Source organism: Pseudonaja textilis, chromosome 11 (assembly GCF_049901715.1).
Source record: "Pseudonaja textilis isolate UNSWEBS1 chromosome 11, rPseTex1.2, whole genome shotgun sequence".
Taxonomy (NCBI): Eukaryota; Metazoa; Chordata; class Lepidosauria; order Squamata; family Elapidae; genus Pseudonaja; species Pseudonaja textilis.
This window is the reverse complement of record NC_142000.1, coordinates 11,913,796-12,055,837: the sequence shown is the minus strand read 5'-3', so window position 1 is coordinate 12,055,837 and position 142,042 is coordinate 11,913,796. Positions and strand designations below refer to the sequence as shown.

Genomic DNA, 142,042 nt, shown 5'->3' with positions numbered 1-142,042 from the left:
AGAAGCAATGGGTGGAAACTAATCAAGGAGAGAAGCAACCTAGGACTAAGGAGAAACATCCTGACAGTGAGAATAATTGATCAGTGGAACAACTTGGCTCCAGAAGTTGTGAATGCTTCAACACTGGAAGTTTTTAAGAAGAGGTTGGATAACCATTTGTCTGAAGTGGTGTAAGGGTTTCGTGCCTAGGCAGGGGTTGGACTAGAAGACCTCCAAGGTCCCTTCCAACTGTTATTCTGTTCTGTTATCCTGTTATTTCTGTATCCAGCCCAAAGAAAGTCCAGACTGGCACAGGATCTCCTGCCATAGGCAGGGGATTAAACTAGAAGACCTACAAGGTCCCTTCCGCCTCTATTATTTTACCCTATGTTCTAAGGCAGGGGTCTTGAAACTTGGCAGCTTTAAGATTTGTGGACTTCAACTCCCAGAATTCCTCCTCCAGTCATGTTAGCTCAGGAATAATTCTGGGAGTTGCAGTCCACAAGTCTTAAACTTGCCAAGTTTGAAAGACCCTCGATCTAATGTGTTAGTAGTCAGTTTCGGGCACCCTCCATCCTCAAAGAGCCCCTGCTAATTTCACAGTTGAGGTCACCTGGTCATGATGAGAGAAACCATGGTACATTGTTAGGAAAACAGGAAGATTTGACCAGGCTAGGGAAAGTAAATAAGATAAGAACACCCGTCCAATGTAAAGCTTGGCAGCCCAGCAATAAATATAAGATAAAACACTGAGGCACAAGAAACAATGTCATGCTGACCCCAAGTTGGTAGTTTAGCATATAGAGAAAAAGGGTGGCAAGGGGAGGGCTTTCTAGGTGTGGTGTGTTCGGTGCAGGGGTATAAAATGTATTGTTTAAGTAGTGAAATTTGCTCTCCTTGTACTCAATCCACTTGGGAAGGGTCCTGGAGGCTGCGTTTGAAACTTCTTTCCTTTCCTTCAATAAACCTTTGAAATTTTGCATCAGGGACTTGTCCCCGTGACGTGAGTATTTGCAAATTTATTGGGGGGGGGCTCTTAAATCTCACAATGAGACAATTTCTTCTTGAGATATGTGGAGGAAGAATGGCAGGGAATGAACCCAGATAGCACTCATACGGGAATCCTGGATTGTTTCATCATTTGGCACCACCTGTTTTCGCTCTTTTGCATTATGCATTATGGAGTTACTGTCTCATAGCTGTTTCTGTCAAGCCTCCCAAGCAGACCAGACAGGAAATATGACAAGGTGAGCTAATTCTACTTCATTATAAGGTTGCAATAACAGAACCTTACAAGAGTGAAAGTATAAATCTCCTGCTACCTTTTTTTTTTTTTTTTTGCTGCCGTATAAGCTAGGGTGATTCTTTTCTAAATTTCTTTCTCTTCTCTTGGTTCAGCTGCAGGCTGCCTCCTTATCTGATCATCCTGTAGGCAGCATTGTTTATTCCCTTTCCAAGGTCATTTTCACATACCCTTAAAGTTTTTATTTACCCCAAAACTACAGCTGCATCAACACTGTCTGCTAGTCCATTTTTGTAGAATAAACCACAATTGGCTGTTAAGACTTTATTAAGTCATAAATCACAGTTCACAAGTTAAAGTGGGAGAACCTATTAATTTAAAAGCAAAACTACCACATTATACGGCATCGTGCTCCTGTAAATTTAATCTAGATTTTAGTTAATACTGAGCTGGACACAATTCCTGGTCATAAATAAATACTTGCTATCTGTCCACTATTGTCTCCCCCTTTTGTTATGTGTATAAATCTTGTGATGTATAGATTTTTTTTCTAGTCACCCACTTGCACTCCATGTCCAATGTATGCAGATTTATGTCTGCTAATCAAAAACTCAACTGTTCTGGATGGACTAGTTTGACTTGCAGTCCGTGGTTTTCTTAGTCATTGTACATTTAATCTATACAGTAATCCCCAACTTACAACCATTTAAAGTCACAATAGATCTTATAGTCATAAAATGAAAATTCAGGTAGTTAGTTACTGCCATATATGTACAATGTTTGCTGGGTCCTGTAGTTGTCATTCATACCTTCCTAGTCAACTTCCCACAAGCAAAGATAATAGGGGAAGCAGGATTTGCTTAACCATGTAGTACAGTGATTAAGAATACAGATAATCAGAGTTGGAAGGGACCTTTATAGGTCATCTAGTCCAACCCCCCACCCAAGCAGGAGACCCTACACCATTTCTGACAGATGGGAGTCCAATCTCTTCTTGAAAGTCTCAAGTGATAGCGCTCCCACAACTTCCGGGGGCAAACTGTTCCATTGGTTGATTGTTCTGTCAGAAAGTTTCTCCTTATTTACAGGTTAAATCTCTTCTTGTTCAGATTTGCTTAACAACTGCCTAATTTAGCAGTAGAAAATCTGGTCCCAACTATGTTCATAAATCAAGGACCACCTATATATAATTCCGGTAAGAGCCATTGTCTACTTTCTTATTAAAAACAGAAGTTGTCAAGTTTCCTTTTTAGAAAGACATTGCCACTTTTTCTTCTGTTTGTTTCTAGTGCAAACTAATGGAAGAAAAAGTGGAAATATTGTATTTGTCAAAAGAAAACTTCACAACTTCTGTTTTTAATGAGAAATTAGACAATCGCTCCATTCTAATGGCAGAAAGTGAGGAGGAACCAAAGAGCCTCTTGATGCGGGTGAAGGAGAGTGCAAAAAGTTGGCTTGAAACTCCACATTAAGAAAACTGAGATCATGGCATCAGCCCTCTCAATTCCTGGCAAATAGAAGGGGAAGAAATGGAGGTAGTGACAGATTTTATTTTCCTGGGCTCCAAGATCACAGCAGATGGGGACTGCAGCCAAGAAATTAAAAGAGGCTTGCTCCTGGGGAGGAAAGCTATGGCAAATCTAGACAGCATACTAAAAAGCAGAGACATCCCCCTGCCAACAAAAGTGCATATTGTCATGGCTGTGGAAGGTGGACCATAAGGAAGGCTGAGCACCAAAGAATTGAGGCCTTTGAACTCTGTTGCTGGAGAAGACTCCAGCGAGTCCCTTGGACTGCAAGGCCATCCAACCGGTCAGTCCTAGAGGAGATCAACCCTGACTGCTTTTTAGAAGGCCAGATCCTGAAGATGAAACTCAAATACTTTGGCCACATAATGAGAAGGAAGGACTTCTGGAGAAGAGCCTAAGGCTGGGAATGATCAAGGGCAAAAGAAGGGGACAGCAGAGAATGAGGTGGCTGGCTGGAGTCACTGAAGCAGTAGGTGTGAGCTTAAATGGACTCCAGAAGATGGTAGTGCAGGGGTCACCAATCTTCTGGACCTCAGGGAACCACCAAACTCATAATTTTAGATCCCAGGGACCACTAACCAGTTCTGTGGGCATGGCCTAATTTGTGGGCGTGGCTTGGTGGTCATGTGACTCGCTGGGCATGGCTTGTATGTAAATATTCTAAATATTTATATAAATATTGATTTTTTTATAAAAAAAGAGCAACTTTTACCAAAACCAGGCAAAGCAGGCAGGCAGATTGAGTTGCTCGCAGAATCACAGATTCATTCAGAAATCTATGTATCTGCCATTGGCTAGCTCAGTCTGTCACATAAAATTTACTTGCAAGCAAACTCACAAAATTAACTCACAACACACCATGCATGTAAATATTGAATTTTTTATTTAAAAAAGGAGCAACTTTTACCCAAAATCAGGCAAAGCAGGCAGATTGAGTTGCTCACAGAATCATTAAGTGATCTATCTATCTGCCATCGGCTAGCTCAGTCTCTCAAATTTGCTTGCCGTGAGTCTGCACTGAATTTGCTTGCAAGCAAACCTTCAGTCCTGAGGGAGGTTCGGCTGTGCTGAGCCAAAGATCTAAAGACTAGCTAGAAAGCAAGAAATCCAACCATTTCCTGCTTCCTAGCTAATCTAAATCTCGGAGCACAGCAGAACAGATGATGGTCGGAAAAAGGAAAAATAGCAATTTAGCAGGCAAGTTTGCGGGGTAAAGAGTGAGTGGGCGGGGAGGGTTCCCGCGGGCCATGTGGGGCAGCGCAGCCTTGTGTTTCTGTACAGCCTGGATTAATTGCTTTGCGAGGGTGCTCTGGGGGTGAGATTGCGGCCCACCGAAATTTTCTCACGGGCCACCGGTTGGCGACCGCTGTGGTAGAGGACAGGAAAGCCTGGAGGAACATTTTCCATGGGGTCACGATGGGTGGGACATGACTTCGCAATTAACAGACAATGGCTCTTACCCGAATTATATACAGATAATCCTTGATTTACGAATATAATTGAGATTTTCTACTGCTAAATCAGGCAGTTTTTAACTGAATCACTCAGGTGTTCGTTAAGCAAATTCGGCTTCCCCTATTATTGTTGCCAGTTTTTTTCAAATCACATCTGTTTTTTTATTGCTTTCTTTTTCAGAGTTTCTACTTGCACTCCATTCTCATAAATTATAATCAATACAGCATTTTCTACTTACAGAAACAAAGAAAATATAAAAAAAAAACCCAAGAATTATGAAACATTTCAAAGTTATTTACCTTGTTAATCATTCATGTTTTCACTTTTTCCAAGTATTAAGCAAGGCGGATGGTCCTTCACCAAGACCTGTCGAAAAGTCAATGTGAGATTTTTAAAAAAGTAGACAGAAACATACCAATTGTCAGCGCTTGCAAAACAAAGCCATTATCACTCCTTAACTATACATTTAAATGCATTCACAATATATACCTGCCCATTACATAGTGTTTGTTATAATTTCAATATCTCCAATAACTCAGGGCTGCCACAAAGAAGGAGGAGCGAAGCTATTCTCCAAAGCCCCTGAGGGCAGGACAAGAAGCAATGGGTGGAAACTAATCAAGGAGAGAAGCAACTTAGAACTAAGGAGAAATTTCCTCACAGTGAGAACAATTAATCAGTGGAACGACTTGCCTCCAGAAGTCGTGAGTGCTCCAACCCTGGAAGTTTTTAAGAAGAGGTTGGACAAACATTTGTTTGAAATGATAGAGCTAGTCCATGATAGAGCTGCTTGAACAAGGAGTTGGACTAGAAGACCTCCAAGGTCCCTTCCAAGTTGTTATGCTATTCTTATCTACAGGCAAAGATTTATTTCCCTTGCACAGAAAAAGAATCCCATTTCAATGCATGAATATTCTTTAAGACAGTCCATGCCACACAATAAAAAATTGCTGTGACAAAAGTAAGTAGCATTCTAGGGTTGATTTTCCATATTATGCTAAAGTACATTTCCCTTGATTCAGATCAGCTGCAGAAACAAATACAAACTTGTTTTTAAATCTGAATATTAAAGCCTTCTCTTTCATCATACCACAAATGTTGTTTAAAACAGGAATTTCCCAGTCTATAACTACACCCCAGGTACTCCCCTCCCATAATTGCTTCACAACCTCAGTGAAAAATATAACCTGCAGCTAAACACCTTAGCTGATCAAAACAGACCCAAAATGTACCTAGGTTTTTAATAGTCACATTTTGTTACACATCAAACTAAACTTTAGGCTGTTTAAATAACAGGTCAGCAGGAGGAATATTATTTTAGCTGCTGATATCAGTGTTTGTGGCTGAGGTTTGCAGCTGGTTGACTTTGCTTTTGCGGTGTTGTTAGAAGTGCATGAACCCATGTTTGCATGTCAAAAAGGTCAGCCAGCAAAAACAGAACACCAAGAGAATGCAACACTGATAACATAACAGCGGGTTGATCTTTTCACACAAGCACATATGTACTAGTCATTTCCGGCTCTAGGGGACGGTGCTCACATCCGTTACAAAGCCAAAGAGCCAGCACTGTCTGAAGACATCTCCATGGTCATGTGGCTGGCATGACTAAATGCCAAAGGTGCACGGAACGCTGTTACCTTCCCGCCAAAGAGGTCCCTATTTTTCTACTTGCGTTTTTACATGCTTTTGAACTGCTAGGTTGGCAGAAGCTGGGACAAGTAACAGGAGCTCACTCCACTATGTGGAACTAGGGATTCGAACTGCCGACCTCTCTGATCGACAAACTCAGCGTCTTAGCCACTGAGCCCCCACGTCCCTCTTAAGCTGCCATTAGAATCACATTAAAGATGAGCCTCTGTGGCACAGTGGTTAGAGTGCAGTACTGCAGGCTACTTCTGCTGCCTGCCTGCAATTTGACAATTCAAATCCCGCCAGGCTCAAGGTTAACCCAGCCTTCCATCCTTCCGAAGTGGGTAAAATGAGGATCCAGATTGTTGGTAGCAATAGGCTGACTCTGTAAAACCACTCAGAGGGGGATGTAAAAGCACTGTGAAGCGGTCTAAGTGCTATTGCTACTTCAGTGATCCAGGTTATTAAAGCAGCAGCATCTTATGGAGGCTCCCACACAGATCTTCCTGTTTTAACGAACACAAAGTAACTGCATTCACACAGGTTCCAAAATATTTCAAATCTCATATGATGAATGCACAGCTCTGGAACATGCACTGTTCCTTACATTCTGTGACAAGTTCACCAATTCTTTTTCTTTTCGCTGATGATGTAAAGCTATTCAACACCACCGACAATCCTGCTACCTTTCAAAAAGACCTTGACTATGTGTCAGAATGGTCAAACAAATGGCAACTTCAAATCTCAACAAATAAATGCTCTGTCTTACATATTGGCAAAAAATAAATAAATCAGAAAATAAAATACAAGCTGAATAGTCCAGACCTTGTTGATGATCCAAACTCTGTCAAGGACCTTGGAATACTCATCTCTAATGATCTAAATGCTAGAGCCCACTGTAACTACATAGCCAAAAAGGCATTAAGAGTTGTTAACCTAATCCTACGTAGCTTTTTCTCTGATAATATTACACTACTAACTAGAGCATACAAAACATTTGCTAGACCAATACTCGAATACAGCTCATCAGTCTGGAACCCGCATTACGTATCTGATATTGACACAGTTGAGAAAGTCCAGAAATATTTCACAAGAAGAGTTCTCCACTCCTCTACTAGTTGCGGAATACCTTATGCCACCAGACTTGAAATTTTAGAAAACCTAGAACTATGCCGCCTTCGATCCGATCTAGGTATAGTATATAAAATCATACATTGCAATTTTCTACCTGTCAATGAATACTTCAGTTTCAACCAATACAAGAGCAAACAATAGATACAAACTCAAGGTTAACCGCACGAAACTTGATTAGAGGAAATACGACTTCAGCCACAGAATGGTCAATGTCTGGAATATTCTACCTGACTCTGTGGTTTCCCAAACCCCAAAAACTGTAACCTTAGACTGTCTACTATTGACCTCGCCCCTTTCCTAAAAGGTCTGTAGGGGGCGTGCATAAGCACACCAATGTGCCTACCGTCCCTGTCCTATTGTTTCTTTTTATTTTTCTTATATGTGTCCATTTCATGTAATCATAACTATGTTTATACTTATACCTGTTATCTTATAATCGTTTGACAAAAATAAATAAATAAAATAAATAAGTGAGAAATTCTACTAAACTTGCACCCTATAAATACGATCATTTTGTAAACCCAACGTATGCAATAGAGGGGCGGGGGCGGGACACGACTTCAACAAATGCACCCAACTGCCTTCAAATTTTGCAACTTTGGAAAACGCTGGGATATTCTTTAGAATCCTTTCCCTCTTTTCTACTACTTTATCTACACTTCTTTCCCACTGTATTAAATTTCTTCTTCTTCCTTAACTCCAAATCCGCACCGTTTCAATTCTGCTTTAACACGTCAAATTAAACATGATTTTAAAAAGGGAAACGGAATGCAGAGCCTCCTTTAAAAAAAAAAAATTATCTGCCGCACCCATTTTTTTGTTGGACCTTAAAGAGCAATAAAAAAAAATAACATTAATACAATTTAATAGCAAGCGAATCGACAAGCTGGGAACTATAAAGCGTTCAACTTGAGAGCTTCCAAACTTGGAAAGGGTTCCTTGGCTCCGTTTCTGAACCAAGCGCCGATCCGATCTGCGCCAATTAACGGCAGATCCCGTTTACACGACAAAGGAACCAGAGATAAAGAAGCCACGCTTAAAAGCCCAAAACAAGCCAACCAACCCTGTATTTTTCTCCAGGCGATAAAGACGTTCCCTTGCTGACTTCCTGCACGCTGAAACCTCCTCGAAAAAGAGAAAAAGCTTCTTCTCTTCTCCCCGCAAATTAATCACATTCCGGTTTGGGGCGTTTAAGAAAGAGCAGCGAGCTGGATTTACAAGCATGGCAAGGCAAAGCGAGGCTTCAATAGAAGCTTGACTGCGCCCCTGGAACGCGCAGCCATTGGCTGCCGCGGGAGGCGTGAGAGGGTGATCAGGGAGATGATTGGCGGCCGTGGGGAGCAAAGCCACGCCTCCCCGCACCACAGCTAACTAGCGTGGGGCTTTTCTGACTGGGTTCTGTTGCCCGCCCCTAGCGGCCGTTCGGAGTGTTGCAGCCTCAAACCAGGGACGCGCAGAATTCCGAACGCAACGGAACCCGCCCGGGGGTTCTTCGCACGTGTGAACGGGCACTAGAGAGCGTTTTTGGGCTCTTTTGGATGCGGGCATTTCCAGGAAATAAAATGAACCCGCATGTTTTCATCCCGAAGCCTCCACGCCCGTGCAAACCTTAGGAAGACTAACTGGGGGGAAAAAAAGACGTACCTCGTATCGGGTGAGCCTGCTTGCTAAGCAACCGGAGCCGTGTGAGTTTACTCGGAGGCGAGGCGCTCCTCCCCCACCTCTACGGGAAATGACAGCGAGCCCAACCCCAAACTCCCTTCCTCTCGAATAAGCCCTCCCCGCATCTAGATATTAGCTTAACAGAGTGGGAAGGGACCTTGTAGGTCATCTAGTCCAACCCCCCCCCCCGCGCCGAAGCATGAGACCCTACACCATTTCTGAAAAAAAGCAGTGTGTGTCTGTCAGTCTTTTGCTTTGTGCAGTCTCTCCTCCCTCCCCGGGAGGAAATTACGAATGCGGGTGTGTTTTGTTTGTGTGTGTGCGTATGTCAGTCAGTCACGTTTCTAGTGGGGGATTTGCCCGACCCGGGACCCTTCCAAACCCGGGGGCGGGGGGCATGGGTTTCCCACGCCGGTTTCGCCAGCGTTTCCTCAACAAGCCTGGATGAAGTCGGTTTGCATTCCGGTTTAACCCTAATCCCGTGCCCAGCCATCAGTGCTCCGTGTCCCCAACGCACCCCAGTAATACCCACACCCCCCAGGACCGCAGCGCCTGCAAACACGGGAAGCTCCACGTGCGCGCAAATACCCACGTTCTTCCAAAGCTGCGCGTGTCGACCCCGTTGGCTCTTGCGGCTGGCTGGTCTTTTGGGTTGGGAGAAGGGGAAAAGGCGGCAAGGGGCAGCAGCCCCGCCTGGATACGACCCGCCCTCCTGCCGGCCTCGGATGGCCTCGCGGGCTGCTTGGCTGCGCCACACCCTGCGATCAAAGCCGGACTGCCTCGGCGAAGGCGAGCCCGCGGGGTAGAGAGGCGAGGCTCGGTGCCGGCCGGCCTTCCGCTGGCCTGCAGGTGGATTCCGACGTTGCACGAGACAGGGAGAGAGGAGGAGGAGGAAGAAGAGGGAGGAGGAGAAGAGGAGGAAGAAGAAGAGGAGGAGGAGAAGGAAGAAGAAAGAAGAAGGAAAAAAAGGAAATAAAGAAGAAGAAGAGGAGGAGGAAGAGGAAGAGGGAGGAGGAGAGGAGGAGGAGGAGGAAGAAGAAAGAAGGAAAAGAAGGAAAAGAAGAAGAGGAAGAGGAAGAGAGGAGGAAGAGGGGGGAGGAGAGGAGGAAGAAGAAGAGGAGATGAGGAGGAGAAGGAAGAAGAAAGAAGAAGGAAAAGAAGAAGAAGAGGAGGAGGAGGAGGAGGAGGAGGAAGAGGGAGGAAGAAGAAGAGGAGAAGGAAGAAGAAAGAAGAAGGAAAAGAAGGAAAAAAAGAAGAGGAAGAGGAAGAGGGAGGAGGAGAGGAGGAGGAAGAAGAAGAGGAGAAGGAAGAAGAAAGAAGATGGGAAAGAAGGAAAAAAAGAAGAGGAGGAGGAGGAGGAGGAAGAGAAAGAAAGAAAAAGAAAAAGAAAGAAAACTTACTTTCCGGGTTGCCCAGACGTTTTCAGCACCCTGCACAAGCTGGTTTCTCCAGCTCTGCTCCTTGCGGATTACCTAGGCAAGGCTTCGTCTTTAAAGGGATTTTGGATATGATCTTAAGACTAATCCATGATAATACACTCGCTCGCCTTTAAAGGTCAGGAGAGAGCATTTGGTTAGGTTTTCCCGGAGTCCCTAAAACAAAACAACCCCTTTTTTGCCTTTTTTTTTTTAAAAAAAAAAGTGATCAGAAAGAAGGAGGGTGTTGATGGTGCTGATGGAAAAAAACCCAGGTTGACATTTGGCACGTTTTCTGTTGCAAGCCTTTCCAAAGTGGAGGCTTGGGTTTTTTCCATCATCAGTCAGGTACTTGATCTATTCCTCTGGACTGTTGTAAATGTCAGTGAGTTGATAATTTTTGGCTCTTCTTCTGTGTATTTCCCCATTTATATTTAGGAGAAATGCCAGATGACAAAACGTGTCTTTGAAAGAAAAGAAAAAAAAAACGTGAGCACCAAAGCCCTTTTTAAAAAGGTGTTGAATGGCAACCTGTCGATACCTTTGGTTATAATCAGTTAAAAAGCTGATTGACTATAAACCTCTGGAGAATCATTTTGTCGGTTTAAAAAGCCCTACTTGCTGTTTTAGATAGATAGAATACTTTATTGGCCAAAGGTACATTCGTTAAGAATCAAGAATCATAACGTACAACACTTAATGATAGTCATAGGGTACAATCAACAATCAAATCATACTAGGAAACAGTCAAGTGGGAGGGGATGGGTGATAAGGAGTGGTGAGAAGATTAACAGTAATAGTAGTGTACACTTTGTAAATAGTTGAACAGTTGTAACGTCTGTAGTAAAGAGTGAGTAGGTCTACAGTGGATTTTTACCACACTTGGAAAAGGATCTCCAAGAGGTCAAGACATTTCTGATTTAATCTCAGTCATTACACAGAGTCCAGCTACTAATGTGACTAATAATAAACACAATATACAAAAATCCTCCTCAGCATACCAATATGCTAGGAATCCATTGGCAATATCCATTTTACTCTCCAAATTCATGGACACCTAATCAGGCTCAAAAAACATGCACCTTCCTAACCATACCTATGGGTTCTGAATCCATTGGCGATGTCCATTTTGCTCTTTGAATTCATGGAGACCTAACTCTAAGTGGATTTTACCCCAGTGGGATTTTCCCATGTACTTTGCCAAGAAACCTAGATAAGGCAGGCTTAAAAAGCATGCACCCTCTGTCCTGGTCAGACAGTATATAGTTAATTGGGAATTGGGAGTTGTCTCTTTAAGGGAATGCCTCATGGGAAATGTAGTTCATGTCATGTGGTCACATCTGTAATCCTGATTGGTCACTGAATTGACCTCTAGTTGGGTTGGGGGAAGCCTTTGTTCTTTGCCTTGCCTGGACCCAATAAGGTGCTGGATCATTTGCTGTATCAATATGGGATGAAGATAACCATATTTTCACACTATGAAGACAACTATGCAAAGATTGGACATTAGATGAATCTCAGCGTAACTCTGAGTTATACCTTGAGGATGCCTATTATGATCCAATAAAGAGAATTTTGTATGGAAGCCTTTGTAGAGTTTTAACTGCTTATCTCAAGTATCTGAGAAGATAAATCTTGCTTGGGACAAGACACCCTCCTAACCATACCGATGGGCTCTGAATCCATTGGTGATGTCCATTTTGCTCTCTGAATTCATGGAGACCTAACCCTAAGTGGATTTGTCCACCAATGGGATTTTCCCATGTATTTCACCTGGAAACATAAATAGGGCAGGATCAAAATGTCTGCACTCTCCTAAGCCTACTGATGTGCAAGGAATCCATTGGCGATGTCCATTTTGCTGTCCAAATTCATGGAGACCTTACCCTAAGTGGATTGGCCCCCCCGATGGGATTTTCTTGTGTATTTTACAAGGAAACTGACAATAGAAATACAATGACTACGGCAAAAGAAAGCAAAAATGGTACGAATAGGTGCTGTGCAACCAAAACCATCTGGAGCTGCACTGAATACCATCAGCATTGACACAATCACCATCAGTCAACTGCAAAAGGCCACTTTACTTGGAACAGCTTACATCTCACTATGATACCTGTAATATTAAACAAGAACCTTTATCGCATGTCCTTAAGAAGTACTAGGTAGGTGGACATATGTGGCAATCCTGTGTAAACCTCTGGCTGACTGTATGACGAGTATAATCATTTGAATTTTGCATTGTCAAATGATTTGGGGGAGGGTGACTTTCCAATAAAGGCGAAAATTGGGGGTATTCTCTGTTTTTGTAAAAAAAAAAAAAAGAATAGAGAATACCCCAATACCTGAGCAAATGGGGAACTCGGTATCCTGTATGAGTCGGAACTGCCTCTTGTGGTCTCTAGAAACTCAGCTGTTTAATGATAGATGACATGTACTGTTTGGAAAGGCTTAGATTAAATCAATTGGCATTACATTAAAAAAGTAAAACAGGTTCCTGTGTAAGTCTTGAAGAATCATCATTAGCGGTTCGGTTTGTTTGGTTTTAGGGTTCAGTGCAATGAAGCATTCTGAACAGTGGTGGGATTCAACATTTTTTTTTACTACAGGTTCTGTGGGCGTGGCTTGCTGGGTGTGGCTTGGGCATGGCTGGGGAAGGATACTGTAAAATCCCCATTCCCTCCCCACCCAACTAACCTGCTTTCCAGCTCCGTTCTCCTGTGCAGGGCAACCAAAGAAGACCCAGCCAATCAGCTGGGACTCGGGAGGCGGAGAATAGATGGGGGCGGGGCCAGTCAGAGGTGGTCTTTGCTGGTTCTCCAAATTACTCAAAATTTCCACTACTGGTTCTCCAGAACCAGTCAGAACCTGCTGAATACCACCTCTGATTTTGAAGCTTATTCAAGGAAAGATGGCTGCCACAAGGAAGAGGGGGCCAACTTACTTACCCAAACACCCCTAGGCAGGAAAAGAAACAATGGATGGAGAGAAGCAATCTAGAACTAAGGAGATCATTTCTAATAGCGAGAACAATTAACCAGTAAGAACAAATTGTCTTCGGAAATTATGGATGCCCCAATACTGGAGGCTTTTAAGGACAGAGTTGACAACCACCTATCAGAAATAGTATAGGTCTCCTACGAGAGCAGGGTGTTGGAATAGATGACCTCAATGGTTCCTTCCAACTTTGTTAACTGTTACTATCTAGGTCTGGAATGAATGGATGGGTGGTTTTCAAACTGACATCATCCCTTTCTATTATCCTTGCTGGTTAGGATCAAATTGGAGTTTTAGGTGAGCAGCATTTTTGAAGGACTATGGTTCTGTATCCCTGGCAAACATCTTCAAGAAGGATTGTTTGAAGCATTAAAATATAGCATGAAGGGCAATGCGGTGCAAGCAAAACATTGAAGTATTGACAGCTTTAGTCAAGCACAAATTCCTATGGCTTATTTTAGGCTTTGCAGCTATAAAAGCACATCAGAAGACAGCTAACACTGATGGGTGTGAAAAATACATTGCCCTTTAACACCCATTAATTTTCAGATAGAAATATTGAAGGACTTTTCATTCTGGTTTCCTAAATTATCCCAACTATTTTTTCTACAGTGGGTGACAGGTAATATGAACATAAAATGATTTCAGTTCTCCAAAACGCTGGTCCTTCCATAATCCAAGGAACATCACAGACAAGCTGGGAGGTTTGGAGACCACTTGCAATTTTCAATAGTTCATGGGGGGGTAGAAAGAATTGTGGAAGGAAGGAAGGTTCAAGTTCTTAAAAATCTTTTCTGTGGAGGTCTGGAGTGGTATGGATGCTTTTCAAGATATGTTGAAATAGAATCGTGTCAAACTCAATCGATGTCTTGCGTTTTACAGCCTTGGATGAAAATCAGTCTTAAGTCTGTTGATTTGAGAAACTCTCTTTGCATTCTTCCTTCTCCTTTTCATTCTTTTTATATCTGGAAGGATGCCCGAACGACCCTCCCCTTAAGAGGCTGAGGGGGCCGAAAATTATTCACCATTGGGATTTTTTCATCTTCCTCTGTCGTAAAAAGGAGACTTCTGAATTTCTCCATCTGTAAACACACAAGAGATGGCATTACAGCTAGAAACACAGTCTGTAACAATGCTAACAAGCAAATGATACTAAAGAAAACAGCACTTGCCTCATTTTTTTTATTTCATTCTGTTCATCCAGTCATAACTCATAACTAGGTTATTCATCTACTGTTATTTGGGCTTTTTTTGTTTTGCAACAGATTTGCAAAATTTGATTTAAACAATTAATGCATCCTAACAGCCAAAGAAATACACAAAAAAAGTCTACAATGTACACACAAACCTGAGATATAGCAACACACACAAAAAAGAAATTTATAGAAGGCCTAAGTACTGTAGTTAAAGAGGAAAACAATTTCACTGGAAACTCAACATAACCCAGCTTATGGCAATCAAAACATGCTTAAAAGACATTTTTCCCTCAAAGATTACATTTAGAAATGATGAGAATAATCTAACAGATATACAATCAATTTGAGCTACAGTTAAACAAATGATCTGTGACCAAGGGAAGCCCATGTCGGTTCGGTTCTTTCTACAGATGTTAAATGTAGGTGGGCAACCTTAAGATCCTACTCTCTCTTTTCTTGGTTTTCAGTCTTTATAAAGAATGTTTTAAATATGCAAACCTGGGCAACTCCTTTTCTTAATCTCACAGTGCTCTTTAAGACCACCCTTCTATGATTTGCCAGAAAAATCAAATACAGATAGTCCTCAACTTATAGCAATTCATTTAGTGACCGTTGGAAGTTACAACAGAACTAAAAAAAGTGACTTATCCCTTTGGCCACATGATTGAAATTCAGACAGTTGGCAACTGTCAGAAAATCCTTTATCCACAAACAAATCTTCGGATTGATACCCAAATTGGACATTTTAAGAAGCACACAACCTGTTGGGTAGAATGGTATTAAAAGCAGAACTATAATCCACAAATAACAGCCTTGCCTATGTTCCCTGTGTTCCAAATGATTCAATACAGTATGGACAACAATAGACGTAGCATCATCAGTTGACCTGTTACTCCTATATGCAAATTGGCATGGGTCCAAAGTGGAAGACTAGCCTTAATGTAGTTCAGCACCAGTCTCTCAAAACATTTCATGATAACAGATGTCATACAAAGCTTCTCCTCTGGTAATACTGATTTGCAAACTATGGCATTCAAATCCTTTGCTAGACCAATACTTGAATTCAGTTCTGGTGTCTGGAATCCGCACTGTATATCAGACATAAATACAATTGAGCGATTCCAGAAGAGTACTACATGCCTCTGTTTGCAACAGAATACCCTACACCAGCATACTTGAGATTCTAGGCTTAGACAACCTTGAACTACCCCAGCTAAAATTGGACTTAAGCACAGTACAGAAAATCATGTTTCGGTGTCTTACCAGTTAAAGAATATTTCAGATTTAACTACAACAACACAAGAGCACACAACAGATATAAACTAAATGTAAACCACTCCAAACTCAATTGCAGGAAGTACGATTTCAGCAACAGAATGGTCAATGTCTGGAACTTACTACCTAATTCTGTTGTCACCTACTCAAACCCCCACTCCTTTACCCTCAAACTAACCTCTATTGACCTCACCCCATTCCTAAGAGGTCTGTAAGGGGTGTGCATAAGCGCACAACCATGCCTACCGTCCCTGTCCTATTATCCTCAATTATTAGTTCCTATTTCTTATATTTAAACTTAGGTTTATTCTTATTTCTATTGTATTGTAAGCTTTTGACAAAATAAATAAATAAATGCTACTGGTCTATAATTATTGAGAGATACCACTACTGTCTGCTTAGGGACTGACACTATAAGAAGAAGAAGAAGCGATCACACGACCTCAGGACACTGCAACTATCATAAATATGAGTCAGTTGAATTTGAATTTGACTTAACTGTCCCCCTTACCAACAGAAATGTTAGGTTCAATAGTTGTGATCGTAAGTTGAGGACTATCTCTGTCAACAATGTTCATTCCCTGCGGATTTTCAATGGAACTCGTCTCCCTGCATAAATAAACATACCTCTAAATCCCTCTCTAAAATGATGATAATTTTTTAAAATCGTGGAGAAAAATAAAATCCATTTCTTTGGATAGGATAGCTAAACCTTTTGCAGCTTGGATGCTGAAAGTGCATTTCTAGGAGAATAAATGCTTTTTTAAAAAAATTCAGCGTTTTCTCCTGATAACATTCGGGAAAAATATTTTCCGTAAACATCAGACATCTACATTCTCATCACTCACCCGCAAGATTTACCTGTTTCTCTGATATTTGGATAGCTTCCTTCAGTACTATCCAGGTGACACTCTCGTGGAGAGGTGGCGTGGTCAAAGATCCGGCATAAGTCCAGTACTTTTTGCCAGCGGGAAGCAGAGTGCTTGGGTTGAAAGATCTGAATTCAGCTTTTGTTCCCTAGGAGAAGTTTCAACAAGAAGGAGAACGTGTTATTTGATGTTTGGGGTTTTATTTTTTAAAAATTTAAGAAACAACTTCACTGGAGAAAGTAACTACTATATGTTTGGAAGAGTTAGCGAAAAAAGGAAACCAGGCCGACACATGGCTGGATACCCTCAAAGCTGACACCAGCCAGATCATAAAAAAAAATGCAAAGAAGTAATGCAAGATTGGAAGACATTGGAGAGACCTGGCTCAGAGACTCACCAAGAGTCAGGCATGACTGAATGGATAACATCATCATCAACATCATGACAAGACTAAAGATGCAAACAAAAATGATTTAAAAAAAAAATCTTGGAAACTACAGAAAACAAAAACGAGACAAGCAAAACCCCCAAAGCACTAACAGAACTAAAAAGTTGGGTCCATGCTGAACTGGTGAAGAAAAAGAAAGAGACACAAAATAATTCTGTGATATGGAATGATCTAAGAAAAAAACAAAAACCCAAAACCAGATTCCTTACCAGAAGCCACTGTAATTTTTTTTTGCTCTGAAAGCTTAAAAGAATTTTATAAAAGTTAGAAAACTTGGATGGTTTTTTGCATGAATAATGTAATATCATTCACATCCAGGCTCCAAAATAAAATTTAAAAAACCCAATACCTTAGGTGTCAGTTTTGAATTATGATGATACAGCTAAAAGAATACTTGAAGCAGGTGCAGAAAATCTAAGCATCAAGATAAATATATAGACATGCACATTTCTATAAATATTAGAGCTTGCACAGTTTAATTGGATTTAACTTCCATAATTCACTTAAGCACAATTGATTTCCATAGGTTACTTTCAAGATTCTGGATTCAATCTAAAATGTCCAGCCAGAACCCAAGTATAATATCCCTTCCTCTTGTTATCACAAAACTTAACCTTTCTGGTCTATGCAAGAGATGTGTAGTGTTGGATTTGATTCCATGAACTTGCCTGGAGAAGGCAGGGCCAGAAATGTAGCATCTGTCTGAGCTCCATAAAATAGCTGTGTCTTCATCAGGAAAAGCTGCTGCTGCTTTGAAGAATTCCAGATGGTTGCCATGTCTCAACCTTCATGAGCTCTGAAGCACCTATTCAAGTCTACTTCCTCTTTAAAAGTAGTATTGAGGAAAGACAGTAGAAGGAAAACTCCAATATCTACTGTAGAATTTTATTATACGGTCATGTGATTTGTCTCTCCCTTTCTTCCCTATCATATCTCAGGTTCACTGAAATTCTGTTGTAAAGTTAGATATTAAACTTCTGTCGAGTTTGAATCAGGTCAAAATAGGGTTGATAGTTTGTAGTTCAAAATATAATGGAAACCCATCCACTCAACTCGGCATACTGTTTGAATCAGACCATTACAATAAACCATGATACTTTGTAGAAGACAGTAGACATCCTTCTGAAGAATGTCTTATTCAGCCTAGAAGTTCTCAAGAAGTTCTGATTTGATTCCAAACACTATTGAGAAAGTGGTTGGAGTTTGTCCACAGGGAGCCTTGGAAGAAATAGATTAACTGGATCTCTTCTAGTGATGTTGCAGGTCAAGGCATATCTAACCACTGGCTCAAAATGTCCATAACAGAAGGGTGAGCATAACAGTCAAAAACTTAATAAGAAATAATGTCAACATTCATGTCCATATAATTCAAGAGCAATCTACGTTGAAAACTTACTTTAAATTTGACCATATAGAAGGCGTCAGTCAATCGGTTCATAGAAGTATGTTCTTCTCCAACCTAAATGTTGAAAAGGCCAGAGAAGAGACAATATGAAAGTAGAGGCAATTACAATACAGAGTAAGTAAATGATTTCTTCAGTCTATGACCATGATGGCAAACCTATGGCACGTGTGCCCAAAGTGGCATGTGGAGCCATGTTGCGTGGCGTTGCCCGTTCCTCTTCTGGGTTTCTGGTGCACGTGCATGCAATGATCAGCTGGCCTTCGTGCCTGCAGCCGTGCCGGAAACTGGAAGAGCTGGCCTTCCATTTTCTGGCAGGGGCACGCATGCAGGCTAGCTGATTGTCACGCGTGCATGCGTGCCAGTAACTGGAAGACTAAGTGGTCATTGCGCATGTGCATGCTGGAAACCAGAAGTTGATTTCCTGTCACGCGCATACCCCTGGGCAGTTCCTCTTCTGGGTTGTGGCCCCAATGAGTGAGCGCTTGCATGCTCCCTTTTGGATACTTGTTGCTGAAAAGGTTCACCATGACTTGTAGGCTTCTGCTCTACCCACTACTTTTGAAACGATTCAGCTTTTTAGAAACACTCTGAGGTTACAATAAATGGGAAGGAGAGTCACGATTACACCTTTCTTTTCCCAATGCCTGGAATGACTTTCTGAGGTCAGTGTGCCTAAAATGCCACCAACACACTCACTCATATTCCTCTTGTGCAAAGCCATGCTTTGGGCACTACTCTCTCTTAACCCAGTTCACTTCCCAGTTTTGTTCACTTGGGAAAAATAGGAGGAAAGAGCATTAGGTACCTTGCTTGGAGTTGTACCCTACCGAAAGGTGGAATATCAATCAAAACATATCAATGATTCGATAAAATAAGTACATAAAATATCCTTTCAGACGTGATTGCCTCCTGGTGTACATTTTCAAGATTCAAAGCCTGTTCATGTCTGCAGAGAGAGGAAACTTGTTTTGCATTGCAGACTTTGTAGAAGACTCGTGTTAGCTGAAAGGGCCAAAATTTTCAGCAGGAGCCCTTTCCAACTAACAGATTTTATTAACAGTTACGAGCTGCGCTACACCTTTTAATAAAATTGTTCGTTGGAAATGTGTTACTATCTGGATTCTTCTGGATTTGCGGTTGTTTATCCTTTTACACTGACACTGTTCACCTTTTGTGTTAAGCTATGTACCTCATGAGGGTTTGCTGAAGAGAGCAAACCACTGTTGTTGTTTTTTTACTTAATGCAAGCCATAAGCCAGGATTTTCAGAAGGACTAACTTTACTTAACATATTGGGGGGAAAAAACAATCACATGATGGCAAAGGAAAGGTGTGACCTCAAATGCTATAAACCATGGGGTGTTCAATCTTGGCAACTTTACATTCTGTGGACTTCAATTCCAGAATTCTGGGAGTTGAAGTCCACAAGTTTTAAAGTTGCCAAGGGTTGGACACCCTTGCTGTACATCATGTGCTGATGGGTGATAAGCATATATAACACATACAGGATGCTGAGGCTCTCACCTCTAAGAAAACCCCAATCACGGCAAGGCCATCTGGGGCAGCTACAGCTTCTCCAAATGTTGTGTATTTCTTGGCATTCCAGTGCACTAAGTGGAGCTGGGGAGGAGAATCAGACAACGCCGTTATCCAAAACATAAACATACAAGCTCTTGCTTTTCCTATCCCTGACCACATCAAACAGGTGAACTGAACGTATTGCTTTGTCCCAAAAAGAAAGTTGAATTTTTGGAAGGTCCAGTAACATTGGCAGATAGTTGTATTTTTTACCAGGTAAGTCAGGGGAAAATGAGAAGGAAAGTGTATAGAGTAGCCAACTCCCAATTTCCCAGCCAGCCAATTCTTTAACCATTCTGGTTGGGGAATTCTGGGAGTTGTCCACACTTCTTAAAGTCACCAGAGCTGAGAATTAAAAATATGAGCTTAGATCAGTGACTGCTACTAAATCCAGCCACTGGATTCACATAGAGGAAAAATAAAGGAACAAGATTTGCAGGATAATTAACATCTAATGGAAAAGGAAGTCCTAAAAACAGAAGATCCCAAAAAGATTCAAGAACGGGAGGTCTGACAACATAAATGCAGTTTGCTTACGTGTGGTTTGATATATTAAGTGATCCTACTGTAATTTCCAAACCATAGTTTATGAATAAGCATGTGAACCCAGCCAACGGTCAATAAACCATGGTTAAACGTGTAAAATTTTACTTGTGTGAAATTAACTTTTTTAAATTGGCTACTTGCTGTTTTTCACATTCTTGCTAAATTAAACAATGTATGATAAAGAACAGGCCTAATATATCCATTTTTTACACAGAACTACTAAAATAACTTTATTTTTTAGGTGAGTGTATATCTACACCAGGCACAAAGCTTTGCTTTTAGAAAACTGGAGAAAATTCAGCAATTTTTGGCTAATCTGAACGGTCCACAGATCCTTCCATCTCCTTTATGCTTTTGTATTTTGCACAGCTTTGCTCTTTCAATGTTCATATCAACTCACCTCGCAAGGAAAAGATTTCCCATTAATGGTATGTTCAGATCCAGACTTCTGGCTTGTCCCCCAGTGAAAATGGAATTGTTTCAGCCTATAAGGATTTTCCAAGGGGCCTCCACTGATAGCTGGAACCCAAACAGAAAGCAGAAATAGATAGGTGTTCCTATAGCAATAGCAATAGCAGTAAGACTTATATACTGCTTCATGGTGCTTTACAGCTACTACATTAGAGTAGTAACAATCGTATTCCTTTCTTCCCATCTCCCTTGGCCAAATGCTTGTGACAAAAGGGCAGCTGCTGCAATGGTTAAGGCACCCAGTTAGAAACTGGGAGACCTGAATTCTAGTCCCGTCTTAGGCACCAAATCAGCTGGGTGACCTTAAGCCAGTTCTTCTCATTCGGCTCTATGAAATAGGCAATGGAAACCCACTTCCAAGATCTTGCCAGGAAAATTGTAGGAACTAGCCCAGGCAGTCATCAGGAGTCAAAAATGGACTTGAAAAATCAAAACAGAAGTGAAAAACTAAAGGGATTACAATAAGAGAGTTTCTGTAACGGAAGACCAGAACACTTTCTAGATTTACAGTTTTATTTACAACACACGGCAGTGTACGAGCAGAAACAAAAACGGCCCTTTTTCAAAACGGTAGGTTTTGCCTCCCAAAACCCAGAGAGTTCCATATTGTACCATATTAAGCCAGTTTGCTTAACCAGAGTTTATTGAGTATGTAACCATTGTCTAGTTTCACACCACAGCCACGAACGTTGCAATGCTTTCTTACCTTCTTTGGAAGCGCAAATGCGACAACACTCAGGATCATCCACAGAAGCCCTGACTTCCAGATGCCCAATTCCATAGTCCAAAATTATTTTAATTGCTGGGGCTGAACGCTCTGGCTGAAATCCGTGCGAAGTCATCCATTTTAGTGCCTTCAAGGGCACCAAGTCTTAATGCTGTGCTGAGACCTGCAGTTTTTCCCCTTGCAAAAGAGGCTTTTGATGTATTAGCTCATTCTCAAGATGCCTGAGAAACTTTCCAATGGCTACATCCTGCGTATCAGTTCCACCTGAATAGCCTTAAAGACGGAATACCTTTCTGAATGATCACTGGAATGCCGATTAATCTTGGAGCTATTATCTATTTCTCTTGTTTGTTTTACAAATTGTGGTGGTTGTAGATTAAATTTTGCGTAAAAAGCTGGCGGTGTGTATGTGTTTGTGTGGAGATTTTAAAAATCAATAAATTGCTCACCTGTTTTGTCATCAACATCCTTGAAATCCACCATGACTGAATGCCCGTTGTTGGAGATGCCAAGAGATGAATCCGATCCATAGGAAATACTAAGAGGCTTCAAACTGGGGTCAAAGATAGCTTGCGTGGAGATGATATCAATTGGAGATTGACGGCTGCCTTGGGCAATGGGATAAGACTTATACCATTGAGAAGGTCCTTTGGGGAGGAAGAAAGAACAGTTAAGAATGTAAGCTAGAAGTTTCAAAATCGTGTTCCTCTTCCCCTACAGTTTTGGAGTCCTAGTTGTTTAAAGTTAGTAGAGAACTCTTTTGCTGAGGGGATCCCAATAGCAAAACATTGCAAGTTGAGAAGGAGGATTCTTTGCTTACAAAAGTTACAGCTGCAACTCCTGGCATTTCCTGTGAAAAGATTTGGAATTGGGGCAGGAGATAGGAGAGATTTATGGAGATCAGCCACTGTCAAATGATGATAAACGGGACATACTTTTAAGACACAGACTTCTGCTTGTTCAGAGTGCAAACCATAAAGCTGTTTCCTGATTACATCTCATAAAGTTGATAGTGATATCTTTGGCAGAGACGTAAATCTAACGTGCAATTCATCAAGATAAAATGCTCACTGTTAAAACTACTACTACTATATGTTAACTAGAATCCTTATCTCTTTTTGCCTGGTTTGGGATGAGTTTTAGTACAGATAGTCTTTGACTTACAACAGTTCCTTTAGTGACCATTGGAAGTTTCAACGGCATTGAAAAAAGTGACTTATGACCAGGGGGCGATTCAAAATTTTTAACAACCGGTTCTGTGAGCATGGCTTAGGTGGTGGGCGTGGCTTGGTGGTCATGTGACTGGGTGGACGTGGCTTGGTGGTCATGTTGTTGGCGAGGTGCGGCCAACTCAATATCACATTGAGGCACGCATCTTCTCGCCGGGCCTCTCATGACTGTAGGGATGCTGCAACAGTCATAAGTGTGAAAAATGGTCATAAGTCACTTTTTTCAGTGCCATTGTAACTTTGAATGGTCACTCCACACAAGCAAAGTACCAGCAAAGGAGGGAGAAAAAAAAACTCCATTCCTGAGACAGGAAGTCTAGTCCTGCCAAGAATGTAATAAGGTTAACGGAGAGGCAGTTTCTGTAAGCAACACCAGAATGTTTCCTTCCTGCCTTCCTTACAGGATTAGGCCAGTAATTTCTTCTAACAACTGGTTCTCTGAACTGCTTAGAATGTTAACAACTGGTTCTAGTGAATAGGTGCAAATGGTAGAATCCCACCCCTGCTTATGAACATTTTTCAGACTTACGACCCTTGCAGCATCCCCAAAGTCACGTGATTTACATTCAGATCCTTGAGAAGTGGTTCATATTTATGACGGTTGGAATGTCCCAGGGCTATCTGATAACCTTTTGTGACTTTCTGATAATGGGGAAGCTAGATTCACCCAACAACCATGTTGCCAATTTAACAATTGCAATGATTCACTCAAACGTGGCAAGAAAAGTCATAAAATGGTGGCAAAACTCACCTAACAAATTTCTCACTTAGCAACATAAATTTTTGGCTCAATTGTGGTCATAAGTCAAGGACTACCTGTATCTCTAAATCCACCAGGAGGGATCTGGTCTGCTCTCTTTCCTCTTTCTGGGGTCCAAACGCTTCTGCCCAAGACTTACATCTTGATTAGAGGAAGAAGAGGTCTTAGATGAAAGTCCACCCAGGAAGTGGTACTCAAAGGCTAATTGAGATCTACTGTGAACAAACAAATGCCTGCAGACTCATAACATTTTATAGATAATCTAGGTTTGTGCATGATTATGTGTGGACATGTTATACCTGCCTTGCTCTGCCTACAGGTCAGTTCCAAGATCTCAAGCCAATGGCCTAAGAACTTTGCTTGGTCCTTGGTGCTCTCTGAGCTTGGTTGTTTTCTTGCAGACCTTTCATTACCCAAACTAGGTGACACCATCAGGGCTAGATCTTATCACTCAACTGGTCTGAGATAAGCCACAAAGAACAAGTCCCCTACAGAACTCAATAGTACTGACTGATACCTGCCTTCAACCCTGGATCAGTATCCTCAATTACCCCTGAAAGCATTAGGTATATAGTTACTCCTCCAACATCCTCTTGCCATCTCCTGCCCTGAAATAGTTGCCTTCTTAAGACTAATGGTATGTAGTCGCTCCTAACGTTAAGGTAAGTCACTCTTCTTCTGGGCCAAGTATTTGTTTCCGATGCCTTATTTTTAAAAACGTGACCTATTCCTTAATCAGCATTAGAGCACCCATGTTCTATCGACTTTTTCCCCTGGTTTGATTAGCATACAGAATAATGTTTGGTCAGCATTGCTTGCAAGCATCTTTTTAATGGTTTCTGCATTTGGAAAAGCCGATAGAAAAGGACCCCAGTTCAGCAAAAGTACTGAGTTACTTTTTTCTTCCTAATAAGAGACCTGAACAAAAAGACCCAAACGTCCCCTGATGTTACCAAAAAATTAAAGGTTAACTCTTTCATTCCCTGATGCATATTGCCCGATGGTAGTGGGAATGGGATGTAGGAATAAAGCCAAGCAGTGCAATATAATTATATTGAATGGAAGGAAGAAAAGATGGGATGCAGTAAAGAAGGGAAAAAAAGAGAAGGGGAAGGGTTGTGCAAATCACCTACCATCTTTCTGGCCGTATCCCCAGCAGTTATGGCCTGTCATTATGTGGGTTGCTTTCTTCTGCTTGGCTGCCAGATCATTTAATCCAAGCGCATCAGCTTACCTGCATTTATAATAGCTCACTTGCAGGACAGTGTTCGGCTCTTAAAGAGACAGCAGCAAATACTTCTTGTAGATTTTTACATGCTTTCAAACTGCTAGGTTGACAGAAGCTGGGACACTTTGCACCACTTAGAATTGATGTGCATGTGCGTGCATCGAACTAGGGCATTTTTCCTTCATGTGCAGATTACGGATTGTCATTCTTCAGGTTAAGGAGGCCCATCAACAAGGACAGCATGGCACTTTGGTGTGTGGTTGGGACATTTCTGCTCTGAAGAAGTCTTACGGATGGGTTGATTACCCTAAGGTGATTAATAGTTCTGCTGAATTTAAAGCCAGTTGGGGAGCAGAACCAAGGATGTTTTTTCATTGTTCAAAACACAGTTGGGATTCAAAACACATTGTTCAAAACACACTTGGGGCAGAATGGGGATTTCTGGTTGATATGGAATGAAGGGTTGGTGGACAGTAGTACCTATAAATTAGCACAAGAAACAATGTTTTGCATTTGTTTTAAACCTAAGCCAATATTTTGTACCATTTGAAAATATTTCGTACCATTTTTACATTTATTATAGACTTTATTATAGGACAGACTGCTGTATGGTAAATAAATAACTTTATTATAGACTGAAACTTTTCTGAACCGCAGTCCATTTTATAATTTCACCTGGAATTATGGCGTAATAAAAGCAGCTGCTTTAAGTGTCCAAAGACTTCTGGATAACAGACCAGTATAAATAAACAAAGGGATGGTTTTGGCTTTGCTTTCATGTGTAAGACAGGCATTAATATTAAAGTTTCCCTTGCACAATAAATAGACTTGATGGGTCAGCATTATATGCACATCAAGCCAATTGCATCTTAGTCAAAGTATGGATTAAATGCAAAATGCAAAGGTAAATTATATATTGTTTTTAGGACCTTCTGAATGGATGTTACATCTTGCAGGACATGTATAAACTTTTCTGACAAAGATGCTGGTCAACCTGCAAAGGTTTGTGTGCGTGTGTATGTGTGTGTGTGTGTTGTGTGTATATACACATGCACACATTTTATGAACTAAAGTCTCATCACTACATTAAAGGACAAATTAGCCTCCACAGCACACACCAATACTGTCCTTGAACAAGAGCAATAATGTGAATTTAGTTCCTCCTATGTTATTATCTCTTAGTCAAGAGTAAGGTGTTATAAAACAATTTATCACTGGATTCGTTAATGAGAAACACCATTTCAACAGCCAATTTTGAAGTATATGTGTGGGAACAGTGGTCTGGTTTGTGAAGCAATTTATACATTTTAGTCCAGAGATGCTCAATCTGAGTCTGCTTTGGCATTGCTGCCATTGAGCTATTAATTCAGTTTTTAATGGGATATAATAAAATGAACAAGTACTTGGTCAAGGAGTATCTTATTAACTTTAATATTAATTTTAAAAGGTAAGATTTCCCTCACACATATGTGCCGGTCGTTTCCGGCACTGGGGGGCAGTGCTCATCTCCGTTACAAAGCCGAAGAGCCAGCGCTGTTCGAAGATGTCTCCGTGGTCATGTGGCCGGCATGACTAAACACCAAAGGTGCACAGAATGCTGTTACCTTCCCACCAAAGTGGTCCCTATTTTTCTACTTGCATTTTTACATGCTAGGTTGGCAGAAGCTGGGACAAGTAATGGGAGCTCAGTCTATTACGCAGTGCTTAGGGATTCGAACCGCTGAACTGCTGACCTTTCTGATCGACAAGCAGTGTCATAGCCATTGAGCCACAGCACCCTAATTATTATACTCTCTCTCTCTCTCTCTCTCTCTCTATCTTATATCTCCATTATTAATACGCAGTTACCCTATTTTTCAAGTGCAGGTGATAGGTTTCATTGACCTCCGGTCCATGAAGTTGCCTAATCCCTCCTGCTATGGTTGATTTAATAAACCATGGTTAAACATGGTTTGGTATAACATACAGATTAAGAGTTACACAGGGTCATTGCTTTCAACTGGAGTGCAGTGGAAGAATTTGACTACACCGTGATAAATATGCTCTGCTTGAGAATTTTTTCTATGAGCAATTTTGAAATTGTTTTCTGTCTCTTTCTTTAGGTTACTCTGAAATTCATTTTATTGTCTGAGCTACTATAGGAATATTCATTCATGTTGCTCTAAAGAATGTTGCATGAGCTGCTTCTTTATTATATACCTGTAATTATAGACAAATGTCACCCACCCCAATAAATGTTCTATTTAATTGGTGTTTATACTGCTTTCCCTATCAAGAATGATATTTTGAAGTAGAGAACATAATATTTTAAAATTTATAATTATAAAAATGTGATATAATCCCACAGTAATTGCAAATATAATTATAAACTATAATTGTAATTATAAACAATTTCATTTAATTCCAGGGATTCTGGAATAAATATCTCAAAATAGTATTCATAGCATACACTTAAGGCTGGGTTTGCCAATAAGCCATGGTTTGTTTCAAGCATGATATGGTTTAGTTCATCCAACATACTGATGCCAAAACCAACAAAAATGTACAGTAGGTCTTTGTGTGATGCAGGAACCAGGTCAATTTAACTTTGTTATAACGTTATCTGTATTTTATTAATTTGACTTTTTTTTCCAGATGACATTTTAAGAGTCAAGAGTTTTTGTTTAAACTTTACCATATCCTATACGTGTCTTGATGTCTATTAATTTGCCTGATCAAAAGCCAATTTGGACAGAAAAATTTGGGTTATGACAACATTCACCAAACTGATTTGCTTCGGGCAGCATCAGTCTTTCCCCTTCCTTTTTAAATACATTTGGACCCACCTTTCTTTGTGGTCAACAAAGTTTTGAATTCTGATTCCATCAGGATCCAAGACTTGGACACATATTGTCTCTACCTCTTCCAGAGCAGTTTTGCTTTAACAAAATGGCACCTTGGAAGCACACCTTCTCAGAAACAATCCTAGTCCTTTGGAATCACTTCCCATCTTTTCAGCCTTCTACCGGTAGTAATCATAAAATCATAGAATTTTGGATTTTCCATCAAGCTTTGGGATGGGGATTGAGCAGGGAGGTTGCCTGAAGATCTGGCAAAATCTGGTGGGAAGGGTGGTTTTGATTTTAGTTCTATTTTCATTGGTGGTTATGAGCCTTCTAGGATCCTTATTATGAGATTGGTGGCCATGTTTATTTTGTAAATAAATAAATAAAACAAGAATGGCTAAACACTCAAAGCCACCTCCCCTGACTAGATGTTCTGCAGATGTTTGGACTACCTTCCAGAGCTGGCATCAAATCCAGTTGGAAAGGCAGACTTTAAGAGCACGAATCATAAACTTGTAATCAGATTAATCTGGCCAGGGGAAATTACCATGATATTTTCCCGCAAGAACAGATGATGTTCTTGAGAAGCTAACCCTGCTTTGGACCCGCACAGGGAGGATTCACACATCCACCCACCCGGGCTGAGTTGCAAGCCGACATTCGCACTACGACGCCTTTCCCATAGGGCTGCCTCCAGGGAGGGGAACGGCAGTGATTTCTCCTGCTAGCCAGTTCTGGCCTGACGGACCCATCTGTTGCCATTTCAAAGCGCATCTCTCCGTCTCTCTCGCTCTGCAAAGCGCGCATCCCTTCGCCTTATACACCCAGAAGGAATTCCCGGGCAGCGTGCGGGATTCCGCGCAGGCGCAGGCGCCGCGCTCTCGGTCGCCCTCTACGGCGGCGCGGGGAAGCGCAGGAGGCCCAGCGGCGGCGGCGGCGGCGGCGGAGCGAAGAGTCATGGCGTCCGGGCGAACGGCGGGCCGGCTCAGCCTGAAGGAGCAGCGCTACGACCGGCAGCTCAGGCGAGAAAGAGCCGGAGGGGTCCGGCTGCGAAGCATAGGGGAGGAGGGCTCTCTAAGCCGCGGGTCGGGGCGCTTCGGGCCGGGGGAGGACGGAGGGTCAGCGTGTCCCATTGGGGAGCCCGGGGTTTGTAGCCTCCGCAGTTGCTTTTGGCCCCGCTTCTCTCGTGCAAATAAATCCCTTCTCCTTCTCCTCCTCTTCTTCCTCCGCTCCACCCGGAGCCTCCCAGGCCGCTAGGGCTCGGCTGCGGTTCCTCGGGCTCCCGGTTGCCCGGATCCGTCGGATGGAGGATGGCCATTCATTGTCCTGCCTCTCCTGGTTCCTTATTTCCGGAATCCTTGTTTATTTCTTTGTTTATCCTTCGGTTCCAGAGATAAGAATTAATGTGCATATTTTACGTTTGCATATCTAATTGTATGTGCGTGTTTTCACCATCCACGCACATGCATATGTTACATATGCACAAGTCTTAACATGTCTTCATGCATATGCAGGTCTACAGGTGTCTGTGTGTGGTATAAGAATATTACATATTGTGGGTATATGCAGAGTATTACACACACACACACACGTGTGTATAATAAAGATATTTCCATTTCAAATATATTGTGTTCGTGTCAGGATTCCGGCACTTAGCCCCAATTAAATCATGAGTCTCCAGCCAAACTTCCAAAACTTCAAAAGGATTTATTGGAAGTTAACATGTCCGGCATAATTCATATTGTCCAACGAGACACATCCATTAGACAAGAGTCATCAGTCATGTTCTCCAGTTGGAATTTTGCGTGGCAGAAACTTCAGTCACCTAGTTACTATCTTTGAAAAACTATTTAGGGAATGCACTTTGGATTTCCAAACTGCTGCACTGCTCCCCCTTCCCTTTCTGTTGGCAACTCTAAAAAGACCATAGAAATATTTTATGAGTTGACAGTTCGATTATTTCATTTCATGCACAATCTATGACTGTCTATCTATCCATGCATCCATAAATACAATATGTGAATAATGAGTGAGTATATACACAAACATACAATAAAATGCTCATTTCAGGAAACCTATGAGAGGACAGCAGTAAATATTTTGAGTGACTGATTATGTCTGTTTTGCCTTGGGTTCATTTATTTTATGCTTCTGTTTTACTCTGTACAGACAGTCTCTTAATCCATTTTTTCTGTCTCTGAAATAGTTTAAATTTTAAAGCAACGATTGGTAATGTATCACTTTCCTACAGCTTTCTCTCTAGTTCTTGATCTTGAAAGTCAAATTTCTTGATGTTGCAGGTTATGGGGTGATCATGGACAAGAGGCTTTAGAATCGGCTCACGTTTGTGTGATAACTGCAACAGCCACCGGAACAGAAATCCTCAAAAACCTAGTTTTACCAGGTACAAATGACTTTTAAAAACTGTAATTGTCCCCAGTAAAGTTGTACTTTAATCTGATCGCTGGTTTGATTTGTTCTTTAAGGTATTGGATCTTTTACAATCATAGATGGGAATCCAGTCACTGGAGAAGATGTTGGAAACAGGTAATGCGTTTTCTACAAATATTTGGTAATATTCCGGTGAATATTCCTCCTATGGTATAAACAATGGAATTATATAAAAGCATAATGATTTGTTTTAATAAATAAAATACTTAGGAAATTAAAGCTCCATTTTAACGTATGATTAAAAATCACCAATGATGACTTTTCCCAATTATTTCTCTACATTCCAGTTAATATTTGTGTAAAATCAATGGTGCATTTGTTTTTGTTTTGAGATTAGACAATTGTGCCACAATGTTTATGCTAAGAATTTCATTTATTTTTAATTAAAAAATATAAATATTCAATGGGATTTTTTTTTAGTCCCATTTGCAATGGGAGATGGGAGATTTTTTAAAACTTCTGGTTACTTCATGAACTACAGTTAAATTGAGTGCCATTTTTAATACTTCCATATTGTTTAACTGGAGGGAGCACTGATAGACTCAGAGTTCTCTATGTCTATGTCTGAATGTTCTATGGTTGGTAAAAGCATAATTTCTGGTCAATTTCAAACTTGGTGGGAATATGGAAAAATATGTGAAATTCTTTCTTGCTGCTATAAATATAGTTTACATTGCTATGTAACCTTTGCTGCTTACCAATTTTGATCATTTCATTATACACCAATGTTGAACCTTAGTCAACATTCAAATGCCATTGTTCACCTCATTCCTTGTGACCATTTTTATAGCATGGTTAAGTTGTAAATCTTTAAATAACAGAGATAGACTAACCCTGAAATGTCCTGATTGGAATTGTTGGTTTTATTTATGTGAATCTACAAATTCACATACATTACTCAAATGTATTGATTTCAAGAAAGTCTTTAAAATGTTGCAAGATTTTAGAGAGGAAGAAAGTATTAAAGAGTTTTCTATGGAGGACACTGTTTACATTGCTTTATTTTAGAAATTGTGATTATGATAAAATTCTAAAGGAATATTTTTTTCTTTTTTAGCTTCTTCCTGCAAAGAAGCAATATTGGTCAAGTAAGGAAATACTAAATGTTTTTATTTATGTGAGTGATTATGTAATGCATAGGATCCATGCAATTAAAGGTTTTTTTTTCTTTTCCTTTTCACAATAAACATACACACATGTCTCATGTGATTAACAAGGCAATTGCATACATATCTATAGAGAATTTATTCCTAAATAAATATATGTTGCAGCCTGAATTTATATCCTTGTGTGACCTACTTTTAATACAAATGAGTAGATTTCTTAGATAGAAGCGCATGTAATCCTTTTCAAATGATTAGTTAATTCGCATTGAAGATCTAACCATGGGTGCTTGCAAACTAAGTGTTCTTTTGAACAAAACTTAGAGCAGTTGTTTGTTCCCTGTTGTGTAAGTCTGTATGCCCTTCCATATCCATTGCTGGACATTTTCTGGTACGCCCTAAATCATACACATCTATGTTTTCAGAAGGAATAGTCTCAGGATTTCCCTTAACATTTTCTCATTCATATTTATTAAAGCATCTGTATTCATATCCCCCTTGAACATTGTAATCTGTCTACAATTACATCCTTCCCAAAATCCTTATTTGGGAAATTAGAACATGCAGTACAATTTTGTACCTATTTATTGAAAGTTGGGGGTGGGGTTTTTTGGGGAGATTTATATTCTCACTTTCAGGATAAAAGTTTAAATTTGTTAATGGCAGTCACAGAAATAACTTATTTGCTTATTATTTTTAAACAGAATCGAGCACAATGTGCCACAGAATTGCTGCAAGAGTTGAATAATGATGTCTGTGGAAATTTTGTGGAAGAGGTTTGCATTCAATATTTTTAATTCGGAATCTTTCTATATTTATTGCTTTATGCTGCAATACAAATGGGTGCTTTTTATGTTTTCTCAAGAACCCAGATAAACTTCTAGACAATGATCCTTCTTTTTTCTGTCGGTTTAATGTCGTGATTGCAACTCAACTCCCAGAAAAGTAAGTTGGAACAAAATTTATATTATTGTCTTTATATACATGTGTTTTATTTCATGTTCGTTTTATAAAAATGGAAATCGTATGTTTTTATTTTCAGCATATAATCTCCATAGTTGTTTATTTTTGTTTATTCTTTGCTTGCTACATCTCTGCCTCAATTCAAACATGTTCTATTGATTAAGCCACAGTGTCTTGAGTTCAAATATTACACTAAGTCAACACCAAACAAATAATATTTGATTTAATGTGATGTGTGGTCTCGTTGTCCATCCATCTCTTGTCATTCCCATGTACCATTGGCTTTAAAATTGTGTGAGTGTGGCTCAGACTAGCTTCTTTTTGATCTTCATAATACACAAAGGTCAAAAATCAAAGCTGTTAGATATTCTACCAAAAAAGGCTGAATGGGAATTTTACCCATGTTTGATAGAACACAAGTACAGATATAACATGCCTTTCAAAGAATTGCTATTTTATATGCAATATATGCAATATAAAATTGTAAATCGTTTTAAAAAATACCAGAAAGTTGCAAGCTATCTATAGATGCTCCATATACGGAATAAATATTTGCAGGTAGATTCTAGTGGCTGTGTATTTTCTGCTCCTTGTTCACTGTTCATTTGCCTTATATCTTCTGTTTTTCAGTACGTTGCTCAGACTCGCTGATGTCCTCTGGAATTACAACATCCCTCTATTAGTTTGTAGGACTTATGGATTAATAGGCTATATGAGAATTGTTATTAAAGAACATCCCGGTAAGCTATTTAACGGTTTTTTAAAAATTCCATTGTTAAAGAACATCCAAATAAAATACTTGGTTATTTAAAATTACCCTGATATGTAACCATTTATTAAATATGATAACCAAGTGTCTATGGTTTTTTTTCCTGTATTTTTAATCTCAGGTGGCTCATTTTCAGAAACTAACATCCAAAAACTAACATCTGTATGAAAAGATGCATGCTGAAAGAGATTATTTTGATAAAGAATAGATTAAGTAATTCTTTAAATCATCCTTGTAACTTGTAAGGCAGGAAATATAACCAGTTCCCAATTATAGTTCATCATTTGAAATCTGACTTGAAATACTCCTTAGGATTTTACATTGTTATCACCTCTGGATGCAATGTTAAATAGCCAGGAAAGGTCATTTACGTTTACATCACTTACAAATTTATGCATAATTATTGAATTGTGTTTATTTAAAATATTTTAAGGCCATCTTTTTAAGCACGAGCGCTTCAAGGGCAGCTTACATAGTAACATCTCTTATAATAATGGGAGCAGAATTGTGGGGAATCCACAAGCCTTAGCAATAATGTTACCTTCAGCTATGACTTTAAAACTGAAATGTTGTTTAATTTTTCAATAGTTATAGAATCTCATCCCGATAACGCCTTGGATGATTTGAGACTAGACAATCCATTTCCAGAGCTGAGGGAACACGTTCAGTCTTACGATTTAGAGCACATGGAAAAAAAGGTTGGTACAGACTTGGCCAACTCGTCAGTGTGTGCATACAAGCATTAGAGATGTCTGAAAGGTGCTTTTTCAAGAGGCCACTGGACTATTTGTCTTTGAAGACATTTCGCTTCTCATCCAAAAAACAAAGAAAAGTTTTTCTCTGAAGGCCTTTCACTTCTCATCCAAAAGACTTCTTCAGCTCTGAGAAGAGAGCTGAAGAAGCTTCTTGAATGAGAAGTGAAAGGTCTTCAAAGAAAAACCAAATAGTCCAGTTGCCTCTTGAAAAAGCACCTTTGGGACAACTGTGATTTGGATGACTGAGAATCTCCATAGACAAGCATTGGAGGTGTTTCTTGAATTTATTCTAGAACTGCATTATATGCAATTGAGAGTCTATGGAGAGTCTCAATCATCCAGGTCATGGTTGTCTCAAAGGTGCTTTTTCCCAAAGGCACCTGAATTTCTTATTTTTTCCTTGAAAAACAAGAAAATCCAGTTGCTTATCATCAGAAAAGCATCTTCGGGACATACAAAGGATATTCTTTTCAGAGATGAAAATCGGGCTTGATTTAGATCAGTGGATTCACCTATTATATGTCAAATCTGATTTTGTTATGGTGACTGGCTCACTGAAGTTGCATAGAAATTTGTTCAGTCTGTTCGTTCTAGGAAAAAAACAAAAACAAATCCAAGCATGCTTTTTGAACAAGCTCCATAATTACAGACTTGCCTTCTCCACCTGCTTTCACCACACTCTCAAGGTGTGGCAGCCAGCCAAGAAGCTTATATAATTCAAAGGTATCTAAAATGATTTGAATTTCTTTAAAGTGCCTGGCTCCATTTGGCTTGTTGGGATTTCCAACATAGAATTTGTGAATCTCTGCTTTCAGCTATGGGTTTTCAAAATCAGGGCACCGAGGAATGTTTACATTCTGTTGATCTATCACACAAAGTGAAAGGGATTATTCCACAATGGTTTTGTAGCGACCCTTACGGAAGGCAATTCTGTTGATTTAGCTGTTTTTGTTGCATTATGAATTGAGTTTGTACCAGCAACCTTACTTCCCAACAACCCTGCTTTCCAACATTAGAATTGCATTATTTTTGTTGGTTTCTTTATTGTGCTATACTGGCTTTAATTTTGCATTTGCAGGAACACAGCCACATTCCATGGATTGTGATTGTATCCCAGTATATAGAAAAATGGTGTAATGAGGTATGTAGATACCTTGAAGGTAGTAGTCTAACCTACGCTATTCTTGCTTTTTGCTGCAGATTTGGGGGAATATTGCTGAAGATTTGGGGGAATAATGCCTTCCCTCCAGAAAGGCTTATGTGCTTTTATATGCTGAAGTCTTGATCACGGGCTGCCTGCATGCTGCTGAAGTCACAGGGTTGAATCAGGCAATTATAGCAATAACAGACTTATATACTGCTTCACAGTGCTTTTACAGCCCTGGTTTACAGAGTCAGCCTATTGCCCACAACAATTTGGGTCTTAAATTTTACCCACCTCGGAAGGATGAAGCCTGCTGGGATTTGAACTACCAAATTGCAGGCAGGCAGTAGAAGTAGCCTGCAGTACTGCACTCTGACCACTGCGCCACCATGCAAATGGTAATTTTAAAAAACTGATGTACACTGAGTCATGTTTAGAGTAGAACGGGCCTTAAATCCGTTACAGCTTGTTCCACTGATAGTAGGTATTTACACTGAAATGTATTAAACTTGACTGTAATTCACTGGAGTATCCTGGCTTAAACATATGCACAAATAACATTTTGATGTGCTCCACTTTTTATATTCTTACTTGAACCTGTCTTCCAGCAGGTGCAGCTACCTATGATTTGATTAGCATTATTATATTTACAAGTAGAGTAGAATTTTAAGACTCATTTGTTCTTACAAAAAAATTGTGCCAAATTCTCTTACAGTTCAATGTTGAACTAATTTTTACTTGCCTTAATACATTAGTTTAATAAAATTCAAACCTGTGATATTTCTGTTTAGAATAATGGTCAGATACCTAAGAACTACAAAGAAAAGGAGGCCTTCCGTGAGATGATTAGGCAAGGTGAGAGTTTTTGACAATCTCTGTCTGCCTATTGTAGCCTTATGTTTGAGTGGGCTTTATTTAAAGACACATGTAAATATGTGTCTTAAGTCTACATCAGTGGCATGCAATATGTATCAGAAGCTCATTAACTGATCTAAAAAAAATCCCACATATTAACATGAATTCAAAAGATAAAGGAGGTCTGTTTATCACCTATTTTCTACTTATTCAGTCAGTTCTTCATTTCTTTCTAGGAATTTTAAAGAATGAAAATGGAATCCTGGAAGATGAAGAAAACTTTGAAGAAGCCATTAAAAATGTAAACACCGCTGTAATTGCCACCAAGGTAAAGGAAGGTTGCCAGAACTTTTAATTGCATAATGACTGCATTTCTAATGGGAAAAAAACCCGATGTGGAAATAAATAATTTATTGAATTTGGCTTTTAGGTACCAAGTTGTATTGAAGACATTTTCAGCGATGACCATTGTATCAATCTCTCACAGCAGGTAGTAAATACAAATTGCTTGAATATTCTAGTCCAATATTCTCTGAATAAAAGAACTTGGGTCAATCAATTTTGGTTTTGACTTGTTTGGTTCTTCTTTGTCTTTAGACTCCGTCTTTTTGGATTCTGGCTCGAGCTGTAAAAGAATTTGTGAGCAAAGAAGGTCAAGGAAACTTACCTGTCAGGGGTACAATTCCCGATATGATTGCAGATTCAAGTAAATTTATCAGCTTGCAAAATATGTTAAGTATTTTTCTACAGTTGTATAGTTTCATATTTGTATTGAGTTCCCTTTCAAAACCAATATTTTCTGCAAAGATTTTCATTGCGACTTTATAAGCTCCCTATTTTGGGGTGGCTTTAACTTTGGTATAAAGGTGCTCTCAAACTGATGGCAGAGTTTAGCAACTGCTAGCTCTAAAAATATCAAAGATTACTTTTAATTCATAGTAAAAATAATAAGTCATAATCACAATGGAAAATGCTTTCTATTCCTCTTCCTGTAAATTCAAGACGTGCCTTTAGGCAGAGGCAGTATATAGAAGTGATAATTTGTAGTTGGGTTGGTTCCAGATTTGCATTCAGTAGATGTCAGCAAAGGATCAGGACCATACCATAAGTTGCAGTTCGAAAGATTTATTGGTCAAGCCTACATACGAGAATCCGGTCAACTAAAGTTTAGTACTAAATTGGTGCCAGATAGGAGTAAACATAACTCAAGAGGGATGGGACTCAGTTTGTAGCAACGTAATGACTCTAAGCTGATGACATGCTTAACTCTGCCCCTCAAGCTCTATCTCCTCTTCTCTTACAGTAGCGTTCCACTGCTACTGGAAAAAGAAGTCAGGACTATGGTGTTTTTAATTCCTCTGCATATTGGCCATGACTCTTAGAGATTTGGTAGTCCTTCCAAAACATCAAGGAAAAACATACTACGGATATGATGTGATTAAAAAGAAAATAATTTCCTCAGTTCCTTTTTTGTAATTCGATTTTACTAATTTGGGGAAAGGACAAGACTTATTTCATCCACTTCCAATTTCTTGTTCAAATAATTCATATTCTTGGTCAGAGAATTCCAACTTGAATATAAAATATTGAAAATTCTTACTGCTTTGCACGCTCCATAAAGTGCTTTGCACGCTTACTGCTTTGCATCCTTCATAAAGACAGCACAATTGGCTTTGCGTTCATTTGTTACTACTAAGTAAAGTATGGATATTCTGAAGCCTATTGATTTGGGGGTTAGATTTGCTGAAGTTCATTGTTTAGAACTTTATTTTTTTAAGATACCGTGATAAAGCCAAGAAAGATGCGGAAGCTGTGTCCAGTTATGCTGCAAAGCTGTTGCAGTCAGTTGGCAAAGTGAGTAGTAGAAAATGCACTTTTCATTCTCTTAAAGACAGTAAAGGGGGAAGTAAAATGTATTTATTGATGGGTTTTTTTAATTTAGAAAACTGCCCACCTCACAAAACAAATGAGTGGGGGTTGGGTGAGGCAGCCTGAAATTTTTCTTGTCATAATTGATTCCCAAAACATGGAATTGTAGAAGACAGATAAAGCATTATAATTGTGTATGTACGATTATAGACATAGAGTTATAGAGTTAAATCAAATTCTATTAACAGGAATCTAGAAGACAATGGTTAGGCATTCTAACTTCATTAAACCAAATGTGCATTTTGTTCACAGGCACCAGAATCCATTTCTCAGAAAGAATTAAAATTGCTTTGTAAGTATTTCATTATATTTACATCAAGTTAATAAGGCTAAATTTTAAGGAATACTCTTTAGTTGCTTCCTTTTGACTGTTTCTACTAATGGAATAGGCTAAACAAGGAATCATTCATTGTTTAATAATCTAACCAAATTTCCTAGAATGCTGTTTTCCTAATTAGCCTCAATAGTTCAGGAAGAACACTGAAAAAAGGACTTTGCTACTGTTTAGCTGTATACTGTATAACTATAAGTCATAGTTGAAAACTTCATAGAAAATTTGAAATCTTCAAATTCCATGGCAAATTTTTAAACACTGTTTTGAAAAAAGGACTTTGCAAAACGTCCTAACTATCTCTTGCAGCTTGTAACAATTAAGTCTTTATATGTAAAATACCTCTTCTCTCTTGCTCTCTTCCCATTTTCCCATCCTCCTTGATATTCTGTGTTTAGGCAGTAACTCGGCATTTCTTCGCATAATACGATGTAGATCTCTTTCTGAAGAATATGGACTGAATACGTCAAACAAAGATGAGATCAGTAAGCTTGCTTAATTGTGTCCTTTTTCAGAGTTTTCATGTACAGATAAATCTGTTTGAAACAGAAGAGGCAGGGCCTTTTTTCTGCCGTCTTCATTTTTGCTATAATGTAGAGGCAAGATTTTAGTTGCAAGAAAGATACGAGATTTCAAAAACCTTTTGAACTTGTATATGTTTTGAATACAATGTTGTAGCGATGAATCACATGTGTAGCTTGTTTTTATTGTTTAATAAACACTCTTACTGTACCTGTATAACATTTGAATCTGTCAGTAGGTAGATAAATGAATAGTATTTTATTAACTGAGTTAATAAAAGGTATTGGCATAATTTATAGCTAAACAAGCAAAGAGCATAGAAAAAAATTACGTTGGTGTTTTATTCCCATTAATCCTATCCAACACGGTGAATATCAAAAGATAGTGGCAATGGTGACTCAAATTATCCAGAGTGTTTAAATTGTCTACCGTGTATTACAGGAATGTTGCTTCTTAATGCAGTTAGTTGGAACTGTTTTTGAAGTCACTGTTCATAAGATGACTGATAGTTTCCCCTTACGTTTGGCACAACTGACTAGATCTTTTTATAAAGTTTCTTTGTGACAGACATTTAAACACTATATTAGAATCTAGTTTATTTATTTGCTTCCTCTTCAGCACTTAAAGCACCTCATGCAGCTCTTTAACATATAGTTAAGTCTCCTGTCATGTAGGCTGACTATATGTTCTTACCTATAAATGTGTAAACATGACATAGGGCGGATGCAAAGAATAGAGAGGAAGAGATATAAATACAATATGGAAACATTCTCATAGCAGATGGAATATGCTATGGAAGAAGTTGAGAAATTGGAAACATATTTAATTGTTAATTTCAGGCCTTTAACAATTTTCTCTTGATTGTTTGCAATTTACATGTTGTTTTGTTACTTGAAGCTTCCCATATGGATAATCCAGATAGTGAAATGGTGCTGTACCTAATGTTACGAGCTGTGGACAGATTCTTTAAACACAATGGTAGATACCCTGGTAAGGTTGTTTTCAATATATCATATGCTTTCTGAAATAAAAATGAATACTTTCTGTAATACAGCCTTAATAGCACTCTGTTCAAATGTATAAATGTGTCACAGATTGAAGTTTTAATCTCTTGTAAGTGGGTATATTTGATAAGTCTAATGTACTTTAAAGGCTTAGAGATGCTCTTCTGCTTAGTATATTTTTCTATGAGATAGAGTATTCTCTTCTCTAACAAAAAGTAGAGAAGAGTATTCTCTTCTCTAACAAAATTATGTTTAATTTATTATAGTTCTGTCTATAATAATCATATCTTTTTTTCAGGGGTTTATAACTATCAAGTGGAGGATGACATTGGAAAACTGAAATCTTGCCTTAATAGTTTTCTTCAGGAATATGGATTGCCTGTAGCAGTCAAAGATGATTATGTCCATGAATTGTAAGTGTTAAATTGCAAATATACTTTCCAAGATCTTATTATTATGCATTATAATATGACAACTTTATTTTGTTTTGTAGTTGTCGATATGGAGCTGCTGAGCCACATACCACAGCAGCATTTCTAGGAGGTAAAAAGCTTTTTTTATGTGTCCATGGTGAACCACAAGCCAATTGACATGAAAAAGATTTAGTATGTCTTACATTGATACTACTTTGTATTTGCATGTCCATTGTACTCATAATATCTTTGGGTTAATTAGAGGTAGTAACTATTCATTATACTGATATAATTCCCTTTGCTCTGATAAAAATGTCTCAGATTTAAAATTGTTTCCAAAGTTTATACATGTACAATAATACTAGTTCGTACTCTATAGTTGTTAGTATATTTTGATATATGTTCTGAGATATTAAACAAATGAACTCTAAACTTCAGCCAGTATTCTTTTGCAACAAATCTTAGATGCACGTAAAATTCCCCGGATTAAATTGCCCTATTTGAATTTTAATTGGGAGGATCAACTAAAATGAATTTGGAATCACAAACTGTTAATGAAAATAATGAAGATCCTACCATAATTTCTCAGGGAGCGAAGTTGGTAATTGAATTTTCTTGTGCCTATTACCCAACTTCTCTTGTTGATGATAGGTTATATAAGGGGTCTCAACTGACAAATTCAGATTATCGACAAGCTTCTGCCAGGAAAAACTTGAATCTGCCAGAGATTTAACATGGAAAAAGTGCAATTGGTCATTGAGCTGAGCCAATCACGAGAGTATTCATGCTTTATTTCTTAAAAATAAAGCTTTTTATATCCCATTGATGCAAGGTAGCATCTGATTAAAAAAGTACAGCTAGAAAATATGCATTTGGATTTGACTCAATTGGCTTCTGTTACCTACTATTAATTTATCATTTCTTGGCTGTTTTACAGGAGCTGCTGCTCAGGAAGTTGTGAAAATTGTTACCAGGCAATTTGTAATATTTAATAACACCTACATTTACAATGGGATGTCTCAGACCTCAGCAACATTCAAACTATAAACCAACCCAACTGCATTGTTGGAACCTGTAACTGGTTTTGATTTGCATTCTGTTCTGTTAAAAGTAATGCTTAAAAGATTACTGTTCCTTTCTTTATATTATTTTTGTCTTTCTAAATTCTTTCAAATTGGAATAAAACACAAAAAACATTGGCTGGTTTACAGGACTCAGGAAAGTATTTTTAAACATTTATTTGTGCTAAATAAATAACTGTTTGAAGCAAATGTGCAGTGGTGTTAATGAGTAACATACAGATATACTACATGAAAATACTGGTTCACAAAAGGAATTGGACATTCATTGAAAGCTACCGGCAAAGAAAAAGGCAGCAATTTTAAACTGATTTTTTTCGTTGTTGACACCAATATCTTTTTGACGACGTTTTGGAGGTTTTCACAATGCTTATGGCAGCTTTCGGAGATACGTGGCTGCAGTGGAATGGAGCTGACAAAAATCACTGCTCAGTTTTTCTTCTACGATCAGCTGTGGTCTAAATTCTAGAACCCACTCACTATAATATGCAGCGTTATTCTCAATATTATGAATGTGTCTTTAAACGATTAAGAAAATGTAAAACGTTTTGGAAAATAATTCATGATATTATGATACAGTGTTCTGGTTTACCTACAATAAACGTTTTTAATGGGCTGTGCAAGATTTATTTATATTTTGAGAAAAGCAAACCCTTTAAAAATGGCTGCTCTTGAAACAGAACATTTCAGTGCAAAATCATTGTTGATATCTACTCTAATTCTGTCACTAGAACAGTGTTTTGGCCCAAATGGAAATACTCAATTTGAGACTTGTGTATTTGTCTGAAGTGGTGTAGGGTTTCCTGCCTAGGCAGGGGGTTGGACTAGAAGACCTCCAAGGTCCCTTCCAACTCTGTTATTCTATTCTATTCTATTCTATTCTATTCTATTCCATTCTGCATATGGACTTCACAAGATTTTTTTCATCCAGTTAGTAGCTGCGCACTAAGTTTCAAAATTGGGTAATCTACCTTGGAAAGGATGTTATGGGTCATTGGTAAAACAAAATTCGGTCCCAATTGTGGTCATGAGTTGAGGTTTACCAGTACAGGAGATAAAGTTGCAATGTCACTGCACTTAGATAACACATAATCAGAGTTAGAAGGGACCTTGTAGGTCATCTAGCCCAACCCCCCACCCAAGCGGGAGACCCTACACCATTTCTGACAAATGGCAGTCCAATCTCTTCTTAAAATGTAGTGGGAACATCTCAGGGAGCCTATTTGTGTATGAAAAGGACCTGCTATCATTGCTTTCCCTCCAGGGAAAAAACTGCTGGGACTTGTAGTTCCAATTTACCTGGAGGGCACCTGGTGGGGTGGGCTGCTATTGAATGACATAGGCAGCTTGGTGGGAAACAAGAAAGAGATGAAGTGTTCAGACTTGTAAAGGCCACATCAAGGTGGCTAAATGCTGGAAGGGCAGATTGGTGGCCTGCAGATTTCCATCATCCCAGGCCCTTTCAGCCAAGACCAGAGGCAAATTCAAAAGCTTTATCATTTGCTTCCTGGTTTGACTTCCCTCTGAGTCAGCTGAGCAGTGGGGTGGAGGTGCTGAGCTAAGAATGCTGGGACTTGTAGTTCCAATTTACCTGGTGGGCACCTGGTGAGGTGGGCTGCTATTGAACGACATGAGCAGCTTGGCAGGAGAGGAGTTTTGTCCATGTGAGAGGCAGACACATTTATTTTAAAGAGGTCTACAAAACACCCACTGTATTGAAGACCTGTGTAAAATAAGGCACTCTTAGGAAGAAACAAAATTCTCCTTAGGGGCGTCTTTTTTGTGGGGAGGGCTTGGCTGCATTTATTTGTGATTGTTTCAGAAAAGCGCCCCGTTTTGCACAAGAGAAAGTCAGGCCTTCAATTCTAATTGCAGATGTTCTCTGAATTGATTCAGTCTCATCCTGTTTCAACTGGGTGGCATCGAACGTATCTATTGTCAACAGTGGACAAAGTGTGTGGTTTTGACTTCAAATTTCCATTTTATTCTTCAAGGAAGACGTTTTCTGTTAAAGATGGCTGACAGGCCCCATTTGCTGGATTCGTATATCTCTTGATGTCCTAATATGTCTCCTTTATTGGAACGTAATTTGTTTATAATCCAGCCCAGGGGTGTCTTCAGGGTGTCAGCAAAAAAAGTCAAGATGGCGGCTACAATATTGCCCTCTGAAGTTTCACCTGTTTTTTTATTATTATATATTATTATTATTACTACTATTATTATTATTATTCTGCCATCTTGATTTTGTTGCCTTGAAATTCAAGCACCCTGAATGGCGTGGAGCTGAGGACCCATTCTCTGAATCTGAGAGGCAAAATACTGTTTAATCTTTGCAAGGAGGCTTTTTTGCCTGCCTGAAAATGCAAATCGCCCAGTAAATCAGGCAAAGTAAAAAACATTTATTAAGGAGGAGGGTCAAGTCTTTTTATAGGGTACAGAAACAATTGATACATAGATTTGGTATAGGCGTTACGTTAGAAAGCGAGCGCTCAAAGACATGAATTATATGTGAGAAATGATTAATAGAAAACATTGGTTCTAGGTAATATTCCAGAAGTGGAATATTTATGAATTAAGCTATAAAATAAATTATTCCCTTTTCCATCAACATTTGCATCTTGCAAGTGTATTTCTGTTGTTTAATTGTTGAAAAGGCAAATTCTTGCATACCAAAAGAAATGGTCTTGAATACAAAGGGAAAAATGCTTTTTTAAAATTAGAAGAGGCCTGGACTACCATGTTAAAAATGCTAATATTGCCTTTTTAAAATGCTAATAATGAAGCATAAAATTCCAGGTACAGTACCAGATCCACCTGTTTTTTTATACCTCCATTTCAACATTTTGGACTGCAGATGCCCCAGACCAAGCCTGGGTGTTTTGTAAAGCTACTCTTTACAAAACATAGACAAAGGGAAGTGTTGGATATTTAATTTTGTGTCCTATACTGAGTTGGGATAGAATGGATAAAAAAACTGAATAAATTTTATATACCATTTTTCCTACTTTTTAATTTATAATGAAGAAATCACTTGTGTTTTATTTCTCTTCCACCTTCTTTATTGTAGATAAAAGCTGAGGAAAAAATAGAATCAAAATGGAAAATGGAAAAGATCAGAAAATCAATTGTGGTAAGATTGGCATAGACACAATGTATTAAAGGATGATATTAAATCTGCTCTGTGTATTCACAACTATGGAAATAGTTCTTTTTCTGGTGTTTGTGAATGCTAACGCAAGTTCAAACTTCCACGTATAAAGACATGGATTAACAACCAATTCCCATTTATTAAAAAAAATATTTCTACTTAGTTCACACTAACTAGTAATTGTTTAGAATATTGTTGGCATTCTTAACATTGGTGCAATCAGCTGTTCCAGATGACAAGATTCTGCCATTGACAACTTTAAAAAAAGATTCTAAATATACTGAAATTATTGTTTTATCCTTTCAGATATGAAAACTGATCTAAATTTACTCCTTGAATGTCTTAAGTATCAAATGGACCATCCAGCTTCTCAAAAAGAAGCCTTGGTTACTATTTATTCAGTTTGTCAACAAAACGGTAAGTCATTGAGTTTTACAATTGTAGGTCTATTGTGTTTGTTTTGGCTCTTTGGGATTATTAGTATGGAAATAAATGTTCTTTTAAAACATCATCCATTATTCACTAGATCTGTTTTTGCTACAGGTGCTGCCTGTGAGTATTTTAGAGAAATAGGAGGTCTGATATTTGTATGGAATCTTGCAAAGTCACAAGTGCACAGTTTGGTTCAAGAAGCTGCTTTATTTACAATAGGAGGTTTGGCTGAGAATAATGGTAAGACACAATTTCATTCTCATTTCATTATACCATTCTTTCATGTATTTACAGAATCCTTTGTTTTTATTGATCCATTTTTGAAGATCAGTACATTACATTGTACAATAACATGTGCATTTAAAAATATTTTACTTTTTATCTAAAATCTGATCACCTGAAAAATAATTTTATCAAGGAAATTTCTATGTACCAGTAGCTCAGGTGGAGGGGCAGAAGATGGTGAGCCAGCTGTATTTTAAACATCACCAGATGTTGAAATGTCAGCTTTTCTACAGAAGGAAAATTAAAGAACATAAATATTGAGTCAACGCTATGAAAATACTTCATTATTCTGGTTGATTTTATACGAATGCACCTTTAAACTCATAAGTGATTCTGCAAATATTAATAAAGAGATGCATAAATGAAATAAGTACTTGAAGTCATGGTTGCTATGAAATTATTTCAATTCCCATCAAAATAAGCTCCCTAAATGTCATTGAAACACTCTTAGAATACAATCCTATTCTTATCTATTTAGAACTACTCTCAAGAGAGTGTGTATGTTTCAATCTGGGTATTATTTCTGTACTTGAATAATTTTATGAAATATAAATATTAAATGTTGAAATATTTTATGTTCCCAAAGCTACCATTATAATGTAGTTCTAGCCATATTTCTGAAGTTCCATTAGGTGGGTGAGAACAGTGGCTAGAGTTCCTATATTTGCTCAATTACAGCAATAATACTAGCATTTAGACTTATATACTGTACTTTACAGCACTCTCTAAGGTGGTTTACAATGCCATCATATTTGTCCTCAACAATCTGGGTTATTGGGGGGAATTAGCATAATTATCAGGAAATTCAATTGTATTTATCAATTAATGTGATACAATACTGTGTAGTCTTATTTACATTATATTTATTTTTTTAGTGTTCTGCCAACAGATGTTATGCACAGCTGAATTATTTAAGGATCTTCACACATTTTTAACTAATAAGGATTCAAGTATGAATTTGAAAAGAATGTCTGTATATGTCTTACTGGTGCTGGCTTCAAATAATAGTAAGATTTTTTTCTTCTCCATAATAAAGAAATTACTCAAACACATATATATACAGATAGTCCTTACTTAACAATATGAAGTCTACTAAAATTGGTTCCCATCTAATTGGGATGAATCAGAAATCCTAGTTTGTTTTAGGTAAAATGTTGAAAATTTGTAAACACTCACTAAATTTCATTATTAGTTGCTTAATACTTGTTCTATTTATTTTTTTAAAAAAATGTTATTTAAAAATATAGACAGTGGACAAACACATGTGAGAGAATCTGGATGCCTCGATATTTTGCTACACTTATTCAGGTAAACAACCCTAAAAAAAATCAATTAAAAAGTAATTTTTATAGACCCAAATGACCTTTTTCATTTTATGTCATCTATTTTCTTGAACAGAGTAATTCCTTCAGAATCTCAAATTAACCTTTTCGATGGTAAAATTGATCAGTATCATCTGTGGTCCTCGGTTTGTAGTAATCTTTGTGTATGTGTCAACAATCCTCAGAATGGTAATTAGTTTGTTTATCAAGCTCTTCTTCTTCTTCTCCTCCTCCTCCTCCTTCTCCTTCTTCTTCTGTAAATAGGTGGGAGGGGATGACAAATGGCTGATGTTCAAAGCATATTTTGTTCCCCTCCAGAGGAAAATCAGAAAGCCTGCAGTTTGGTTTTTCCATATGCAAAATATTGGCTGCAAAGTAGTATGAAGGCTGAGATAATTCGCCCAATATGTTCATTCATTGGTCTCACTGTTGCAAATAATTGTAAGTATCTAATAGTACACACTGTATGAAAATGTTTGTGGAATAAAATATCATTCCTAAGTGGAAAGAAAAGAGATAGAGTGTCCTGATGTGCGACAAAAACTCAAATGTGATTTTGACAGGATGAAGTGATGATGTGAAGTAAGGGAGGTTGTGTAGTCTATGTAGCAAGGCTGGCATATATTTTCCTTTCCTTTTTTTGTTTAATTGTATGATTTTTCTTTCTCTTATTAGGTTTGTTTTAAGTTAATGCTACAGTTTCCATTTCCTTTCTAAAAATAATGAAATCCAAAATTTGGCAATGCCATTGAAGGGATTAGGAATAGCAAAAAGGAGATTTAAAGGCTACAAAAGGCATGGTTTGATGCGTTGTGCAAGCCAAACATGAATTATTCAGAAAAAGGTTATTTAGAAATCTAAATTTTTAAGATTTATATGAGAACATTAATATTTCTTTCAGTTTCTTACTGTACTTATTTTATGAATCTTGTGGAATAAACTAGTTTTGTGTATATCAGTTACACATTTTGGGTTTGTTCACCTATCTCAGTTATAAATGCGGTTACAACTGAGTTTGAGATTCCTTTAGAGATTTTTTTATTTTGATTTAGGATTTTGTTTTATTTATCTGCTTTAACATAATTTAAGAGCTAATTAAACATTGCTCCCCTCTCCAAAGCTCTTTAACTTTATAATGTCTTTAACTTTAAAAACCTGTATTGTAAAGCAATCTGGTAATTGTTTATTCTTTGGATTATTTTTTTTCCAAGCAAGAACGCAGAATTTTTTTATTTCTATTGGGGGATTAGCTGTTTTGGACGAGCTTCTTTTCAAACTGATGCACGGTTCATTGGGGAACAACGCAAATATAAAACTTGCTGTAGTGGTGACAAAAACATTGGATGCCTGCATTGCTAATAACCGTAAGTAGTTTCTGTTCGTAAACTTACTGTGTGTTCTGGGTGTGGGTTTATACTCAATTCATTATCTTAATAGTAACAGATGATCTTATCTGTTGATCTTATTGCTAGGATCTGTGTTGCTTTCTGACTCTCTTTGAAACAATTGCAAATGTGGTTGAAATAATTTCAGTTACATTAGGAAAGTTGCCCAGATCTCCTTCAATGTACAGATAATCCTTAGACCATTCAGAGACATTTCACAGTTACAACAGTACTGAAAAAAGTGACAACAGGTCTTCGCACTTACGACCATGGCAGCATCCTCACGGTCACATGATCTAAATTCAGGCACTTGGCAACCAGCATGTATTTTTGACAGTTGCAGCTTCTCAGGGTTATGTGATTGCCATTTATAACCTTCTAGCTGGCTTCTGACAAGCAATGGAAGTTGGGTTTGTTTAATGAACATGCATTCACTGAACAGCCACATTAAGCCATTCGCTTAATGACTATGGCAAAAAAAAAATGTCATAACATCAGGCATAGTTCGCTTATTGATCACCTGACTTCATGATGGAAGGTTTTGGTTTCACTATGTGGTTGTAAGTTGAGGATTACCTGTATTTTCACTTCTTATATGAGCCACGGTGGCACAGCGGTTAGAGTGCAGTACTGCAGGCTCCTTCTGCTGATTACCGGCTGTCTGCACTTTGGCAGTTCGATTCTCACCAGGCTCAAGGTTGACTCAGCCTTCCATCCTTCCAAGGTAGGTAAAATGAGGACCCAGATCGTTGGGGGCAATCGGCTGACTCCGTGAACTGCTTAGAGAGGGCTGTAAGAGCACTGTGAAGCTGTACATAAGTCTAAGTGTTATTGCTATTGCTATATCCTTGTGTTTATCATGGCTACTGTGCACAGATAGTAACATTTGATCTGGAGAGAAAGTTTGGAAAAAACTGGAAACAATGGTACAGAAGGTTCTCCTAAATGTACAATTTCGCATATGGTTTCTTGCATTCTATTGCATATCTAAAGAGGCATTTTTTAAAAAAACTGTTTTGTGTTTACAGCTGCAGTTGGCGTTCATTTACCAAAGTATAACATTGTGCCTAATCTACTGAAACTGCTTTCTTATAACATTTTGGACTCAGGAGAACGATTCAGCATTATACTTACTCTTGGACATTGTACAGAAGTCTGTGGTAAGATTCTTAATGATATTTTGACTTTTTTATTTGAGGGTAGTGAGTGCTGCGTTAAGGTGCAGGCTGCATTCAAATTTCAACTTGTAGTTTATAACAATAAACAAGAATGACCAACCTGATAGTGATAGAATAACTTATGTCTGATTTTTGAAGTTGCATTTAGCTTTCATCTAAATGTAAAAATCAACCAAAATAAAATATTGGAAGTTCCTAGTGATGTGAGTCCAATAAAATACATGTATGAAGTAATTCCAACAATTTAATAGAACTTTGCACCCTAAATGGGGCAATTTGTAATTGTCTCTGCATTTATCTGAGGGAGAAGTTCTGAGCAAATACAAATAGGATTTGACAATATCTAGGAATTGTGGTTTGTTAGCTTGACAAATTGTGGAATTGTGGGAATCATTCTCATGTTTGACCTCTGCCAAAATATTTACTGTATACTTTGAACTACTACTGATTGTGTTTACACATAATAGTATGCTACAGTTAGCTTAAAATGGCTTATTGAATAAACTAAAAATGGCTAATTTGGGCAACTTAAGCCATAAACTGTAATTTACAAACTACAAGTTGGTGATCCATAACACTTTAAATTATGCATTGGTTGATGTGTATCCTCTATAACTATGTTTTAGGATAACTTTTGAATTATTTTTTTGTGGAAAACTATTATAGTTTTAAGCTAATATAAGTTCTTGAGTTTATGATATATCCTAACAATCAACTGCTGATGGTAAGTTGGCCATGATAGCCAGATGTGACTTTAAATTTTAGACCTTTCTGGGAGTTTGAGGTTTGAAGTAAGTGAGGTCACATGTTTCTGATTAAGTAAAGTTGTGGTGAAAAACTCAGAATCAATTGCTTTTTCTTTGAAAGTTGTTTTCAGATAATTTTACAGTTTGAACAAATGTGTTTACTGAGGCTGATTTATTTTAGAGGAAAGTCAATATACTCTGATTAAGAACAATGGTCTTCCACTTATGATTCAAGCATTAACTGAAATGCAGGATGATGAACTAAATAAAGCTGCTACCTTTGTGTTGCAAAACTGCAAACAGATGAGTAAGTTATCATTATTTTGATTTCTGTATTTAAAATCACCTGGACAGGTATCTAAATACCATAGTCATATACCATAATCATGTAACAACTGTATCCAAGTTCTCAGTATTTGAAGCTGTTGCAAAAATCAGTTATTTAGGTTGAAACTAATTGTATTTGTTAGACTATCTTCCAATATATAAATTATAAAATTATTTTATAATAAGTTTAATATTGTGATTGAGAATGTGTTTTTGTGAAGCGATGCTATAAAATTAGCAAATCTTTCTAAAATTTTCCTAGTGGCATCTAATGCTGTGCCCTCAGTTGTTTTATCCTATGCTAAAACTCCATGATTGGAGTGGATGATTTCATCCAGAAATGCTTAGATCAAGAAACTGCTATTAAACAATCCATTTTGGTCATTTGGGTGGTTTCTTGTGTGAATAAAATATTTTATTTGATACAACTCAAACCTTAAATATGTTACACATGAGATGGTGATGGATGTAATTTATTAAGTCATTAACACAAATATACATCTTTATTTCTGTGAAACAATTGTTTCTTTTCTTTTTTCACTAGCTGAAAAATTGTCGGTGAAGATGAATCAGCATTCATTCCAAGAGGATGAAAGAAGAATATTGGAAGTGGATTGGCAGAACAAAGAGAGGATTCTTGAAGATTATTGGAACGAAGCAAAACAAATTTTATACAGAATCAAAGGGCTTGAAAATGAACAAGAGGTTTTTTTTCCTTTCTTTCTTTCTTTCTTAGTAGTTGAGGAAAACTGTCAACATCAGAAAGCCTCTCCAGACATTCTCAGTAGAATCTAATTGTATTGTTTTATTCTAGTCTTTCAATTAATGGAATTAATAACTCAATGAGCTATGCTCATTTGCATTTTAAAAATAAATGGAGTGAAATTCCACTCCCCTGTTAATCAATGCTTATGGCCCCTTCTAGGTATTTTGAGTATTCTTTTGCATATAGGTTTGATTTCTTGAAAGTAATTATTGCTGAAATAAATATTCAATCATGATACTAAATTAATGGATTATAACCACATGATTGAAAGCAATTTTTCACTGGCTTCCTATTGTTTTTATAGTCAAACAGAAGGTATAATGTTTGCTTAGTTCTGTTTAACATCTACAGTCATGTTGGACCTGATCCTATCCTGCAACTTTGTTTTTTGTCTCTGTGCATTTGTTTCATTTCCCTACTGTTTTTAAACATAGGAAAACATCAGAAGAGAAATATTAATTGATGAAGATACCCCTCAAGAAAAGTTTCTGCAGGCTATGACCCAACATCATCAAACAAATTCCAGCAAGCAGCCATCAGATAACGGCAAAATATATTTAGAAATGAAACATCCACTACAAAATACTATTTCTAAAGTGCAGACTACTTCTAAATTTGAAAAGAGTTCTTCCAGTAGAGAACAAGTGAAGTCTGCCTTTTGGAATTCAACTGATGCTTCACTCGCCCCAAACAATCACAATAATCTTTATGCAACTGAAAAAATAACAACACCCAGCATAAATGAAGCTTACACTACAAATAAAAAAAGCTTTTGTGACTTTAAGAAAGGTGATGTTCAAGCAAGGTACTGTACCTAGGATCTTCTGTCTAAAGCTGGCTTGCTAGTTTGATCTTAACAGTAAATCAGATTTTCAGGTAGAAATGTCATTTTGGGTTGCTTCCAGATTTAGTTATGCTTAAGATGGATCCAGTTATTTTAAGTTACAAAAGGCCTCTTATACTATTTAATTCCTTTTTAAGTTTTGTAATGAATTCTGAACAGGCTAGAATTTTATCCTGAATTGTATGGGAAGCTTTGTTATCTAAATGTTTCTCTCAAAGACAGAAATCAACTTGTACCTTTCATAATAATTCATGACTTCTAGATAATGCGATATGCAGGAACAATGTGTGTTATTCTGTGAATTTTTCCTCACATGTCAATAATAATGATAGGATGGGAGAATTTTTCATATTTGAGTTTGAATGTGAAACATCAAATGGATCAGTGTGATAAAGCAATATTGTGCAAGCCCTGCATTGTTACATGCATGTCATAGTATTATATATATGAGCTGAAATAAGATGGAATTTGTGGCACAAAAGTACAACATTGGTTTGATTATTTGACAGATTTGGCTGTGGATACCCATGAATGAACACTGTATGTTCCTCAGTTAGTGGTGCAATATGTAAGATTGAAGTATTTTTGAGGCATTTGTCAAATTTCCAAAGTAAAATTCTCAATAATACTCTCTTAATCTTTTCAGTGAATTCATTTTTAAGAAACCAGATTTTGTAGTAAAAAGCCCAATGCAAAAGATTCAACATTCAGGTAAAATATCTAAATATTTTAATTTCAATTTGATTTTTAGAAATTATATATTTTTTGTATGGATGGCTGAAAGGTACACATCTTCATTCTGTGATGTGCAACTCAAAACAGCTAAGTGCTAGCTAGTATAGAATAGTATTACATCAAAGTAAGTTTGCTTTATGATTCTAATTCTTTTTAACAATCTTTTGAAGGACTTGAATCAATATGTAAAATTAATATCAACAATGTAAGTCCTGTGTTACTGTATTATACAAAGGAAACTAGTATAACAGAGTTAGTGATTAAATTGATAAACCAAAAATTTAAACTGGAAATGTTAGTTGGCAATTAGTTTTTATATATGTTGATGTGTATTACTGCATTTCAGTTTCTTTTAAAATATAGTGGTGATATATAAAAGTAAATACACCCATTGCTTAATGCATTTCACATTGGATATTTTATTTTTCAAAGAGCTACACTATCCAAGGAACCCAAGCAGAGGAGTGGGCCATATTCTGACTGTTCCCCCTAAAATAAGAGAACTCAGATGTTCGGGTAATTAAAAAAAATTAAATATGCTCATAGATTTTTCTGTTCAAAAGAAAGTCTCACTGAATTAAACAGTAGTGACACCCCAAATACGATTTCAGCCAGCCAGCCAGCCTATCCAAAGTAATGAAAATTATTGGGAGGGCTGTGCAACATGCCTAATATTAGCCATATCAATATGGGTATAACAAGATGGCATGGATAAGGAGTAAAATTTTCTGGGACTGCCCTCCCTGTGGCTACATACCAATATTATACTTTCGTTTGCGGGTGGAGGGGGGCTGCTACTATATAACTTGGCTTCTTCCTTGCCTAGCTTGAAAAGTCTTGTTTGGGCTTTTTTATGAGGATATAATTGACCTGTAGGGCAATATTTCTATAGATCTATTGATTTTCTTGATTTAGTGATACATTTATCACAATGTGGTTAAAGCAGAAAATAAATATTAAATAATTTAATGTCTTGCACCTGTAACATTTTATTTATATAATATTACATTCTCAGGTTGTAGAATAGGTAGACTTTCCTTAAACAGCCGGAACTTTAGCAAGACTCTGCAGTCTTGTCAATATCTGTGTGAACAACACAAAATTATTCTAGAATCTGAGACGGAATATAAAAGAAAGTTGAGAAGATCCATAATGGCTAACAAGAATACTTCTGCATATAATAATGGTAATCACAATGAATGGAGATTCAGCTGCAAGGGAAGCTCAACAACTGTGAAAGAGTTAGGTGTGTCAAAGAATCTTTATCCCTGGTAGTAATATCTAGTTTAGCTCAGTTCTATGGTAATTTTCAGAAAGTCTGAATAAGCAAATAATGTTTTGTTTCAAACAGCAAGTTTTCAGAGTGATGCACATTCTAAGAACCAAACAATGAAACAGATTTATAGCCTTCAAGACCAGGATCTGAGTGAAAACCATCCATTTGAAGAGGAGGTATGGACAGCTAAATATCAACATTTTGTACATTAATATCTGGGTATAAATTCTAACACCAGATAAGTGTTCTTTGTTGAAAGGGCTTATTCAAAACTCTTGGTGTGCTGTTTCAATTACTATTGCAGAATGCTGAAACACTATCAAATAGCTCTACAACAACTTTAAAGAAAAGGAGAATCAGGAAAGATTTTACATCAGAAGAAATAAGTTATCTTTTGGAAGGTGTAAGGAAAATGGGGCATCATTGGAATTCAATTTTATGGGCCTACCCATTTCAGAAAGGACGGACAAATGTTGATCTTGCTAAGAAATACTGCAGGTTACAGGTATTTTTGTTTTGTTTTACAGCTGTTTTGTACATGGATTGAGAGTAGCAGAGACCTTAAAAGTTAATAGCTAGTTAGATAAATCAGCTTAGAAAGACTAAGAAATGTGATCTTAGATGGTGATGGAGGAACCAGTAATAAATGCTAGTCATACCCCTTTCCTGATTACTTCAACTCTTCAGCCACATCAGAAGCAATGAGTAATTGATACAATAGGTTTAGCTTTGTGTCGGTTTTTCTCTTTTACAGAAGAATGGAAAGAGCAGAAATACCCAACCTCTGTGAAAATGGCCTGTGACAAAAGCTTGGATGTATGCAGGATACTTGCTTTGTAACTGGAGATTGTACAGTTAGATGCTCTTTCCACCAAGACTTCATTTGGAAGATACGTTATTTGCCCGGTGCAATTATGTTGCCTATATTGCATACATTCAAAAGGATCACGCTGCCTTTTAAGCAAGTGTATAATAACATCTGTAAGAAATAAATTTGAAAAGAATGACTAAGAAGCCCATGAGTCTAACGTTTATTAAATTGAATTATGCCTTCGCGCTCTGCTTTTGCGTTCCTTCTAGCCATTTGAGCTTTTCAAGCTCTCGGCAACGGAATCCGGTCTGGCAACTGATGCTGCTACAAAGCGGCGTGACTCCGTTTTATGCCCTTTGCAAAGCTCCGCATCCTCTTAGTGTAGTAGTAAGTGAGAAAAGGGGGCGGGGCTAAACCGTGCTATTACCGTATTGTGCCTGTGTTGAAACCTTCGGGCGTAACCAAAGAGCCCGCTGTGCTCCTTGCCGCCACTAGGGGTCCCTATTTGGCGCAAACTGGGCGGCGGCCCCGAAAATCTTGAACTCATCGTCCAGCGGGCGGCGGTTGGGGGGGGGCGGAGGGAAATCCGCTGCCGTAGGTGTCCTCGAAACTGCCTGACTGAAATGGATGGCTCAGCCTTCCCTGAGGACCAAAGCTTCTCCCCCTTCAAAACCACGCCTTGTAGAGTGAAAGCCACGGAGGAAGCCCCGAACGCATGTCCGGCGATGGGAAAGGCTTCTAAGAGGGTCCGAAAAAGAAAAAAGAACAGGCACCTGTCGGGGCAGGCGGGGTCCTTAGCCGAGAGTGTGGGAAAGCCGGGGGTCCTGTCGGCGGAGCCTGGGCGGATGAGGTCACTCTTTGTGGCGGCTGCCGTTGGCAAGATGGCGCCGGTGTTGGCTGAGAAGAAGCTGCTGGAGCCGGACGGGCCTTTGGCTGCAGACCTCCCCAGCGAGGAGGAGGAAGGCCAGAGCCTCTGGTGAGAAGCCGGGCCGGGCCTTCAGACGCCGAGGGGGCGGCTTTGGGCGGGGGGAGCGAGGACGGGACGCCGTGGCATCCTTTTCCCCCTTAGCGGGGCGGGGGACTCGGCTTTGCAAGGCCGGCTGCGGGGTGGGGGGGTTGGGGGGCGCCGCCGAGCTGGGCTTCAGCCTAGGGAGCCCCGCGCGGCCTCTTGCCCCCCTCCCCGCAGCCCGTTTTTCCCGGCGAGATGGCTGAGCTCCGCCGCCCTTGGGAGGGGCGCCTCCTGCAGCTTGAGCTGCCCTGCCCGCCCAAGGGTGGAGGGGCTGCTCCCTCCCTGCAACGCCGAAGGTGGGCGGGAGCCTTTCCCCGGCCTGGGGCTGCTGCTGCTGCTAACTAGGGCCTGGGGACGACCACACCCATCTTCCCCTCCCGCCCTGGAGGTTGGGGCAAGTGGATGTCGCCTCGGGGAAGCCTCTGCCCGAAGAGGGGCTCCTGGCGCTGCATCCTCCCTCTCTCCCTTTGGGGGGGGTGCAAAATACTTTTTTTCCCCAGCACCCCAAAGAGTTGCTGGAGGCTTGAAATGCCGTCGCAGCCTCTGTTTCGAGTCTCTTTTAAATAAAATGTCTCTAAAAATCTTATCCTAAACACCCCACAGTTTTTAATCCTATGCAAAGGAAGCCACCGACTCCTCCAGCTTTGACATGGCAGTTTTGCGGCTCACTATTGCTTTCCTTTTTTTTTTATCCCTTTCATTCAACATAAGCTGTGTTTTAGCCTTATAGAGGATGCTTGGTTGGCCTTGCTTTCTATACCGGTTTCAGTAAACCGGTTTATGGCATTTTCTGATTTTATCTGTGGGCTGCTCTTGTTTTTCATTGATGTAATAGGGTTTCCTATTAAAACCCCTTTGTAATAGGGTTTTCTTTGTAACAAATGCATGCTTAACGGTGGCTTAAAGAATGTGGGTGTTCTGAACTCTTTTGAGTTGACATGTATTTTATTTAGAGGGAGCAACCTCTTATCTCTGGCTTGTTTTACTACTACTTATTTTACTACTATAATCTGTTGTGAAAGGATGCTCTAAAATATGCCTGATGGGTGAGAATAAACCCTTTTGGTCTATGTACTAGATTTAGAATATTTCCAAACAGTTAACAAATGTTCAGGAATGTTTTTGTTTATTAGAGTCACAATCATTTCTCTGTAATTGAAACATTGCAGAGTCAAATTCTTTAACAAGAGAACAGGTGATTTTCTACAAAAGGTAGAGTTAGACCTTTGACTCCTGGTACCCAAGTAAGTCTTGTGGGGAGCAACTTTCCATAACATATGCAACACATAACCTTTAGTTCTTTATTTATTAAATCTGTACAGCTGTCCATCTCAGGTTGTGTCATGTTTATAATGGTTGACCTCAGAAAACATAATACTGCACTGTTGGTTCATGCTCAAAATCCTAGTATTAGTTCATCCCTAATTCATAAAAGGTAGGCATTTAAGTATTCTAAAAGGTTTTATGTTTGTATTATAAGGCGTTATTGATATTATAAGGCCTTATTATGTCTGATATTATAAGGCCTAACATGCTGGAATATAAATGTAAAATATAAAAAATTGTTCCTGACCCAAGGGTTTAAATATTTATTTCCTGTATGGAAATGACATTTGGACATATGAAAACCTTAGAAAGTAAAAAAAAAAAAAAGCGCTGATTCATTTTTTAAAGGATGGACCTTTACTTCTGGGGAGGGGGGTTGGTCATTCATCCTGTTCTTTTAATCTGTATTATCTTTCATCCTTGACTAAAAAGAATGTTACTTATGCAGGTTATCAATATTGAGTGAAGTCTCCACCCGCTCCAGGTCTAAATTACCATCAGGCAAAAATATTCTTGTCTTTGGTGAGTATCAGTGAATAGCTATGGGAAGCTATTGGTTCTCCAGAAAGGTTAACTGATGGGGGGGGGAAGCCATTTAATTTGGACGAAAGCCTTTGTTGAGAGGTTGAATATACATATAGCCAGGCTTCACATGGTCTTATGGTCCCACATGGTCCTATAAGGCCTCTAGTGCTTCTTACAGGCTTAATGCCCCCCCCCATTTTTTCTTTTCTAAACATGTTTCCTTTTTGAAGGAGAAAATGAAAGGTAATTGATATTTAACAAGTTAGAAAGCGGAAGAAGCGTGCAGCAGACTGGCACCATAGAGAGGCCTTGCTTTGTTTAGCTGTTCTGTAAAATGAAATGTTTCTTCAGCTGCTGTAAAGGTACGTACAACTTGTCAATTCAAAGGCATGATGTGTTCTTCAATTAAAGATTATCTTCCTGTTTTTTCTCTTCCTTGCAAACATACTGGCAGGTGATGATGGCTCTGGTAAAACAACCCTGTTGACTAAAATCCAAGGAATAGAGCATGGCAAGAAAGGAAGAGGGCTGGAATACCTATATCTAAATGTCCATGATGAAGATAGAGATGGTAAAGTCCTTGTTTTACCTGTCTTTCTTTTGCCTAAAGTTCAAGGCCAGCTTACCTCAAATGTGCTATTGGTCTGTGGAATGTCAGAAGTTTAAGTGTCTTTATTCTTTTCACTTTCTTTATGTCTTGTTTGTTTTCTCTTTCCTTTGATGCCTACATTCAGGCAATTAGCAAGACATGCTATTCTCATCACAAAATATGGCCCTTAATTATTTGTTACCACATTTAGTACATTCTGCCTCATCCTCTCGGTTAGCATTTGTTGTGTGTGGAACGTACGTATCCATTATTCATTTAAGTCTGGTTTCTGTCCATTTCTCCTGAATACATTTTTCAGAATCCTCCACAGCCCTTCCCCTGACCCCCTTGGTGCTCCGTTTGTGCAACCTGAAAGCTTCCTTTTTGACATTCACTCATCCAGCTTCACTGCTTTCAGAATTACTTGATCCTTTTGTCCTTTCTGCCCGGTGCATTTAAAATTTGTTTGTCAAAATGCTTTAGCTGCCCTACTTTTTCTAAGCTTGTTCTCAGAACTCACCTTTGAAAAAAGCTGACTACTGCAGTATTTCCAAATCTGGTACACTCTGGATCATCATCCTTGTCTTTTGTGACCACAGTAAAGACAAGCCGATCTAATTTATTTTCCCAAAATATTAAAGGGTAATTATGGATAAATAGTTCTGGTTTTGTGAATTTTGTGGTGCAGTTCTCTAGTCATACACTATGTAAAAACCTACACGAGGAGATGTCTGCCTCTAAATACAGATGCTATTCAAGTAAACGGCACAACATTAAAGAAACACTTCTTGCAGAAGTCATGAATCAGGAAAAACACAGGCACTGATGAAATGCTGATGGAACTTCTGAACATTAGTGTAGAACTGAGCATGTATAAAAAGTGATGCAAATAGTAGCAATAAACTAAGAAAGATGAAGCAACTGAGACCATCAGATTTATCCATTTATCCAGATTTATCCTTGCCAATTTAGAAAGACCATCCCTAGTATTTTTAGATAAGAATGTCTGAAATTGCTGCACATTCTCATACTTATTTGGCTTCCTCCTTTTTCTCTTCCTCTCTGATGCTGAATTCTTGTTTGTAGTCTCCCTTGCAGCAAAGTTGTGCTATATTTAGTGCTGGCTTTAAACGTTGTCAGTGCCAAGTATGTTAATGGACGTTATATCTTTTCATGTGAGAAGAATTTCCTACTTAAAAGGAATTGTTTCCTTTGCAGATCAGACCCGCTGTAACGTTTGGATTCTCGATGGCGATTTGTATCACAAAGGTCTCTTGAAGTTTGCCGTGACAGCAGAATCGTTGCAGGAGACTCTCGTAATCTTTGTGGCAGATATGTCTAGGCCATGGACTATTCTGGAATCCTTACAAAAATGGGCAAGCGTCTTGCGGGAACATATTGATAAACTGAAAATCCCCCCGGAAGAAATGAGAAACATGGAGCAACAATGTAAGTTACATGAGGCTGACATTTCTTTAATGTCTCTGCTCTTTACTTAGAAGAATGCCCGTAACTATATTGAGTCAGGCCAAAAGTCCATTAACTAAGCACTTTCTACCTTGCTGGTCTGCCTGCAGTTTGTGTTTGGGTCTCTTTGTTTTAAACAGCATTGCTAATTATGTGGATTTTGTAACATAGCATGTAATTTGTATTTGTTCATCTGATGAAGAATTGGTCATCTGGAAAAGTAGGCCTGTAAATAAATAATACTCCTGTTCCTTTTACAATACAAATTAAATGTCAAATAAATGTTGGGCTGATACAGGTAGGGTAGCTTGCATGAGTAACATTGCAGAGCTTTGGATTTGTTCTAAGCAGGATTGTGTCTCAAGAGTTCCATGGTTTGTAAGAAAAAAACAATATATGGATATGGCAATAGCACTTAGACTTATATATCACTTCATAGTGCTTTACTGCTCCTCTCTAAGCAGTTTACAGAGTCAGCATACTGCCCCCAACAATCTTGGCCCTCATTTTACTGACCATGGAAGGCTGCCTCGAGTCAATAAGGATCGAACTCCTAGCAGTCAGCTGAATTAGCCTGCAATACTGCATTTTAACCACCATGCCTCCAAGGCTCTTAAGATCTAAATACCTTAAGCTAGGGCAGGTTTTCACGTTGCTACTTCCCCTTTAAGAAATATTTGAGGGGAAAAAGTTATCATGGAAGCTGCTTCCCAAATCTGCTTTTGTTGAGATTGAAGAGAAATTGTTTTCCCCAGTTGTGACAGAGGGAAGTCATACAAAGCTGATGGCAAAGACTTCATGCATTTACCCTGATTTTCCAGGAAATCATCTTCCGCTATCGATAGTCAAGTGTGATTTGATGTTTGCCTAGTAATAAATTTAGACCTCATTTTCCCTTCCCTGTTTTGCATCGCTGGGCTTCTTGCTTTAATTTGTGCAAAATCTGCTTCTGCAGACATTGATTTGTTCCAGTATGGATTCTTGGCAGCTCTTGTGCAAAGCCCAGTTAAAGTATTTTCAGATTGCTGTGTCGTTGTATAGATAATCCTCAACTTACGGATAACAATTGAGGATCCAAATTTTTGTTGCTAAATGAAACACTTGTTAAGTGAGTTTTGCCTCATTTTACGACTTTTTCTTGCCATAAACGTTAAGTGAACCTTTGCAGTTGTTAAGCTAGTAACATGATTGTTAAATAAACCTGGCTGCCCTATTGTCTTTGCTTGTCAGTCATGGCAATTGAGCTTTTTTTTTTCTTGGATAAGCAACGAAACGTTTCAAAGAAAAGAAAAGCCAAGTTGGCATGACTCAACTTTTCAGACTGTTCTACCTGCATGATTGAGTATCTTCATTGACAAGCAGAGACAATGGAAAAGCTTGTAATATGATTGCAAATCTCGGTCACGTGGTGTCTTGCTCATCAACCATGTCATTTAGTAACAGTAGTGGGTCCCAATTGTGGTCAGTGAAGACTATCCTACAATTCATACAGAATGAATTGATTGTTAAGTGCACTGTAACTGTAAAGTGCACTTGTGTAAGTGTAAATAAACCAATCACTTGATTGGTTTATTTACAGGTGTGTGTTTTAAAAAGATGTTGAATTTTAACACAAGTGTTTAACACTGAGTTTCAATTTACTGATCGATATATCTTCTAAACTGTGTTTCTGAGAATTATTTCAAAAGCATAGATGAAATTTTCAGTCCTCAAAGCTCTCTTCTTACAATGTGCATTGGATGGTGCTTGCACTGAACTTTAGAGGCTGCAGTGGTGAAAATCTGGTGCATGGCATTGACTTGGTAGAAAGCCATTGTCCAGAATCAAATAGCATTTTCAAATAACCAGTTTGTTTCTTCATGACACACATGTATGCAGTGTAGTGATGATCATAATGGTTGATTTATAAAAAAAGCAACTGGGGCTTATGGAATTTGTGGAGGTCCATGGGGGGCGGGGGGGATTCAGTCAAGAGAATCATTTAAAAACATTTTTTTAAAAAAATAACAACTCTTGTTAGAATAACAACGTGAGTGTGTCATCATTTCTATTCCAAACATTTGGGCCCCGTCATCTTTTTCAAGAAGTATATTCTGGCAAGCACCTTCCACTACTTGACACAAACACCTCTGGCCTCAATGTGACACTGAGCTCATATTATGCTGTTGGTGGGGAAAAAAATCCTTAAGGTTTCCGAAGCTGTATCATGTGAGTTCATCAAACCCATAAATAATTTCAAACACAGTAGGTAAAAGAATCCCTTTCTTCTTCCTTGAAGTATGTGCTGTGGATAGATTGTATCATTCCACATTTATACGCAAACCTAAATGAAGACGTCTGTTACAGCAGAAAAAGGCTGCTTTTGGAATTTTTCAAAACACACAAGTCATTTCCGTGTATTCCCTGGATGTAGTAATGATTGTTATGTATCTGTGCCTGAAGTGAAAGTTTCCAAAGCTATTGAAAAAGGCAACAAGATGAACGGTACTGTGCGTTCTTTTCCTCACTAGAAGGCAGGAGTTGTTATCTTAGTTAAGGAAGCATCACATAAAACAGCTGGGTAAGAACTTGGCATAAATGGAAGCTGCTCAGAGTTTGTATGCAGGTGACATATAAAGTTAATAAATAAATGCGGTTGTGTACAGATGCCTCTTTTTAAAATATCAGCTCCTTCAATGTTTAGCAGTTTAGAGATGAAGCATTTGGAATGCTGCAGATGACTTTCCTGCCTCTTGGTAAAGCAAAATTTGACTTGGCCCCAACTTAAAACTCCGTACAGATGGATTTCAGTGACTTAAAATGCTTCATTTGTGCTGTTGGATTTAATAATAAATTTGCACTCACATTTGATGATGTTCTCACTATTTGGGGCATTTTTTCTTCTAAGGCAAGATAATCTTACGTTTCATCATGTAGAACAGGGGTGTCAAACTCGAGTTCATTGAAGGCTTGTTTCATTGAAGTTCATTGAGTTCATTGAAGGTTTGTTCAGGTTGTGTTTGACCTTGGGAGGGCCGGGGGGCGTGGCCAGCTTGACATCACTCACGTCAGGGGCACCTGTGATGTCCTGAGTACTCTGCCAGCGAAAACGGGTTCCCGAGCTCGTGTTTTGGCCGTGATGGCCTCCTACAACCCAACTCCATTTTCACTGACAAAAGCACTGCGGGTCAGTCCCCAGCTGTTTCTAGGGTGGCCCCACGGGCCAGATCTAAGTACCCCATGGATCAGATCAGGCCCCCGGGCCTTGAGTTTGACACCCCTGTTGGAGAAGATCTCATTAAATAGAAAGGATGGCATTTTTTGGAAAGGTATTGTCCACCAACCTTGAAAATATCTGCAGCCATTGGGCTATTAAGTGTAAAAGCTAGGACTTCAGTTTCTAAAAGCCTTATTAAAAGCCTTATTTTCTGCACTTCAGGTTTTTTGAATTTTTAATGTGTAAAATTCTTGTAGGGCTTCCTCTTCCAGAAACCTGGCAGAGATACAGCTTTTTTCCACCCCCTTTAGCTGTCTAGTAGTTTATTGAAAAAGCCATTAAATAACGACAACGTTTCAGAATGAGCCACCCAAATCCATTTTTGAAAAACGTTTTCGTTTTGAAGAAAAACTCTTTTTACATTGTGAAGGGTTCTTGGAGATCTGGAACAGTGGGATAACGGGTAAACACATTAAAAGTATTCTGAGGAAAAAAAAAATGATGTTTTTATTTTATTATTTTTTACAAGCAGGTGCTTTGTACTAGTTTTCTGTTTAATTTCAAATACCTGTGTTTTTTTTTTTATAAAGAACATTTGAAACGGTAGCTATAGCTTTTAATATAAGAGACATTTTTTTAAAAAAAGTATATGTTTTATTGTAGTTGTGAAGATTTTTCAAGAATATGTAGAACCGGAAGGAGGTTATCAGGGATCCCCACAAAGAAGAGGTCCATCAGGCCAAGATGAAGAGAATATTGCTCTACCTCTCGGAGAGAATGTGCTGACTCACAATCTTGGGATCCCTGTGGTGGTAGTTTGCACAAAGGTAAGCTTGAAATCCCAGTCATTACCAAAAACACCCATTGATACAATGGAATTGAATCTTGTTACTTCAGAGAATGAAATCTAGCTTGCAGGGAAGATGGTTTTATCCCTCCCTCCTTCCCTTCCTCCCTCCTCTTCTCTCATATTTCCTTCCTTCCTTCCTTCCTTCCTTCCTTCCTTCCTTCCTCCCTCCCTTCTTTCCTTCCTTCCTTCCTTCCTTCCTTCCTTCCTTCCTTCCTTCCTTCCTTCCTTCCTTCCTTCCTTCCGTCCGTCCTGTTTTTTTTAACATTAGCATTGGTAATGATACCTTGAACACTTTTGCATATTCTTTTTGATTTCAATAACTCTCAAACTTCCCATTCTCTACAATCCAGGAAGAACATTGAGTTCCGCCTGTTTCCTTTTTTTTTTTCAGGCTTCCCTTTTGTACATGCTAATTTTAGACAATACTGCCAAATATTCAAAATCACAGGAGATCTCTGTTGTAAATTTACACGCTGAAGTGTGCTTAAATAGCAATCCGTCTAAGAAGTTGCATGCTTTTGAATCGAATAAAGCTGCCATGGATGCAATGTTTTCAAAACAGAAAAATATTGGAGAATGTTATTGTGTGTTTTTATTTGTGTGCATTGCCCTGAATCGTATGTTGATTGGGTAGCTATATGAATGGACTAAATGAATAAATATAATCGAAACTTTCCCCTTAATAGCTTCAGAGTTTGCTCTAAATATTCATTTACGCAAAAATCATTTTATTGAGTGGGAGACTTCTAGAACTCCTGCAATTCCTTTGATTTTTTTTCCCCCCAGTGTGACGCAATGAGTGTGTTAGAAAAAGAGCACGACTACAGGGAAGAACACTTTGATTTCATTCAGTCGCACATTCGTAGGTTCTGCTTGCAGTGTATCCTTTTTTAAAAAAGATGAAGTGGTGTCTTAAAGCAGTACTTTATAAACTGAAACAATGTTTAATGTGAATCCAGTTCTGTTCTTTGTTTTGTTTCCACTATTGAAAAATGGTCACATCTATGTTTCGTTTGCCTTTCTTCCATTTCATGAGCACACCTTCAAATTTAAAACCACAAAGGCCAGCTGTCAGGGTTCCAACTCCAAAGCAGTCAAAACTCCGAGGCCCTGGAGCTTTCTCAAAGAATATATTTATTTGGGATGTCATATTGGCACAGCTGGTGAAAACCCGACTCTGAAGGGCCCAGAGTTTTCCCCACCCAAATCAAAGTCCAAAGTCCCTGTCCTCCAGGTCATATGTCCATCACATGGTCCAATCAGGTCGTAGTCCCAACTGCGGCTGGCTTTGGTCCACACCCTTCCAACACCTGGTAGAGCATCCTTGGCTCCCACAAGGATGTTATTTTGGCTACGCATCTTCCAGCTATCTCTACTTCCCCCTTATGTTCCCACAGCTCTACCAGGCCTCTCTGTGGCAGCCCTGAAGATGTCCCCAAAATGGCTTCAGGGCTGACACCAGCATCTTCCATTTTCTTGGTTATGGTGAGAGGTTTTATATTTCCAGTAATGGCTGGTAAATGCACACAAATTTTAGACGTTTTCTATCTAGCAGTGAACAGTACAATCCCATGAATGTTGACTCTTGAGAGAAATCTTGCTGTTTTCCTGGATCCTGCCTACCAGATCAGCCTGCTACTTACTATCTGCTCTTAAGTAGTCACATTTATAGGATTAGGCTGCAAGTACAATTAGTTAATTGGTGAATTATGTTTACATTAATACATTCATTTTGCTAGGGAACAATGTGGCTCCTTTAGGAAAGGTTGTATTTCTTTAAACTGCTTTAGCCTTAGTGTAATTTTTTTTTTTTTTTGAGTTTGAAAACTTTTAACATGTTCATTTCTGTATTGTACTACTTTCCTTTCTTTGGGCTTAAAATTAAAAGGATGGACTGTTTCAAATCATTAACATTTGGGCCCATTACATCAATACACTGTAAATAAACATACGGTGTATGGTGGTAAAGTGTTAAGACGGGTGGCCAATGCTTAGCTGTTCTGCTACTGTCATAGGGCTGCTCTGGGGAAAAGAGGAGAAAGCAGCAACATATTGTCTTGAATTTCTGAGATAAAGGCGCAGGATGTAAAATTAGCAACTAAAATTTTTCATTTAGAAACAGACACTTGTTTTTTAGAGACTTAAAGGTATACATTTAGCACTTGACATTCACTACTCTGCTTGGAATTTTCCTTAAATGAAATGAATAGATGGAGCGGCCTTGATCTATACATCCGTTAAGGAGGAGAAGAACCTTGAATTGTTATATAAGTACATTGTACATAAAAAATACGGCTTTCACTTTGCAAACCCTGCCTTAGTGGTAGAAAAGGACGCAGTTTTTATGTAAGTTGCAGGGCAAGAGGCTTCTTTAAGTGAAACACAACATTTTTCTGGCTTGGTGGTGCAGGGGAGAAAAACCTAACTAAAAGATGCAAATATCTGTCCTCTCTAATAGAAGTCCATCTTGAGTAATATTCTCTGGAATTCATCCTATAGTAATCCTATAATAATTTGAAGAGCATCAGTTTGGGAAAGATATGTAGTTTTCATGCTCTGTGTAGACTTAAGTAACTTCTTGGGATTAATCTTTTCTGGTTAGCATTTCATCTTCATGACTTTGGCTTTTTTTGAGAAATGTACTTAGTCTCTGAATGCTCTTTTCTTGCTACATTCCAGAATTTCCCTTGAAAATCCTGTTGCATTTCAAAGGAGGGTAGTGCGACACCCTGTCCCCCAATAATGGCAATAAGCACTGAAATTTGATTCATTCATTTTAATCCTAAAATAGAACTTTGTAGTTCCCAAAATCTGTGAATGAAATTATTACACGTGTAATAATTTCATCTACTGCAGCCCTCCTCCTCCTCCTCCTCCCTGTCCATCAAATAAATTGCCTGCCTCAATTTAACAAGTGTCTCTTTTCAAGGGGAATAAAAGGCAAGCAAACCAGGCCTTTATGTCCAAAACACATTTCTGGAGAAAAGATGTGCTTGCATGAATGGTAATTCTTTCTCTAGACCGGCTGGCTGGGACAATGAGAAGAAAATTGCAATCCTGCATGAGAATTTCACAACAGTGAAACCAGAAGATGCATATGAAGACTTCATCGTAAAGCCACCCGTAAGAAAGGTACAGCTGCTTTGAACTCTGTTCCATTATCCTTCGTGTGAAGCCACTTGCTGGTCATTAACACTAAAGTTCATATTTTAAATTACGGTAAACTTGTTTGGCGCCAGCAATTCGGAGTATTGAATCTGCTAACTATTCACTCATGAAATACTTTGAGAAGTGCTTCTTGGGACTCCGTTGACTAACAAAGAGCGCTTATAAAAAAAAAGAATGCTACTTTTCACCCCAGGCAAGGAATTGTAGTTTGGTATGGAAAAGACCCGAATAAAATGGCTCAGATCCAACTAACCATGAGTGGAAGAGTGTTCTGAGACATAGAAGAGTTCTGAGGAGGTCTTTGATGTATGTCTCCCCTGCCTCAGGCACATAATTTTGCAGGAGAAATCCAGAAGACACTTCCTTCTAACTTGCCTAAGTTTATCAGCCTGGCAGCCGTCTTTGTAGCCCATCAGCATCTAACATATGCTGGCTGTGGCTGCTTCTGCCTATACAGTCTAAAAATGCATATCGAGAAGTGGGAGTTAGTCCCTACAGTTCCTACTCTGGAAGCTGATCACTCCTCAGCTGTATCTGAGACAGTCAATCTCTCTGTGCAGTAAGAGAAGTCATTGGCTGCTTTTGTATATAGAGAAAAGGGGCTTTCCCAGAACGGCGCAGCACCGTGCCACCCCTTTCCTTGCACAGAAAATGAGGGGGTGTCATTTGCAAGGGGTTGTCCTTGCAATGTCTACAGGCCATTTCCGGGCCCTCTTAATCTGTGTTGATCTCAGGCCACAGTGTCTGTTCAGCAGGACTTCTCCTAACTGTAAAACACCATGGTAAGGAAGTGGAAAGGAAGGTGCTACCATAGCCAGACACTGAGCCAGGGTGGCACAGTGGTTAGAGTGCAGTCCTGCAGGCTACTTCTGCTGACTGCCGACTGCCTGCAATTTGGCAGTTTGAATGTCACCAGGCTCAAGGTTGACTCAGCCTTCCATCCTTCCAAGATGGTTAAAATGAGGACTCAGATTGTTGGGGGTAATATACTGACTGTAAACCACTTAGAGAGGGCTGAAAAGCACTGTGAAGCGGTATATAAGTCTTAAGTGCGATTGCTATTTGCACACGGCTCCTCTCTGTCTGCAGTTTCCACATATTCCAGGTTGGGGGGTGGGGTCTAAATTTGTACGCGTGGGAAGAACACCCTTGTGTATTGTTTCTTGTGTGTGTGTTTTTCTAAGATCACATGCACACTTCTTGCATTTATTACACCAGATGTCAAGGTGTATAATAACCCCTCTCCCCCACCCTCCAATGGAGATAAATTTCAGATAACCGAACATCTGTTTGTGAGAAAACCTTTTTTTTTTTCTCCTTTTTATTTCCCTTGTCAGTTAGTTCACGATAAAGAGTTTGCGGCAGAAGAAGAGCAGGTCTTTCTGATGAAGCATCAGGTAAATGAAAAAGAGCATATTTTTTTTCTGTTTTTGCTTATCTTTGGTGCTTAGGATATTTTCAAACAGTTCTATGCCTCATGAGGCTTTGGGTCTCAATACAGCCCCCTAATTCTCCCCCGCTCCCTTTTTGTAGCCTTTGCGTCCCTTTTTGATCACAGTTGCAGGAAACCATCTTCATGGTTTGCTGGCAGGTAAAGCTCAAAACATTTAAACCTACACCTAAAAACAACCTCCTTTCTCAAATTAGAAGAACATCAACTTGGTCTTCTCCACATAGCATTATTATCTACTTAGCATTATTATCTTACCGCTACAGACCTGAATCCTCCTCTTTTTCCTGTGATAGTAAGTCCTAACAATGAATCCCCAGTGAGCAGAATCCTTGCCAGAAGGACCAGGGTGCAAAGCTCCAAGGGAGAAAAATAGTTCCCAGAACTTATATGCAGAGCGAAAGCATCGCTTTCTCTTGTTTTGCATGGTGACTTTCTCTCAAAACAATTCCTGGGATTGTAGTTCTCTGATGCAGTGAAAGAGATCACTGTGTCTGGTCACATGGGGCTTCTCTAGTTCATGGATGAGCTGTTTCCTTAGGGTACTTTCGAACTTTAATTTAGAAATATATATTTTTTCATTTGAAACTCTTTTTTTTTTTCATTTGAAACTAGTGACTGGTTCACTTTTATCAGATAGCATAGGTGCACAATATGCAGTCACCCTGATGTTGCTAAATACATCTATCACTTTCCTTCACTATGCTAGATGGATTTGTGTTCCCAGACATCTGGAGCACTGTACATTGTGCCTCCATGAGTGAGTGAGTGAGTGAATTTGTATCCTGCCTTTGTTATTTTTATAAATAACTCAAGGCAGCCAACATATCAAAAACTTCTTACGCAGCGCAACTCACTCTTGTAAGACTAGAACTAGCCCAATTTCCTGGGGGTTGATCCCAAGTCATACAGCCAGCTTTTATTCCTAAGGCGGGACTAGAACTCACGAGTCTCCTGTTTTCTAGCATGGTGCCTTGAGCACTAGGTTGAGTTACAGCCACGTCACCTCTCCTCTTTTAACAACATAAAATCTCAGCAGGAAAAAGGCTTTTCTAAAATATAACGGTGTATTGTGGTGCTTTGGATAATCAGTTGACAGTACTGTGACTTTTCTTTCAGTCATACCTTGCCAAGCAGCCGGCAACCCCTACCAGAGCTTCTGTAAGTATACATAGTTGAAATTGGTTCCATTCCTTCCATAAGGCAGTATAGTCAGATAAAAGAGGAGACCGTTAAGAGTAATCCACCACTGAACGTCCTTGGGAATGTGAAATGGTTTGGCAAATGATTGCACTGCACCAAATGTAATTTGTATTTTATTAGTGACTTCAGTTCGTTGTCGTGCACAGCTTTCAAAAATCATAACTGGGGAAGGTTTTTTTTTTTTTAAAAAAAAGATGACATCAGTAAATTACATCCTGTTGCTTTTTATTATTGTCAGGAATCTCCCGCTCGTGGCCCTTCTGGCTCACCCCGACCGCAAGGCAGGACAGGCCCTGCGACCGTCCCCAGCGCCTCACCAATAGCATCCGTCAAGAAGCCGGACCCGGCTATTAAAAGTATGCTGTTCACCTGTTTGCTGCTTTGTTTTTTGAACTTTGCCTGGGTGCAGCATTTTATGGCCTGTTGGTTCAAAGGCTGTGGGGATATTTGGAAAGTTGTTTTTTTTGTGTGTGTGAACTGCTACATTGCTCATTAGCATAATGAAAGTTGCCATTGGGGGAAAAAAGTTGAATCTCTTAAATGTAATTTCTTTTTTTAAAAAAAATCTTTTTCAATTATAGTGTTAAAAAAAAATCCCCCAAGTCTCACCACCTGCTTTAATCCTTCATTGGATACGGGATGTAATAATTAGAGGTGTATCTTCCTAATAAATCCATGCCCAAGCAAGGAGATAAAAACGTTTTAGAAAAGCTAAGGTGTTCTGGGAACAATAGTGGATCTACAGCTAGAAAAGGCAGCAGACCCTTTGCCCCCCTCAAGTATCTAAGCTTACGTTACTCAAATATAGCTATAGTTAACTACTGAAGCTATAATAAAGTAGTATGTTTTGAGGGATATTATGGTTTTATCTGAAAGCCAATGTACTCTAGTGGTCAAAGTGCTGGGCTAGAGGTTAAAGGCACAGAGGCCATCTGGGCTATCTTGGACCAGTTATGCCCTCCTTAGCCCCAATCAGCATGCGTCCTTTTGACAGTGAGCCCCTTGTTGCATCATGCCCCGATGGCTTTTCTGCAAGAAGTCACCCTCATGCAAAAAGAAAAGGACCTTGCAACGAAATGGGGAAAAGGGGCAACAAGAAGGTCATTGTCTGTTAAACACACACACACACACACACACACACACACACACACACACACACACTTACTTTTGCAGGATCCAATCTGGGTCTGTCACCAGGACCAAAGGTTTTAGTCTTCCAAGCTTTCAGACCTGAGCTGGAGCCCACCCTCAGGGAACTTCTCTCTAGCAGAATGTAACATTCTGGTCCAGGTGACCGTCCCAGATTGGGTCCTGCTGTAACAATATTCTGGGACACGTCTATTTGCCTTCACACAACATTTTCCATATAATAAACTTTGTCATCAGAAAGATGCCAGCGTCATGGGTTTTCTTCTTTTATTTCTCAGCTTCTCTTTTGAAAGTCCATTTCTTTAAGGGTCGGTATGCCACCTTTGCCCATTTTCTGTGTGTGCATGTGTCATGCCCCTGTCGGAGACTGATTTGGAGGGGGAGGCCGAGCAGCTGACAGGGAGGGGGAGTGTGGCTCCATTGGCTGTGGAAGACGCTGGGGAAGGGCAGGAAGTCCAGCTGAGCAGAGCAGGGGAGAGGTAGAGCAAGGCAGAGGGAATTCAGAGGAAGACCCAGGCCCATCCCCTCTTCATCCTAGGGCACGTAGGGAAGGGAGCAACCTGAGTTGCCTGGCTTATGGGGGAGGAAAGGGCCTTGATTTCTTTCATAGCTGCAGTCAGGAACACAGTGTTTACAAGGGAAGTTGCATGCAGCAAGCTATTGGAAGCAAATCATGAATTTATCTGATCTTGTCATGGCTTATCTGCATTCCTGGCATCTTCCCAACTCTGAGTTTTGCCCTGCTTTCAAGTCTGAAAGTCCTTCTCCTGACTTGTCAAGTTAATTACAGCAACTTGGTTTGTTTGGATTTTTAGTTACAGTCTGTATGTACCTTGTTTTGGACTGAATTTGTCCAGTTAAAGGCTGTTCCTGGGAGAGTGTTTCTCCAGCTGAAGGTAACCTGGACATTGGGGGCAAAGTTGGAGATAATAAAGGGACTCTTTTTGCTTATGTGACTGTGTTGCCTTTGTGCCACGCCCCAGGTCATTACAGTGTGCCTCTTTCTCCTCAGACAATGCCGCAAGCGAAGGAGTCCTAGCCAGTTTCTTCAACAGCCTCCTGAGTAAAAAGACAGGTTCTCCCGGGAGTCCCGGTGCAGGAGGAGGAGGAGGAGGAGGAGTGCCAAGCACCGGCAAAAAATCAGGTACCGTCCAAAAGAAGCCATTTCTCCTTAATTTAATCGGGCCCATTTACATGCAGTACTTTGCAGCTGTGATTTGAGTCGATTTTCTGCATCCGTATACCGTGCCTTCCTTTTTTTACAGGGCAGAAACCCGTTTTGACGAACGTCCAAGAAGAGCTGGATAGAATGACTCGCAAGCCAGACTCAGTCGTAACAACCAACTCCTCTCTGACGGAGAACGAAGCTTGAGAATCTTTGAACCTCCATATGTAAATGACCAAATAGTGATGTACATTGACCTGATAACACCAGGAGCTTCCTGCTGTGGCAGATGCTTTCAGTTTTTTCTTGGGGAAATGAAATTTAACCTTCATTGGCTTGTCCCAGTGTCAAGTGCACATTCAGGAAGTTTTGCGTCTAAATTTCCTCTGTTTTATGATAACCATTTTAGAGTTTAAATAGGGCATTTCTCTTAATTTGGTTTCAAGCAATAGGAAGAAGCGCACAGAAGCAAGAGGTGGAGTTCCTGCTGAAAAGCCACGAGCTGCTGCTGGCACGGAGGAAGCGCAAAGTCCTCTTCTTCTCTCTCTTTTTTTTTCCAAGTTAATTGGAGTTGGCCATGGAAATGCGTACTTGTGTTTGTAGAGGGTGCAATGTAGCAGAATGTGGGTTGGATGAGGAGTGTGTACAAAATGCGGTGTTTTGAAAGGATAAAAGGCAAGACCTGATCAATAGAAGCGAAAAGCACGTTGGATGTAAATCAGATAATCATGTTGGTAAAAATAAAAATAAATGCCTTTACAATTGGGAAACAGAAAATACAAGCATCATGGAAACTATTCCAATGGCATTTTTTTTCCAGTTCTAATAGGAAGATTCATAAAGTATGGTGGGTACTCTTTTTGTCGTAACTGACACGGGGAGAAATTTGTTCAGACCAAGTGCCTGGCACAGTGTGAGATGTTTCTTCTCGAAGGTGCTTGAACCTCTTGTGCACTATTGTACAAACAGTGTCTCTTTAATATTTTTTTCTTTTAAATTTTAACCCGGTAACTTTGGTAGCTGGGTTGAATTTTGCATCCTTTTTTTTCCCTCCCCCTGATAGTTTTTTTTTTCTTTTCGTTTTTCTTTTAATACCAACCATCTGGCCTGTGAAGAGGAATGAGGGACATGTCATTTCTCTGCAGTGAAATGGAAACGCAAATCTTTCTTTTGTATCCAAGAGTTAATTGCAAAAGGTCAACGCTGATTTTCTGCCTTAAGGCTTTAAAACCCCTATGGTGAGTTTGGGGTAGCCTCCAAAATTCTGGTTCCAGATTGGATTAAACAAAGGGTTGTAGGTATACAGAGAAAAAAAAAAAAGAATGCAGACTTACGTGACTTCATTACATTTGTGCTTTACCCCTTCGGTGTTGCCTTTTCAAATGTGGAAATAATTTTGACGGTTGGCCCCTGTTGCTGCTCAGATGAGTTTCCATAGCCGCTTGGAGTAAGACTCCCACAGTTAACTGAAATGGCACTTTTGAATTTCTGTACAATTTATTTGACAGACAAACACTAACTTATTTGTACCAAACTTGTTTGTAAGCAACACATTGGAGGGATATACCACCATGGATTATGCAGACTTTGTATTGATACAAAGGTTTTTTGTGTTACGTTAAATCTTGTTTCTGAATAGAACCACCCTAATATTTATATACCTATATCTATATATATTGTTAAATATACAAAATAAATTGACCACTAACACATTACTGGATGTAATTGCAACCCACATGTTGTAGAGAGAGGCCATTTCTCTTCGTTTTTGTAAGTCTGTCTAATGCTAGCTAGAAAACTAAGAGTATTTACTTGCATTAACATGAAAATATGTTTACTTATGTCAGTTACATTTTTTAAACAATATATGGTCAACTACATTATAAAACTCAGTTTTGACCAACGTTACCTGGCTCTTAAACTCAGAAGTTGGTGATCAGGGAATTGGGTTTGCGTTTGGGCTGCCATTTACAAGCCAGCGTAGGTTTTGCTACATTGTAAAATTAGCCTCGTGCCATCCCAGTAGTAGTAATACAATCTGTCCTCATGGCAGCGCCTTTAAGTATATCCTATTCAGTAAGTAAAGTTTTGGTGCCATTGATACATATAGAACCAGTGAGTGTATTGAGATGATTGAATTTATGCTTGGATCTAAACAGATGGGAGTGTGACAGCTATGGGGTGGTGGGTTTTGTTTTTAATGGGTTAGCCGTTCCGAAGATGATTATGACAGCCGGATGATTTCATTGAATTCTGGAGAATAAAACCTTAAAATCAAACTGGGCTTGGGGAAAACACAACAAATCATTTGCTGCTGTTCTAAGAGCACTAGTTAGGTCTCAAGGCCCAACTGATCTTATTAATAAATTTGTCATGCACTAAGTTAATTAACTTGTTTTTTGAAAGCTGTAGACAACAGGGTTTTTTAAAATTTGCATCAAATGAGCATTGGGTTTGCAAAATAAAAAAGGCTAATAACATATTACTTTCCAGTTATGCAAAGATCACTGGGACTCAAACAGAATTTGGAATGCCCCTCCCCCCCCTCTTCTACTTTGCAAGTGAATGCTCCTAGTTTTTCAAAAGAAGGAAACTGCAAGTGATGTTTGTCAGTTGCCAAAGTCTAGCAACTTTGGAACCCTGCACCATTGTCTTTTCTGGTGTTCTCAAGCATTAGAACCAAAGGCCAACTGCAAAACAGCCTTTATGTTTAAAACTACCATTACGTTTATTTTCAGGATTCACTTTTATGGAAGACTGTTAGAATTACTACCTGGCTCTATTTATATTGCATATAATAATTGCATCTGCTGTTCACGTTTAAACTAAAGTAATAATATATTGGACTTGAAGATAAGGCAAATATAAATCAGTTAAGGATTGGCCCGCCATCCAAAATTTTGTTTTATGCTGCTTGATTTTTAAGTTTGCACTTCTATTGGCATTTTTAAACTTGTTTAAACAACTTGTATGTACGTATTTAATTTAACATGTTGAAAGTGACTGAACTTAACCATACCCATGCTGTAAATGAAAGTTCTCTCTCCTGTATTCAGTTTATTGATGTTTTTAACTTTTCAGTGGAGACTGCAGATGTATCCAGCACAACCCTTAGTCCAGTTGTATGGCTTTAAACAGGTGCAGTCCTGTGGAACCTTGCTTTCTAGTGCTGGCGAAAAATGAGGACATGTCTTTAACGGCTTCAAATAAACACCAACCAAGACGACTTACCTGTGTTGAGTCACTTTTTTTTTTTCTTTTGGCAAGGTGGGCCGTTTTGAAGAATGATAAATTGAAGCAAATGAAATTTTGAACTCTAAATATAGACATGTGTTCAGACTGATTAGCTTTCTCTTACGGCGGGTAATTTTTTTTAACCTTTTTGCTGAGACCATAGAAAGGACTATGTTCTTCGAACAACGAAGAAAATACTGTCTGAAATCCTAGAGAGGCAGAATCATTCAGCATACCAGGGAAGGACAGTATGCAGATGACGTGGTCCCCCAAACAGAGAAAATACTGCCTGAAATTCTAGAGGGGCAGAATGCAGTTCACACAAACCCCCATCACTGAAATTCTTCAGACGAATGTCTACTTTTCAGCCACGTGATTTTTTCCCCTCCCTGACTAAGGATACTAATGGCAGATTTTGGGGAAGGCAAAAGGTTTCCACCCTTAAAATCCCCCTCCGAAAGTGCGCAACTATTGTTGCTAGCTTTCAAGTGCATTAATTTCATGTTTTGGAGGGAGGGTTTGAAAATGAGAGTTGTAACTGTTCCTACAGTTTCCCAAATCCCATTTCTAACTTTTTAAGATAGACCAAAAAAATGGGACAGTTATGGAGGTTTCTTGACAAATCAAAAGCTGCAGGCCTCTAATGTGCTGAACCTCATTTGGTGAATATGAGATAGCTTCATATTCTAAATGTAGAAAAATCCTATACTTTCTTTGAAGGGCCTCGATGACTATTTTGGGATATTTTTCTAAGTAAAATGAATGCAACATATTGCTATATTGCATGGCTCTTTTAAGTGTTATCTTCAAGATCCATCCCAACAGAGTGGTTCTAATAGGATATTTCAGATGCCCTCTCTGAAAGACGCTGTAGCCTCAGAGGATCTGGATACTGGATTAACTTTCTCAGTAGTAGCCCTCTAACTCCCCATTTAGGTGTGCCAGGTCTTAATTTTTTTTTTTAAAGATGTCAAAAATAGCCCTAAGAGAGCATTTGGATTTAACTTACAGATTTATGAGTTTGTAACTTCGTTATTTGTTGATGTAATGGATGTATTTTATTATGGTTCAATTAATGTTTTAGTCAAATGCTGTAAGCTGCCAGAATTTGAAGATTAGGCAGTGTATAAAATTAGCTGAAGTTCTATCATCATACTCCCTAGAATAGCTCTGAAGTCTTTAAACCTTCTTAGAAAATAAGAATAGTAAATATCTGTAAACCTGGTCCTTTTTTGACAGATTATCATCTAAATAATTCCTGTTTTGTCACTAGCTGTCACTCACCAAGGGAGACATTCTAAGTCATTTTCTTCCCCTGTTCGAGAGGCCATTCATGCAATACAGTCAATATTCCAAGTACACTTAACAGTTGCAAGTAGTTCCTCATGTTGTCTGCAGTGTATTTTAAAGTAAGCTGTGGGGGAGATAATCTGTTTAAAGAGGCTGTGCATTTAAAGAGAAGAAGATTTATTCTAATCAAGATGCGGTAAAGAGAAGCCATCATGTTCATTAGCAGCATAAACCATCTGTTTTATGGAGCAGCATTTCAAACGTCATTGCACTGCAGTGTTATGAATTGTTTTCCAAGAATAAAATTGAACATACATTGATAAAACATACAGCTCCCTAGAATAGAAAGTCCAAGCCCAAACAAAGAAAGGTAAAATGGTTTTTAAAACACTTTAAATTGGCTTTTTAATGCTTTTTAATGTTTAGGTTTATTAGGAACTATTTTTTTTTGTTATTTCATTGAGCTGCCAGAGTCACGTGGGTTTGGGTGGCTGTATAAATCAATAAAACCACAACAAATCTGACCTTGTTGAATTGAGTATGTCTCTCTGTACTGTAGCTTGTTCTATGTATTTGGAGAAGTTTGATACAATAGTGGACCAATATTTTCAGGCCACTGAGCACTATTTGGAATATCTCTACATCTTCAATTGGTTGAAGTCCACGCATCTTAAAAGTTGCCGAGTTTGAGAAATGCTGTCACATTAAGATTATGCTACCATATTTATTTTATTTATTTATTTGGTTTGTCAATTGCTTACAAGGTAATAGGTACAAGTAAAAACATAGTTATGAATACATATCCTCCCTCATCCTCGTCTTGTAAGACTGTTATTGGCAGAACTGCTTTATGCAACTTTGGGGCACCACTTATTAAGGTGGCTGTGATTTAATACGAAAGCAAAAGGTAACAAAACCCTCAGGCATCTAGTTTCTAAGAAGATACAAAATCTAACTCGGAAATTGATACTGAATGTTTCGCCTGCTAAAATGCACTCTCAGTAAGAGGAGTTCAATTGCAAATTGAATCAAGGGACTTTTTTTCTTTTTAAAAATAACCATTACCCCGAAAAAGAAATGAATCTAGTTTCTCAGGGAAAAAAGCCACACGTGAGCTGCTTCCTGGAAAGGGCCCAACCAGTTGGCTTTCAAAACACACCGAGATAAGAGGTGAAAACATCCTCAAATAACCAGTTTCACCTTGACTTTCTGTGTATGTTTACTGTATTCAGAACTGATCACACTAGGCTGAGTGAACTGATTTGTGTTCTAGCTTTATCTTTCTTTTAGCTTCTAAAAGTCATTTGTAGTTTCTCTGTGGTGAATTTACCAGGAAGACAGGAATACTCAGAAAGATCTTTATACGATGCCTCCCATCTTGTGAATACAATCCTATTTCTCATAAATTTTGGCCCCAGCATGCAGAATGAGTAGGTCCATTCATTTTCATTAATGCAAAACAAAACACCCCCCCCTCCCACAAAAAGTCTTGGCTTGTAATCTAGTTTTAGAAATGCAAGAACTTAGTTTGAATTTTTTGGGAGGCTCATTTTTAACTTATTTTGTTACCCTCTTTTCCCTTTTATGGCAGTTTGCATTTTAATCTTTGACAATGAAATCTAATATAAAAATATAGGAACCCTTTTTGCAATAATTTTATTAAGGATTATATTAAGTAAATATTATTAAAAATATAATAACTACATCAAGGAATATGGCTATGTATGTATGTATATATAAAAAAAAAGAACTGCAGACACCCCCCAAATAAAAATTCTACATCTTTTTAATTAACCAATGTAAGGGTTGAGGCCTTTTTCAATATAATTTCAGGTGCTTTGTCCTGCTTTTTTTGTTCTTTGAAAGCAGTTTAAGTGGTTAACATAATTAAAAGCAGAATTATGGCCATTAAAAATGAGTAGTGAAATTTCTTCTGCAATTTAATACAAACAGCCTCAATGAACATTGAAGGACCCAGTGAAAAGAGCAAAGGAAGTTCTTTAAATTGTGCCTTTTTTTAACAATCCCTGTGAAGTGATTGCTTTTACCTCAGCCTCCCATCACTTGCTTGCTTTCATCTCATTTCAACATCCAGCTGCAAGAATATTTTTGTAGATTGTGGCAACATTATTATGAATGGATTTTGAAACCCATGTTTCAAAGTACCTTGACTTAATACTCTGCTCTAATAAATTTAATTTATTCCTTTTGTTTTTAAAGTCGATATTGCTTTCCCCCCCTCAAAATTGCAAAGATGTAAATAAGCTCTTGATTTGAACTGAGGGAATTGGAAAGTTTGGCTCGCCAAAAATATCTTGCTTTAAAGGAAAAACAAAGTTATTTTACTAGCTGCCCATAGCTCTTATATTCTTGTCTAAACTTTTGCGGGAGGAAAAAAAAGGGAAATATATCCAAGACCAGAACAGTGAATGTGACATTGATCATAATGATTGACAAGAAGAATAAGTGTGGGGGGAGGGGTTTCCAACCTTGGCAACTTTAAGAGTTGTGGACTTCAATTCCCAGAATTTCCCAGCATGACTGGCTGAGGAATATTGGGAGTTAAAGTCCACAAGACCCCTGGAATAGGTTGCTGAGAGGCAAGGACTTGAGACACAATTTATTATTACTACTAGTCTGCAACAATTTGAAGTCATAGTTGCCAGTTTTTATTAAGCTGGTGTAGGCCATCAAAGGCATCAAGTTCTTCTCAAAAACCTAGGATATCATATTGGAGTAGTGTGTATGTATACACATATACATACATACATATATATATATATATATATGCAAATCCAAGCAATATGGCCTTTTACAATTGACAGATGGAAATGATGTCAATTCCCTGTTTTTCTAAGTGCCACCCAAAATGTATTCCTCCCAGTGTGCCCATAATCGCTGGCACAATTTATGCCATAATATTTCAACTTCTATACCCAGATCTTGATTTTTTAAAATCTCCTCTAGTTCTTTGTCTTGTGCTCTACTATCCCCTGACATTGCTACACCAATTAACCATACTTCCTTCTTCACAACCACAATTGTATCTGGTATGTTATGAGCCAAGCCTTTTTCAGTTTGCATTTGGAAATCCCACAATATTTTAACTTACTCATATTAGGCCATAATAGCATAATTTTGAAACACTGTGTACTTTTTGTCTGTGGTTGTTCTTCCAGTAACCCTACAGGGTTAGGGTTTTTCCATTTTCTTTCCCTATTAAAGGGGCGGATAGATAAAAGAAGTTCTCAACTTACAATTATTTATTTAATGAACATTCAAAGTTACAAAAACACTTAAGTTACCGCAGCCTCATCATCACATGATCAAAATGACAAACAGCATGTATTTATGAGAGTTGCAAGCTGGTTGCCATTTGCAACCTCCTCTGCCTTAACCAAATTATTCATTTCACTTCAGTGATTTACTTAATTGTGACAAAAAGGATAGACACAAATTGAGCACGACTCATTTAACTGCCTTGCTCAACAGTGGAATTTGTGCTCTCAGCTGCAGTCGTAAGAAGAGGACTATCTTAGTCAAGCTCTTCCACTAAGATCTGTCTGGCATGGGTGATCCTTCTGGGAAAATATAGGCAGTCTTTGACTTACAACAGTTCACTTAGTGACCATTCAAAGTTACAAAGACACCGAAAAATGGGACCTAAGTTAGTTTTTCATAGTTACAACCTTTTCAGCATCCCCATAGTCACGCGATTTACACAGGGGTGGGATTCAACCGCATTTTGCTGTGTGCATGTGTAAAAAATAAAAAATCAGCTTTGTCACCTGGACAGCTAAAAAGCGCTGCATGTATTGTGCACAGTGTTTGAAAAGCCTCTTTTTCCTCCAGAAGGCCAGACAAGGAATAATAGATGGAAACTGATCAAGGAGAAATTGAACCTGGACATAAGGAGAAACTTTCTGACAAAGGAGAACAATCAGCCCATGGAACAGCTTTTGCCTTCGGAAGCTGTGGAAGGTCCATCACTGGAGGCTTTTAAGAAGAGACCGGACTGCCATTTGTCAGTCAGAAATGGTGTAGTAGGAGGGCCTCGTGCTTTGTGGGGAGGTTGGACTAGATGACCTACAAGGTCCCTTCCAACTCCCGTTAACCTGTAATCTACCTCACATCTGCTGTTAAGATGCTAAGAAGGATCTTAAAATAAATCTAAACACTAATGGATTCCTAAGCAGGTTTTCAAGAAGAGACTGGACTGCCCCCTGTCAGAAATGGTGCAGTAGGAGGGCCTCCTGCTTTGTGGGGAGGTTGGACTAGATGACCTCTACAAGGTCCCTTCCAACTCCCGTTAACCTGTATAACCGGGTCGCGCGCCCCTTCCCCTCCCGGACCGACCCACCCTCACCACCACCACCGCTGCTCTACCTGCTGAACGGCGGCGCTGCCCCGCTCCGGCAGAGCCCGCCAGCCGGCCGGGAGAGTCCGGCAGTGGCGCAGGGCCCGCCTCGTTCCTGCCCTCCTTTCCCGCCCGGCCTATCACTTTCCCTCCCGCCCTCGCCGCCGAGCGGGAGGAGCAGCGGGCGAGGCCGAGGCGGCGCCGGGGGGGGCGCGCGCGCGCGCGAGGCCGCCGAGGCGGGGACGCGGCCGCTGGGCAGGCCGACGACTGGGGCGGGGGGCGGGACCAGGTCGGGGCGGTCCGCCGCACTTCGCGGACCGACATGCCGCCGCCGCTGCTGCTGCCTCCGCCGCCGCTTGCTGCGCCTTCCCCGCCTCCCTTCTCTTCTTCTTCTTCCTCCTCCTCCTCCTCCTCTTCCTCGGCGTGAAGTGAGCCTCCCGGGCCGCCATGAGGAGCCCCGACGACCTGGAGGGCTTCGACGGCGAGGCGTCCAGCACCTCCATGATCTCCGGCGCCGGCAGCCCCTACCAGCCCACCACCGAGCCCGTCAGCCAGCGCCAGGGGTTGCGCGGCCTCCGCTGCGACCGCGACTATCTGCGCGGCCCCGTCGGCCTCCTGAAGGTCGCTCAGGTGGTGGGTATAGATGCCCCCTTCCCTCCCCGACCCCTGCCCTGCAAGGAGAGATCCGCCTCCGGGGGTCCCAGACGCTTTTTTAAGGAGGGGGGGGAGGAGGAAGGGGTCGTCTCCCCTCTTTGGTGGTCTCCCCATTCTTCTCCCCCCTCCCCTCCCCAAGAACCCCTGAATGGCGACTTCCAGATGTTGCATCAACCTTTTGTGTGTGTATGCTCCTTGCTCTGTTTACCTTATTTCCTAGGGAACATCTGGAGCCTACCAGCCCCTGGTGGGGGGGGGGGAGGGAGGGAAGCTTATGGTGTGTATGTGCCTGTATGTTTGTGTGTATGGAGGATGGGGAGGATGGGTACTGGGGTTCAAAGGATCTGCTTGAGGAAGGACCCCTGGTCTCCTTTCCAAGCTTTCACCTCTGGGTGCCGCCCCCCCCTCCCAAGGTTGTGAAATGGCTTTGAAGGTTCCAGATGTTTGATTTTGCAACAGATGGAAAGGTGTCGGGACATCTCAGGACATCATCCTAAAGAGTTAAGCCCCTTCCTGATGACCAAAGGGTGGGGTGGCTGGGCACTTTCAGTTTTGGTGGCATGGGTGTTACCTTTCATTGTTTGGCAGAGAGATATGATCTAACTATGGTTTCTCTCCAAAGGGAGAAGAAATTATGGAGATTGTCCTTCCCCTGTGTTTATACTCCTTCTCCTTGTTAGTCCCTGGTGTATTTCTGAATTGTGCCTGATGGGGATTGTTGCCCAGTGCTATGGGGAGGTATCTGGTTGGATAAGGCTCTTCTAAATACTCCAAAAATCAACACGGGTAGAAAATATAATCTTGTGTATTTTCACTTAACGGGGTTTTTTTTTTTGGTTTATTTGTGTACTATTTATGTGTTATTTGTCTTTGGGGAGTGTATCAGTCTGCGGAGGATAAAGTATGATAATCTATAAAAAACCTCTGTCGCAAATCTGTAGAATTACAAGGGTTCTTTTGTTGGTTGTGTCCAAAGCCTGTGGAATTGGGATTTGGGGAAATTCATATTCCATTTGGACATCTTTGGAATGGGATGAAAAGGATTATGTACTATATAACATATTACTTTTCTTTTTCTGCTTATTCCCTGCCCTCCTTTTTATGAGCAACTATTTTAAGGCTATGGGAAGGGAATCTCTGCAAAATTTGTGAGGATACTGGCATTCCTTTTATTTGTCTTCTTGGTGTCTTCTGGTTTTTTTTTCCCTCCAGGAAAAAGAAAACTTTTCCTTTAATCCATTTTCCTTTAGTTGTTCCTCATTCCTGTAATTTCACCAGTATTTATTTTCAGTTTGGGTTCTGCTTGATTAAGGAGCAATTTGGCAACCGGGTGACATTCTATAAGGTTATTTATACTTAACCGGTTTTGCAAAGTCATTCTTTATAACTAGAGGGAAAAAATGGGAGATAAGGCGTCCTCTTTTGTTCTCTTATCTCTTCCCTCAAAGTGTGTTCTAGAAAGTGTGTTTGCGATGTCTTTCACTCGATTTAGCCGATAGGTCTATTAATGCTTTTGTTTCTGTAGCATTGCAATACAGAAATATGTGGGACTTTTGGTCTGGGTGAATGCCTCATTTGGAATGAAAATATGTGAACTTGGAAATACATAGAAGATGTGGTTTCTACAGTATTAATGAAATAGGAACAATTTGTTATCATTTGTTTTTGTCTGTCTCATTGCTCAAGCGGCTCTAAATAGGATATAAAACTTATAGCGTTTCAAAGTTTTGTATCCCATTTGGTCTACAAAATTCCTGAAAACAGTTTTAGACATTTGATGAAAAACTTACACTAAAGTTGCTGTTGTATCACAGCAAAATGCAAAAGCAACGAAAGCAAGTCTAAAATTAAAAATAGTTCCAAAACTCTTGACTATTTGCCTAAAGCAGTGTTTCTCAATCTTGGCCATTTTGAGGCCCGTAGACTTCAACTCCCAGAATTCCCCAGTCAGGCCATGAGAAACCTTAGCCTAAAGGCTTAAAGAGAAAGGCAATTGAGCTTTTGGAGGGAATATCATTTGTGTATTGAAAAATCCTTGTTCTGTAGCCCAACACATCTGGCCTTGAAATTTAAGGAACAGCGGCTTCCAGCGATTTTATAATGGACATTTAGTTAATTCACTTTCAGTTTCTCTTCCCACAAACATTTGTGAAAGCAGAATGCAAAATAAACTGGCAGTTTAAATGGTGGAGAGGGGGAGGTGTAGAACCTGGTTATCTTCCAAATAATATATAAAGGTAACCCTTGACTTACAACAGTTTGTTTAGTGACTGTTAAGGCACTGAAATAAGTGACTTATGACGGTTTTTCACATTTTTGACCATTGCAACATCTCCATGATCAAATTCAAAGTTCAAATGCTTGGCAACAGGCGTGTATTTATGATCGTTGCAGGGTCCCGGAATCATGATCACTTTTTGCGATCTTCAGACAAGCAAAGTCAATGGGGAAGCCAGATTTCACTTAACAATCATGTTACTAACTTAATAACCACCGTGATTTACTTAACAACTGTGGCAAGAAAGGTAAAATGAGGAAAATTTTTGTCTTGCTTGGCAACAGAAATTTTGGGCTCAGTTGCAGCTATAACTCAAGGACTACCTGAGAACAGCAACAGCAAAGTGATTTATTATAGATCAGTTTTGATAGCTTTAAGGTGTGGCCACAGAAATAGCTACTATCATAGACTATTAAACATGAAAAGTTTAATGTGATACTGCATGTTGAATGTATTGTAATGCTGACTTTTTTTCCCTACTTTGACTGCTAGTTTGTTCATATCTTAATAGCTTTACTTTTTCATTTGTATCTTAATAGCGTTGACGTATACCCCCATCATACATCTATTTTGCATGGCCAAATTGGGAAAGGAAAACAGGTGTGGTTTACTGACCTTGGTCTGACTTTAGTTTGGGTTGTGTTTGTGGCTTAGGTGCCCTGTTCTTATCTCTGTGTTTGAACACTGCAGTACTGATGTCCTAAGTGTTTTTAATGGCATTTCAAGAACAGAAATACACATCTCAGGGATACAAAATTTTGCTTTACTATAATTGACCCATTATTTAGCATTGTGTGCATACACAGGACTTACATGTTCCTGTCTTCTTTTGAACTGGCAGCAATCAATCATTGTTTGGGCTTCGGCTCGAATGAGAGTTTGCTGCCTTAAGATAAACTTTTTACCGTTAATCTGAATTAGATGCTTCCAGCAGCATTTTTTAATTAACAAGACTGCAAACTTGATGTCCCCATTTGCTCGTGTCGGGATGACCTAAATGTATAGTACGCATATTTTATGCATCTAACTAGAGGACTTTTAAGGATGTGTTTCCCATGGGCAGCTTTATGAACTTGGAACAAAATTCTGGGTGATCAATGGAGTTTGTCCAGCCTGAGAAAGGCACCTAGTATGATTATACACGGGAAGGAAGTAAGTTTATGTAATCATTTCTCCCTATTTCTGTTCTAAGAATGCAACAAAATCTTGTCAGTGGAAAATAGCTCATACCACACCGGCTACTGGAACTAGATTTTTGTTGGGTTTTAAGAAGAAAGCATTCGTTAATTAATGTGTGTTGCGTGGCTTTCAAGTAAATATGTCAGCCTGATACATGTAGCTCTGTTTTTATTTGAATTCACTGATCACAAGATGATAAAAATCCACATTTCGGTGTTTGTTGGGCCCCTGATTTATGGGTTTGAACATTTTAAAAAATGCTAACTTTGCAGTCATTTCAAAACAATTTGAGGTTTATTATCTGATTGGAAGTGCTGTCATGTAACAGCTATACTCTGACATTTAAGATTGGTCTGGTCCTGGACTGTCCTTTGAGTTTTTAAAGGTTTTTCTCTGTGTTTTGTCTAAACTCAAATCCACTATAAAAAAAAAAAAAATCAAGCAAAATGCAAGATGAACATAATCCAAAATTAGTGTTTATGTATTACTGTACTTTAAAGTCACATTTATTGGGATGTTATTATAAGATCAAAAGGGAAGCACAATTATTTTCAGTAATTAGATTTCACGAGCAAATAATACATGAGCAATTGCTATACTAATTGTCTTTTATGTCATTAGGATAAAGAGTTTGGAAACTATAAAATGCAGGCTCTGTGGCTGCTTTTTTAAAATAACATTTTGGAGCTCCTAATGTTTTGCAATTAAATACACTACAACAAATATATTTATTGTCTTGATGCTCAAGTTAGCTTATCTAAGCTAAACTGCACTTTTTGGCTGAATTAGTTATAGCAGTGGTCTCCAACCTTTTTTGTACCAGGGACCAGTTTCACGCAGAAACACTTTTTCAAGGACCGGGTAGGGGCGTGAAGGTTCCAATAACAAAAAACCTTAATTAATGCTGGGTGTTGTGTCTCCATGTGGCGGCGCAGTTTTGGTGGTTTCATGGCTTCATCGTTGTCTCGTTTACCCTTTCCAAAAAAACTCTCCTCTGAACTCTGTTTCTGGCTCATTTTGTGAGGGCTAGCTTGCATTGCTGATGCAGGATAAATACGCGCCCAAAGAGTCAAGCGCGGAAGTTAGGTGAGGGCGGAAGTGGTTGTCTTTCAAAATAAGACACCCGGAAGCAAAAACATATTTTTATATATATTTTAATCACGATTATTCATTCTTTGCGGCCCGGTACAAAATGATCCACAGACTGGTAACGGTCCGGGGCCCGGTGGTAGGGGACCCCTGAGTTATAGGACTTCAAATTCTGTATAGTAAGCTTGGTATTGAAATTTTTCAGGGACAAAAAAGGCTTGTTACTTACAATAAGACACAGTAAGATATTAGAAATATACATAGATATTCTAGTTATAGATGATCACTGCAGAGTTTGGAGAAAGCATGTTTTCTACATAACTTTCTGTTCTCCAGATTCATTTGTAGTTTTCTGCATAATTGCAAATAGCAATTTTATCTCCCATTGGTTCAGTCTAGTGTAACTTGGACTCTTTTGGAAAATATTTACTTGAGGCCCCCACCCCTCCGTGACTGTATGGTGGTACAATATATAGATGGTGGTATTGCACTTCAGGGTGCTCGGTGACACATTATTGGCAGGCGATTTAAACACAGTGTGGGAAGCTTTGGCGCTTTAGGGAATGTGAAATGTTTTTTAAAAATTCAGACAGTGGAAAATTTGTTCTTTTGGGGCATAATTTGAAACACATTTGTGTGGCTTTGTTTCAACCAAGGGTAGAAGGTAATTTTTTTTTTTGAATTGCTCTATTAAAAAAAAAACCTTGAAGTATCCTGGTTCTGTCGGAATTACAGCCAGAGTAGTTCAGGAATTTTAGGCCCTTGGTATCATTCTCTTACTGTAAGTTCCTTAAAGCAAGTTGTATTCTAATGGATGATGGCGGTAGAAGCTGATTTTGAACAGATTATTTGATAGAAAAATACAAGGTAGTCCTGGACGTATTGCCCAATTGAGCCAAAAATTTCCATTACTAAACAAGACGGTTGTTAAGTGAGTTTGGCCCCATTTTGCAACCTTTCTTGCCATGAGTTGTTCAAGTTAAGTTTCTCATACAGTTGTTAAGTGAATCTGGATTCCTCCTTTGCTTGTCAGAAAGTCGCTAAAGATGGTCACATGACCCCAGGACACTGCAACTGTCATAAATACATGCCAGTTGCCAAGCATCCAAATTTTGATCATGTGACCATGAGGATGTCGCAACAGTTGTTAAGTGTGAAAAAGGGTCATAAATCACTTTTTTCAGTGCTGTTGTAACTTCAAATAACTAACTGAATGGTTAAAAATTCAAAGACTTACCTGTATTTTTAGTATTGAACATACTGAAGTGATTTGCCAGATAATTTTTCTTTCTTTGCTTAGTGTGTATGTGTGTGTTTGTGAGAGGAGAGAGAGAGAGACAGGCAGGCAGGCAGGCAGGCAGCAGACAGACAGACAGACAAGGTCATTACTGCCTTTGCTGTCGAGGTATTCTTTTTGCCATTATAATTTTCCAGTCTTTTTAGCACAAATAAGTAGAATCATCTTCCTTGGTTTGATTTTGAAGAATGCATTCGATAAACTTAAAAAGTGCTAATTCTTTTTAATGAGAACTATGGAATGGCACATACTGTACTGCTGACTGTTGGGAGCCCAAGTTTCTTATCTACTGCATTCAGAAAATCCTTTATTGAAGCCTCCGTTGAAGAAATAGACAAGAAGTGTATTCTCTTAATGAGTATAACCTCTCTCTGCCTCTTTTTAATGGCATCACTGTACTGCCTGCAATTTCTAATATGATTGATTTAGTATTAGAATAAGTGAAAGAGTTAACAAGAACAGCTGGATGTTTTCTCTGTAGGAATGATGTTCTTATAATATGTTGCTTCTGCATGGTTTCCTCATAATTGGTACTTATCTAGTTTGGAAGAAGGGGAACTTGTGTCCACCAGATGTTTTCAACTCCAGCCCTTATAAGATTATGGAAATTGTAATCCAAAATATTTGGAGAGCCCAAAGTAGCTGACTCCCATTCTTAGAAATTAGACAACTACGCACAACAGTGTGTTCTAATGCTTTTACATCCCATCTGATTGTAAGAGTTCCTCTGGGCACATTTACTGTGTCTAGAAGATTGTATTGGAAATTTTTAAGACCACTTCTACTTCACACATTTTAGAAAACTGTTAGGGCAGGAACTACATTTTTAGAACAGTAATTGTCACATACAGTGCTTTAAAACTATGTAAAACTATTTTCCTTCCCAGATATTTGCAGAAATCTAAGGGTTATGAACAGGGGTGGGATGCTACCGGCTTGGCTTCGTTCTATAGAACCTGTAGCTGCAAGAGTAGCTGACACCGAACTGGTTCGGTATTTGGCCCATCCGCCTGCCCGGGCTCTAGGTTGTCTTTTATTCTTTGCTTTTCCCTCCTTAGCTGCTTTGCACGGCACAGCTGAGGTTGAAAAAGCAGGAAACAAGATGATTTTTAAATGCTGCGCATCCAAGCGCAGCGCTTGTCAGCTGTTCGGGCTGGCTGTCAGCTGATGATTTCTTGCAAACGCTGCGCACACGATTGTCCCCAGTTTGGAGAACCGGCAAATCACTCCACTGGCTGGCCCTGCCCCTCCGTACCCACTCACTCCTTACCTGGCATGCGAGCCATCCAACTTGCCTGGTTTGGTAAGTTGCTATTTTTCCTTTTTTTTCCCCCCTGCCCATCAGCTGTTCTGCTTTGCCAGGAGAATTAGATTAGCTAGAAAGCAGGAAATCCTTGGATTTCTTACTTTCTAGCTAATCTAAAAGCAGAGCCGAACCTTCCTTAGGACTGAAGCTTTTCAGTGCAGACTCAGGTAGCTGATTGCAGATAGATAGATCTCTAAGTTAATTTGTGATTCCGTGAGCAACTCAATCTGCCTGCCTGCTTTCCCTGCTTTGGGGTAAAAGTTGCTCTTTTTTATAAAAAAAATTCAATATTTACATACATGGTGTGTTGTGAATTAATTTTGTGAGTTTGCTTGCAAGCAAATTTTATGTGACAGATTCAGATAGCCGATTGCAGATAGATCTCTAAGTGATTCTGTGAGCAATTCAATCTGCCTGCCTGCTTTGCCTGCTTTTGGGTAAAAGTTGCTATTTTTTTCATTAAAAAAATCAATATTTACATCAATATTTATAATATTTACATACGAGCCATGCCCAGCTAGTCACATCACCACCAAGCCATGCCCAGTCAGGAAGCCAGTCACATGACCACCAAGTCACATGACCACCAAGACACACCCACAAATTAGGCCACACCCACAGAACTGGTTGTTAAGAAAATAACAGAAGCGTTTTGAAATAGGGGCAGTTGCAGATTTAGCTGGAGGGTCCTCAGAGAGACTTCATACAGATTTAAATGACTGATCAAGCTCCTAAAACAAATAGATTTTGTCTATTTTCTTTTTAGCATGTTTTGATATTGCTGATTATTCTGTTTAAAGTTGGTTTTATTTTTGAGAATGTTTCTTTTATTCTATGATGTTTTTGGACTGTTGGCTACTTAAAGCCTTCAGGAATAGACAACATGTATACCAATAAGGCTACAAAAAAGCAAGAGACTTTGTGGGTAAGCCAGTTGGATGACTATGGGTTTCCCTTCACTTTCACTTCCCTCCCCTCTCTTTCTTGTGTGCTACAGCCTTTTGAAATATATATTTGTTACATATGTTTAATGATTGCTCATAGTTACACATTTTTCAGTATTGTTACATTTAATACATTTTGGCTTTCCTGTTTGGATTGTTTGACCTTTGAGAATAAGCTGCCTTCATGGGTTGAGCTAGTCGGTATACATTTTGTAAATTAAAAAAATATGAAAAGGTGGATTAGCATAGCACAGATATCTGAAATTCTTTAAGGGGTTGTAGAAGTATTAGTTGAAACCATTGAATAACTGAGGCAAGAAATGGAAGAATATCCATGCTACGTTTCCTTGTAATAGACAGTTTTGCCTTTATGGCCAACTCCACCCATCTTTGCATATGTTCTGTTTACACAGTGTTGTTCATCTGTTCGGTATTTGTATAGTAATGTAAGATAGTCACCTTTGTTTCTCATTTGCTTTTTTAGTTCAATTCGTTGGTCTGGATATAAGTTGATTGATTGGGTTTAAAAAAAGAATCACACTGGTGTTTAAAAAGTTGCTATGGCTGCCTGTTTATCACTGAACTAGGAAGGGTGTTGATTTCAATGTTCAGCATACCTAAAATGCTTAGAATTTCGTTATTTATTAGCCATGGGAACTGAATTTGGTTCTAGACGCTCTCTGGTTATATTATTATTCAACCAAGCTTGACCTTCTAGAATTCTTTGTGGTTTGAAAGACACATTCCTTCTTTAGAATATCTATGGAAATTCTCAGTCATCCAGGTCATGGATGTCCCAAAAGTGCTTTTTTCAGGAGGCAACTGGACTTTCTGGTTTTTCTTTGAAGACATTTCACTTTTCACCCAAGAAGCTTCTTCAGCATCTTCAAAGAAAAACCAGAAAGTCCAGTTGCCTCCTGAAAAAGCACTTTTGGGACTTCTTTGGAATAGTTCTTGTGTTTTGATTGTACTGGTGTAAACTGTTTTTAACCAGACTTCATAATATGGAGGAGCCCTGTATTGCGATGAGACACCGGAAGGTTGCTTTAAAAAAACTTGTTTGATTGCTGTTTATTTTATAATAAACTCCTGAAATGATTGTCTATACTGTAATACAGGATTATCTTCCCAAGAGGTGAGATAAATAATTTTTCATATATAATAAAAAGTGTACATTTTGATGCTTACCAGTATGCAGAGAATGCTGTGTTGTGAAAGTTACAGAAAAGAAAAATAGCTAGAATTAGTAACAAGATAAACATAGGTCATGAAAAGAATTGTAAATATTTCTTTGCTGTGTCCTAAACTATTTATTTGGCAGGAAGAGAACGGCAGTTATACCACTTCGTATGTTCCTAAGAGTTTATCTTCCACAGACAGACGCCCATAGAAACTAAAGTTACTATTCTTTTCTCCACAATTTTTTTACGGCCTTTGTTGCATCTCCTGTAAACTCCATTGTTAAAATTTATTTTACCTTTCTCAGAGTAGGTATATCTGAAGTTTTAAGTGTTCTTCCCTGAGGGGTGATCAACCTATAGCGATTAGATAGTGTCTTTGTATTTGAAGGCATACATTTTTTTCATTTTTTTCTATTTTCTATTTTGGGGGATTGCTTATGAAATTCTTACATAATTTGTTCCTATGAAGCATCATATGGCAAAGAAAGAAGTTTACATACATGCACATCAGTGGGTGAATTATAACAAGGTGTTCTTTTATTTTTATCCCCTGCTGATTTTCTGTCTCTTCCCTCATTTATCCACTGGCACTTCTGAAAAGATTTGTGGGGCCAGTGAAAGTAAATTATTACATTAAAAAGGTGTACTCAATAAACATTTGGTTCTGATTTGAACACCTTTTTCCCTGTTGAAATTCAGTGTTGCTATATGTTTACGAAGACACATTCTTTCTGTGAAGAACACGGCTTCACAATTAGATTGTCCAACTTTTTACAAATGAAGGGGTTTTTTTCCCGTTTCGAATCAGAATAACAGAGTTATTCTAACCTTATACCCTATTCTACTCCTATCCCATTTCAGACCAAGGGTTTGTCCAAACTTTCAGTGTTGGAGCAACCACAATTTCTGGAGGCAAGTTGTTCTGCTGATTAATTGTTCGGACTGCCAGGAAATTTCTCCTTAGTTCTACGTTGCTTCTCTCCTTGATTTGCTTGCATCCATCATGAAACTGAAAAGGTGGGGAGAGAGAAGACACAGAAAAGAATTCATAACGCCAGTATTTTTAAAGAGAAGATGGTAGCTTAAATGTGTGAAACACCTACACACCCACGTCATTTAGTTTAGTACATCTTGGAGAAGAACGATGAGTATGAATCTTCCTCCTCCCTCAGCCCCATCCATTGTAAGCGTACATCAGGAGTCCTTGACTTATGACCATTTGTTCAGCAATGTTGGAAGTTACGACAGCACTGAAAAAAGCGATTTAGCGATTGATCCTCGTACTTAGGACCATTGCAGTATCTGTGGTCACAGGATTGCGATCTGGGTACAACCGGCTTGCGTTTACAACAGTTGCATAGTCCAGGGGTGAAGTGGTCGCCATTTGCAATCTTCCCAGCAGGTGTTGTGGCCTGTTGGCTGCTGGCCCCTCCAGAAGCCAAGGAACAGGAGTCAGGGGAGTCAGGGTCAGCATTAGGGAGCTCCAAGGCGGGAAGAAGGAATGGAGCTGGCAGAGAGAGAGAGACAGAGGCACAGCCTGGGCCATCTGTGAGGGTCAACATCCCCCCAGGTTGGAAGTGGTTGATGAAGAAGAAGAGGAACAGCTGAGTCCAGTGCCTGATTTGCAGATGCACAGAAGTCAGAGGAGAGGAGAGCAGTAGAAATCTATGAGCCGGTCCTTGGGATGGAAGAGCCACCACTGCTAGCAAAGCCCCAGCCTAGCTCTGGGGATAAAAGGCAGGGGGCGGAGATGAATACGGGTGGCAGGCAACTATTCATCTTCCAGACGGACGGGCTTGTTAACCTGTGAGAGAAACTTTTGTACCGGGGCTGCCGGCATTCCTAATAAAGGAATCTTTTGGGTTCACATCAGAGGGTTTGTAGTGTTTGGGGAGCTGGGTCAGAACAGCTGGCTTCCAAAAAAGCAAAGTTAAAGGGGGGGAAGTCTGTTTAGGTTAACAAACCCTATAATTTTCTGATCAGGGCAAAAAAAGTTTGTAAAATTAGGCCCAGTCACATGGTACCTTACTTAATGGCCGCATCGTTTAGTAATGGATGTTCCAGTCTCCATTGTGATCATACGTTGAAATCTGTTGAAATCTAATCTCTTGAAAGAATTGTGTTTTTGTTTTGTGGCTTTCTAACAATGGATTATTCCCATTAAGAGAAAACAAAAGAACGAAGAGATAAAAGATGAGAAGATAACTAAAATATGCTGATGTTATCTGGCTCTTCTGTGAAATTTCTGTAAATAAAGTACATGCTAAAAACTCTGGAAAAAGTCTTTCATATGCTATTTGGCAAGTTTCAATGCTCTTTTCTTCTCATTTCCAACTGAGGTTCTATATTTAACTTTTTTTTTTAAATGAGCCTAGTGCATAACTCTTTCTTCTTTTGCTGTCACTCTTGTCTTCTTGCAGCACAATCATTTTTCTAACCTATTTAATTGCCCTTAATTACTTTGTTCTTAATTGATGCTGTGTAGTCAACAGCTGAGCTTGGTAGAAGGTGTAATTATTTATTGCTTTTAACTTTTGAGATGTGATGCTTCCGTAGATTGGTAGCTATGTAATTAAGAACTTGAATCTTCAAATTATGACACATTGTCCTATAATCCCCTCAGGACATATTTACAACTAAGCGGAATTAATTACGCTGAGAAACCTCAGAGGGAAAAGTTGCCTTTGATTTCACTGTTTTGCACCAGTGTGACAAGGAGAGAAGGTTAAATTTGTATTCCTCAAAAGTCAGAATTCTTTGCTAAAAGAAATCAATTAGTAAAATGCAGTGAAAGTTTTAAAAAGAGTTTAAAGGCAAAACCAGTGATAGATAAAACAATTCATGATTTACATAAGTGATCCACCTGGGTGAAAAATAAGAAGATCATGGCTTTTCTCAATCAGATTCAAGTGGTTTTATTCCATCCAGTCTTGGGACAAAATTGGATGGATTCCAGGATGATTTTGGATAGAAATTTTATTGTATTTAGTTGTAGTTTATTTTGATTGTATTCTTTTTTTTCTATTGTTTACCTCCGTGTCTACTGGGAATAGGGTAATGGTAGATAGACATTCTGTAAAATAAATATTTTTTTCACACCTTTTCCTTATTTAAATATGATGTTTGAACCTAGGAGAGTGCCAACTCTCTAATTCTTTTATAACTTTTCAGAAGAGAATAGTATACACTATTGTACTGTACATTATTGAAGAGCACATGTGAGAATTAATGTATGTTTATTATTGTAAGCTGCCCAGAGTTATCTTGTGGTAAGATGGTCAATAAATTTTATTTTATAAATAAATAAATAAAAATAAATAAATAAAATGCCTTTCATTTGAACTTCTGTCATACTTAATGAATATACAAGGATAATGTTGAATTTTGTTTTTTTTTTAGAAAACAGCTCTTCTAATTTTATGAAATTTCTAGCCTGGCCTATGTTTATACTTTTTTAAAAATTTAATCTGTGCTTTTTAAATGAAATATTAATGAAACATGAAATCGGTCCAATATTTGTGTTGGAAGAACACTATATTCTTAGTGTTGTGGCTAACAGATTTATTTTTTTATATTCCTATTTTTCCAGTATGTCTAGACTGTTCTAAAGCATGGCATCTAAGAGAGATATCAGATTGAAAATTTGAAATTCCTGATATTGTGAACATTTTTATTTGATTTGGTAACATTCTTATTCTAGTGGATTCCTTTTAGGTTATACTAAAATTCTTGCATTTTGCTTAATTGAATATCAGATAGACACTTTAATAAATCTTAAGTAACTGCTGTTTGAAATGAAAGCTGTTACTTTAAATGAGACTTGCTTTTTTCTTTATTCCAATTCCATTGAAATATTAAGCTAAAACACACCTTAAAATTTATTGTTTACTAGAGATTTATCAACTCAAATCAAACCTTTTTAATGGCCTTTAGAAAACACTGCAAGAAAAATACATAAGCTTATTAACAAAACTATAAAGGAGACATGTAACATAATAAAATTTCATAAAATATGAATGTAGAAGCAATAATACAGATGACCCTGGCAGTTTTAGTGGGTTACCCTAGAAGGCCCTTCCAGTGCTGTTACTCTGCTTTTTTTATTCTCCTAAGAACACTGTGAAGTAGGTTGGACCTGCTCCCAAGGCACCTAGTGAGTTTCTGTGACAGTTGGTGGATTTGATCACAAGTCTCCTTGGTCATAGTCCAGCACCATAATCATTAACCACACCAGTGAATCTGTGACGAGTGAGCTTCCCATTTCCCTTCTGAGTGGTTGCAAGGAGGTGCTTGTTGCGTTTGGACTGGGAATACACAACCTAACCACATCCTCCAGATGTTTCTAATAGAACCGTCACCATTTCTTGTCACTGCTGTCAAAGTTGGCGGGAATTGAAGTTCAGAATACTTTTGAGGGTTCCAGTCCTGTTTTAATGTCTCTGAGCACAGCCAGACAAACCCACCAATCCTTGAGCTGGCAGTAAAGTTTTCTACGGTAGCATTACATAACACCACAAGGCTGGTGAATATCCTTAAAGTTTCGGAATTGGGCCTTCTGGAATGCAATTGGTGGAGTCTCCTGGCTTTGTTTCCCAATTGTGGTAGTTGAGAAAATAGCTGTCAGTCCCTTTCTTTTACTTGATCTGGATGGAGTGGGATGAGCAGGTGAATGTTGACATACCTAAAGCCCCTGGAGACAGGTCGGCTGTTGAATGTTATTGGTCCATGGGATGGCAGTATCTACCCAACTAAGCCAAAGGAATTTGAGGAAAGCTTGTTTATCTAACAAGCTTCTAGTTCTAGAAGATCTAGATAAAACACCTGGTGGGTTAGGGAGTTGAGGCCTACTTTGTGCTAGCCAGGTTAAATCAGAATAACACATCTAAACCTAAGTACAAGACAGAGATTTGATATTAAGATATATTTAAAAGGTAAAGGTAATGGTTTCCAATGTCTAGTCGTATGCGACTCTACGGGGCAGTGCTCATTTCTGTTTCTTAGCCAAGGGAACCAACATTGTCCAGAGACATTTCTGTGGTCATGTGTCCAGCATGACTGTATGCCAAGACATACGGAACGCTGCTATTGCTTTCGTGGTGTGGAGACAATAACTTGGTCCTCAACACCAATAAGACCAAGGAGCTTATAGTGGATTATAGAAGGAATAGATCAGACATCCAGCCCTTGCATATCAATGGAGACCGAGTGGAGCAAGTGGCCAGTTTTAAGTTTTTGGGTGTTACCATAAAAGAGGACCTGATCTGGGGTGCTCACATTGCAGCCCTGGTCAAAAGGGCACAGCAGAAATTATACTTCTCAAAAAACAACAGCTGAATGAAAAACTGCTGGTGACCTTCTACCGCTGCACCATAGAGAGTATCTTAACTTACTGCACCTCTGTATGATTTGCCAATTGTACAGGGACAGATAGGAAAGCACTCCAGAGGGTTAATGTCATTGCCCAGAAGATCATGGGTTGCCCTCTCCCCTCTTTGGAAGAGCTTTATAGCTCCCGTTGCCTTAAGAAAGTTCAAAACATTCTCAAAGATCCATCTCATCCTAGGAACCCTTTTTTTGAACGATTACCATCTGGCAGACGGTACAGGATAATAAAAACAAGGACAAATAGGCTGAAAAACAGCTTCTATCCCAGGGCAGCAGCTCTTTTGAATTCTACCGTATAGTGAGTGCAGTGTTGGTGCCGTGTCTGGGGTTTTGGGTTCAATGTATGGTGGGTGAAGGATGTGTGTCTGTGTTTATTTTCATGGTCATTTTGTGCACTGAAGATGGCGTTTGATTTCCTTGTACGAGGTGCCATGACAATAAAGTAAACTAAACTAAACACTAAAATCTTCCCACTGAAGTGGTACCTATTATCTACTTGCATTTGTAGGCTTTGGCAGCAGCTGGAGGTCTCCAGTGCATGGGTCTCCACTGTCAAACTTCCAGTGGAAAAGCTCAGCATCTGATCTTCTAGGTTTGGGGGATTCCAAGCACCATTTTCTCCATCCCTCCCCATCCCTGTGTTAGGATGTACTATCAGTTTTAGCATATTACAAGATAAAGTAACACCTGTTAAAAGTTTTTGTCCCAAGATCCTGAATATACTTAAGTGGGGGAGAAGAAATACACTATTGGGTGGTTTTTCACAATCAGGATCATAATTATGTCATTGAACCACACACAATAAGTCTTTTTATGGGCCTCTTCAGATAAACAGGAAGACTTAAAAAAAAAAAAAAAGCTGTCACGATCGAAGGTTTTTTTAAAAAACGATTTTATTGCCCAATTTATCAAACAATAAAATGCAGCCAGCTAAATAGGGAAAATGTAATGGTAGCATTCTTTTTCCCTATGAAAACTTCTGCTGAGGTTACATTTAAACTTCAGTGCATTGTCTTCATTTTTCTCAGTTTTTGACAGTAATACTTAATTAAGGTGATTTGCCGAGGTGGATCTGGTGCGGCTACAATTCATTTTCTTTCTTTCTTGTTTTGGTGCTGTTCGAGGCCAATCCCAAAGCAGCAGCAAAAATATCTGTGTCCTTTACAATAGGACAAAATATTTGGGAAAAGCTCTTTTTGGCTGCTGTTCTTTGACCCTGAACAGTTGTAAAAGAACTAAAGTGAAGAACTAAAACAATTTGGGGGAAATTTATAAACCAATGCCACATTTTATTTTGTACCACCAGTTTCATTTACAACATGCTTGGGGATGTTTTAGAAATAAGTACCTTTCTTTGCATGACACATACGTGCCTTGAGAATTAGCATGAACAGGGTAAAATTGGGTAGAAGTTAGATCGGTATCAATTTTGCTGGCCTTTAGGAAGTCCCTGAAAATATGACTGTATCATTTTTTCATTGGAAAATTATCTGAGTCAGAAAAAATCCAGTGGTTCTTTACAAGGAGTTGGTGAATTTATGCAAAGTTTTGCTTCCCACAGCAAAGCAGCATGAAGGTGAACGACGTATAGAGGTTTGAAAACAAAAATGTACAACTTTTTCATGGCTGGGATTTGAGTTGAACTGTGATTTGTCCCTTTCTTGGGGAAATGCAGGCAGAATACAGGAGAGGTGTGAAGGAACCTTTATTCATTACACTGTTACAATAAACTCACCTTTTCAGAGTTTCGTTGTATTGTTTTATTTGCCATTTGTGTTCATTTTGGTGTTCATTTTAAGGGGAAGTACGTTTATTAATATTATAGTAAAGGGAGCCATGATTGCAAAAGGTTTAGGGATGACTTAGAACGATTTTCCATTATATTTGTAGTATGAAAATCAGATTATACTTTATCTTTGCAACCAAGTAAAGAAAGCTGTCTCATCAGTGGTGGAATTCACATTTTTTTACTACCAGTTCTGTGGCCGTGGCTTGGTGGATGTGGTGTGGTGTGGCTTGATGGGAGTGGCAGGATACTGCAAAATCCCCGTTCCCTCCCCACCCCATTAACCTGCTTTCCAGCTCCATTCTCCTGTGCAGGGCAACCAAAGAAGACCCAGCCAATCAGCTGGGACTCAATGGGAGGCAGAGCATAGATGGGGCGGGGCCAATCAGAGGTGGTATTTGCTGGTTCTCCAAACTACTCAAAATTTCTGCTACCGGTTCTCCAGAACTGGTCAGAACCGGCTAAATACCATTTCTGTGTCCCATCCAGCTTTTAAACCAAACAGAATACTGAAGAGCTTCCAAACTTGAGGGAACTCTTTCTCCATAAGTTTTCTATGATAACAATAACAACAACAACAATAATAGCAGCAGCAATGGGTAAACACAAAGTTACAAGTAGGAGATTATGATATCTACAGCCTCCTTAAATTTCATAAGTTAAAGTATATGGGAACTCCTATAAGAAAACACATTTCACTAATACAATTATTGGTTCAGATTCTTTGCATTGATTTATATTTGGAAACAATTCATAACTCCTCAGAAGTGCCCTTTAATAGATCTCCAATACATACAATCGTTTATCCAGTAAATTATAGATGAATGCGTCTTGGCTTGCCGTATACTGTAGAAGCAAACTAGCTTTGGGGTAATTTGTGTTGAATTCTGTATATCGGGTTTCCAAATTTGGCAATTTTAAGACTTGTGGATTTCAATTCCCAGAATTCCCCAGCCAGCCATGGGGTGGAGAGTTGAAGTCTACAAGTCTTAAAGTTGTCATGTTTGGTTTTATATCACGAATCTTATTGGGTACTGCACATTGTTAAGTATCTACTTCCCAATGTATGCTTTAGTATTATTGGTGACTATATATTCAGAATGTTACAATACTGTTTTCCTGTTTTTCATGTCTTAGGTTTTGGCTTTGATTTCCTTCATCTGCATAGAGACCATCATGGAATGTTCTCCTTGTGAAGGACTTTATTTTTTTGAATTTGTCAGCTGTAGCGCCTTGGTAGTTACTGGAGTTCTATTGCTTATGTTCAGCCTAAATCTCCACTCAAGAATACCACAGATCAACTGGAACACTACAGTAAGTTCTCATCCAAACCTTTACAAAAATAGCTAAATAAACATGTGAAGTTTAGATGTTAAGCTCTGATTGCTTCAATGCAGGAACTTTAGAGCTTATGAGAGCAATATGCTACGACTCTCTGCACTAAATAGAGAACACGTCCTGCTTAATATTCAGCATGGATCCCCACTGCTGTAAGATGTGTTACGAAACATTGTGTGTTAAAGTATCTAGAGCTGAAATTGTATCTGATAGCGTTTTCCCTTCTGCAAATGCCAAGGTTTTCTTTATTGCAACTTCTTAGTTGCTTATGGTTGGGGAAATAACTTTGTCCCTTCATACTGATACTTGTATTAGAATTCAATACAAACTGTATGAATTAGCTGTGTAAATCAATAACTGTTAATAGATACAAATCTATAATGAAGTGACTTTTTTAAAATTGCACTGTTTTTATCAATGCGGAAATAGTTTTTAACTCATTTTCTGCCTCATCTTCTTAAGTTGTGTCCTTTTTAGTCTTATTCCTGTACTTTAAAAAAAAATCCTGAAATGTACACTAACTTTCAGGAGATTTAACTCTACTGTATTGTCCAAAAATTCCTTCACTCGTTCTCTCCCAGGCTGACAGGTTGGAATGCACATTTTTATTGACTGGTAAGCCAGTAAATGTTTTTCCCTCCAGTGTAGAATAAATGCCTCCCCCCCCCTAATTTTGCAGGTGTGCCAAGAACTCCTGAGAAATAAAAATTATGTATTGTAATAATTTATGTAGGCATGAAGTGTTCAATGGCAGTGATGGCTAATCACAATACTGTAAACTTTTGGAGGTTTTGATAAACATAATATTTCAAGAAAGAAATGTAGAATATTGTTTTTGCCAGCAAACCTATTGTCATATTGTGAATTACATGCTTTTTTAAATTTGTTTTTTCTGTTTTTTTTTTAAGTAGCTTCTAGAAAGTAAGCATGCCAACAGATCAGTTGTGGTGTGCTGGAAAGAGCTAAGAATTATTGAGGAAATGAGCAGACAAGTCATTTTTCAGACTAACGCTGATAGTTTTGCCTCTGATAATGGGTTAAAAACCAACAGTGGAAATAATGCTGCTAAACAAATATAGCTCCACAGTGCAAATAATATCAGTACAAATAATAAAATGTATGCAAATAATATCAAGGAATGCAATGGCCATCTGAAAGCGCTTTTAGGATGAATTTATATTCACTCCTAAATCCTTGTTTTAAAGTGTTGCAAATACCTCAAATATTTAGTCTAATTGTAATTGGTTTAGAGTTCTCCTCTTCTCTGCCTTGTGACGGGTTATAATGGATCTGTTTCAAATTGGAAGTGATGAACGAACAAGCAGAGATTTGGCTAAATGTTACTGCAGTCTGTCTTAGCAAGGGTAGCCAAAAGGGATGGGAAAATGTCCTGTTTCACCCCCCAAAATAGCTTTCATGATTGTGGCAATTTGATATTTAGTGCAAACTATGTGCTAAGAAAATCATAACCTGATGCTTGTTTTGAGGAATCCTAGATGTTTGTAAGGAATGGGGTTTGCCTAGCAGTTACTAGCACTGATGATGTTACCTAGTTTGGATAATAAAATGTCTGCAAGCAAACAACCCAGCTCAGAGAGCAACAAGGACCCCTCCTTTCAACCCTGACCTACAAATATTCTTATTGATGTTTGCTTACAGTTTAAATAGGGCTTAGGAAAGACTAAAAGGCCTAAAGAAATGATTGAGGGGGGGCACCCACAAGTTTTTGTGATCCAGAAAGGGATAAGCAATAACAATAGCACTTAATACCGCTTCACAGTGCTTTACAGCCCTTTCTAAGCAGTTTATAGAGTCAGCCTATTGCTCCCCCCCCCCCCAACAATCTGGGTCCTCATTTTACCCATCTTGGAAGTACGGAAGGCTGAGTCCTCCTTGAGCCTGGGGAGTTTTGAACTGCCAAATTGCAGTCAGCAGAAGTAGCCTGCAGTACTGCTCTCTAACCACTGCGCCACCGTGGCTCATAGCAAAAGAGAAGTCATCATTCACTGCTTATGAATTTAAATTAAAAGCACTGTTGCAGTCAATTAACTTTGAGAGGTCTGAGAATGAGAGCAAGGCTAGGCTGGTCTAGTCCGGAAAAATAGATGGTGTGAAAATTGGAATAAAATAAGTAACCTGTTCCTTGCTGTAAGCCAAGAGATGCTTTTTTTTAAAGTATTTTTTTTTTGGAGGGGATGTACTCATATTTTAGAGCATTCTAAAATTACCTAATCAACAGTTAACTCAGAACCTCGCTCAGGCTTCTGTATTGTTCACAACTATAATGACGTGGGAAAATACCTGAACAAAGCTGAATATATATATATGAATATATATATGTTTTCTTAAGTTTTCGCGGGTACTTACATGCATGGTATTCAGCTTTGTTCAGGTATTTTCCCACGTCATTATAGTTGTGCTTTTAAAGCACAACTTTTAAAAGCACAACTATAATGACGTGGGAAAATACCCGAACAAAGCTGAATACTATCTATCTATCTATCTATCTATCTATCTATCTATCTATCTATCTATCTATCTATCTATATATTGCGTCTTTTCCCATGTAAGATTGAGAGTATCTTGGCGACGTTTCAATACACACACACACACACACACACACACACACACACACCATCCGTCTGTCCATCCGTCATCATCTTCATTTAATGAACCCATAATCCCTTGCAGGGTGGAGTCTGGGCAACTGAATGGAGCTAGCAGAGCATTTTAATGGCCGGATACCCTTCCTGTCCCCAATGTGGAGTTTTGTTCAGCAGATATATTCTCAGTGTGCCCAGAGAGAGAAATATCTGCCTTACCTAGGATTGAACTCACAGCCTCCTGATTGTGAGGCAAGAGCTCCACTCTAGACCATCTCTCTCTCTCTCTCTCTCTCTCTCCCTCCCTCCCTCCCTCCTCTGCTTTTTGGCTGTTATTTTCCCAGTCATGAGACCGGAAGACACCTGCGATTTAGCTACAGAGTGGTTCTGTCTGCTTTGAGCAATGCTGATGCCTTCCTTGCCTGTTTCAATTCTTAGAGGTTCATAGATTGGGACAGGCCATCTCAAATGCAAAAGATGTTGGAAGGTAGACGATGTCAATTTTTCACATCTAACCTCTTTATTACAGTTGATTTACTGAAACCTTCTTTGTCTTCCTCAGCAGAACTTCAAGTATTTTTTGTGTAGGGGAATATAAAGGATAGTTCCAAGTAGAAACTTCGGCCATTATACTCTGGTTTTGGCTAAATCTGCTTGCTCTTGGCTTGGGTCTAAGAAAAACACAAGACCTATAATTGCCTAGCATACAAAAAAATAAAAAAATCAGGCAGTCTGTTGAGTTTTAAAATATTTTGTGAACTGCACCATCAGCTTAGTCCATTTCTCTCCTCCGAAATTGCAGGTTTTGTCATCTGACCTTTTCTCTTTAAAAATTAATTGTAGCAATGTGATTTTCTGTGATTATCTTTTCTGTGATTTTCCTTTGCATAATTAATATTGAGATAAATTATAGGAACACCCTTATAAAAAATACCAATCTGTGTGTGTTGTGAGAGAGAGAAAGAGAAAGAGAAACCCGGGTAACCAAATACCTTTTCTTTACATCTCCAAATTACAGGGTTCATGAAAGAGAAAATGGCTTGTTTTTCAGATTTCTCCTTTCCTTCATTCTGTGTGTGAAATAAGGACAGGACATTTTCTTTTCCTCACACATTTAGAAAAAGAAGAACCCATTTTGTCTGCAGCTTAAGCTGTTTAAGCATTTTGTGTATTTATGACTTGAAAGACCAGTTAATGTTATGACTTTACAACTTGGCAATGCTTGGTATAAGAGTGCATTAAAGAGATGATAATTGAAACACAAATACATTAGAAAGAAAAAGAAGAAGATTTAAAAGGGAAGGCAAAATGGTGTCCCAGAAATGCTATTAATGCACTTTTAGCAAATGGCGTTACAGGAAAGAATCTGCATATGGAAGATAAAGAAACTAACATATGTCCCAAACAGACTTCAAATATAGTCCTTGACCAATAATCTGAAATAGCAAGTGGAAGAATATCCAAATTAGCTCATAGCTAATTTGCTGTGTATTACAAGCTTTGTCAGACAAATTCACATGCAACTTCTATGTGGGTCTAGGACAGGAGTCTCCAGCCTTGGCAACTTTAAGACTTGTGGACTTCAACTCCCAGAATACTTCAGCCAGCATAGCTGGCTGGAGAATTCTGGGAGTTGAAATCCACAAGTTTTAAAGTTGCCAAGTTTGGACACCTGGTTTAGCACAACTCGCCTTGGAACAGCTCACAGCAGGATGAGTTATGCTACTATTGAAGAAATCATGGGAGTAGAATCATTAAAGAAAGAGTGATAAAGGAGGGGCAAAACCAAATGTGAATGACAAAAATTACAGTAAAATTGTAATTATTTTATAGAATTGAATTGTTGAATTTTCCCATGGCAGGTTGGCCATGGTGAGCTGACTGCAACGAGTTATCCCATTCTGCTTCTATGCTGGCTAGGAATTGTAAAAGTTTCTATTCCCTTATATCCAGGCAATGCACAGTTGGAGAAAGCTGTGGTCGACTATAATTAAACAAGTTCCTTGGTTTCAAATAAGCCATGTGATTGCCTTCCAGAAAGTGCTTTGGATTTACTATAACAGAGATAACTATGATGCCTTGGCTTGGTGTGGATCAGTCTTAAACCAGCAGATTGTGGCTTGAAGGGCTGTCGACGGGTGCAAATAAAATCCAACATCTCTGTGGTGAAACCCCATACTTTTTAAGTCACTCAGCAATTGAAACTGATTAATTTCTTAGTAATGCATACCGATGTATTCAGTTTCTTTTCCTTTCCACATTAATCCAGTGAATGCTTTCATGATTACATAGGTGGCTACTGTTTAGCTAGGTGGCTACTAAAATATCTGTAGTTATTCATTGAACAGAGCTTTCCCTATGTGATTGTTCGAGATATCCATTTAATATATAAACATCAATTAATGTAAATAGACGGTGAATGTAAATATTTCCCACATCAAAACTTATTGGCTGTAGAAAGCTGATTTGAGCTCATGTTGGCTGGTTAAATTGGATTTGCCTGCCTGCCTGCCTGCCTGCCTGCCTGCCTGCCTGCCTGCCTGCCTGCCTATCTATCTATCTATCTATCTATCTATCTATCTATCTATCTATCTATCTATCTATCTATCTATCTATCTATCCATCCATCCATCCATCTATCCATCCATCTATCCATCTATCCAGTTCTGGTTGGAAAACTCTGGATTTTATTTCCCCAAAACTCTAAAAATTGAAACTGGAAGAGAAGATGGACTAAAAACAAAGTGATCTTAGCATATTTCTGTAAAAAATGTACACAATGAATCACAACTATTCCTTTATTGGAACATTAGGTTTATTAGCTAAGCATTTGTCTATAACCTGTGAAATCTATGATACAATTAACTGGATTATCTGCATTTCTCTTGTTTTCTTTTTGAGTGTATTGGTAAGCCTATAAAGCATCTAATAAGCTTTTAACAAAAACTACCTCTAATTCCTTAGAATTATGATGAATGGGCATAACAGTATGCCAATTATATACAGTTGGGAATTCAGTGAGCTTAAAATCATTTGAGCTCCATTGCTAAACAGGAAGTCTGTGAAACTGAATTGCAGAAGTTACTGAATGATTTGTTGTTTCAGGAATGAAGAATATTTGAAAAAATTCTCCAGGACATAGAGAAATGTTCCTTTATGCTAAAACTATGTCACACAAACAGAATTAGCATTTTACAGAGATCCTGTAACATGTCAATCCCTAAGAGACATGTGGCAGGCATACAGATAGTTCTCTAGATCTGACAGAGCTAGCAATCTATTTATATATCAGTAGCTAAGTTATAAAATGTTCTTGTGGCTAGAAGAATGTTTTGTGGGTTCAGAAGTATTGAAATGAAGAAAAGAAGAAACTGCCCTTGTTTTATTAAGTAATTTCTTTTTCTTGACTATAATGCACCAATTATTCACTGGTTGTATAATGTGTATTTTTCTGTGGAGTTGCAATTTGACATAAAGTAATTAATTGCGCCCCATAACGGAGTGAGCTCCCGTTACTTGTCCCACCTTCTGCCAACCTAGCCATTCGAAAGCATGTAAAGATGCAAGTAGAAAAATAGGGACCACTTTGGTGGGAAGGTAACAGCATTCCGTGCACCTTTCACGTTTAGTCATGCCGGCCACATGACCACGGAGACGTCTTCGGACAGCGCTGGCTCTTCGGCTTTGTAACGGAGATAAGCACCGCTGGAAACGACTAGCACGGATGTGCAAGGGGAACCTTTACCTAATTAATTGCATGCAAACTGTCCTGCTTCATCAATTTAGTTGATCTTATGACAGACAGATAATATGACAGACTTCGGCTGATAGTTAAGACTGCAGAAAAACAATTGCAACTAGCCTGCGTTCCATTGAGGACTTATATACTGCAAGGGTGAGAAAGAGGGCTGAGAAAATATCTACAGACCTCTCACATCCTGGACATTCCACTATAGGGCATTGAATGCCCAAACAGCTAGAAACAAAGACTTTCCCCTTCATGGCATCGGTCCGCTGAACACCTAGTTCCCAGAGCACAGTCTTATGTCTAAGCATATTTACCCCCTGTAGTAGAGCTGTATGACTATTATCCTTCACATCTGTTCCACTGCCTTCTCCTATAGGTGTCTTATGTTTATATTACTTTGTTGTCGTATGTACACCTAGAGCTTCTGCACTGGAGACAAATTCCTTGTGCTTCCAAACACACTTGGCCAATAAAGAATATTCTGTTCTGTTCTAAGATTCTTAAGATATAATAATATGTATAATTTTGCTTTTATAGGATTTGGTCAATACTGGAATCTGCACTTTCTTCTTCTTCATTGCGTCGATAGTACTTGCAGCTTTAAACCATAAAAAAGGTGCAGAAATTGTAGCTGCGGTAAGAAAACATTGATTTTATTTGCCTTCTCCTGTCGAAAAGATGAAATATTTGTGTTTTCTGTCAATCCACTGTTAACAGCAAACTGCCACCCAGATTAATTTATGCTGGGTCTCTGGCTTGACCCAGGGGGTTGGACTAGAAGACCTTGAAGGTCCCTTTCACAGCTCTGTTCTGACTGATTAATAGCTGGTTAGAATTTCAATTTAGGCTATTTTAATACCAGCCTCTCTCTCTTCGTATAGCAATCAGCCTAAACAACCAATGTTGTTTGAAGTCAAAACATTGAAGACATTAAGAAGCAAAATTGGTTGTTGTCTTTATGTTGGCTATTACCATCGTGACAATGCCGATATACAGTATTTGACCATTTCAGGTTATTGATATATAAATGATCCATCTCATTTGGCTTTGTTTTAAACATACAACTTAATAACAAAGCTTTTTGAACTGCCATAAAGTGACAATCATGACAAGCTTTTTTTCTGAGTAGATCAGGGGTTTGCAGCCGTGTGTGTGTGTGTGTGTGTGTGTGTAAGCCTGCACTTTGTCTTTGTGTGATAATGCCAGATACCACACTGTTTAAAGTTAATAATCACTTTCCGTGTGTTTAATAATTGCTCCTTTGTGGTATATATTAAAAAGCATGATTCAGCAACAATCCTTGAAGCGGGTTCAGGAAGGGATTGCAAGCCAACACTTTGCTAAAACCTCGTGTGGGCACTGGAATTGCAGATGGTGTATTGGTGCTTTAGTTAATGAGCAGTTCCGTTTCGCAAAAGGATTTTGCAATGTTATGGTATAAGCTAACCGGCTGCTTTCAGAGTTACCATTCCATAATTTTTGCCTGCAGAATTCCAGGAATTATATCTCAAAAAATCTAGAGGACATGAAATTTTAATGGAAAAGAAACAATCCGTGTCATCATATGTTTAAGTTACTTTATGTTATTTTTGTTTTTAATGGAGCTGGGCTTTAGCTCAAAAATCACATGGATGGATAAATGGCTATCCTGCAGCATTACTTGAAAATATTTGGCATATATGGATGCTGTATTTTCACATGCCTGATGATTTCATATTAAAGGCACCAACAGGGTTAAAAATAATAATTACCCCCCCCCAAAGTGTAGGCTTATTATCTCTGGTTTGTGCTTAAAGGAGTTTTATGATAAGGATTATAATTTGTCCTTCAAACAGGACACCAGTATTAAAGGCAGTAAAAGGTAGCTGCCTTTTGATCTGAAGACAGCAACAGCGCACACCACAATCCATATTCTGTTAAACGTTATTAACAGTTATTCTGCTATTTCTTCAAACAAATGTTCCCTTTCTCTTTTTAGATATTTGGTTTTTTGGCAACCACAGCCTATGCTGTGAATTCATTTTTAGCAGTTAAAAGCTGGAGAAACACCAACAGACAGCAAAACACGCGACAGACCAGTGATTATATACGTGCTCGGACAGAATCCAGAGAAGTAGACAACCGTCCAGAAATTCAACGTCTGGATGGGTGAAAACGGGAACTTCCTTAAAAAGATTTTTTAAAAAAAAAGCCTGTGGACCTACGTTTTAAAGAAAAGAAGATGACGACGATAATTTTTACAGGCAGTAAAGGAGAACGTGATGGCCAGGAACATGTTCAAAGAGAAGGAGGTGGATTAAGAAGCAATTATATGAAGTCTATAATGACAATTGCATATATTTTTTTGTCCGTAAATAATGGAGGATGGAGATACAATAAGAGTTGAGAAAGTGATGCACAACATCCAGGCAAAAAAAGAAATAGAATTAATGCTAGCAATAGATTGTATTTTTGAAACATAATTTTGATGTTCGCACTGAGATGAAAGAGAGCAAGAATATAAATTGGCTATTGGATTACGAAACTGCTACCTAACGTTTTCTAACAGGTTTGCCAGGTCACCTTTTGCTCTCACACTCCTACAGTTTCTGCAGCCAGCTACATTAGACTTTTAGCTGGAGGATCAGGTAATAGTGACTAGCGATTTTGACTGCAAAGAAAACACCAAGTGCTCTCCCCTTGTGGTTACAATTTAGGTATGACCTGATATTGAATTCTGTCACCCGTTAAATTCATTCTTTCTCTTTTTACTTTGAAAGAAACGCAAAGTAGATATTGGGGTTGTTCATCTAAAAATATGTATAGACAATGATATTTTTCCCCCCTCCCTTTTATGTTCAGCTACAGGAAAGTCTCATTGTGGTCAGGGTTTAAGAATATTTGTTTTGTGTCCACAGATCGCAATGTTTCTGAACGGGGTAACTGTCCCGAGAACTTAATTGGTTTGCTGCTAATTTCTATTGTCCAAATTCGGGTGAAATGTTTTCCTAAATTAAGCTGTAAATTGTAATGGAATGTGGGAAAGACCTTGGGAGACAGAGTGAAGAGATGCTTTCCAGGGAAGGTCAGATAAGAGAGAGCAGAGTCGGAAGCTGGATACCAGATAAGACAAGGTCAGAAGAGACCCTGTTAGATTTTGTTAAAAATAAAATTAGAATCTGGTTGTGATTCCTGTCTAATCTACCCGGTAAGGCTGACAGTTGTTTAGTTGAAGGGCCTTAAACGTTAACTTTCTGGATGTCAGATCAGGCATGTTTGAAGTATGTCTACAGATTAAGACTTATTTTGGCCAGTGAACATAGCCAGTTATGTGGTTTGTTTAGATTCTAATTTCTATTGTCCAAATTCGGGTGAAATGTTTTCCTAAATTAAGCTGTAAATTGTAATGGAATGTGGGAAAGACCTTGGGAGACAGAGTGAAGAGATGCTTTCCAGGGAAGGTCAGATAAGAGAGAGCAGAGTCGGAAGCTGGATACCAGATAAGACAAGGTCAGAAGAGACCCTGTTAGATTTTGTTAAAAATAAAATTAGAATCTGGTTGTGATTCCTGTCTAATCTACCCGGTAAGGCTGACAGTTGTTTAGTTGAAGGGCCTTAAACGTTAACTTTCTGGATGTCAGATCAGGCATGTTTGAAGTATGTCTACAGATTAAGACTTATTTTGGCCAGTGAACATAGCCAGTTATGTGGTTTGTTTAGATTCTATACCATTCATACAATGCAGTAACTCCAATTTTTCTTCCACCTTTCTTGAAAAAGGGGAATAATGCATTCTGAGAGTCAGGAATGTGGAGCCAGCAATTAGATTGGTGTCCCTTCAGTCCGTTGTGTAATGGCGATCCCCAGATTAATGCAGTGCCCTTTGTAAAACCAATAGACTTTGATACCCGTTTGTCTGAAATGTTTCTTTAAGGATGACGTAGGTCAGCCTTCTCCAATCTGATGCTTCCCAGATGATTTGAATTTATGATGAGCTGTACAGGTAATCCTCGACTTACGACATTTCTGTTGCTAGGCCAGGCAGATTTATGTGAGTTTTTTGTTCCCTTTTATGACCTCTCTTGCCTGTCAGCGTTCCAGCAAACCTCCATTCCAACCAATAACTCCGAGACAGATTATCTCTCAAAGATTCCTTTATTTGGATAGTAACTGGCAAATCTGTGGAATCCCGAAACTGAAAGTTTCGGGCTTCCTTGCAAAAGTCAAAACTTCAAATCCACCCCCCACTTAGCCATCATCACATCACATGGTCCAATCACCATCCATCCTAAAGTAAGATTCCCATTTCATTATTTGCAACACTCCATGACCTTGAACCAGCAAAATAATTTTATCTATCTAGATATACTCCAGTGAATTCCCCCCTCTCACTTTCTCGGATTCAGTTGTGGCAGCATCGAATCTCAATATGGCTTCCAAAGCTGACATTGCCACAGTGGTTAAGCCAATCAATACAGTTGTTAACGGTTGTTAAGTGAATCTGACCACTCCATTGGCTTTGCTTGTCAGAAAGTCATATGATAACATGATCCCCAGTCTCTGCAACACTCTTAAATACTTGCCAATTGTTAAGTGTCCGAATTTCGATCCTATGACCATGGGGATGCTGTAATGGCCATAAGTGGGAAAAACAATCATAAGTCACTTTTTTTCACTGTCATAACTTCAAACTGTCATGAAGTCGAGGACTACCTGTATATATTCAGCTGGATGTAAATTTCTAATTTGTGCTTAAAAGTGATTGAGGCCAAATTAATTAAATTAAAAACATGCAAGTACGGTTTGATTTGAAACTGGAGTTTTGTAAAAAAATAAATAAAAGGAGTTCATATTCTTTGTTCTTATGAAATGAAAACATACTGAAACTGTTTGACTGGCCAACGTTAGAATGCTTTGGCTATAAACTAGCTTCCTGCAACATTTGTGCCTATAATGAAGCTTTGTTTTTAAGCGAATCTTTGGGAAAGACATCATATGAGATAAAAAGGGGCAGGATTTTAAGAGTCATGTGCATAATCCCAAATGCTTTTAAAAAAATCTTTGGTACTGATTCAAGCAGCATTCAAAACTACTTTTGCAACAGAAATGCTAAAAGCAGCTTGAATTATGACCTGTTGGTGGAGCAATTGCTATTCCAAAAAGTCAGCAAAACATGTGATGCCTTACAGCAATTTCTTAAATCCAAGAAAATCAAGGCGGGGCAATTTTAAATTTCTTTCCCATTGTTTCTTATTTTCCTACGCTAAACTCTACTAACAGCTACCCCATACTTTCCCAACGTAATCTCTGTGCTCTTCTACACTTTGTGATGATGTTCCATAGATAGTGATGTTTAGTTTCTGGGTGACAAATGATGAACCTAGTTTTCATCAGCTGTCACAATGCTGTGAAGAAGTCCCTTCTCCTGGTGCAACAACCAACTTTCAAGTTTTGAAGATTCCATTTCTGCCATCATTCTGCAAGAAACCCATCATCCTCAAACCTCCTGATGCAGGAGAACATCCCCTAAGGTGTCCCGGTATCCATGATCCTGTGGAGCACCAAGGTTGACAGCCACTTTACTTTGATCCGCTGATTGTTCTTAATCGGTTCATAAACCTTTCTAACTCTTACTCTTGCTGTCACGAATTGTGCACTTCAGTCTTGCTCAGACAGATCAACTCTTCCCAATTCATCATCTTTGCATTTACAACTTCACAGTTTTTGTTGGCTTGCTTGGCGGTGAATTTTAGTTGTGAGACTCCGTTGGCAATCAAACATTCATTCAATCAGTACCTTGGCTAAAGAGCACTGATGAATTCCCATTGCCATTTTCCATTTCACAAACAATAGCAAGAGAGTTTTTTTCCCTCTCTCCGTAATTTTCTACCAATTGAAGTGGAAAAAACAGATGGTAAACAATATGTTTCTAATATGTAGGCAGTAACGTATACTGCTGAAGGCATTACTTTTCATTCAAGACTTGTAATTTAAGTAAGAACCCACCCTCCGTAACATGCATTGCAGCTGTGTTTGGGAATATGATTGTTGTGTGTTACAAGAGTGACACTTAGCTAAAAGAATAGACATTTTAACACAGAGGTACATTAAATTGCCTTGGGAAACTTAAATAATCAAATTTGTGCTTGATATTGACAGAAACAATAAGCATTGGAAGCCTGGGCATGTGTATATAAAAACCTATTATAGCTGTCTTAGTCCATGAGGACAAAAGTCCATAATCCACAAATAATGAAGAGGACCATTTAAAACAGTGGCAGCTTGAAGATGGTGGACTTTTAACTCCTAAAATTCTGGGAGTTGAAGTCCACCCATTTTCAAGCTCCCAAGGTCGAGAAACACTGACCTAAAACCCCCGCCAGTCATCTGGAAATCTTTTGTCCAGCAATATTACAGAAGCAAATACAAGGAAGAAGCAATGTTTGTATATTCTAGTGTAGTAAGGATTATTTTATATTATTTCCATGTGATCAACCATTCAACTCAATGGTCGGTATTAGCCCTGCATTAGGAATTTACCTGGTCAGAGCTTTGCTGATGTCAAGAAAGCCAACATAATCCTTGTTGGTTTTCTAAAGCTCCTAATGACTAAAATACATTTATCTATCACATTTTGGGTGAGTGTTGGAAATTATTTACCTAGCCTAAGTCTGGTAATATCAAGTAATGTTTATAACAACATGATTAAAGTAATGTTCTAGAACAGGGGTCTCCAACCTTGGCAACTTTAAGCCTGGCTGGGGAATTCTGGGAGTTGAGTCCGCCAGGCTTAAAGTTGCCAAGGTTGGAGACCCCTGTTCTAGAAGGACAGCTGAATACTTTTTAGCAATGACTTCCATTTTAAGAATATGCGGCTTTTAGCTAGGAAAAAGTGGTTTGCATAGTACTCTTTTTTATGAGACAGTTTTATTTTTACGCGATAAGAACATTGTATTTTCGGTGTCAGTTACCTGTGCGTTTCATGGAAAAAGGTGCTCAGTGTATTGGAACGGCTATGGTCAGGTTTTATTTTGTAGTTAATTGTGAAGATGTAAGAACCCAATACAACATCCAGATTGTTACAGTTGTGGCTTGTGGTATTTAGCTAAGCCTTGTCTTTACAGCCATGCTAATATCCATAGATGAAAACTAAGAAGCTGGAGTGAAACCTATTCCTTCCTCTTAACAGCTGTGATTGATTTTAGAAAAATCGATCCTTTTTCTGGAATAATTTAATTCAGATGGCTTTCTGAGCCCCAGAAATAAATAGGAAGAAAAGGAATAATGTTCTTTTTTTTATAAAAAACCACTATTTGCAATATTTCTAGTAAACTAATGTTTACAGAATCTCTATGTTTGGTTTCTCTTGACCAGACAACTATTTCTGTTCTTAATCTTCCAGGCCCTAGGCGCAAGATAGGAGTGGGCAGTTTTGCCAGCAAATCATTCATTTTTCTTAAGCTCCTGTCCCTTCTAAAAGTTTTCTTTCCAAATTGAGGACCATTTGCATATGTTGAGAACAGTTGCACAATATTCAGCCCGCATGATCAAGGACCGCAAGGTAGAGAAAGTTGGTGTTGCTAACTTGAATGAATTTGGTGGTGTTTTAATTTGGGATAAAATCAGACAAAAGCTTCTAAGAGGGCAAAATGGCTATGGAGATTCTCAATCATCCAGGTCATGGTTATTCCAAAGGTGCTTTTCAAAAGACAACTGGACTTTCTTGGTTTTTTTTTTCCTCTTGAAAACATTTCGCTTTTCGTCCAAGAAGCTTCCTCAGTTCTGTCACTTCAATCCTTTCTATCAGTTCAATCAATTCAGTTCAGTTCTTCTGTTCCCTACCATTCAATCAGAACTGCAGAAACTTTTTGGAAGAGAAGTGAAATGTTTTCAAGGAAAAAAACCAAGGAAGTCCAGTTGCCTACTGAAAATCATCTTTGGGATGTCTAAGAGGGCATAGTAAGTCCTAGCTTATTTCTAGCTACCAAGAAGTCTTCTGTAGTGGCATGCAAGAACCCTAAGTAAAAGTACTGCAAACAGCCTGTCTAGAGGTAGAATAACTCAGACTACATCTTTAACACTTTTATTATCTATGATCTCTGTTCAGTGTTCATATTTGGGACTGGACTATATTAATATATATATATATTAAGAAAACACACACACACACACATATATATGCTTCTGGACCTTTATGCATTGTTGTTAGAGCACCTTGAAATGAAAAAGTGTAACTCGAGTTAGGAAGTGAGCATCTTGATTCAGACACCTGTTTTAGTGACTCTGCTAAATCCCCCACACTTACACAACCTAGAATAAAAGATGCACTTAAATTGTCTTATGTGGATACTTCTTTTCTGCATTATTGTGGATGGAACCTATTTGTATATATTGAATTTTATGAATTGAGATATAATACGATGATGAGACGGTAAACTGTATATTTATTGTTCAATGTATTGTCCCAGTTTGGCTAGGGTGCCTTTTGTACGAATATCTGTTGTGTGTGAATGGCATGAACCTTTCTCAGAAATCCTTCCTACAAACGCTATTTTTATAATCACAAATTGCTAAACAACACTTTTATTTTTTAGTTCTGTTAAAACACCAGCCTTAATAGACTTCTCAGCCTTCTTTAAAGCCTCTGCTTTCCTGGCAGGAGTTGAAAAAAATAACATTGCGTTGCCATGGGCAAACTAAGGTGTTTAACATGCCACGCAAGCCTTTCAGTAGGTCTAGAGAAAGTGTGTAAAAATGTGGAATTTGGTTGGCAGGGACCAAGTTGAAACAGGTAGCACAGATGTATTTGTCAATTCCTTGGGCAGCACAAGTGCTATTATGAAACGAGGGGCACCAATAAGTTAAAGAGAGATTCTTTTCCCTAATTTAAAATGCTTTCAAACATCTGCCAAGTTGCACTTGATTTTTTTTTTAGCAGAGGCTTTTGAAAAACGAAGTATTGGATTGTTTCAATACCCACTGCAAGGCACTGGCACTGTCTTTTAGACTTTTTCAGAAATCAAACTTTTGTGACCAAAAATCTTACCTAAATAAGATTTCCAATGAGTTAATAAAAACAGTGATTTCAATTTGATCCTTTTCTTCCAGGGTTGAAACCGTATTTAAAGTATCACGTCTAACTTACTGGATATTGTGAAATAAACATCCCTCCTACTAAGAAAGGGTTAGAGAAAAGCATGATTATATAGCATTGAAACACAATTGAAGTCCTAGGGACTTAATTTTTTAAAAAAACAACTATTGCAAATGTGTGCCTATACCTTACCAGCAGTTTGTAAAAAAAAAAAAACATTGCAAAAATTGTTTAATGCTGTGGATTTAAGTCACAGTAAATATAATTAGATCTAAAGTTTGATTATGGTTTCAGTTTACAAACCTGGTTGCCGGTGAGCTGAATCAGCTTTCAACCAAGACTTCCAATGTGACCTACTTCGTATCAGGTAGAATAGTTTGTTTTCAAAGTTTTATCTAGCAGAAAATCACATCATCTTTTCAGAAAGAAAATCTACTTTCAAGATGGTGTGGTCAGCACATCTTTTCCCTTAGCTTTGCTGTTTAGATGGACAGGCCCTTCTGAACTCTGCAGCTCGGGGAACATATTTTCCGATACAATCAATGGAGAATTGATCAGAATATAATTTCAATGGGCCTGGGATTACAACAGGAGGCTTCATACCTTCTGTTACTACAAATGGTTCAGAAACTGCTATCAGGCAGCTTCAGAATACAGAAATAAATCTGGTGATCTTGCCTCTGCATAGTCTAAATATTGATCATTGGATTGACCCATTTAGGAATCTGGTAGTTCTGATTTAGAACACACCACCACCAGGATGGTAAACATGGGTGGAAAACAGTAATCTTGTTAGTTCAGTGTTTTATCAACCTCCGCAACTTTGAGCTGGCTGAGGAACTCTGGGAGTTGAAGTCCACACAAGTTGTTGAGGTTGAAAAACCCTGCATTCCAGAGCAAAATTAACCATATTCCACAAAGTTCCGGTGGTTTCAAGACAATCTGTATGGCCTTTTGCTTTAGTACCAAGAAGAAAAAGTGCAGAAAGTTTCTTCCTGCATAAAGATACTCTTTGACATTCCACATACGAGGATTTCTATTTGTTGTGTGAATAAGACGTGTATCCATTGCAAAGTTTCATGAAGACAAATAGCAGTTGTATGCCATGCACTTTTAATTTCCAATATTACTCTGCATTTATAAACTTCCAAGATGAAGGATTGTAATGATTTTTACTTAAAGGCCAATCACCAAATTGCTGCTTGGTCAGTTCTTGTTTTTAAATTTATTCCTATGTGGTGTATTTTTTATCAGTTTTTCCTTTGTATATTGGCATGGTTTATTCTGGGTAATGTAAAATTTAATATGAGTATCCTTCTGCCTTTTGATCTATACTTTTTTGGGGGATACAACCAAGATATTGGATTCTATAAAATTCTCATGGTACTTGTCTATTTTCATTGTGTGTTTTTTAAAAAACCTGTATTTTTGTATGTAGGACAAAACCATACGCTTTCGGAGTACTAATCTCATATGGAATCATTGTAAAGGATTTAATAAATGGGTAGGAATAATTGTCTTCACCTGTTGACCATTTGTGTCTTGAGTGACTTATATACCCAATTGTTTCATTCCATCTAGGAAAACTGTCCGATATTCCTAACAAGGACTTGAATTTGTCATTCTTTGGGAAACCAAGCAGTAGTTGCTCAGAGTCTTAAATCTATTTCAATGTGCATGTTCAGATAACTAGGAAAAGCTCTAATACTTCTGGTATTCTCTGACTTACCTAAAAGAACGTCATCAAGACCAAACTGATTTTATGACTTTTTTTTTTTTTTTGGCCGTTAATCTATTCCTATTCTTCGCTACGGGGTGCTTTTTGCTTTTAACCAGAAGTAAAACCAGATTCAGCAGAAAAAATAAAACTAAATCATGGTTATGTGACCATGAGGTGCTGCAAAGAGATAGATATAAATGCAGGCCAGCAGCAAGCACCTGAAAGGCGTCCACACGATTGTGGAGAGTATGTGTGTCCATTGTAATTTTGGAAGTGGGTCAAAAATACCTTTTAAGGACCGTGTCATAAGTTCAAAGATTACCTGTATCATTTGCGTTGGTCAGTGGAGACTTTGATGTTCAAGGTTGAAAGGAGCATCCTCTGAATGAATTTCTCAGCCCTAATGTATAAATAATTGTTTACTGCAACCCTTTCTAGTGTTAGCAATTTCTCTAAATTTAAAAGTGCCTAATATGAACTTTCGTTTTAAATAAAAAAGCTAAGCCATTACTTTGCCAACACCCATCAAACTTCCCTTGATGCGGCTACCTTGAGGATCCAATTGCACGTGTAAGTAATTACTCGAGGCAGAAGTACCTTTCTTTTTATAAAATACACTTACAGTAAAAACAGGCTAACATAGTATCAAAAGATTACAAAATTCAGATAGTATAAGATACACACAGTCAAACCATGAATCCATTTCTCAATCCGTCTATAAGCAGCAGCATGTCTTGTCTAAATCATGAAAGTTAATACAATGGAACTGAACTGCTCATTTTGTGTGCTGCAACTGAAATGACTTCTGGATACCTATACTTTAAGGCTGTTTTCAAATTTATTATTTTAGGCATAACCTGAGATTACCCTAATCTTAAATCAAGCATCCACAACCAGGGTACAAATTCCGGAAGTAAATTTGTACAGGTAAAATTACATTCCAGAGATAATGTTTAAGAAGCAGACAAGTAAATTATGACTTCATAGCCTTCATTTTTATGATTCTGTTAGCACTCATTTCCACAGGTACATCAACGCTACATGCCTGCCAGTGAAATACTGCATAACCTTTCTCTATCCATTTCTGGAAAGTTCAAATTTTATAATCAAACATTAGTTCTTGGGAAAGGTTTTTCTGATCAACTGATCAAAAATTATTTTTCCTCTGCAATTTTGCATATTAGTGAGGTTTTGAATCCTGTTGTTACTAAAGGATTTGAATTACAGACCAAAATTTGTCTGACATCTGTAATGCAAAGATTATTTCAAACAAGAAAAAAACCTGAATGGTTTCCCTGAAAGAGATGATTAACAGAAAAGTCATTAAGGTAGCCAAGAATAGGCCATTATGATTGTTCTTACATCTGAAATACCCATATCTTTCCAGATAGTGCAGATATTTAAATAATATTAAAGCTAGTGAACACCTTAAAATGAAATATTGACATAGATGTACTCCATCTACAATTCCAAAATGCCTTCCTTGTTCCATTTGACACGCACACTAGGGTTCCTTCAATTGAGAAAAAAAATCACAGACTAAACCACATGCAAATGACTATATAAAAAGAAGCAAAGACGGTAAAATGCTCCTTGGGGGAATTCCAGAGAAGCATGAATCAGAATATAGCTAAACTGTTGTGTTAACCCAGTTCAGAAACCAGCCTGCTGGGTCCTTCCTTCTCTTATTGCTAGGACCTGCCTGTAGGATTTATCAAAAGAAAAGACATGTTTGCTTTGTCTTGATAACTGACCTTCCCTACAAAACTAATACAAATTGGTACTAAGCATATTAAATATTGTGTAAAGATGTATTGCATCACCGTTTCCTTCATTATAGGTAGTCCTTGTTATCACTATTTGGGCTGGCAACTTGCTAAGGATTGCAGTTTGTTGTGGGAGATACGTCACTAAAACAGACTTATGTGCCCTCACTTCTGCTGTGGTTATTGAGTCACCCCAGGTCCTTAAGCGAGACTTCAAGTGACCATGACTTGGGCTTTTTGACTGGCAGCTTCTCCATGCTCGTCCAACAGCTGTTTGTGAAGGGGATAAATGATTGTGTTGGCTGCAGGATACTGCGATGGTCATAAACGCTTGCAGGTTGCAAAGCACACAAACGGCAATCACAAAACTGCAGGGATGCTGCAATGGGCATTAAGTGTGAGGACCAGTTGTAAAGGTACTTTTTCAGCCTCATCGTAACTTAGAACCATTGCTAAACAGGGCAGTCCTTAAGCAAGGACTGGTATATGGGAGGGAAGGAAAAAAACCAGAAGCAGAAGGAATTGCATGCCTGGTTCACATTATACTGGGATTCTTTTTAGTCATTCTAGTTTTCGATCAAGAGAACATCTCAAAAAAAAAAAAAAAAAAGACCACTATATCTTGCATAGTTTTCTATAGCTCACAACTCACAATTACTGGTGGAGCTATCAATCCAATCCAATCAAATCTTTATTACGCTCATAGGCCAGAATACAGTCAATAAACAGTTTTAAAAAACTAAATATATATAAAATATTTTTAGTTATTTTTTTAAACTGTAATCTCTGCCTCTCCATCCATCCATCCATCATCTATCTTCTGTCTATCAAATTATTGTTTGTAATTTCATCGTTCTTGTGCTGATATATGACTGTAATAAAGATTTGATTGGCTGGTTTGGCTATCGAAAGCCTAGGCACTGGGTGATCACCATCCATGCTCTGGTTCTGGACCTCTGGTGTCATGAAGTTAGGTAGGCAATCACGAAAGTTATGAGAAGGAGCACCTTCATCACGCTTCTTTCCTGAATAATATTAGCGTGGGGCTTGGTATGTCTAGGCACGCAATTACTGAATATCTGACATGATTTTACGGAATCATCTTATTTTGGCTTTATTCACTAGGGATTCAAGTTTATTTTCATTATTGCTGAATTTGTCCCGAGTTTAAATTCAATCTAAGTTTTAAAATCAAGCCCCTTCTAACAAATAAGCTATTGTCTTCCGAACTCAAGAACAAAAACCACGGAATAAGTAGGGGGGGAAAAGGTTAAAGCTTGAACTGGATATTATGTCTACTACAGAAGAAACTCCATGTTGCAAGATGCTAATGACTTCTTTGTACACCCAGGATAACATAAGGAGTCTGTTTATAAAAGGTTTGGCCAGAAAAATCTACCGCAATGAATGAGCTTCAGACAGCAGCAGGTCAGGTTTCCTTGTGTAAATTATACACAGTAATATTCCCAGCATGATTTTGGTGATCCCAGTTGTAGTAACAACAATCTGTAAAGTTCACTGAAAAAGGTTAAAATATTCAAGTTCACTGAAAAAGGTTAAAATACTCAAAACATTAATCTTTCCTCTGCTTTTTCTTTTTCCTTTTCCTCATTACGTCTTCCTCATTTCCCATCAAGGTTCTGCCATTCCTCAGTCAGAATCTGAATCTGAGTCATCTGGGGGAAAAAAAATGAATGTGAAGAATAACTTTCATACTAAAAATAGGGAATGAGCTTTTAAAAAATACAATTATAGAGGACACAACCGATAAACGGGAAGTAACCATATGAACTGTAGTTTTTCATTTACCTTAAACTAGAGCGGTATATTTCAAACTTGGCAGCTTGAAAATGGGTGGACTTCAACTCCCAGAATTCCCCTGCGCCAAATCATTAGGTAGCAAGATTGCACTGAAACTTTAAATAGCAAGTGTGTTTGGATAGCAATGCAAGAACAGTTTAAACCTACTTTCTGACTTCTGTGATTTGGGGGCTTCGGAGGAATCTTCTTGTTTTAGAAACGTTGCCAGGTCATTAAATGTGAAATAGACGTAGACACAGTAGACGATGGTGGTGATAAACCCAAATACCTGAAGGTCGAGATAGAGGAAATACAGAAAGCATGAGTTTTTAAAATGTGGCGAGGGGAAAAAAGGGAAAAGAGCGATAATGGGTAGAAATAACAGAATTCAGCCCACATGCCCGTGTCTCCATTTTTAGTCTTAACCACCCTCGTCTTCAACTCATACAGCCAAAATAAAGAACACAGGGAGAACAGAATATGGGACCTTGGAGATCTTCTAGTCCAACTCCGTGCTCAGGCAGCAAACCCTACATCATTTCAGATGAATGGTTGACCAATCTCTTCTTAAAAGAGACTCTTCCAGTCTTGGAACACCCACAACCTCTAGAAGCAAGTTGTTCCACTGATTAATTGTTCTGTCAAGAATTTTCTCCTTAGTTCTAGGTTGCTTCTCTCCTTGATTAGTTTCCATCAATTGTTTCGTGTCCTGCCCTTCAGTTGCTTTGGAGAATAAGTTAACGCCGTCTTCTTTGTGGCAACTCATCAAATACTGGAACGCTATCATCCTATCTCTCCTAGTCCTTCTTTTCATTTTCATTATAATGAATGCATTCAATGGTTTATATAGCAGGGGTCTTCAAACTTGACAGCGTACAGACTTATGGACTTCAACACCCAGAATTCCTCCTCTATTCACGTTAGCTCAGGAATTCTGGGAGTTGAAATTGACAAGTCTTAAAGTTGCCAAGTTTGAAGACCCTTGGTTTATAGTTTTCCTATGGATAGTATCTGGCAACTTTTTGTAATGACATCTGGTCAAATTAAAGTTGGTTCCCTAGACTAAGAGTAATCTTGAGAATAAGGGATGAGAATAACGCCTTGACTCCACCCTAGATCAGAAAAGGGGTATCAATCATATATATATATATATAGAACAGATTAGAAAGTAAAGGGGAAATGTGCTGCTTTTTCAAACGTGGTACGTGTTTGTGTGAATTGTCATACAAGTTTATCCTTCTTTATGAGCTCTTTTGCATCTGTAATTCCAGCTTTCTGAAATATTTGGATTTTTAAAGAAAGCTTCATTGGTGTTAATGGAAGCTTTTTACAATGCTTTACTTCAATCTGGGAGAGCTTTTGGAGAAGAGAGACATATGATTAGAGAGAAAAGAATCTTCCCAATTCTCTTCCCATATTTCCTTCATGAACCAAAAGAGTTGAAAAAAGTATTTCTTTAAAAAAAAAAATCTCCACTGATATAAATGGAAGAGCTACTCCATAAGAATATATAGGGAAATCATAGCTGAAGGAATTTATGAATTCTTTCTCCTCAAAATGACCACCCAATTTGAGCAATGAAGGGTGAAGAGCAACAATAGATAGGTTTAGACAGAATTAACACTTGCAAAAAGAAAACCCAAACAAGGTTTGTGAAATTAACTCTGCTGGGAGAGAAAATATTGTGTGCATTTTTTGTTAAACAGAAACTTACCCCGGCTGCCTTCGATGCGGTGTCCGTATATTTTGAAACGGCAGCAATGGAGATGGCAAAATATATAATAGCAGCAATAATTCCACATAAAAAATCCTGCAAAACCAATGTAGTCAGAGAGAAGATTATTAACGAGGTAAATAAAAAGGTATATATGCAGAGTTGCCTTAGGATATAATTTCAGAAGGAAATCTACGGCCCTTCCCTTGTTTGCTTGAACTACAGTTTTCACCAGATTGAGCCAGTTGTGGTCCAATATTAGGGATCCTGGCAGCTGTTCCGTCATATTTGGTGCTCCCCAATCCTAATTCTGCTCCTGGCCAGCCTTTTCCAACCTGGTGTGCTTTAGATGTGTCAAGATCACAATTCCTGACAAACCCTTCCAGCTAGCAGGATCTGATGAAGATCCTTGCTCCTTGTTGGGAGAAGTTTTATAAGAGTCTTCTTTAATTGTTGAGTGTCATGTGCCCAGCAATTATGAGATGGCGCGGCAATGATTTTATGCTTGGGGCACAGCATAAAACTTCTCTATTCCTTGAACCAACAGGAATCAGATCTGCCATCAGGGGCTGCAGAGCCTTTAAGGGCCAAAAAGAGATCACCGAAATATGCTAATACAATCTGCATACTTGCAGACAATTTATTTCCCTTTTTCCTTTTCCTTGCACAAGGAAGACAAGCAAATGTACACAGCCTGCAGAAAATCTGCTTTCTTTTTTCTAGTGGGGATGACAACCACTTGGCCTCTGAATTACAGAGTTCAGCTAGGTTAACACCTCCGTTGTTATTATATATCTGGGTTACGGCACGGCAGTCTTTTGACCGTAAATTAGACGGCTGATGGAAAATAATAAACAAAAGGGGTGGAACAAAAACTCTCTGGCAGTGCTGTGTGTTTTTCTCTCTGTTTTGCTTTGCAAAGTGGAGTCTTCCTGGAAGGCCAGCATCTCCTGGTGGTCAACCGTGCAGAACAAGGAAACTCTTAAAGCAATTATTTTCCTCAAGATCTGACTGGGCTGCAATATCGCAACCAGCTTCACCCTCAGTCCAGGCCGCCCGTCATTCAGAAAGCAGGTTTCAAAGGTAGCTTGCTCAAAAGCCACAGGTGGAATGCAACTGAATACAGCTAGTCCTTGACTTATGTCTGGTTGCTTAATGGCTGTCTAAAATTATGATGGACTTCCCAAGGCTACGTCCGATCTGGATTTGAAGTTCCAATGGCCACTCTCCCCATCACAATTACGTGATCATATCGGGGGGGGGGGGTGCTTAGCAACCGGCTCACATTTACAGCCATTTGTAGTGTCCCATGATCACATAACCTTGATTTATGATTTCTGACCAGCTCAAGGTTGACTTGGCCTTTCATCCTTCCGAGGTTGGTAAAATGAGGACCCAGATTATTGGGGGCAAGAGGCTGACTCTAAACTGCTTAGAAAGGGCTGTGGACCACCGTGGAGGGGTATATACTCTATACCACCAGACTTGAGATTCTAGGCTTAGACAACGTTGAACTACGCCGGCTAAAATTGGACTTAAGCAGAGTACATAAAATGATATGTTACAATGTCTTACCAGTTAATGAATATTCAGCTTTAACCACAACACAAGAGCACACAACAGATATAAACTTTATGTAAACCACTCCAAACTCGATTGCAGGAAGTACGATTTCAGCAACAATGGTCAATGTCTGGAACTCACTACCTGATTCTGTTGTCACCTGCTCAAACCCCCACTCCTTTACCCTCAAACTAACATCTGTTGACCTCACCCCATTCCTAAGAGGTCTGTAAGGAGCGTGCATAAGTGCACAATGGTGCCTACCATCCCTGTCCTATTGTCCTCAATTATTGGTTCTTATTTCTTATATTTAAACTTATGTTTATTCTTATTTCTATTGTAATCTTTTGACAAAATAAATAAATAAACAAAATAAATATATATATAAGTAAATATAAATATATAAGTGCTAAGTGCTATTGCTATTTTCTTTTCCTTGGAAACTGGCATTTATTTCTTGCAAAAAACATCCATTGTGGAGAATGGATTTGCTTAATAGCGCTTAGACTTTTATACCACTTCACAGTGCTTTACAGCCCTCTTTCAGAGGTTTAGAGTCAGTATATTACCCCCGACAATCTTGAGTCCTCATTTTATCCACCTCGGAAGGATGGCAAGCTGAGTCACCCTTGAGCCGGTCAGGATTGAACTGCCGGCAGTTGGCAGTTAGTCTGCAATACTGAATTCTAACCCCTCAGTCACCAAGGAAAGGAAGGGAGGGAGGAATGAAGGAAGGGCAATAGCAATAGCACTTAGTTTATATACCGCTTTACAGTGCTTTACAGCCCTCCCTAAGCAGTTTATAGAGTCAGCCTATTGCCCCCAACAATCTGGGTCCTCGTGTTACCCACCTGGGAAGGATGGAAGGCTGAGTCAACCTTGAGCCTGGTGGGATTTGAAGTGCCAAACTGCAAGTAGCCGGCAGTCAGCAGAAGTAGCCTGCAGTACTGCACTCTAACCACTGCGCCACTACAGCTCACAGCTCATAATGATCATGGTGCTCACTTAATGGGTGTGGGGAGTCACTTAATAATTGCTTCCAAAAAAAACCCGATGTAACATTGGGCATGGTCAGATAGTGAACTGCTTAATCACCAACACAATTTACAGCTGTCATTCTGGGCTCAATTGTGATCCTAAGTCAAGGACAACCTGCATCTGATGCCAGGCATGAGTACTTCCAGAAGTAACTCTCAAGGGTAGTAACAACATGAAAGTACCGATCTCTCCTTCCCCCTACCCATCCTTAGGTTGTCTGGAGGTAATGGAAACACCACCTCAACCTGCTTTGAAACGATACCATTCAGCCTCCTTTCTCCCCTGCGGAACCAACTCACCTGCCCACCTGCAAACCACATCATAAATCAACCCCCCCACCCCACCCGCAATTCAGCTACTTACCGCCAAAAGCCAATAGATGCCTCGGAACTTCTCATTCAGCTTTAGGGAATAGGAAACGAAAAAGCACGAAGCAAGTAGAAATGTCAGTAACGGCACCATCATGAAAGGTGTAGCTGTTGAAGCAATGTAGCAGATGAAGATGATGAAGGAGAGAGCCTGAAGGACACAAAAGGGAGAGTGTAGGTGTTACCCATGAACTGCAGAAGATCTGTTGGGAGTCCACTCAGTCTGATGACCCGGGGAATGGCACGAAGGCAACACAGCCAGACAACAGGTAAGAGTCCTTTTATTTGTTCCAACTTTGCCCCCAATGTCCCTTTAACTCTCCGGCCTGGAGCAAAGCTCTCCCCCGAACCTACAACAGACTCTGGCTGCTGATGCTCCAGTCTAAACACTGTAAGCAGAATGACTGCAATCACTCCACCAAGGCAAGGTAATGAGTCCAATAATTCCAGCAAGCCAAGATAAGCATGCAGAAGCACAGCAATAATTCACACAGATGAGGAATGCCAGGAATGCAGGCTAAAACTCACAACACTAGATGAACTCAGTGTTTGTTCCCGACAAACACCCCTCCCAACTGCCTCTCCTTTAAGCTCCATCCCCAGATGTGCCTTGTGAAGGGAATCAGGGCCCTTTCCTCCCCCGTAAGATACACAACTCATGTTGCTTCCTTCTCCGTTCCTCCCTGTGTGCCCTAGGATGAAGAGGGGGTGGGCCTGGTTCTTCCTCTGAACTCCTTTTCCCTTGTTCTACCTCTCCCCTGCTCTGCCCAGCCAGACTTTGCCCTTCCCCAGTTTCCTCCACAGCCAACGGAGCCACTCTCCTACTCCCTATCAGCTGTTCGTCTTCCTCTCAGATTCAGACTCTTGACGGGGACATGACATTCAGCCAGGTATTCCTGCAGATGCATCTGACACACCAACAGGTATCAGGTTTGCTTGCACGATCAGAATTTTCTTGAATGGCTCTTCAATGTCTTTTTAAGGAGGTTTAGTTCACAGTGCTTTAAATGTGCTTTGCTAGAAGTCAAGAGAACGTGAGCTCCAGGCTTGCCACAGGAACTGAAGCTTGGTGAGTGACTTGAAGCAATCTGCCTCTCTCGGCCATAAGAAGAATGCAAGAGCAAACCTCTCTCCCCACACCACAAATGGTGTCAAGGACATGTCATGGGTTCGTCCCTGCAACCACCAGGTGTCAAGAGTGATTTGAAGACATGAACAAATGGAACAAAATCTGACGTCTCCCAGATTCCTTTTAAAGCTGCTGCTTCAGCATTAGCCCCTGAACCCAGGGCTGAGCGGACCCCAACAGATGAGGGTGGGGAACTTTCCTGCAGACTGTTTTGGGGGATTTTCCCAGGGTCTCACGGGATTTAAAATTAGGAGTTTGGTGGTCCCTGAGGTCGAAAACGTTGTCGACCTGGCTCCAAAGCACCTGAATGCAGGACAAGAAGCCATGGATGGAAACTAATCAAGGAGAGAAGCAACTTAGAACGAAGGAGAAATTTCCTGACAGTTAGAACAATTAATCAGTGGAACGACTTGCCTCCAGAGGTTGTGAATGCTCCAACACTGGAAGTTTTTAAGAAGAGGTTGGATAACCATCTGTCTGAAGTGGTGTAGGGTTTCCTGCCTAAGAAGGGGGTTGGACTGGAAGACCTCTAAGGTTCCTTCCAACTCTGTCATTCCATTCTAAGCTGGGCTTCACTGCAGGGTTATCAGCAGCCCCTTCAGGGTTTCCCCAGAGATAAAATCTCTGCCAAAAAATGTTGGTGAGTGTGGGTGTGTGCACATGTATATTGTAAAGGGGCAGCTGTTTCTTTGCAGCTATGTTTGAAGTTCACCGTCCTCCATTTTTAGCGGTTCATACTACTTACTAACAAAGACTTCCTGGATTTTTTTTTTAAAAAGATACAGGAACTGCTGGGTTTCTTGGAAATTGTTCTGCCTTTTCGAGTTCTTATTTCACAGCTGGCTGAAATTTGCAATAGTTTGCACCAGTTCCCTTTGCAGAAGCGAAAGGAATAGGAAGTGGTGTCCACCAACCCCCAGAGAGAGATGAATTGTTTTGAAGAGTCTCTTAATTTAAAGAAAGATTAAACAGAGCTGGCAGGCAGCAAAGCACAATGCAACTTCCCGCGCTGCCTTCTATGTCCTTGGGATTTCCAATAAAGTCTTTTCAACAAGTAAAAACAATCTGGGTGGAGGCCCATGGTTTGTTTAGAAAGGGGTCTGTCTCCTGTCCTCTCCCACCTCCAGGCAAAATTAACCCTAACCCTCAACTTACAACCGTTCGTTTAGTGGCCGTTTGAAGTTACAGCAACACTCAAAGAAAGTGACTTACGGTCATGTTTCACACTTATGACCATTGCAGCATCCCCACGGGCACATGATCAACATTGAGACACTTGGCAACGGGCTCCTATTTAAGACGGTTGCAATGTGCCAAAGTCGCATGATCCCCTTTTGCGACCTTGTGACAAGCAAAGTCAGAGGGGGAAACCCGAATTCACTTAACAGCCGGATTACTAATTTAAGAGCTGCAGTGATTCACTTAACGAAAGTGGTGAGGAAGGTCATAAAATGCGGCAAAACTCATTTAACAACATAGATAATAAATAGACAGACAAGGTAGCTCTTTAGGCCATAAAGCATCAAAAATCTCCACAAGGGCAATTCACCAAAATTAGCACATTTGGGTTTTATGTCCTGAAGAACTTTGCCCGATGTGATGCTGACCCTGAAATTGCAAGAAGCAGGTGTGCTGTAGAACTTGTCCTAATGATCAATCATTCTTTATTTGGGATCGCAGGATATCGTCTCCAGTTCTGTTCTCAGGGGGAGAGAGAGAGAGAGAGAGAGAGACTTTTGGCTTCATGCAAGGAAAGCAGCAGAAGCAGCCAAAGTCTGTCTTTCTCTCCCCCAAACTCCGCCAGAAACGAGTCTTTTCCGGTGCAGCCTCTTGGAGCAGGAGGCCTTGCAGGGTCCCAAAGACTCATTTCTGGTGGAGTTTGGGGGAGAGAAAGAAAGACTTTTGCTGCAGGGACTCAATGGGTAGCAGAGAAGAGATGGGGTTGGCGGGGCCAGTCAGAGGTGGGATTTGCCGGTTCTCCAAACTACTCAAAATTCCCGCTGAATTCACCACCTTCTTCAACTCATCGAGAGCAAGCAGGATAAAAAGCTGAAACAATAAATGCTAATGGGAATTTGTCAGATTTTGGCAAATCCAGCTAGTCTCGACTTACAACCCTTCGTTTAGCGACTGTCCAAAGTTACAAATGAAAAAAAAAAAGCAGCTTATCCTTGCACTTAAATAGCATCCTTCTGGCCCAGAGATCAAAATTCAAGCGCTTGGCAACTGGCATGTATTTTTGCAACGGTTGCAAGTGTCATGCGACCACTGTTTGTGGCCTTCCCAGCCAACTTCTGAGAAACAGAGTCAATGGGGAAAGCTGGATTCGCTTAACATCTGCAGTGATTCGCTTAACAACTGTGTCCCCCCCACAAAAAAGATCACAAAATCAACTCACCTAAAAATTGCCTTGCTTAGCAACAAAACCCTGATCTGAACTGCAATTCTAAGTCCAGGATTCCATGTCCTAATCAGCACAGAATCTTAGAATCAGGTACAGAAGAACAAAGGTGAATTTTCTTAGGCTGGAGGGAGGGGACGGGCTGGTGACTTTTTTGATTGATTGATTGATTGATTTACTCACCATTGTTCTTTGTAGAGATATTCCTGATTTTTCTGGCCCACTTAAGGTCGATAGGAGGTTAAAAGCTGTGCTCTTGTTAATCCCATCAACTTTCCTAGCATGGCTAGATTCAGCTGTTTGACTGCAGGAGTCTAAAAGAGGGCTGTGAAAATATCTACAGACCCCTCACATCCTGGACATAAACTGTTTCAACTCCTTCCCTCAAAATGACGCTATAGAGCCCTGCACACCCGAACAACTAGACACAAGGACAGTTTTTCCCTGGACACCATCACTCTGCTAAACAAATAATTCCTTCAACACTGTTCAACTATTTACAAATTACTAACAGTAATTTACTAATTACTCTTAATCTTCTCATCACTCCTTATCACCCAACCCCTCCCACTTGTGACTGTATGGCTGTAACTTTGTCGCTTAAATCCTTACGATTCATATTGACTGTTTCCTAGTATGATTCGATTGCTTATTGTACCCTGTGACTATCATTAAGTGTTGTATCTTATAATTCATGACGAATGTATCTTTTCTTTTACGTATACTGAGAGTATTTACATCAAGACAAATTTCTTGTGTGTCCAACCACACTTGGCCAATAAAGAATTCTATTCTATTCTATTCTATTCTATTCTATTCTATTCTATTCTATTCTATTCTATTCTACCCTACCCTACCCTACCCTTAATCTGTGGTCCATGAGATTCTGTCATGCAGGTCCTGGTTGTCTGAAAGGTTCTTGAAGCCAGTTTGCTCCTCATCCAAGAAGCTTCTGGCCAGAAGTGATAAAGCTTCTTGGATGAGAAGTGAAATGCCTTCAAATAAAAACAAAGAAAGTTTTCGGAAAAGCACCTTTGGACAGTTAACCGTATTTTGCTTTAGCAAGCCACATTTACAGCCCTGTTGGTTGTCACGTCTGAAGAGGGCAAGCTACAGAAATCTTACATTACGGGATGTAGAACTGACACCAATTATGTCATACTTGGCATAATGTGTTCTGCTTTGTCTGTTGTGCAAACTCAACACTTTTTCCAAGGAACCATAGTCAAGCAAACTAGGGATTAGGAAAATGTAAAACTAGTATGGTAAAAGTGTCTGTATTACTATTATTACCTTTATTGTCAGGAGCACAACATGTGTATAATGAGATTGGCTGAGCCTTCTGAACGTCTATCAATAAATTTTCCTGCAGTGTTTCTCACAGACTGTGGTCAAGGTTTCCCCTCTTTCATGGGATTGACTTAATCCATCACCCTGCTCCTCCAGAGCTCACCTGGATACTCTACGGACTCCAGACGTTGCTGCTTCCCCTACACAACTACCTTAAGAAATACACCCCTTGATACAGTTAACCCTGATTAATTCAGGATCAGAGGCGTAAGCCTGCTGCTGCTAGAACGGCAGCTCAAGGTGTCGTGGGAACGCCGTCACCGCTTTCTCTCGCGGGCCTGTATAACACGTAAGGGGCTCCGCTGGGGGAGGGGTGGGGGCGTGGCAGGTCTACCTTTCTTCTCCCCGATTCCTTTCCAAGGAAGCGACCCCCTTTGCAAAGCGTTCCCGCTTTGGCAGAGACCCGCCTCGGGCATCCTCCGCGTGGGTCACGAGCTCCCCCTCTCGAAGCCCGGTTGTTTTGCAGAAGGAGTCGTGTGAACGCGACGCGACGGCCGGCCCAGGGCTCGCTTCTCCCTTTCTTTGCCAGGGATGAGCTCACCCAACCTCGGCCTGCCTTTCCCCACCCCAAGCCTGAACTTTGCAATGGGGGAGGGCGGTCCCCTTGCCGTCCCCCCCTCTCCGGACCTCCCCCTCCCCCGACCCGGGCTCTTACCGCCTGGGCCAGCAGCAGCAGCCCTTTGCGGGAGCTCAGGAACGTCTTGAAGGCCAGCAACAGGCGAGTCTCCGCCGGCGCCTCGGCCGGATCGGGGTCTTCTCCTTCGCAGCGCTCCATGCTTTTTGCAGCGCTTCGCTTGCAAGGGGATCGACTCCGCCGGCGACTTTGCAAGAAGATGCAACCCCGGGCGGCTCTTTTTTCTTTCTTTTCTGGCTTTCCGGAGGAGGAAAACGGAAACGGGACGGAAATCAGGCAAACCCCGCACAATCTTTGCGCGCGGGTCCACCAATCCTGGTCGGGGCTGGGGGAGAGGCAGGCAAGCAGGCAGGGAGGGAGGCAGGCACCATCTCGGCTCCTCCTCCTCCTCCTCCTTCCTCCGGCCCCTGAATTGAGTGAATCCAACGCGGGGTCTCGGCCAGCCGGCTCAGGATCGCGGCGCTAGAGGGGGAACGCGGGAGACGCGATCCTCTCGCCGCGCGAATACCTGCTTTGCTGGACTGGTCGCGGTCGGTGGGGGTGTGTGTGAAAGTCCCAGCGAGTCCCACGCACGCAACCCTCTTCCGGCGAGTCCGCGCCTCGCATTCGTGGGAAAAGTGATAATCTCTTCGGGGACGAGGTTCTTAAGCGCACGAACGCAGAAAGGCAGGTTGGTTTGGCTAAATCGGGGTGTCCAACCTGGACAACTCTTTAGACCTGTGGCTTTTTGACGCCCAGAATTCCGAGAACGGGAAGTTGGCAAGTCTTAAACCCAGAGGTAGCAGCTTCTTGAATGAGAAGCGAAACGTTTTCAAGGAGAAAAAAAAATCCCCAAGAGAGTCCAGTTGCCGTTTGGAAAAACATCTTTGGGACAGCCATGACCGGGATCACTGAGCATCTCCATTGGCCCAAGTCTTAAAAGTTGGTGAGGTTGGCCATCTCTGCGCTAACTTGATCATCTAGAACAGAGGTCGCCAACCTTTTGGACCTCAGGGACCACCAAACTCATAATTTTAAACCCCGGGGACCACTAATATGAATTTTGACTGACGGTGGCTTGCTGACATCTGATCTAACCTCCCCTCCCCCCCCCCCCCCACAAACACACAGAGGCAGGGGTGGGATTCAAATTTCTTGACAATCGGTTCTGTGGGCGTGGCCTAATTTGTAGGTGTGGCTTGGTGGTCATATGACTGGCTGGCCATGGCTTGTATGTCAATATGATAAATATTTATATAAATATTTAATTTTTTATAAAAAAGAGCAACTTTTACCCAAAATCAGGCCAATCGGCAGGCAGATTGAGTTGCTGACATTCACTTAGAGATCTGTGTTTCTGCCATCAGCTAGTTGAGTCTGCACTGCTTCAGTCCTAAAGAAGGTTTGGCTCTGCTTAAAAGCAGAGCCGAAGATCTAAAGATTAGCTAGAAAACAAGAAATCCAATGATTTCCTGCTTTCTAGCTAATTTAAATCTCCTGGCACAGAAGAACTGCTGATGGTCGGACAAAGGAAAAATAACAACTTAGCTGGCAAGTTTCCCAGGTAAGGTGTGAAGGGGGGGGGAGGGCCATGTGGGTGACACAGCCTTGTGTTCCTGTGCAGCCTGGATTAATTGCTTTGGGGTGTGTGCTCTGGGGGTGACATTTCTCTGCAGACCACCAAAATATTCTCACAGACCACCAGTGGGCCATGGTCCATCAGTTGGCGACCGCTGATCTAGAACAGGCGTCCTCAAACTTGACAGCTTCAAGACTTAAACTTGCCAGGTTTGAAGACCCTTGATCCAGAACAACAGAGTTGGAAGGCGGGGGTCTTCTACTCCAATCTCCTGCTCAAGCAGGAGCCCCCATACCATTTCGGACAAGTGGCTGTCCACTCTCTTCTTAAACACCTCCAGGTTGGAGCATCCACAACTTGTTGTTCTGGATCAAGGGCCTTCAAACTTGGCAAGTTTAAGACTTGTGGACTTCAACTCCCAGAATTCCTGAGCAAGCATGACTGGAGGAGGAATTCTGGGAGTTGAAATCCACAAGTCTTAAAGCAGTCAAAAGTTTGTTCCATTGATTGTTCTGTCAGGAAGTTTCTCCTTAGTTCTAGATGGCTAATCTCCTTGATTAGTTTCCGTCCACTGTCCTTGGTAGGGCTGTTGCGTTTAAAGCAGATTTGGCTCCCCCTTGATGGTTAATAGGGAGGCCGTCCCACCTTTGAACACATGGACAAGTCCAAGAAAAGTGTGTAGGGTTTGTAGAACATGACCTTGAGAGGCGAGGATGGTTGATTGAATAAGGGGAACCAAGCAGGGATGACATTATAAGGAATGAAAAATCTTTAGTCTTTTTTGCAAGTTATGCAAAATAATCATGATTTAGAACATGTATGCAGACATAGTGTTGGCTTTATGTATATCTTAATTATGGGGGATAATTAATTTAGGCAAAAATCAATAGACTGAAGTGTCAAGAGAAAGACTTCAGAAGACTACTGAGGATCAGTCATGTCAAAAAACTGGACTACAATGCTTTTAATTAATTTTCGCCTGGTTAAGCAAGGGAGGTAAGTGAGATAATTTCACTATCAATCCTACCCACATTTAACTAGGAATTTGGCGAGTTGTTATCCTATTGTATGTGGAAGGCATAAGCCAACTTTCCGGAGAATCTTTGGGAGAAGTAATTTCAGTAGGAATTTTTTTTTAATAACCTGTATAGCTATAAAATGATCCATGACTTTATAAACATTATACTCCTTTGCTTGTTTGATGTATAACATAGAAATATATTTAACTCTACTTTAGAGGTTTTTATTGTTTTTGGCAAATGGAGCTGTAAGCTTGAAGGAATGTAGTTTGTCTTCACTGATGCCTGTTTAGACAAGCAAAAAAAATGCCAAAAGCAAAAAGAATCCAGTTATAAGTCCTGGTTTTTGCTTCTACCGTATGAAACTTTCAGAAAGTTGATTAAGATTCAGAAATTGACATTTTGCCATAAAATGTTCAGTCTTTCTTTTTCTGAAATATTACCACCATGGGCAATTTCTATTTTTTTTAACTATTCACCTGATATTTTGCAAGCCTTAAGTTTGCCTGTATTGAAAAAAAGATCTGCTTTCACATATTGTTCCACTTTTCCATGTACTGTATTTCCAAACATTTATGCTACCACACCTTAAATCATTTTAAGTATTAGTTAAAAACAAGTACAAGGACATAGTTTGGTGTTTTCATTTTAACAAATTCATAAAAGGCTTTAACTATTTTTTTTCCTTTTTTAAAAAAATTATCAAAAAATCAGAGTTGGGAAATATTGGCATGTAAGGAAGAGAGAAGACTGGTTCTTTGGAAGAATTTACACAGATGAAGACTTGGTAGTTTGCATGAAACCCTTTAAGCCAACAATTCCTCATCTCTGGTTTATCTTAAGTCAGTATCAGAAACTATAGGATTATTTGGTTTATCCTGGTGCACAAAATGCCAGGAATTTCAGCAAACCTTCAGAACTTCTCATTGTTGGTGTGGAATGAAAAGGAAAAGCAAGTCTTAAGGCTTGTTTGGCACACCTAACTGTTGAGCTTCGTGCCTGAATGTGACATTCCCCCTCCTGCAAAAAACCTTATTGCAATATTATTGCTAAGAATGGGGTACCTGCTTTTTATAGCATAAGCTACCCAAAAGTTGAGTTAGAATTAGGAACCAAAACAATAAATATTGGGTGGTTGTTTTGCCCTAAAGAAATTATTCAATGAACTTCATTAATTTTATTAGAGGTGGAAAAATGTAATGTTATTCCATGAGAATCAGTTTGGTTTAATGGTTAAGGTGCCAGAGGTTAGAAAGCAGGAAGACCGTGAGTTCTAGTCCCACCTTAGCCACGAAAGCCAACTAAGTGACCTTGGGCCAGTTCCTCTCAGTCCAACTCACCTCACAGGGTGGTTTTTTTAATATAAATTTTATTGAATAAACATTAAAAACAATTGAACACAGTGTGACTTTCTTGGCCATCATTTGGGCCATGCAAGCTATAGTATAGAGATACACATAACAGTTAATTTCCTTTTTCCCTTATGTTATTAGTATAATGCTAGATGCATATTATTTCTATTTACATTTATCTACATATTTACAACCGTTTTTTATACTCGTGCATTTGTATCATCTTATATTTGTCCATTATATTCTATTCTCTTTGGTTTCCTGTAAAGCGTCAACTTTTTCTTTCTTTTTCCTTGACTCTAGCCATTGATACGTTTTACTCCAGACTTCACAATACTCCGTCTCATCTTGTCTTTGATTTCTAAAGTTCATCTGTCCATCTTTGCACAGACTAGTATTTTCTTTATTATTTCACTTTCTGTAGGGGTATCTTCATTCTTCCAGTTTTGGGCATACACCAATCTCGCAGCTGTTATTATATGTATCATTAAATATATTGTTCCATTACTGTATTTCTCATTAATAATTCCCAGTAGGAAAGTTTTTGGTCTGAACTCTATTTTCTGGTTAACCATCTCTTAATATCCAAGCCTTTATTTTTCACCAGTATTTTTTTTTTGCTTTTATGCATTTCTACCACATATGATAATAGGTCCCTATCTCTATGTTACATTTCCAATGATGTGGTGATACCTCACAGGGTTGTTGTTGGGAAAATACAAGGCAAAAAGATACGTTGGATAGGCACTCTGGCTTGAGTTGTTTGTAAAACCAATAAAGGATGGGGATACAAATAAATAAAAATGTTGGTTACTGCTACATTTCTACTCTGCACTGTCAGACAATAGTCTAAAAGGTTTTTCTGTCCGACTTCCTCTTTTTGAGTGCTCTGCTAAGATTTGCCAAGCTGTGTGTCTCTGCATTTGTGCAACATGCTAACGAATGGCCAGAGGCTCAATGTTTAACTGGAAGGACGTGTGTGTGTGTGTGTGTGTGTGTGTGTGTGTGTCACTGAGCCACCCTCATATTAGCCCAGCATATTGGGTGAACTCAGTATTCTGCTATTGCAAATAGCATAATCAATGGTGGTGGCTTCTTAAGATGGAATTTTGTTAAAAGATTTAATGCTTTTTAAAAAGTTTCTGAGCAGGGAAAATACACACAATAAATACCAGGAGCTCTAATATTATCACAAGTAAACCATTTTAATTAAAAACATTAAAATTTAATACAAACAAATTCAAGAAAATGTACCCTATAATCATTTCTAATGTTATATGGTTAAAAAAACAGCTATTTTATAAAACAGAAAGTATTTTTATCAACGGTTGTTTATGCTGTTAAATAAAGTAGTACGCCGTAGTCAAATTCTAGATGCAGTTAAACTAAAAGCATAACATCGCCTTTCAAGAAAAGGATTTTAAATTACATGTAATTTGATAGGGTTAAAACATGTGCTTCATTTTGCCTTTTGAAATCAATAGGATTTAATAAAGCTTGACGGACTCAACTGGAATCTAAAGCTTTTAGGAAGTACAGAGAAAGTGTGACAAAGAGCCTACAGCAAAGCAGGCTTTTAAAATGGATTATAACAGCTTTCCCAATCTGATGACCTGCTGGTATTTTGTCCCAGTTGCACACAATAAAGTGCTTTATGCATTTGTTGTGGATGATGGGAACTCTAGTCCAACATATCTGTATAAAGTTATATTAGGAATGGCTGTTTTATATAATTTATTTGGTTCAGGGGCCATTCTATTTTTGGATACCATCTCTTCCTACTATGACCTATTAAAAGTAACTTTTTTCAGGATTAAAGTAGCATCTATTATACAAAGAACGCAAAGTATCAAACAGAATACCTGTAAAAAAGGGAAAAAAAGGGTTCAGATTCCACACAAAAATGAAAAACACAGAATCATTATTAACATCTAAAGGCTACTATATAGATCAGAATTTGGTTTTGTGACTGTTCTAAATAGATGGTAAGAAATCTGGAAAAATGTCTGTACCTCATATTCTAGAAATTTGCTTCCTTTTACTGTGTTCTCAGCAAAGGGAAAGCAAGCACTGTAAAGCGGTATATAAGTCAAAGTGCTATTGCTATTTTGTTTTAAATCAGGAGAAAAACTTCCAAAGATTAGATAGCTTAGCAAGCAGAGAAAGTTATATTTAATAGGTTTCCTTGCTGCTTACTGAGTTCCATAAGTCTAAGTATTGGATAAATAAAATTGTAGACCTAGTTGAGAAATTAGGATCTTATTTACAGGTGTAGGCCTTGATTTGCTACCATCATAGAGCCCAAATTTTCTGTTGCTAAGCAAGGCAGTTGTTAGGTTTTCTCCTATGTTACGACCTTTCTTGCCACAATTGTTAAGTGAACCAGTGCAGTTGTTAAGTTAGTGAAACAGTTGCTATGTGAATCTGGCTTCCCCATGGACTCTGCTTGTCAGAAAGTCGCAAAAGGTGATCGCATGACCCCTGGACGCTGCACTGATGTAAGTCGAGGACTACCTATATTAGGACATTTAGGAAATGAACTTCCAGCTCAATATTGTCCTTATTTGCATTTTTTGGGATTCAGCACCTACATTAAGGGCAAAAACTGTTCTTCAGATACCCTCCCCTAGATATCTGTGGGTACCTGCCCATAGATACTTTCCAGGATGCGCCCAGCTAGTTTTCACACTGTACTGCTAGTACAGATGTCTTACTTACCCCTCCAATTAATGTTTCCTTAATGGTCTTTATGATTGTTGCGCACAAGCCGACAATGAGGAGAAATAGTGCTGCCACCAAGGAATTGAAAGCATCCTGAAAAACAAAGCAAAGAATGCTGTCTCTACATCCAAGGCATTTTTGCTGTCTGGCTCTTCTCTTGTCAATCAAGCGATTCCTAGCAAACCTCACAAGGTCTTGTCAGAAATAAAATGCAGATACAAGTGTCAACAATAGTACAATAATTAAACTAATTAGTGCCTATTTACAATACGGAGTTATACAGTTGGAGGAGTTAGCTGAAATGTGTATACTTAGATCCCAGGTTTGCATATCATCATCATCTTCTTTTAAAGACCCCATAATCCTTTGCGGGGTATAGTCTTGGGCAACTGAATGGAGCCGGATGCCCTTCCTGTTGCCAATGTGGAGTTATATTCAGCAGATATATTCTCATTGTGTCCAGAGAGAGAAATATCTCTACCTAGGATCGAACTCACAGCCCCCTGATATCTGATAAAAATGTTTATATTCCATCAATATTCTTTTGCTTTGTAAAACTAAAGCAACATCCAAGAAAAGAGTTCTTATAAAAGGCTATAAATGTGAAGCTTTACCCGATTGCTGGCTAAGCTTCAATATAACTGCTGAAAAGAATGATTTTTATAATGGGCAGAAGTTAAAGCTCCATGGAAAAATGATTTTGAGTCATCTTGAGATGATTAAAAAAGTGAAGGATGAGTAACCAAATGCTTAATGCAGTAACACCCAGTTACATTTTATAAATAATGCCTCAAACAGAAGATAAGCAGTGTTTTAAGTCTAAAATGCTTTTCACTGAACAAAATCTGTATCATTGTAGCTAATAAAAAATGATAGCCAATATATTTAGAAGTATATTTAAAGCATCTTAAATATAATATCACATGTGGTGACAGTAGATGTATTTTGAAGAATGACCAGGTTTTAGGCATTGCCCTAAAATAAATCATTCATGGAATTTAAGCTCCTGTTTTCCATATCGAGTCTGTCCGCATTTTTCAATACAGTACTGCTTTATTCTGTGTTTTTACTTTTACTTCCAACGTCTTTTACTTCTTACTAAGTAGGTACTTCTTACTTAGAAAAGAAAATACGCTGGTTTGTAAAGACAGAAGAACGATAATCTGAAATGGTCTGGTGGATTAATGCTTTTCATTCAGTGAAACTAGTCAGGTAAATATAATCCTAAGAATTATCAACATTAGGTACACAATTCATAAGCAGATCTAACACCAGTAATTTTACAATGTTAAATGAAGCATACTCATTAGAAGTATGTTATGAATGAATGAATGAATAAATAAAAGAATACATATATTCCTACATCCAGAGATGAAGCTATACAAAACAGTGTATAGTCTTTCTATAATTAGCTTGTTTTTCCAGGAATATGACTGGATACATTAAGTACTAATCTGACATCTGTTTTTGCATTAGCTACAGAATGTGTACACAAAGAAGTTGTTTGTGAAAAAATTATACTTACAGCCAAAGGCCAAAACATGAATTTTAGCTGTGCATCCAACTTCAGTAGATAGAGTAAATAGAATAAGAAGGTAATGACAAGTTCCATGATCACAAGGGCTAGGAAGGCTTCATGAGATCTTTTGACAGCAAAAGTGATGGTTGCCATAAAAGCTAGAAGCTGCAAGGAAGAAATAAGTAATTTACAAGACACCCTGCAAAGACTGCTAAATTTTCTATTTGACATATTAAAATAATAAAACACAAAGCTAAGGAATTTCACAAAAAGAAATGCTATATGTTTCTTTGGAATTCTAGCTAAAACAGACCAAGGATGTGACAAGGACAGAATGTCTTGCACACAAGTTTCCATATGAAACACACTTAAATGGTAGCAGCAACTTCAACCCAAGAGTTTGGCGCTTCACACTTTGATTTCGTTGATCAAAACAAGCAGCCGAAACAAGGCACAACTTCCTGAAACAGAAGTTAAGTTTGCTGAGAGGTATTATAGTGGCTCGGTTTGCATTCCATTCTTTATTTGGTTATTGAATTAATTCACTTGTTTGCCTGATCAGTGAATCATAAAGGATAAGCTGGATTTGCACAACATATACTAATATACACAGATACACACAAACAAGTCAAGGTTAGAATTTAAAATGTGAAAAATGCAACGGTTAAATCTTTAAGGGGTGTGGGGAGAGAGACAGAGACATTTAAGAACTGAAAAAGAATGAAGTTACAGCATGAAAAAGGAAAAAACTGGGCTTTGAGAATGTAAGATGCGCACCTGGAAAGAATCATCATTTCACATCACAGTAGGAACTTCAGAAAATATTTGGAAACAACTTATTCTTTATCTGATGTGTTACCCATAGTCTTTTTTTCTTCTTCCTGGGGCTAAGGAAGATGGCTGTTGTAGTCCAATGAACCTAGATGATTTCTGGTTGGGGAGGGTAGATTTAAAATGCCCCTGGACTGGCCCTGGACAACCACTGTATGGATCAAGGGAGATGACAAGTATTCTTATTCAGTTACAAACCCTAACAACATGGCTTGTTGGACCCCGGTTAGTTTCTTTCTGGGGTAGAGCTAGTGTGTGAACCCAGAGATTAGGAATGAATATGAATGGTTCATTGCCCTGAAAGTCAGACACTGAATTTTAACAAATGCCTTACAATGAATAAATGGAGCAATATGTTTCTGTAAAGTCTAGATGTATGAATATGTTAAGTGAATGAGCTCATTCTATATTTCATTTATTTAGTCAATTTATACGGCCATTCATGTCACTAAATGTGACTCTAGGTAGCGTACAACCTAACATATTAATATTGTATGAAATCTTTTTACTTTTCCCTTCAGTTTTACATCATTATTAGGTTAACGGCTGTTCTGTTTATTACTTTTTATATTTTATTTCGTAACAAGATACACAAAAGCCAAAAACAAAGGGAAACAAAGGCAAATGCTTTATCAAAAACCAGTAAGATTACGCATTTCCTGAGCCCATTGTTTAACACTGGGAATAGCTGCATTTTGTTTGTATTATTTCATTATTTGACTCTAAAAGTTATTTGGGGGGGATTTAATTTATAGGTTATACAGAAGGAGGAGAAGGTGGAAGAAAAAGAAGAGAAGGAGGAAAAGGAGAAGGAGGAACAGAGAAAACGGAGAAAGGAGGAGAAAAAAGATCAGGAAGAGGGGAAAGGAGAAAGGAGAGAAGGAGCCAGGAGAAGAAAGAAAGGAGACAGAGGAGATGAAGGGGAAAAGGAGAAAGAAGTAAGATGGCAACGGAAACAGGAGGAGAAAGAAGAAAGGAAATGAAGAGGAAAAGAAAAAATGAGATGAAGAAAGGAAGAGATAAGAGGAAGAAAAGAAAAAGGAAGAGAAGGAAGAGATGAAAGAAAGGAAAGAAAGATGAGAAAAAGGGAAGAGGAGCTGAGAGGGAGAAAGAAGGGAAAGGAGGAGGCAGGAGAGAAGACAGGAAAGAAAGAAGGATGGTGGGGAAAAAGGGAAGAGCTGAGAGGGAGAAAGAAGGGAAAGGAGGAGGCAGGAGAGAAGACAGGAAAGAAAGAAGGATGGTGGGGAAAAAGGGAAGAGCTGAGAGGGAGAAAGAAGGAAAAGGAGGAGAAAGAAGGGAAAGGAGGAGGCAGGAGAGAAGAAAGGAAAGAGAAGGATGGAGGGGGGAAAGGGAAGAGGAACTGAGGGAAAATGAGAAAGGAGGAGAAAGAAGGATGGAGGAGAAAAAGGGAAGAGGAGCTGAGGAGGAGAAAGAAGGGAAAGGAGGAGGCAGGAGAGAGAAGACAGGAAAGAAAGAAGGACGGTGGGGAAAAAGGGAAGAAGCTGAGAGGGAGAAAGGAGGAGGGAAAAGGAGGAGACGAGAGAAGAAAGGAAAGAGAAGGATGGAGGGGGAAAAGGGAAGAGGAACTGAGGGAAAATGAGAAAGGAGGAGAAAGAAGGATGGAGGAGAAAAAGGGAAGAGGAGCTGAGGAGGAGAAAGAAGGGAAAGGAGGAGGCAGGAGAGAAGAAAGGAAAGAAAGAAGGACGGTGGGGAAAAAGGGAAGAGCTGAGAGGGAGAAAGGAGGAGGAAAAGGAGGAGACGAGAGAAGAAAGGAAAGAGAAGGATGGAGGGGGGAAAAGGGAAGAGGGACTGAGGGAAAATGAGAAAGGAGGAGAAAGAAGGATGGAGGAGAAAAAGGGAAGAGGAGCTGAGGAGGAGAAAGAAGGGAAAGGAGGAGGCAGGAGAGAAGAAAGGAAAGAAAGAAGGATGGTGGGGAAAAAGGGAAGAGCTGAGGAGGAGAAAGAAGGAGGAAAAGGAGGAGACGAGAGAAGAAAGGAAAGAGAAGGATGGAGGGGGAAAAGGGAAGAGGGACTGAGGGAAAATGAGAAAAGGGGAGAGAGAAAGGAGAGGAAAGGAGGAGAAAGAAGGATGGAGGAGAAAAGGGGGAAAGGAGCTGAGAGGGAGAAAGAAGGGAAAGGGAGGGAAAGGAGGAGAGAAGAAAGGAAAGGAGAAAAAAGAAGGAGGGAGGAGGGAAAGGAGCCGAGAGGGAGAAAAAGAAGGAAGAAAGGAAAGGAGGAGGAAGAAACAATAGCGGACAAACCTCAGCGCGCCCACTCAACCCACCCTCCCCGCTGGGGAAATCCGTCCCCGAGAGGCCGCGGGGCCTGGCGAGAGAGGCGCTCTGCACACGCTCAGAGGCCCCGCCTGGCCTCGACGTACCATGCGGGCCGCCTTGAGGATGCCGCCCGCAGAGCGCGGGAACTGCCGGTCCACCTCCACCTTCTGCATGGCGCCTCTGCGAGGCTGCGGGCGGTGCCGGAAGGGGCGCCGGTCGGCGGCGGAGGAGGAGGAGGAGGAGGAGGGCGAGGGCACCGCGTTCTTCTTCCACGCCTCCTCGGGGCGGTTTGGACGTCCTACCCGGCCGGGCTGTTGCTGGGCTGGGGGATAAAAATAAACTTTGAGGCGGGGGTGGGTGGGGGGAGTTGAGCAGCCCCCTCCTTTCTTTCCTCCCTCTCTTTCCAGGCTGGCCTACCTCACAAAGCAGTTGTGAGGAAAAATATGGGTGTGTGTGTGTGTAGGTAGAAAATGGGGAGAAAAATGACCCCCAAAGTGGACTTGAACCTTTCTGTCTCTCCCTGGATGGGTCTACCTTGCAGGGGTCATGTAAGAAGGAAGCCACAAAACAACCCACCTTTTGGGCTCCATGTAGGAAAAAAAAAGAAGGCCTTTTTGGTCGTGTTTCAGATTTCCCCCCATAGCTTATAAGCTTGGAAAGTCTGAGGAGTTGAATAAGTCCGTTTGAACCCCTGTCAGGATTGAATTATAAACAATGAAAGTGTAAATAAGTAGGTTCTTGCTAAATTATTTCCTGTTGCAATACCAGAATTCTTTTAGCAAAGCTAATCATAGCTGCAGGGAAGACTTTATTTGAGATGCTGTGATCGTCTCTTATTTTACATTAAATAGAATTGTATTGGTCAGATCGGTCAGTAAGAGAGTTAGGGATCCACTAGAAAGGTGTCCTTGGTTAAGTAATGAGCTAAAGAGGATATATTCTCAAACTTTATTTTGGAAGAGATTTGGGTGACAAAGGTGTTTTCTGCAAAGATGCAGGAGATAAGGAGTTGACAAGTGGTTTTTCATTTATTTTTTAATCCATTTATGCAGTCTCATATCATTCTGGGTTGCTTGCTGTTTATTAAATGAGAAATAATCCTTGGCCGGAGCCTCATTCCTGCATTAAATATAAAATGCGACTTACAGATTACATTGGCTAGATTCAGGGGTTATGTGAAAACATAAGGTAATGTTTTAGTTCAAGCTTTGAAAGTGTTGCATAAGAACGCACTTCAACTAGCTTTTAAGCCATCGTTAATATTACTATCATGGCT

The 142,042-nt window shown here is 39.3% G+C and overlaps 8 protein-coding genes across 14 annotated transcripts in view; 4 read left to right on the top strand and 4 right to left on the bottom strand.

The window, feature by feature from the left end:
- Positions 1-10,053, bottom strand: part of PDP2 (pyruvate dehydrogenase phosphatase catalytic subunit 2) — a 23,853-nt gene extending 13,800 nt beyond the window's left edge. For 2 of the 5 annotated variants that reach the window (XR_015744954.1, XR_015744955.1), the window contains exons 1-2: positions 8,033-8,224; positions 4,506-4,572 (exon numbers count right to left, since the gene is read on the bottom strand). The gene's annotated coding sequence lies outside the window, so the exon portion shown is untranslated. Of the gene's footprint in view, positions 1-4,505; positions 4,573-8,032; positions 8,240-8,613; positions 8,873-9,223 lie in introns of those variants that run through there. The other 3 variants (XM_026719056.2, XM_026719055.2, XM_026719054.2) reach the window with 3 other exon arrangements.
- Positions 10,054-12,359: 2,306 nt separating this feature from the next.
- Positions 12,360-24,758, bottom strand: CA7 (carbonic anhydrase 7). Of its 2 annotated transcripts, none has more exons than XM_087940586.1 (7): positions 24,677-24,758; positions 22,004-22,201; positions 20,757-20,875; positions 19,757-19,852; positions 18,225-18,287; positions 16,360-16,528; positions 12,360-14,122 (listed from the first exon to the last, which is right to left on the bottom strand). In XM_087940586.1, exons 1-7 carry the CDS (start codon positions 24,714-24,716, stop codon positions 14,079-14,081), a joined length of 729 nt encoding a protein of 242 aa, XP_087796712.1. In that variant the 5' UTR covers positions 24,717-24,758; the 3' UTR covers positions 12,360-14,078. The 2 variants fall into 2 exon arrangements, with proteins under 2 accessions (XP_087796712.1, XP_026574865.1); XM_026719080.2 differs by having other exon boundaries at positions 16,373-16,528.
- A 3,683-nt stretch (positions 24,759-28,441) lies between these two features.
- NAE1 (NEDD8 activating enzyme E1 subunit 1) lies at positions 28,442-41,106 on the top strand. Its single transcript, XM_026719092.2, has 20 exons — positions 28,442-28,618; positions 29,897-30,000; positions 30,083-30,143; positions 31,105-31,135; positions 31,855-31,926; positions 32,016-32,095; positions 32,744-32,853; positions 33,471-33,580; positions 34,716-34,778; positions 35,573-35,636; positions 35,873-35,964; positions 36,067-36,126; positions 36,234-36,367; positions 37,415-37,490; positions 37,818-37,857; positions 38,295-38,381; positions 39,316-39,408; positions 39,721-39,835; positions 39,916-39,965; positions 40,773-41,106. The coding sequence occupies exons 1-20, from the start codon at positions 28,554-28,556 to the stop codon at positions 40,880-40,882; spliced, it is 1,617 nt and encodes a 538-aa protein (XP_026574877.1). The 5' UTR covers positions 28,442-28,553; the 3' UTR covers positions 40,883-41,106.
- A 696-nt stretch (positions 41,107-41,802) lies between these two features.
- Positions 41,803-54,364, top strand: TERB1 (telomere repeat binding bouquet formation protein 1). Of its 2 annotated transcripts, XM_087940583.1 has the most exons (18): positions 41,803-44,044; positions 44,369-44,479; positions 44,606-44,734; positions 45,655-45,786; positions 46,027-46,087; positions 46,178-46,290; positions 46,420-46,542; positions 47,313-47,465; positions 48,515-48,646; positions 49,592-49,717; positions 50,282-50,442; positions 50,938-51,308; positions 51,994-52,058; positions 52,515-52,598; positions 53,098-53,328; positions 53,434-53,534; positions 53,663-53,863; positions 54,113-54,364. In XM_087940583.1, the coding sequence occupies exons 1-18, from the start codon at positions 44,011-44,013 to the stop codon at positions 54,146-54,148; spliced, it is 2,364 nt and encodes a 787-aa protein (XP_087796709.1). In that variant the 5' UTR covers positions 41,803-44,010; the 3' UTR covers positions 54,149-54,364. The 2 variants fall into 2 exon arrangements, with proteins under 2 accessions (XP_087796709.1, XP_087796710.1); XM_087940584.1 differs by lacking the exon at positions 53,098-53,328.
- Positions 54,365-54,692: 328 nt separating this feature from the next.
- On the top strand, positions 54,693-74,492 carry DYNC1LI2 (dynein cytoplasmic 1 light intermediate chain 2). The gene is made up of 13 exons (XM_087940582.1): positions 54,693-55,145; positions 56,953-57,026; positions 57,484-57,600; positions 58,837-59,067; positions 62,945-63,108; positions 63,918-64,011; positions 65,342-65,477; positions 66,152-66,263; positions 67,637-67,696; positions 68,869-68,910; positions 69,191-69,308; positions 71,114-71,245; positions 71,367-74,492. The coding sequence occupies exons 1-13, from the start codon at positions 54,793-54,795 to the stop codon at positions 71,471-71,473; spliced, it is 1,740 nt and encodes a 579-aa protein (XP_087796708.1). The 5' UTR covers positions 54,693-54,792; the 3' UTR covers positions 71,474-74,492.
- A 5,924-nt stretch (positions 74,493-80,416) lies between these two features.
- CMTM4 (CKLF like MARVEL transmembrane domain containing 4) lies at positions 80,417-107,356 on the top strand. Its single transcript, XM_026714171.2, has 4 exons — positions 80,417-80,780; positions 98,384-98,560; positions 105,473-105,571; positions 106,914-107,356. The coding sequence occupies exons 1-4, from the start codon at positions 80,595-80,597 to the stop codon at positions 107,085-107,087; spliced, it is 636 nt and encodes a 211-aa protein (XP_026569956.1). The 5' UTR covers positions 80,417-80,594; the 3' UTR covers positions 107,088-107,356.
- Positions 107,357-116,318: 8,962 nt separating this feature from the next.
- On the bottom strand, positions 116,319-129,839 carry CMTM3 (CKLF like MARVEL transmembrane domain containing 3). The gene is made up of 5 exons (XM_026714172.2): positions 129,513-129,839; positions 123,973-124,128; positions 121,009-121,104; positions 119,463-119,583; positions 116,319-119,170 (listed from the first exon to the last, which is right to left on the bottom strand). The coding sequence occupies exons 1-5, from the start codon at positions 129,630-129,632 to the stop codon at positions 119,145-119,147; spliced, it is 519 nt and encodes a 172-aa protein (XP_026569957.1). The 5' UTR covers positions 129,633-129,839; the 3' UTR covers positions 116,319-119,144.
- A 4,767-nt stretch (positions 129,840-134,606) lies between these two features.
- CKLF (chemokine like factor) lies at positions 134,607-141,041 on the bottom strand. Its single transcript, XM_026714170.2, has 4 exons — positions 140,871-141,041; positions 137,667-137,825; positions 136,139-136,234; positions 134,607-135,282 (listed from the first exon to the last, which is right to left on the bottom strand). The coding sequence occupies exons 1-4, from the start codon at positions 140,937-140,939 to the stop codon at positions 135,202-135,204; spliced, it is 405 nt and encodes a 134-aa protein (XP_026569955.1). The 5' UTR covers positions 140,940-141,041; the 3' UTR covers positions 134,607-135,201.
- Between the last annotated feature and the right edge of the window lie 1,001 nt (positions 141,042-142,042).

Bases quoted from the DNA above. Each gene is read 5' to 3' on its own strand.
- CA7 (XM_026719080.2), bottom strand. From the start codon at position 24,716: ATGACAGGCCATAACTGCTGGGGATACGGCCAGAAAGATG. The intron at 19,853-20,756 runs GTGAGTTGATAT...TCTCCTCCCCAG, and splicing joins GGAAATCTTTTCCTTGCGAG to CTCCACTTAGTGCACTGGAA. The intron at 14,123-16,372 runs GTAAATCTTGCG...GTGTGTTTACAG, and splicing joins TCCAAATATCAGAGAAACAG to ATGGAGAAATTCAGAAGTCT.
- TERB1 (XM_087940583.1), top strand. From the start codon at position 44,011: ATGGAAAATGGAAAAGATCAGAAAATCAATTGTG. The intron at 45,787-46,026 runs GTAAGATTTTTT...TTAAAAATATAG, and splicing joins GGTGCTGGCTTCAAATAATA to ACAGTGGACAAACACATGTG. The intron at 52,059-52,514 runs GTAAAATATCTA...TATTTTTCAAAG, and splicing joins GCAAAAGATTCAACATTCAG to AGCTACACTATCCAAGGAAC.
- DYNC1LI2 (XM_087940582.1), top strand. From the start codon at position 54,793: ATGGATGGCTCAGCCTTCCCTGAGGACCAAAGCTTCTCCCCCTTCAAA. The intron at 67,697-68,868 runs GTAAATGAAAAA...CTTTTCTTTCAG, and splicing joins TCTTTCTGATGAAGCATCAG to TCATACCTTGCCAAGCAGCC. The intron at 69,309-71,113 runs GTATGCTGTTCA...CTTTCTCCTCAG, and splicing joins GCCGGACCCGGCTATTAAAA to ACAATGCCGCAAGCGAAGGA.
- CMTM4 (XM_026714171.2), top strand. From the start codon at position 80,595: ATGAGGAGCCCCGACGACCTGGAGGGCTTCGACGGCGAGGCGTCCAGC. The intron at 80,781-98,383 runs GTGGGTATAGAT...TTCATGTCTTAG, and splicing joins TCCTGAAGGTCGCTCAGGTG to GTTTTGGCTTTGATTTCCTT. The intron at 98,561-105,472 runs GTAAGTTCTCAT...TTGCTTTTATAG, and splicing joins AGATCAACTGGAACACTACA to GATTTGGTCAATACTGGAAT.
- NAE1 (XM_026719092.2), top strand. From the start codon at position 28,554: ATGGCGTCCGGGCGAACGGCGGGCCGGCTCAGCCTGAAGGAGCAGCGC. The intron at 31,927-32,015 runs GTTTGCATTCAA...TGTTTTCTCAAG, and splicing joins GTGGAAATTTTGTGGAAGAG to AACCCAGATAAACTTCTAGA. The intron at 34,779-35,572 runs GTATGTAGATAC...ATTTCTGTTTAG, and splicing joins TAGAAAAATGGTGTAATGAG to AATAATGGTCAGATACCTAA.
- CKLF (XM_026714170.2), bottom strand. From the start codon at position 140,939: ATGCAGAAGGTGGAGGTGGACCGGCAGTTCCCGCGCTCTGCGGGCGGC. The intron at 137,826-140,870 runs GTACGTCGAGGC...TCTTCCTTGCAG, and splicing joins TCCTCAAGGCGGCCCGCATG to CTTCTAGCTTTTATGGCAAC. The intron at 136,235-137,666 runs GTAAGTATAATT...TTTGTTTTTCAG, and splicing joins TCATGTTTTGGCCTTTGGCT to GATGCTTTCAATTCCTTGGT.
- CMTM3 (XM_026714172.2), bottom strand. From the start codon at position 129,632: ATGGAGCGCTGCGAAGGAGAAGACCCCGATCCGGCCGAGGCGCCGGCG. The intron at 121,105-123,972 runs GTAAGTAGCTGA...TTGGTTTTGCAG, and splicing joins GCATCTATTGGCTTTTGGCG to GATTTTTTATGTGGAATTAT. The intron at 119,171-119,462 runs GTAGGTTTAAAC...TTTTTCCCCCAG, and splicing joins CAAATCACAGAAGTCAGAAA to ATGACTCAGATTCAGATTCT.